We start from the raw sequence: 144,179 nt of genomic DNA on the forward strand, positions 1-144,179 counted from the left end.
ATATATATATATATATATATATATATATATAAGAGTCCATATTTAATTAGTTCCTTTTGATCACCAAATTAATTCTAAATTAATTATTGATCAATACTAATTAAATAATATGATTTCATATTAATATATTGTAAATTATAATATATTAATAAATCATAACTTATATTATTCTCAAAGATTATCCATATAAATTGTTTCGGTGAAGTGCAACCCAAATGGACCATGCCGGGTCGGGTCAAGTACATACCAAATATAGTTACGGAGTTAGACACCTTATCCAATAAGATGCACCCTAACTCTAAACAATCATTCCTTCCAAATCGACCTAATACCGGTGACAATAGGAAACTTCGTTGTGATCATTAGCATGCTTTGGCTAACTCCTCACCATACCAGTATCATGTGTTATGAAAACGTCGTTCAACTTAACTTACCAAATAACGAAACCCTTGTCACCTATGATGACAAACCCGACACAAACCTCCAAATCGTCTCTTGCATCAAGGCTCAGGAGTACCTACACAAGAGGTACCACGCCTTCCTAGCTGTAACAACCCGATATTTCAACTCAATGTAATAGTTTAGCTCAACCATTGTAACTAGTTTTAAAGTAATAAGGAGAAATTATTTGAATATTATGTGCATTTAATTATTTATAAAGATGTCATAAATTAAGATAAAAATGATCGTCAAAAATAAAATGTTAGATAAACTCGATATCTATGAAGAAACTTGTAGTTGTCATGACACGGATTTCGGAGATATAAAGAACGCCGAAATCCGAGTTATAACGAAGAAGTTATGACCTATCGAAGTTTCGCGACAAAACCGGCACGACGCTGTGTGACGTAAAAAGTGAATTTATGATAAAATACATTTTAGCCTTAACAATATAAATAAAATTTGTACCATACGTTAAACCGAGAGCGTGCATAAAAAGAACATCCAAATCTGACTTCGTATGATGAAATTATGATTTTTCTAAGAATCGGCACAACAGTGTACAACCCGAAATTCGAATTATAGATCGAGCGATTTTTAGCCGACACAACCTAAACGAGAATCGAAGATCTCGTCAATATTGGCTCAACGGTAAGAAGACAGACGGAAACGGATGTCGGATGAAGAAGTTATGAATTTTTAACGGACTTTTCCTGTCCCGGCCTGTTAAAAATATAATATTAAAAATAAATCAAAATTAGCCGACAAAGTCTAAACGAAAATCGTAGAGTACAGTCTCACCTACGTGTGGATATAAAGAACGTCGAAAACGGAGATTGTATGCGAAAGTTATGAATTTTTGAAGTTCGGGGCACAAAATCTTAAGTCCTTTGCATATGCTAGGTCCAGAATCAGCCACGTCGCCCTACACCTTCGCATGTCCGACGCGTGTCCCTAGCTCTGACACGTCCGAAGCAAGCCGCCTCCAAGATCCGACACGTGTTCCAAGCCATGACACGTCCGAAGCGAGCCACGTATCACCTGCGAGGGTCCGACGCGTGTCCCTGGCTGCGAGACCTCGGACCCCTATATAAGGGGTACGAATCTTCCCGGTTTTGGTTGCTACTTTACACACTTTTTCACACTTTACACCTTCTCAAGCCATTCTACTACCCCCCGAAGCCTCGGGAACCTCCCTAACACCCGAAGAAATCCCCGAAGCACCCGAAGTCCCCGAGAAAAGAGTCTTTTCAGTTTGAAACTCGGCCCTCGCAAAACTCGGTTTTCAACAAAAACTCTCGGTTTCGTCAAGGAAAATCATTTCTAGAAGTGAAGTGTTGTACAAATCACCACCTTTATCAAGTGAGTTCATACCCCTACATTTTTACAAGTCTTTTCAATATTTTAAGGGGGGGGGGGGGAGGGGAACTACAAGTATAACACAAGAAAGTTTATGTTAATATCCAAATGTTTTCAATATTATATTTATATAAGTTTAAAATCAATTTAAACTTATCGAATTATTAACAATACAAAGAGTTACTCTTCAATAAAACACAAACATATAAACTATAATAGGTATAGTTTATGGATCATATGTACACTTTACATATTCAGAATAACTTATGGATAACAAAGATATAAACTATATTGAATGTAGTTTATGAGATATACTTACAGTTTATCTATTACAAAGTAACTTTTCATTATTTTACACATAATCATCGATATAGCATTTGTGAGACACACTTCACGTACTTATCTAAGTACCAACCAAGTCCTGAAATTATAACCAGAGTCTCCTGGTAAGAGAGCGTGACACTTGTGTATAGATCTATACGGGACTGACAATCCCGCACCTGAGCTGCTTGCAACAGCTAGGCCGCCAGGCCTGAGGTGACAAATGCCGTATCGATTGCGACGCCTGAAGAACGTCGTGTTCAGGCTATCTTAGGTCATCAAGCATGGTTATGATAACTCACAATTTGGTATTGAACAATACGATTAGTGTATGAATAAGTAAACAACTTCACATAGTTTTATTTAATAATAAAACTATAATATAGTATTTTACAAGTACAACTGCTAAAATCAGATATTTACAATTACACCGTTTTCATACAAACACAAGTACAAAACACTATTCTGGTATAGAAAAAACTTACTTTTCATGGTTTTAATTGAAGTAAATCTACATTTTACTATCTCAGAGTACAAAAACATTTATATGATTTAAGTACAACATAATACAACAGAAAATATAGGATTTTCTGGGAAAAACATACTTACATTTACAAGGAACAAATATCAGATTTCAGTTACAAACATGCTTATGAACTCACCAACTTAATTGTTAACACTCTTTTCAAAACTACTTGTATTCTCAGGAAATCGGTAAACAGGTACGTCCACAAGTTTTTGAGAAGACGGAGCATTATAGACTCATGTCTTTTAACTTTTGTTATACATTTTGGTGTCAATATACAATGATTTGAACACATATGTAAAAATTTATACTTTATCAATGCATGGTTGTTGTACTTTGATTACTATTATGCAATTGTTGTGATACTGTACATGAAGTCATCCGCCCCCGAACGTTTCCGCCGTTCCGGTTTAGGGGTGTGACAGTTTGGTATTAGAGCATTGTTTATAGTGAACTAAGTATATCAAACCATAAAAGATAGAAAACTATAAATACAATGGGGGCTAAAGCACTCTGACCAAGAGTTATACTTTTAAAATATAATAATTTTTTTATGAAAGTATACATACATGTTTACATACTAGGACAAGTATCACAAGAAGGACAAAACAAAAGTATTTAGAACTTACCAATAAACCATACAGAGAACCTTTATCATACAAATTTAAAATACTATAGGAGTATTTTTTTAATACTATAAAACAACATGCTTAAATTCTTTCTATGCATCTTACCTCTAATTTCTTGTATAGACATTGTGGCAGTGTATCACCCGCTTGGAGACCCCTACTTCCCTGATCAAGGGAATGGTGGTTGGGTTGAAGACGATCCCGAAGAGGATCCTGAGGAGGAGGAGGATGAAGAGGAGATGGGTGAGGATTCCGACGAAGAGCCCGAGGTCTACAATCCATCTCCTGTCCCCGTTCCCGAACGACACTTTCAGGACCCGACGCCCCAATGGGCCGAAGAATTGAGGCTATGGAGTCGAGAACAGGGCCAACGCCCTCCTTTCGGTATGGACATAGATTTCTACAACCTCGAAGGAGGAAGTTCAGCTGACAGGGCCCTCCCTGTCATAATACGGCGCATCTCTCGCCAGACTGATCAATTACAAATATCGATCAATCGAATTCTGGAAGTTAACGCTACCTCCCAAGTTAACACCGTTAATCTTCGTCGTCTGGACGGAGATCATGATCAAACCAGACACCACACTGAAACGCTTCAAGAAGAAATGGTTGCTGCTCAAGCCGAAATTAGAGCACTTCGGGAGCATTAAACTATATTAGAGAGGTGTTTGAAGGGAAAAGAGCACCATGTGGCAGAGTCCATTGCTCAGAGTTGTACCCCCCACAAGTAGTGTCAATACTCCCACTTTTGATATAGAGTAGGACCTCGGATATGTATACTACTTTTATCTATATGTAAAACTCCACCCTACGATTAGGTAAATATACTACTCGTAGGTCGTAATGCTGTCAAATTTTCCTAACTATATGTACAAAATTATATATCAAAGAAAATGACAAGCATTTTATTTCATTGGGAATTACCATAATTTTCATAACATTTTGTTTACTTATGGTAAATTTATAATTATACGTTCAAGTTTTATGTAATTAAGATTCTATTGACTTAGAAATGGTAGGTCCGCTTTAGGCTCTGTTCCTTGTTTGGTTGTGGACTTAAGGCAGACCCATTATGTTCAACAGTCTATTCAGTATTAATTACATACAACTTGTATACACCAACTGAATTTAGAAGGACATGATATGGAATACACTATACAAATTCATTACAAATATTGCTATAAACAAAATTGGCGATTGTTTACTTATATTAGTAGACTTTTATTGTAATTCGCTATAGAACACTATAACAGTCAGAATATGACGCATTTAAAACTAAGATATATCTTGTTCAATATCACCTGACTCATAACTACCATAAAGAAATTATAGTCATTTCCTCTTTAAATCTTGTAGAAAAAGATGCTGCCACATAAATCAAATAAACGTTTCAACAACAATCCACCAATTCCACCACCGCCACCGCCTCCACAGTATGATCCTGCAGCAGTAAGTGTCACAACTAGCATTTTAGGGCTAGGAAATTCTGTCCATGTGCAAACAACTTCTTGTGTAATCTTGTAACCCTACTTTTGATATAAGCCAAATTTCATCAATATACAAGTTGGTTCATTCAAAGATCGACAATTCAAGTCGAAAATTTCTTGTGAAAGCTCTAAACCTAATTCAATACGCTACATTGACTCAACTTTGGGTTTTTAACCGTAACTTCCCGGTTCAAGCCTTTTAATGGACCTAGACCTTCTTATTGGGCCTTTCTTGGATCAAAAGCTCTACTTAACCTTATTATGGGCCAAGGACCCGTATTTGGGCCCTAGTTGGACCCACATTCATTAAGCGATAGTATTTGGGCCATAAGACTCTTCATGGGCCTTATTGGGCCGAAAATCACTCACTTTATTTCTATGGACCGAAAACTCACTCATTTAACCACATTGGGCCGAAAACCCATTTCTTTTACCCCTTTTGGGCCGTAAACTCATATGTGGGCCCACATGGATCGAAAATCCCTAATGGGCCAATACAATATCAATTACACATAAATTTAAGCCCAATGTCTTTTTTTCCTTTCCTCTCTCTCTCTCTCTCTCTCTCTCTCTATATATATATATATATATATATATATATATATATATATATATATATGTTAAAAAACAAGATGGTGTATTAATTCTAAAAGTGCCACATACTTTTTACATGGAGGACATCCATGCAAAATGTCCACCAAATATCTAGATCAATAGGTGATTAACCATTAAGTAAGGACCTAAACCTCTATCTCTCTCTTCTCTTCTTATTCTCGGCCAAAGAACCTAACTCCCACCACTCTTCACTTCAATTATCTCACTTATTTCCTTCCCTCTCAAGCACAAGAAGAATTCCTTCATCCATCCCTTCAAATTTTCGAAGATTTGTGGGTGTGTTCTAGAGTTTTCCATTAAAGATCATAACTAGGTAAGTTATTATCACCCTCAAAATGATTTGTTTCCATTTTATGCTAAGAACACTCCTTTACATGACTTTTCACGTTTTAGCTCCCTAGAACCATCAAGTTTCGAAAACCTCTTCAAGAAGTTAGCTAAGGCCGAAAACACCATCAATCTTCTCTTCAAAACTCAACTAACATCAAGGTGAGCTTCATACCCCCTTGTTTTTGGTTTTACTATGTTTTGGGGGAGAATACAAGTTTGTTTTGTGTTAAATCTAAGTATTTATGCATGCTTGTGTGTATTTTCATGATGTGTTGTGGAAATATGTTATGAATCTATGTTAAACCCTCATAAACTCGACATATTTCCAAGCCTTGAAGATCTTAGGAAAATAAGGTACATCATGTAACTCATTATGATGTTGAAAAGAATAAACATGTTAAAGGATACTATAAACTAAAGAAAACCTAATGAGGGGCCATATTTGACAAATAAGCAAAAAGTGAGCCTTTTATGGGACTCACAGTTTTAAAAGGGGCCAAAAGAGTCATTTTTGGATAAAATGGGTTTTTATGACCATTCACGACTTTGTAGGGTTCAAAATTGTTATTTTCGACAATATGGGCTTCTTTTGGGCCTTCTCAATTCTTGGCTTAATGGGCCAAAAATGTCATTTTTAATAAAATGGGCCTCAAGTACTCATTTACATGCTTATTGGGCCTTGTATATTGACGTTTTCAAAATAACTTGTATTATCAGGGACTCAGCGAACAGGTACTCGAGCCTTGGATCTGGATTATTTTACTACCTTTTGAGCAAATCTTACTTTATGTTACTTTTGTGTAATTGATAAACAAGTACAATTTGTAAAACAATGATTGTTTGTATATTGTAATGTATGATGTTTGTTTGCTATGTTTCATTCATATTCAATTGTTATGATACTGTACATGAAGTCATCTGCCCCCAGACGTTTCCGGCGTTCTGGTTTGGGGGTGTGACAGATTGGTATTAGAGCATTGTTTATAGTGAACTAGTGTATCTAACCATACAAGATATACAACTATAAACACAATGGAACTAAAACACTCTGACTAAAAGTATACCTTAAGGATATAAGTATCTTCTAAAAGTATACATACTTGCTAGACCCGTATCATAATAAGAACAAAACAAAAGTATTTAAATGTTGAACACTACAGTCAAACTTGAGCGGTTATTTAATCATATCTGGGATAAATATAGCCTGATCAACTATATTCATTTGAGATACGACCAACATGCGTTTGGGAGTGAGGGTAGTGTTGCAACGAGTCTAAAACTTATCAACTTTACATGCAAAGGAGCATTAGAACCAAACCTAAAGCTTAAAATACTATAGGAGTATTTTATAATACCAAACAGTAACAACAAGCCTGAAAACTTATCGATTTCGTACACCAGGAAACCCTAGGATCAAACATGTAATGCTATAATAGTACTTTAAAATACCATATGACCTCCACACTAAACCCTACTACATGTATCTCCTACCTCTATTCTCGCACAAGCAACATGGCTGAATCTCACCACGAAGATCCCTATTACCCTGCCGTAGTGGCCAACGAATGGATCGAGGAAGAACCAAGAGAGGCTCATGAAGAAAACCTAGAAGGGGGTCATGAGGAGTACCTGGAGATGGATTATAAGGGAGACGATTCCGATGAGGAGTCAGATGAGAATGAAGGCGCCAGAGGAATCCTTAGCGAGCCTTAACCATCGGGAGCAATACCAATTCAGCCCGCACAGCAGGAGGACCCCACCGACCGTCTACACTCCTTATAGGAGGAAGTGATCACCCTAAGGCAACAACTCACTAAGACTAAGGCTAGGGCAGCCTGAGCAGAACAGAAAACGAAAGAGGCCACTCATGAAATGAGCGAAATGGGTGGGGGCCTGGTGCGCCACTTTGGCATATGAGAGTCACTACACTACACACACTACGTCTTAGATTTATTATGTCTTCGTTACAACTAATAGTCGTAAATCGAGAGAGGTGCGCCCTCCAAGAATCCATGTAATCCGGATTCACTAATTGTATTGATAGCCATATTCTATTCTGATAAACTTAGCTTTCATACAATGTCTATTTCTACTCTTACCATGAATACATCATCGGGATGTAAGTCGAAGCATTTAGAATCATACAACCATACGTGAAATTTATATGTGAATATAAATAGATGGATACAACTAGAATTGACCTTGGTTACTCACGCGCTCATTTCTCCTCATGCAACAGAATTATGTCCTCCCATGGAAACAACCAGCTAACCGACGAAACACCGATCCTACGAATAGACTCCACTACCTTCCAAGCCACAGTGACAGCTGTCATGGCACAACTCAACAACACAAACGGGAATGAAAACGAAAAAGGTATCAACAACTCCAACCATGGTAATAACCAAGGGCACCAATAAGGGGCTGCCTACAGGGACACCCCCGACCACAAACCCAAGAGTAAGAAAAGGAAGTCCCAAAAAGAGAGGAAGGATAAAACAGCACAAGAGCCATCGACGATACAACAGACTGTTGCGATTCATGCTGCCACAACACCTGCCACACCGGCACCGGTCCATCGATATGTCGGAACCCTCCCAAATTGTAACAAGTATAATTTTCATCACTATGGAGCCTGAAGAAAGTTACATTGCAAAAATTGCAAGAGGAAAGGGCACCCTACCCATTCCTGCAGGGCATCAGCACGACCGATCTCCCAGAACCCCAACATCAGAACAAGCCCGACCTGTTACAAGTGCGATGAATATGGACACTTCAGGAGAGACTATCCAATAACAAGGAACAATGACAAGGAGGAAAGGGTGCTAACAATCACTACATGAGTAACCCTCCCGAGAGCATCTGCGAGCAGCGGTATGTTTTTCCCAATAAAGATGTCCAAAGGTTTTAGACAATAGTTATAAATTACTCTTCTGTCCGAAATGAAACATGCCCTTCATATAAAACTAAAGGTCCTTACAGGTGAGCTATGATGGCTTCGCGTATGCATTAGAGTCGTACATAATTAAGATTCTAAGGGCTTAGAATGCGTGATTCCGCCTTATTTCTTGTTCCTTGTTTGGTTGTGGATTTAGGGCAGAGTCCCGCAGTCGACGATTTTTACCAATCTTAATTATACCTGACTAGTATACACCAAGAAATTATAGAGGGGCCTGGTGGGGACCATACTATCAAATTTCATCACTAATACCTGAAGCACTTACTGCTAATACTCGCTAAACATAGTACAAAACATTCACATTAATGACATCAAGGACGAAACTGTAACATTACAAACGTGTGCATAGAACACACTCTCATTCCGAACAACCATCCCTTCCAAATCAATCCAACATCTATTGCAGCAAGGAGCCCAACATCGTCACTTGACATGGGTTGGCTTGATCCTCACCATACAAATTTCATGTAGAGACCCTACGCCTTAACCAATTGACTAACGAAATCTTAAGGACAGATCCCCGAATCATCCCTGGCATCTAGACTCCTAAGTACCTATGTAAGAAATACCACGCTCGTTCCTAGCCCACAATAGAGATAAGAAACAAGAAGCAAGGGACATCGAGGGTAACCTAGAGGTTTATAATCTTTCGGAAGTGGATTCCAGAAGTCCTTTCGGAAATGTTATCTATACGTAGCAAGTTAAGTTCGGAAATCGACTCAACTTATTAAGCCATTTCCATAGCCAGACCACCAAGGACACTTAGTGCCAACATAAACACCGAAGGTATCCGGTCGATGGAACGGCCCAGTAAGTATGAGAGTTATCAAACCAAGACTTGAACCTCATAGAACTCCTATCCAACTCATAAAGAGGAAAGGCTAAGTGTCCATAGGACCACTGACTACTATGAATCAAACGAACCCATCCTCAAGGATCGATATCTCCTACCCGAATTGAAGACTTACTCGACCTGCCCTCAGAAACAAGCGAAGATCAATATCCCACTAGTTCAGAATCTCGCAGTAAGAAACTCCCATGGCAACCTTAAAAGTACGAGACCAACTACGTCACACGACCTTAACCCTAGCGACAATAGTGTTCGCCATAGGGTTTAGAGGCACTACTTTTGGGGCGTCAAGTACACGATCCTCATTAACCGTGACCATCCATTCACTTCACCATATAGGACGTAAAGGAAAAATACCTCTGGATTGGGCTGAGATGACCAATACCCAACTAACCAAAGGGCAAGTACCCGATGACACTGTCACCTGCCCCGAAAACACCAAGGAGACAACCAAAAAGATCACCCAAACTCGAGCATAATTAGAGACATCTAGAAGTTGACTCTTGTTTCTTATCAGTAATCGTGTACTACTAAAACCCGAAAACACTGTCACCTGCCCCGAAAACACCAGGGAACCCCAAGTCAGTAATCTTGTACTACTAAAACCCCTTTTTGGAAAGGGGTAATTCGCTTTGGGAAAGCATAGGAAATTGAACCCAAGGCACCTCGGACCTTTAAAAAAAATCCTTGCTAGCAATTGATCCAATGGCTTGTAAACTCCAGTTACCGTTTGAACTCATCAACGCACACCTTGTCTTCCACGTATCAAACCTGAAGGAATGCTTATCGGACGAAACCCTCATTGAACCACTCGATGAGATTGAGGTGAATGAGAATCTAATGTTCGTCGAGGAACCAGTCGGGGTCATGGACAGAGAAGCAAAACGTACAAAACGAAGCTGCATTCCTATTATAAAGGTTCGATGGAGTGCCAAACGCGGACTTAAATTCACATGGGAATGCGAGGATCAAATGATGCAGAAATACCCTAATCTCTTCTCTAGCTCTTTAAGGATTGCTTTCGAAAGAATTTCGAAACGAAATTCCCTCTAACGGGGGGATGATGTCACAACTTGCATTTTAGGGCTAGGAAACTCTGTGCATGTGCAAACAACTTCTTGTGTAATATTGTAACCCTACTTTTGATATATGCCAAATTTCATCAATATACAAGTTGGTTCATTCAAAGATTGACAATTCAAGTTGAAAATTTCTCGTGAAAGCTCTAAACCTAATTCAATACGCTACATTCACTCAACTTTGGATTTTTAACCCTAACTTCCCGGTTCAAGCCTTTTAATGGACCTTGACCTTCTTATTAGGCCCTTCTTGGATCAAAAGCTCTAGTTAACCTTATATAATACAACTGAATATAAATGAAATGAAACATAACATCATCATCACCATGCATAATATAATACAACTGCCGTTGTTTACATCAAGTACAATCTTTTAAGTTACATGACCAAGACATTCAATGTAAGATGTTTAACAGTACACAAAGCAAAACCCCGCATTCTTGATGATTCTTCTGCCTAACGAGTCCCTAAGAATACAAGTTATTTTGAAAAACATCAACATATATAATGTTGGTGAGTTCATAAGCATGTTTGATTGAAAAGTTTTGTATGGTTCGTAAAACACCAGAAAATCCGATATTTTCTGTAAAGTAGTTTGAAAATAATGTGTCAAATCACGTATTAATGCATGTGTGTTTGCTGCTTTTAAAATGTATAAATGAACAAAAATGCAATCCAGATAAAAACCCTGTATTTGCTGTTGTAAGTAGAAGGTAATGTATAAATGTATTTTCCCAGAAAATCCGATATTTTCTCTTATAAAAGTATTGTAATCATAAATTTCCAAGATCGTGTATCGAGGTATGTATGTTTTTAGTATCGTCTAAATATACCGAAAGATTTGATGAAGTTGTCTCTAAGTGAGCCATTACAACCATGCTTGATAATGACTAATTCGCCTGTCCTGACGTTTTCAGGCGCCGGTTTTGTTGTAGGTAAGGTTTGTCGCCCTAGACTGGCCTAGTCTAGCTGTAGCGAACAGCTAAGGCGTGGGGGTCGCCCCGTATAGATCTATACACAAACTCTCGCTCTCCCTCCAGGAAACTCTGGTTATAACTACAGGCTATGATTGTACACTCAAAGTTGCCAACCGACAAGTCTCACTAGAATCTCAACCTCTAATACCGTGTTTAGTGTTTGCGTGTATGTTGTATGTTATCAAATCCAAAGGTACATATATAAGTATACGAAGTTCAATAATTATGTAAAGATATAGTTACGATCTACTAAGCATGTGAATTTTTGTCCAAGCCCAATTAGCATGTAAATGGATCACAAAGGCCCAATAACATGTAAGTGGGTAATTTGGGCCCAATAGGCATATAAATGGACCACAAAGGCCCAACAACATGTGACCCATAACTCAGGCCCAAAGTAACATGTAAATGGGTCGCAGGGCCCAATAAATATGTCATGGAAAATATTGGGCTCAACATACACTTGAATGGGCCCTTAGGGCCCATTGGCCACGTAATGTGAATGTTAGGCCCAATAAATTTGTTATCGTTGTATTACGTCCCTTTGTTATTATTTCGTTATTTATTTTACTTTGAGATTTACTGAATTGAATATAAAAAGTCCTCTTTTGAGAAAAAGACGTTCTTGATCGATAAGTTTCAAAATTTTCAATTAAGGCCCAAAGTTTTGTAAAATGACACTTTAGTCCATAATTTATAAAAATTTGTAATTTTGTCCCAAATGTCTAGAAATTCATGGTTTTAGTCCAAAAATATATATTTTGACACTTAAGGTCCAGTTTTGCAGAAAAGTGCATTTTCAGCCCATTGTTTGTAAAAATTTACACCTTCGGCCCTATTTTGATAAAAGTTACATTTTTGGTCCAATTTAGAAATAAATGTTATTTTCACCCCTAAATTTGGTTTATTTACATTTATGACCCAAACTTTGGTCAAATAACATTTTTAATCCAAAAACTTCCATTTTTTCGCAATACTTGGCCCAAAATCGTGAGGCCCAAATATTTGGCCCATTAAGTTAAAAATTTCAGTTTTGGCCCTTTGGAAAGCATGTTTATCATAAAATCCCTTTTTATACAAGTAGGACCTGTTTGGTCCCTATGAAACATAAATGTCACTTTTTGCCCTTACTTTTGTTTTCTTGACAATTTTTGACCTTTAATAAGGTTTTTGTTGAAATCTTTTGTATCTTAAACATGTAATCACCTTTGGCTTGATGATGTGATGTATATAATGTCATAGTTCATAGATCTTTGTTCAATATTACTTAAAATTTTGAGATTTGTTTAGATCTAACACATTTTTACAAAATAAACTAAGATTTCACACAAGACATGCATATAACACATAGATCTACACATTTTTACTTGTATTCTCCCCCAAAATCATATGAAAACCAAAAACAAGGGGGTATGAACTCACCTTGGGGTTGTTGTTTCAGTTTTGAAGAAGAATGGAAGAAGATTTTTTATCCTAGCAAGCTTTCATGAGTGGACTTCGAACTTAGAAGTTCAAGGAAGCAAAATCACAAAATAGATGTTGATAATGAGTGATTTAGCTAAAGAATGAAGTAACCTAACTTAAGTGTACAAGACCTTACCAAGGATGGATGATTTTTGTTGATAACCCTTCTTGAAAGTGCTTAGAGGATCTCAAAAATTTGAGAGGAAAGGAAGGGCTGTTCTTGGGTGTTATTAGAGAGTGTTTGATTTTTGTGTGTGTGTGGGTGGTTTGCCTCTCGGCCGAGAGTAATAAAGAGAGAGAAGAGAAGATGTTTCCTAGATATTTGGTGGGTATTAGTCTCCTAGGAACATGGTGGGTTTGTGCATGGATATCCTCCATGCACTAATGAGGTGGCAAGTGCACAATTCATCTTGTTTTCTCTTTTTTTTTTGTTAAAATGATGTTGGGCCGAGATTTTTTGGGCCAAGAAAATAGGAATGGGATAATTTGAGCCCATTAAACTTTAGTTAGGATTTTTGGGAACCTAATCATAAATTTTTCGGCCCATTGGGCCCTTGGAAGTACCTACGGCCCAATCATAAGATAAGAAATGGGTTTTCGGTCCATTAAGGTAATTAATTTATTTATGGCCCAATAAGGCCTATTAAGGGTAAACCAATTTATTTTGGACCCCAAAATGGCCTAAAATGCTAAGTTTTATGGATGTGTGTCCAATTAGAGCCCATTTAAGGTTCCTAAGCGCAAAATAGTCGAATTGGAAGCTTATTGGTCCATTAGGCCCAATAAGGAGATCCTAATCCAATATGGACTTAAACCGGGATTTTTAGGGTTTTCAGACTATTTGTTGAACATGAGAGATGAATTTAAATGAGCATTGGGTGATATTTACTTAGAGTATATGTTTTACAATAGTTGAATGGTTACACGAGAATAGAATTTCCTAGCTAAATTGCTAGTAGTGACTTCATCCCCCCGTTAGAGGGAATTTCATCCCGAAATTCTTTCGAAAACTAGGATTACGAAGGAAAGAATAAGTGAAGGTACTTTTTTAGTTTCGAGACGTGGAACACTGGGTGTATGTTGCTGAGCTCGGCAGGTAGCTGCAGCTTGTAAGCCACTGGACCAATCCGGGCAAGGATCTCGAACGGTCCAATATATCGTGGGTTCAATTTTTCCTCGTTTCCCAAATCGAATCATTCCCTTCCAAGGAGAGATCTTTAATAACACACGATCCTCGACTTGAAATTCTAATGGATTACGTCGCTTATCAGCATAGCTCTTCTGTCGGTCTTGCGATGCTTGAAGTCGAGCTTTGATTTGGATTATCTTCTCTGTCGTTTCGCGAATGGTTTCTGGTCCCGTGAGAGTACTGGCGAGTGATCCGCATTTTCGACCATAAAGAGCCTCGAAAGGAGCAACCTTGATGCTCGTGCGATAGCTGTTATTGTATGAGAATTTAATCAAGGGCAATCGGGTATCCCGTGACTTGCTGAATTCAAACACCCAGGCTCGGAGCATGACTTTGAGTGGTTGAATGGTCCATTCGCTTTGGCTATTGGTTTGAGGGTGGTAAGCAACGCTCATGTCTAGCTATGTTCCCATAGCCCTCTAAAGTGACTGTCAAAGTCTTGAAGTAATTTTGTTATCCCGATACGAGATAATAGATACTGATATTTCATGGAGTCTCACGATCCCTTTTATATAGATCCATGTTAATCTTTCCGTCTTGTTTGATCTCTGTATTAGCAGGAAGTGGGAAGATTGGGTTAACCCATCGACGATCACCCAGATAGTGCCCAACTCAACTCTTATAACAATAGCTTCGTCTTTTGACTTCGAGAGTTTTATCCATCCATGCAGTGCTTCCTCCGCGATATTCTCCGGCTTTGATGCTTTCAAGGCCGGTCGTAGATGTTGACAGTGTTTTGTTCTTGCTTCGTGAGCGGATGAGTATGTTATTGACGAAAATAATGAAAAGGCTGACTAGGAATGGTTGGGAAAACTCGGTTCGTAGGGTTCATGAATACCGTGGGAGCATTCGTTAGACCGAAGGGTATCACAACGAATTTGAAATGGTCGTGACGAATTCGGAAAGCAGTTTTTTTTTTGAAATGTCCTCTTCTAGGACTCGGACTGATGATTACCGGGTCTTAGATCTATTTTGGAGAAGCAACTAGCTCCTTGAAGTTGGTCAAATAGGTCGTCAATCCGAGGAAGTGGGTATCGGTTTTTGATAGTGAGCTTATTCAATTCTCTAAAATCGTTGCACATTCTGAAGGATCCGTCTTCTTGACGAACAAGACCGGAGCTCCCCAGGGTGAGAAGCTTGGTCCAATGAATCCTTTGCTCAACAATTTTCTTAATTTGACTGGATAACTCCTGAATTTTGGCAGGAGCTAACCTTTAGGGTGAATTGGCAATTGATGTGGCTCCTGGTATGAGGTTGATTCGAAATCCAACCTGTCTTTCTGGGGGTATTTCCGGAAGGTCTTCAGGAAATACATCCGGAAATTCGCATGCCACTGGGATGTCTTTAACATTTACTTCTTCCTTGGTCTTGTCCACAACGTGAGCGAGGAAAACGTAGTTCTTCTGGTGCAGGCACTTCTGTGCCTTGATGCACGAGATAAGACGACGATTGGCGCCAGGTTTATCACCATAGATTATTAGAGTTTCGTGATTGGGGAGGTGAAGGCAAACGGCCTTCTCGCGACACATAGTATCAGCATGGTGGGGGCTTAATCCAACCGTGTCGATTATCACATCAAAACTCCTAATATTTACTGGCATTAAATCTATTTGAAATGAATGGCTGTTTAGTGTTAAGGTGTACCCTACATAAATATCCTTGGTTGATTCGGTTTTTCCCATTAGCCATCTCCACCGTGAAGGCTTCGTTTAGCTTCTGGGGTTGTTGGTTTAGTAAGTGCTCGAATTTGTTACTAACGAAGCTTCGCTCAGCTCCACTATCGAGTGAGATGCAAGAGAAGGGTTGTTAAGTGGGAACGTACCAGTAACAACCGTCGGGACTTGAATTGCTTCGCCTTGACCTAGGGTTAGGACTCTTCCTGATCCTCCTGCCCCTTGATTGTTAGCCTTGGGGCAATTGCGTCGGAAGTGGCCGGTTCCTCCACACCCATAGCAGGTGTGACTGGCCCCAACATTGATGTTGTTGTTACTGCTGTTGTTGTTTGGCTGCCGATTCTGTTGCGGACGAGTTCTACAGTATTTGGTGGTGTGACTCTTTTGGTTGCATCTATTACAATACGGCTCCCAGCAGGCTCCCTTGTGATGGAAATTTCATTGGTTGCATTTTGGAAGGCTTCCAGCATATGGTCTCGCTGGTGTTGATGTAGTAGGGGTCATGGTCGCATGGACAGCAACAACATGTTGCTTCTTCGAGAACCCTTGAGTTGGCTGTCTCTTTCTCTTACTTCCTGACTTTCGCTTCCTGCTCTTAAGCTTGGGGTTTGGAGCGCCTTGATAAGCTGTCACTCATTGGTTTCCGTGCTTGTTCCTTCGGCTGGAGTTGTCGATGCTATTCCCACCTCTATTGGTGTTGTTTGCGTTGAGTTGTGCCATAGCAGCGGTTACTGCCGCTGTTACAGCAGCTTGGAATGTAGCAGAGTCCATATGCAGGAACAGTGTCTTGCGTGTGTGCTTGTTATTTCTGTGGGATGTCATTTCCTGCTGCATGATGATAAGCCAGATCGTAAGTAACGATGGTCATTTCGGGTTGTACTCTATAACTTTGCGTTTTGTCGTATGATTCATGATGTTTCTGTTGGGTCTAAGTGTTGCGTCTTGGGCTCGGTTCATTAGTCCATTTAGTTTACCCGGTTTGGGCCTGTCCAACGATGGATAATCATTAGGGTTAGCATATATATATATATATATATATATATATATATATATATATATATATATATATATATATATATATATTGCATGCATGTATAGCTTTAAATGTATCGATCTCATTAATTACTTGGCATTGTAACCCTAGCACACCTCTACAATCGAAGTTCTTCATCGAGCTCTTCTGAGGTGTGAGTTATTAATCATTCGACAACATTTGATCCATTCATGTGTTCTTTACTTGATTATTATTGTTTTTCTGCTTGGAATCTATCGATCTTTAGCGTAATATTCTCATCAATTGGTATCAGAGCAGGAGACTGTGTAATACATACGCATCTCTTCTGTTTGAAGAATCCTTTAGGGTTTCCGCTTTTATCAATATATAGAAATTGTCCTCTTCTTGTCGACGACATCTCTTGTGTTTGATAAAACCCTAAGCTCAACTTTACAAGTCTGATTCTAACAGAAATAGTTCATCATGTCTCACGATGACTCACAAATCAATCTAATCAACATCTCCAATAGCATAGGATCAACTACAAGGATTCCCATTCTCTATACTCAAGATTATGAAGTGTGGGCGCATCACTTCGAAGACTATGTAGTTGGATCTGAAGACAATGGCTACTTGATCTAGGAAGCAATAACATTGGGTATGTTTGTTCACTCTGGAACAAACCGAACAGTCAAGACTCAAAAAGAGTATAACCAACTTCTGGCGGACGTAGATAAGATGCCTCAAGACGAAAAAGACAAGGTGTTATGCAACGTTAAAGCCATGAGGATGATCCGATTCGCATTGCAATCCGATACTTTTCATCTGGTGAGTTCATGCACAACAACTAAAGAAATATGGGATAGGTTGAAAGAATTATATTTAACCGATGAAGATCTAGAGCACTCGATCCAAACCCTTTTGCTCTCTGAGTTTGGTGCTTTCGAACAAAAACCTGAAGAGAAGCTTGTTCAGACATTCGAGCGCTTCAACCATCTGCTCAGTAAGATGATGAAGCATGGCATTGAAAGGAAGGTGATTGAACCAAAGGTTACTTTCATGAATGGATTAAGGCCCGAATGGATGGCGGTGGTTTCGACTGTGAAGGCTCATGAGCAATTTAAATCATATTCACCGGCGAAACTGATGGGTATTCTCAAATCTCATGAAAGCGTGGTGACAAAGGAAGCGAAGGTAGTTTCGGGTGTGGGTTCACTGGCCCTCGTTTCTAAAAGCACGAATGTAGCAAACGAAGAGGAGGAATCTGATTTTTCAGAGTATGATCTATCCAACGAATAATATGCTATGATGGTCACAAACCCAAAGAAGTTTGCTCACAGAAAGTTCCTGATCAACAAGAACTGAAACTGGCAGGGAAGCTATAGTTTTGAAAAGGTGAAAGAAGAACCGAAGATCACCACTCAAAAGGACGATGAAAAGAAGGAGAGTAAGCTTGTGGGAGACTCAGGGTACGATTGCAACTACTGTCATGGCAAGAACTACTTTGCCAAGGATTGCATGCTAAGGAAGATAGCTGAGAAGAAGGATGGTGAAGATGACGAGACTTACTACATGAGAAAGCTGGAGGAGATAAAGAAGAAGAAAGCTACTAACATTTCTATGAATGCTTTGATTGTACAGGAAAACGTTATTGATGATGAGTTCGGTGGAGTGGAAGTCTGGTCCACAGATTCTAAGGATGAAGAGGTACGAAGACCCTCGCATGGAAGATCATATGTGGCGAGAGAAGGAGTTGTTGAGTCAGCTGGGAGATGCTTAATGGTTACAACCGAAAGTAAGCATGAGGAAGCGAAGGTCATGGAAGACAAATGTTTCGCTGCCAAGCCCATGAGTGAAAAGATCAGCGATTGCGATCAATTGATCAAGAAGGTACAAACTATCCTAGAATCTCATAAAGTGCCAATAACAAACTATGAAAAAGATTTAAATGAATTAAAATTCAAGTTTTCGAATTTAAGTGGAAGTCTTATGCAAACTCGCCTAGCTAATTCTAACCTAACTGATCAACTCAGCAGGGAGTCTTCCAAGAGTGAGGAGAGAAGGATGTGGATTTAGCAGAAGGAGTTAGAGTTAAGTAGGGCTAGGGATGAACTTATTTATTTTCAAAGAGACAATTTGAAAATTTTGAAACAAAGAAATGTTTTCTGTTTGATTGCTAAACGCCTATATACTAACATCACTCAGTTACATTTAGATTGTGAGATAGGAAAACAGATTCATAAAATGATCTTGCCTTTCCTTGAATTTATGGAGGATGAAGTCATTGCTGAATGTGAATCATATAATGTCCTCGGATGAAATTTCTGTCACTTACAAATATGGACTGGACAAAATTGAATCTTTCATTGAGTCTAGAGAACATAAATGCATGCTTAAGAATTTACTGGACGAAAACGATAAATTAAAAATAAAGACCGAAACTATACAAAAGTTTGACTCATCCAACGCCAAATTGAGTTCAGAAAATAAAATAAATTTGGAAACCACTTCTGAATTTGATGAGGAGAGTGAGATGAGTGACATCTCTGTAGAAGATGAGGTCGACTGTTCAGAATTTCTTAAGAGCGAACCCGAAGCAGCAAAACCGCTAATATCTGAAAATTCGGTTGAATACGCTCGGATGTCAAAAGACAAATCCAAGAAACTCAAAGAAAAAGTCGTTGTTTATCAGAAGGTGCAAACGAATCCAAACCAAGTGTATGCAGTGACTGGTGTAACTAAGAAGCAAACGGCGGAGTTGACATCAATGGTTGACAAAGATAATGCTGAAGGGTGTGATAACTTCTTCTGGTCAGCTCCCATCGATAATGCAGACGAAACAGTTGGTCTGTCAGAGCAAACCTCATGGAGAGTTAAGGGACGATACATACCCGAACCCCTCAACAAGCCCTCAAGCTTTGATAAACCCAGCACAAGTGGTACAAAAGAAATACCAGACGAATCACTGAAAGCTACCAACGATTCATCAACAACAACCGGTGCTCATGAGAAGAAAGCGAAACCTAAGGCCAACATTCACTTGACTCAAGAGCAACTTGCTGAACAGAAACGACAGAGGAACAAAAGATACATGAAAAATCTCAATGAGAGAAAGCAGTTTTGGCACTCCCAAAACCCCTCTTATGTTCGCTCTGAAAAAGCTTCTACTCTCAAAAAGGAAGCACAGGCCAAGTCTCATTCTAGCAATCACCGTCAATCGTACCGTCAGGCGAACCGAACGACCTGTTTCAGCCCTAATACTTGTGGTCACGAGAACCAAAAGACAAGTTTTGGTCCCAAGTCCTACTACGCCAAAAACCGAAGGTCCAGTTTTGGTCCCAACACAAGAGCTCAGAACCGAAAGTCAAGTTTTGATCCCAAATCCCATCCTCCTCACTCTCAACCAAAACCCAACTCTGTGAAAGATGTCAAAGGAAAGGGAAAGCTGTACTCAGAAACTGAAGACCAAAACACCAAAAATCCAGCTAACCCTAGAACTTCCAAGAAAACCTCTACTGAGAAACCTTCTAACAAAAACACACACCAGTTAAAACAAGATAAAAATAAAATCAGAGTTTACACCATCAAACGAAAAGACGAAACCACATTAATAAAAAGAACATATATGGTTGATCTTTCGGTTGCAATTCCCTGTTCTGTAAAAGACTCACCAGGGCCCAAGAGACTTTGGGTTCCTAAATCTGCTTAATTTTGCAGGTTATCAGTGACGAGCAGTTTGACGAAGAATGGTATATTGACAGTGGTTGCTCTCGTCACATGACTAGAAGGAGGGAAGAGCTTAGGGAGTTTCGGTTCTTTAAGGATGGTGGATGTGTGAAATACGGAAACAACTGTTTCGGCACGATCAAAGGGTATGGGATGATCACCAACGGAGAGTTCTCAATACGAAAAGTGGCCTACATGGAAGAACTGCAGCACAACCTCATCAGTGTTTCTCAACTAGTCGTAGGAACCAGTTTAAAAGTCTCGTTTGATGATGAGGGCTCAGAGATAATTGAAAAGCAAACGAAGAAAGTGTTGTTGAAATCTGAGCGAAAAGGGGAAATGTATCCTCTAAATCTCAACCCAATAAAAGGAAAGCCTGCAATATGTTTGTTGTCAAAGGCGAACTCAGATGAAAGCTGGTTGTGGCACCGAAGACTATCACACCTGAACTTCAAAGATATTAATAAACTGGTGCTCGGTGATCACATGCGTGGACTTCCTGTTCTTAAATTTGACAAAGAACATCTATGCACAACATGCGAGATGGGCAAGCAAAGTCGTAAAAGTCACCCCTCTCGAATCAATACAAAGATCATCGATCCTCTGGAACTACTGCACATCGATCTATGTGGCCCTTCGGCTATCGAAAGCTTCGGTGGTAGTAAGTTTATACTTGTAACTGTAGATGATTTTTCTCGCTTCACCTGGGTTTTCTTTCTTAAACAGAAATCAGAAGCGACTCCCAAGCTGAAGGTTTTCATCAAACAAGTGGAAGTGCAGCTGCGAAAGGTGGTTCGAAACATTAGAAGAGATAATGGTCTTGAGTTCAAGAATAAAGACTTTGAAGATTTTCTGGTTGGAAAGGGAGTAACTCACAACTTCTCTGCTCCCTATACTCCGCAGCAGAATGGGATCGTTGAAAGGCGAAACCGTTCTTTATGTGAAGCGGCACGAACCATGCTGAGCTTCGCCTCTCTTCCTCTATATTTCTGGGCGGATGCAATTGCTGCTGCATGTTACACTCAGAACCGATCCTTCTTAAACAAGCGGTTCTCCATCACTCCATACGAGATTTTGAATAATCGTAAGCCCAATGTGAAGTTTTTCCACGTGTTCGGTTCACGATGCTTTATTTTCAATTCCAAAGCGAACCGAAACAAATTTGATGTCAAGGCAGACGAAGGAATCTTTCTGGGTTATTCGCTTACTTCAAAAGCATATAGTGTTCTGAATAAACGCTCGAAAAAGATTGAAGAAACCTATTATGTCACTTTTGACGACAGTTATATAAAGAAAATGCGAACAACCGAAAGTCCAACGGAGGAAATCTTTCCAGAATCTGGTCAAGTCTCGATTCCTATTGCTAATCTGTTTGATGAGTACATGCTACTTTTTGATGAACCAGAAAAGGCGATCAACTCAGAAGCGAAAGCAGCAGATAACAAAATCGATAACTTGAAAATAATCATCGATGAAGCTGCTAAAGTCATGGAAAACGAGCCTCATCAACCAACCGAGAAGCAGAATCAAAGCAAAGCTACTGCATTCGGTGAACATCCAGCTACTGATGACCCTCCAAGAGAAAACTCAATACTCCAGGTGGAGGGTTCGTCTACACCACAACCAAACGACATGCCTTTCTAGGGGGAGAATCCTTCAAATACCCCAACCCATGAAGATCCATATGAGGAGGAGAGCACCGAACCTGACATAGGATTCGGTTCGCCATTTGAGGGGGAGAATGAAAATGCAAATGACGAAGGCGATATGTCAGAACTGGAAGAAGAAGTCAACGCTGAGCTGGATCCTACCTATGATCCCAATTACCCGGGCCTCTCAAAAAATGGACAAAGGATCAAACACAAATTATTGGTGAATCATCTTAGGGTGTTCTCACACGCTCACAAATGAAAGCGAAGCAAACTGCTTTATTCTCTCAAGTAGAATTCTGCATGTTTAATTCGTTTGTGTCTAAAGTATAACCGAAGACGGTAAATTCTGCTCTTGATCACTCTGATTGGGTGCAAGCTATGCAAGACGAACTCCATGAGTTTGAACGAAATTGTGTTTGGAGACTGATTCCCACACCAAAGGATGCATCTGTAGTCGGCTTAAAGTGGGTATTTAGAAATAAGTTAGATAAAGAGGGCAATGTCATTCGCAATAACGCGAGGCTGGTGGTGAAAGGGTATTGCCAGGAAGAAGGAATAAACTATGAAGAGACCTTCGCTCCAGTAGCAAGGTTGGAATCTGTAAGAATCTTCTTGGCATATGTTGCACATAAAAACTTCGAAGTTTTCCAAATGGATGTAAAATGTGCTTTCTTGAATGGAGAACTAGAAGAAACGGTATACGTTGAGCAACCACCTGGATTCGTGAACGAGAAGCATCCTGATCATTGCTACATTTTGGATAAAGCGGTCTATGGATTAAAGCAAGCACCGAGAGCCTGGTATGAAACTCTAACTTAGTTTCTTAAAATGTCAAAATTCAAGCAAGGTTCGGTTGACGCAACCTTCTTTCGCAAGAAAGAGGGCGAACACTTAATGATCATTCAAATTTACGTCGATGACATCATCTTCGGCTCCACGAATTCTAGCTTAACAGCAGAATTCAGAAAGTTGATGGAGACTAAATTTGAAATGAGTGCAATGGGTCCGATTAACTTTTTCCTTGGATTGAATATAAGACATGGACCAGAAGGCATCTTCATTAATCAGGAAGCGTACACAAAGACGTTGTTAACGAAGTTCGGCATGACGGGAGATTCGAAAGTAAAGGTTCCAATGGCATTTGTCACGAAGTTGACTCCATCTCTTGAGAAACCGGCTGTTGATATGACTCTTTATCGTCAAATGATAGGGTCACTAATGTATCTAACGGCTAGTACGCCAGACATAATGTTTTCTGTCTGTTATTGTGCCAGGTTTCAAGCTAATCCAAGAGAACTTCACATGATTGCAGTGAAAAATATCTTCCGGTATTTAAAGCGAACCTCGTCTCTCGGTCTTTGGTATCCTGCAAAATCTAGCTTCTTTGTTCAAGCTTTCTCTTACGCTGATCTTGGTGGATGTGGATTGGATCGAAAAAGCACAACCGGTGGGTGCCAGTTCCTTGATGGCAAACTTGTCAGCTGGCAGTCAAAGAAACAAACTTGTGTGTCCCTCTCCACAGCCGAAGTTGAGTACATTGCTCCAGCGTCCTGCACATCACAGCACAGGTCATATGGATACAAAGCCAACTTAGAGATTATGGCTTGAGCATGAAGAAAATCCCTCTCTACTGTGACTCTGAAAGTGCAATTCGAATATGTCACAATCCATTGCAACACTCCAAGACAAAACATATCGCACTGAGATATCACTTTATCAAGGACCACGTTCAAGATGGAAATGTTGAAATTCACTTCGTTCGGTCCTCAGATCAACTGGCTGACATCTTCACTAAGGCCTTACCAGAAGCTAGCTTTAACAAGATACTCCAAGGCTTGGGAATGATGGAAGCTGAGTCAGCACCGAAACCTCCTTCTACTCACTAAAATTAAATAAGCGAAATAGAGCGCATGCTCGGTCTATTTCGGCTCCTGAATTTTCGGGAACCGAAATGAACCGAACGCTCGGTCTATTTCGGTTCTTAAATTTTTGGCAACCGAAATAAACCGAACGCTAGGTCTATTTCGGCTCTTAAATTTTTGGGAACCGAAATAAACCGAACGCTCAGTCTATTTCGGCTCTTCAATTTTTGGGAACCGAAATAAACCGAACGCTCAGTCTATTTCGGCTCTTAAATTTTTGGGAACTGAAATGAACCGAACGCTCGGTCTATTTCGGCTCTTGAATTTTTGGGAACCGAAATAAACCGAACGCTCGGTCAATTTCGGCTCTTAAATTTTTGGAAACCGAAATGAAACGAACGCTCGGTCTATTTCGGCTCTTGAATTTTTGGGAACCGAAATAAACCGAACGCTCAGTCTATTTCGCTTCATCTTTTCTAAGGAATGGTTTCGGTTGTATAATTTTGTAAAGCTTTCTTATTCTTTCAAGTGTTTATATTCAGTCTCTTTTCTGTTTTTATTATTTTTCAGAAAATCCAAAAATCCAAAAATATTTTCTTTTCTGTTTTTATTATTTTTCAGAAAATCCAAAAATATTTTCTTTTCTCTTTTTATTATTTTTCAGTAAATCCATAAATCCAAAAATATTTTCTTTTTTTTATTGTTCAGAAAATCCAAAAAGCTTCAAAAATATTTCTAAGTTTCTTTTTGTCTAAAATCTCTATTCTAAACATCAATTCAAGTTCACAGATGCGAAACACAATGATGATGGGGCAGGTATAATCTTCTTCTCTTTGTACTAGTTAAGTGTCCCTAGAAGCATGTTGCTGCATGTGGACCGAAGCCTCCATGACGCTGAGTGAAGCCTTAATGATTCGATAACAACCAATCGTTTCTTCCCAATCAGGTTGTTAAAATCCCTCAAGTCACGAGCTACCTAACTCTTCTCATAGTGAGTTAAGAGTTTTCTGCTTTGTCTTTCTAATATAGCAGAGGCACTTTCAGTTCCTTAACCACCTCACTTTTCTCCATCCTGTTTCGCTCCACCTTCGTAACCCTTGAGACTCTCAGACATTACCACTGAGGTTTATGGTTACACAATTTCTGTGTTGATGATCTTAGTTACATCTACCACGAGCTAAGTGAAACCCAAAATCCAACACCTTGAATACATTGACGGTGAACACTCTAATGTTCAAGCTATTACTTGTTACCTCACGAAATCTCTTTTTCTTTTTGCGTGATTTTTATGAAACTGTCTAACACCAGGACGTTTCTTCCCATAAGATCCAGTTTAATTTTTTTGAGATTTCTTACCAATTTCTAGTCACTTAATATATATTTTCAAACCTACTTGTTCAACAAACCACATCGGTTTCACAAGTACTTCACCCTACTTTCGGTCTTATTGCAAGTATCAAGGTTCGGTTGAAGGTAAGCTACCCTATAAAACCTATAATTGAAAAGATGCCTTTCAATGTTTCTTTACAAACATTTGATCGTATTTCACGGGAAACCACACAGACACTTCTCAGTCTCTCTTGACTTTGAAGGAAGAGATTCGTGTCCGGGATCATCAGTTTCATGTCTCAATAGACATCACTTAAATCCCACAAATATTTTGCTTTATTTCTTTATCATTGGCATACTCTTGCACGAAGGTCTTTATGATTTTCCAAACTCTTGTTCGTGGTACTAATGGCAATTTTCAGATTTATGCTTTCGATTCCAACAGATATGGTGGTTTCCTTTATTATGAAGAAGCGACAGTTGATTACCATAACGTGAAAGGATGTATCTAATTTATGGTGGTGTTGATTTATTTTAATAATAAAAATCAAATAAGGGTGAGTCAGCATGAAGTTGAAACGGTTCAAAATTTGAACAGGAGATAAGGTGAAAAAGGCGCGTGAATTTGAAACGGCACCTGATATCACGCCTGCTGACGTTACCACGCTGTCAAATCCCGCTTTTCTGGCGACGCTTCAGCGATAGAATCATCATCACAGCGAATTTTTCTCTCTCCTAGAGATGGTATAAAAGATTTTCTCGCACCTCTTGAACTCCTTTACCATATCTTCTTTCTCTCTCACAAACACATCGGCGATATTCCACTGGTCATCTTCTTCTTCCCACCTGCAACAATGGCTGAATCTTCATTGGTTTTTGATCAATCCGCTCAGCCACTCTTCTGACCATCAAACCTAATCAAAATATGGTCATCGAACTCAAACCCTTTGTCTATGATTCGTATATGCTACATGTGGTCGAATGTCTCAAGTATTCACCACTGGTGGCCGCTCTCACACCGGTGGAAATTGTTCCAATGTCGATGCTCTCTGCTGTCTACTCCTCTGCCGTTAATGATAAAGCCAAGGAGCGTATATTCTTCGAAATAGTTAATCAAAAGTCCTCAATTTCAAAGGCTAGGTTTTCTTCATTACTACGCCTTCCTGCTGCTGAATCAGTGGTTAACCTAGATTCCATCACTACCACCCAACTGTACTCGATGCTCTATGATATGGGGTACAAATTGCTTCTCATAACAATCACCAAGTTCAAGAAGTCTTCTCTTCCTCCTCAATGGAACGGACTCTTAACGCTCCTCTCCAAGGGCTTATCGGAGAGAGTATAAGCTCTTCTTCAAGGTACACTGAAACGAGCAGGGCTTTCATGACCATTCTATATGGTCTGTATCATGGGATTAATTTGGACTATGGCTCGATCCTATGGGCTCAACTCGTTCAGAGTATAAGCTCTTCTTCAAGGTACACTGAAATTTCTTGTGCACGATTTTAGACTATCATCACTCGTTGGGCGATGGAAAAGTTTATTGTTCCCACTATGGCGGATTCCCTCATGTCTTCGATTGCTACATTTCATACGACGAGGATCCTTGTCTCAGATCCCTCCAAGTTTATCTTTATCGGGTCAATTCCAGAATCCATGTACCGCTGTGTATCCAGTGCGAGTCATGTCATGGCAGATTAGAGAAAGCTTTCTCCTTCAGGTCCACGACCGCTTACTCCTGAGATGCAAAGCTCGTTGGACGCTGCAGACAAGCCTGCAAAGCGAGGGAAGAAGTATGATAACAAAGGGGAAAAGGCTGGTCAATCCTCCAAAGCTTCTACTCCTAAGAAACGCAAGTCAGAGCAAGCCGAGCCTAATGCTCCAAAGAAACGCAAGACCAAAAAGCAAGCTCGTAGACCGAAGTCTCCTTCCCCATCCACTAGTGACTCTGAGTATGTTCCTTCTGATGGCCAGCCTGACCCTGAGTCAAATGACGACGAAGCTACTGAAACCGACAGTCCACCTAGAGGTAATTCTCCTCCACCCTCACCTACCAATGATAGTAACCGAAACTCGCCTCCTCGTTCTGTTCCACTTTCGGTTCCTATTACTATCGCTCCCTGTCCTCCTCCTGTCTCCTCTACAACTGCAACCTCTATCCCAATTCGAACCCCATTATTCACTACCGTCACTACCACCACCACTCATCCAACATAACCTACTGTTCGTGTCAACGTATCTGATACGGGGGCAAGTCCATTCGGTTCTAATCCTCGTGTTACCTCAGCACCTTTATCCCCACCTAGATCACATGACTCTGAACCTGTTCTTGGCGGTGAAGACATGGAGTTTGATTCCACTTATTTCAGTCCTTATCGCGTACAGAGTGATGAAGATGATGACGCCCCTATTACCAAAAAGGATCTCAAGGCTGTGACAGATAAACTTGATCTCTTGCTCTCTTCATCTTCTGCCAGTGCATATTCAAAGGCAGCACTCAAAGCCCTGTTCTCATCGGTTGTGAAAGAACATGAGACCTCCATCTCCAGCGCTGCTAAAGCAATTGAAGCCTCAACCTCAACCTGCTAGAAAGCTTCACTTGCAGTTGAAGCTTCCACGAAAGATTGCAAGCAGGCGACCGCAAATGTCGAAAAACTAATTTCTGAGGCACAGATATTTCTCGATTCACTCCAAGCAACTGCCAAGAAAAATGCTGAAACAGTGAACGCTTCGGTTGATCATCTTACGCGTTCACTGGCAGCCGAAAAGACACATCTCAAGGAAGCTCGCAAATCCATTCAAGTTGCTAACCAAGAGCTTCATACTTCGATTGATGATCGGCTGACTCAACTTGAAGCTGAGCTTGTTGTTGAAAATAAAATTATGGATGAGCTGGATAAGCAAACTTCCCAGCTTAAAATTCAGAATCTCAAGCTCAAGTCTGCAACCAAAGAGATTGAAGAATTGAAAACCGAGCGAGAAATAATTAAGAGTTCGGTCGGTGATGTGCATTCCATCCTCCTGCATCTCCTGGAAGCCCATGACTCCATTCTTACTATCTCCATCCGACGTCACTTGGCTGAAAAGCTGAGACCTGCTTTGGACGTGTTGAGCAGGATTGAAGGTGTTCTGGAGTCTGGTGTCCCTCCAAAACAAGGGGGAGATAAGGTAACTCAGGGCAAAAGCCAACCTCATCCACCTCCCAAACCGAAAGTCACTACTGAGCCGAAGGGTAATGAAGCTTCGGGCAGTATGAAGGACAAGAAAAAGAAGAAAATTGGAGACGATGATGTGGATGAAAATGACGATGACGATGATACAGGAGGGAATGCTTCGAAAAATGAAAGTCTGAAAGTCAAGCCCACTGATCAAGAGATTCGGGAAAGGCTTCAGAAAGAGAAGGAACTTCTTGACAAGGAGTTGAAAGCGAACGAATTTCTGGAATAGAAGAAGTCCATGTTTCCTGAATGGACTATGGAATCGCTTCTAAGAGAGGTTATTGATGCACCGAGCACTCATTGGCTCGAACCGGTTTCCTCGTTTGGGCTTGAGAACTCTAAGGACTCGCAGTTTGACATACCCATCACCCGAAAGGCGTTCATCTTCCACTGTTTTGAGTCGACGGCTGGCATTCCTTCTCCAGACCCGAAGGTCGATCGGGATTTGCTCGAGTATTATTTGGAGTTTGCTCAGCCACAATACCTGACCTGGAGCAATCAGAAAATTACAACGGTCAAGGTGTTGAAGCCCACTTCGGCAGGGAAATTCATCAACATCAAATTCAAGGTGACCTGAGGCTCTGATAGCTCGGTTCATATGATTTCCCTGGCTGACCTACCGAACTTGAACCCTCACGACTGGATACTTCTTAATAATATTTTGCTAACCAATCCACAGGAGTATCAGCCTATTATTGATCACATCAAGCGAATGTTCGTATGCTATATTCATGAAGTCGCAAAGATGGATCAGGAGATCGCTGCTGCTATTCATAAGCGAACCACTGTGGTAGGCGATTGGAAGGGCATGCGATATGAATGCGATGGTTAAGGGGAAGATCGATCCCAAGTTTCACACTGTTATGTTCACGAGGGGCGAAGGTCAAAAATGCCTGTTCGCTCTGATTGACAAACACCTATTCTCCACCGCCTGTTTGGAGCACATTTTGGAGATTATTCATAGGTGTAATCAGAACAGTGAAACCGATAAGAAGCTGTTTACTGATATGCTTCGATGGTATATTTTTTTTCGGCAAACTCTTCTTGCCATCATTCCTAGGCTGTTCAAGGTTGTAAAGAAGATCAAAGTAACTCAGCCGAAGTAGTCTCTCACCTCAATTGACGCAAAGGGGGAGATTGTTGGGTCTAAGTGTTGCGTCTTGGGCTCGGTTCATTAGTTCATTTAGTATACCCGGTTTGGGCCTGTCCAACCGTGGATAATTATTAGGGTTAGCATATATATATATATATATATATATATATATATATATATATATATATATATATATATATATATATATATATATATATATATATATATATATATATATATATATATATATATATATATATATATATATATATATATATATATATATATATATATATATTGCATGCATGTATAGCTTTAAAGGTATCGATCTCATTAATTACTTGGAATTGTAACCCTAGCACACCTCTACAGTCGAAGTTCTTCATCGAGCTCTTCTGAGGTGTGAGTTATTAATCATTCGACAACATTTGATCCATTCCTGTGTTCTTTACTTGATTATTATTGTTTTTCTGCTTGGAATCTATCGATCTTTAGCGTAGTATTCTCATCAGTTTCGATATACATTCCTATGACGCATTGATGGTAGTAGGAAATCGTAGATTTGGCACGAATATTACGTCTATCCTTAGAGTATATAGGTTGTTTTGGTTTCGAGATCCTTGTGTATCTAGCGGTTTTGGGGGTTCGATTGTGCATACCAGTGAATTTGTGAAATAATACGAAATAAGAAAAACAAATAGTTGTTCCATTAGTGAGTACCATCTTAGTACACGAAAGAGAGTCATAATGGATAGTAGTGGAGGAAAAGTTGATCCTAATCATGGCAGAAAGTGTCTGGTGGTGGTGCTGATGAAGTGGATGTTCCCCGAAGACGAGCTACTTGTCGCTCGGTATCTCGTAGTCATACTTCCCAACTAACTGTCTTGCTTGGGAGTCCCCAGTCACTCCCCGTGTTTGTCGCTCAGCTCTTTCCACAGTAGTCCGCATTTGGTCCATTTGATTGGGGGGGGGGGGTTTGAGCTCAGTTGCCAATGTCTCGGGTGTGCCGGGCCATGACTGGGAGGGTCCGGTCAGCTGGTCCTCTATGACTAAGATCGAAGAAACCGCGGTTCCTACCGTAGTGTGGTTGTATCCCCTGTTGGTGACTCCATCTCCGAATATCGTGTGCCCATGGGGCGTGGGGCCATCGGGGTCCATACGATAAGCCGGTACTCTGGCCATGTATGGAGGATTGATGACCTCAGACTTTGCATCCGAGTCATCATCATCATTGCCCTCGAGCACTTCCTCTTCAAGGTTCACTACTGGCTCGGCGGGTTCATCTGTAAGTTCTACTTCATGTTCCTCCTCTGGTTCTTCCTTTGAGTCATCTTCTGGGTCAAGCCACCCAGTATTCCCCTGACTAGGGAGATATGGGTATCCTGGCTAATGATGCCCGTTCATAGTGTATTGCACGAAGGGGTATAAATACTAGAAACAAATAACACACCAAATACTCCTATAGTATTTTAATTTTGTTTAGGTTTGGTTCTATAAGCTCTTTGGATAATTAAATGGTAAGTTTTTGATTCATTGTCCATCATAATTACTCCCGAACACATGTTGGTCGTATTTTGAATGAATGTAGTTGATCAGGCTACATTCACCCCCAATATGATTACATAACTGCCCGGGTTAAATAGCGATGTTCAAATCCTCCAAAGACTTTTACTGTTCTTGTTGTGTTATTACTCTAAAATGCACACATAAGTACGTATTTTAATTATTATGTTCAGAGTAGTTTAGTCCCATTGTATTTATAGTTGCATATCTTGTATGGTTAGATATGCCAGTTCACTATAAACAATGCTCTGATACCAATCTGTTACACCCCCGAACCAGACGGTGGAAACGTCTGGGGGCTGGTGCGTGACTTCATCTTGAAATATCATTACAGTGAATATAAATGAAACAGAACATCATCATCACCATGCATAATATAATACAACTACCATTGTTTACATCAAGTACAATCTTTTAAGTTACATGACCAAGACATTCAATGTAAGATGTTTAACAGTACACAAAACAAAACCCCATATTCTTGATGATTCTTCTGCCTAACGAGTCCCTGAGAATACAAGTTATTTTGAAAAACATCAACATATCTAATGTTGGTGAGTTCATAAGCATGTTTGATTGAAAAGTTTTGTATGGTTCGTAAAACACCAGAAAATCCGATATTTTCTGTAAAGTAGTTTGAAAATAATGTGTCAAATCACGTATTAATGCATGTGTGTTTGCTGGTTTTAGAATGTATAAATGACCAAAAATGTAATCCAGATAAAAACCCTGTATTTGCTGTTGTAAGTAGAAGGTAATGTATAAATGTATTTTCCCAGAAAATCCGATATTTTCTGCTTATAAAAGTATTGTAATCATATATTTCCAAGATCGTGTATCGAGGTATGTATGTTTTTAGTATCGTCTAGATTTGTATAAATATACCGAAATCTTTGATAAAGTTAGTCTCTAAGTGAGTCGTTACAACCATGCTTGATAATGACTAATTCGTCTGTCTTGACGTTTTCAGGCGCCGGTTTTGTTGTAGGTAAGGTTTCTCGCCCTAGACTGGCCTAGTCTAGCTGTAGCGAACAGCTAAGGCGTGGGGGGTCACCCCGTATAGATCTATACACAAACTCCCGCTCTCCCTCCAGGAAACTCTGGTTATAACTACAGGCTACGATTGTACACTCAAAGGTGCCAACCGACAAGTCTCACTAGAATCTCAACCTCTAATACCATGTTTAATGTTTACGTGTATGTTGTATGTTATCAAATCCAAAGGTACATATATAAGTATACGAAGTTCAATAATTATGTAAAGATATAGTTACGATCTACTAAGCATGTGAATTTTTTTCCAAGCCCAATTAGCATGTAAATGGATCACAAAGGCCCAATAACATGTAAGTGGGTAATTTGGGCCCAATAGGCATGTAAATGGACCACAAACGCCCAACAACATGTGACCCATAACTCAGGCCCAAATTAACATGTAAATGGGTCGCAGGGCCCAATAAATATGTCATGTAAAATATTGGGCTCAACATACACTTGAATGGGCCCTTAGGGCCCATTGGCCACGTAATGTGAATGTTAGGCCCAATAAATTTGTTATCGTTGTATTACGTCCCTTTGTTATTATTTCGTTATTTGTTTTAGTTCGAGATTTACTGAATTGAATATAAAAAGTCCTCTTTTGAGAAAACGACGTTCTTGATCGATAAGTTTCAAAATTTTCAATTAAGACCCAAAGTTTTGTAAAATGACACTTTAGTCCATAATTTATAAAAATTTGTAATTTTGTCCCAAATGTCTAGAAATTCATGGTTTTAGTCCAAAAATATATATTTTGACACTTAAGGTCCAGTTTTGCAGAAAAGTGCATTTTCAGCCCATTGTTTGTAAAAATTTACACCTTCGGCCCAATTTTGATAAAAGTTACATTTTTGGTCCAATTTCGAAATAAATGTTATTTGCACCCCTAAATTTGGTTTATTTACATTTATGACCCAAACTTTGGTCAAATAACATTTTTAATCCAAAAACTTCCATTTTTTCGCAATATTGGGCCCAAAACCGTGAGGCCCAAATATTTGGCCCATTAAGTTAAAATTTTCATTTTTGGCCCTTTGGAAAGCATGTTTATCATAAAAATCACTTTTTATACAAGTAGGACCTGTTTGGTCCTTATGAAATATAAATGTCACTTTTTGCCCTTATCTTTTGTTTTCTTGACAATTTTTGACCTTTAACAAGGTTTTTGTTGAAATATTTTGTATCTTAAACATGTAATCACTTTTGGCTTGATGATGTGATGTATATAATGTCATAGTTCATAGATCTTTGTTCAATATTACTTAAAGTTTCGAGATTTGTTTAGATCTAACACATTTTTACAAAATAAACTAAGATTTCACACAAGACATGCATATAAGACATAGATATACACATTTTTACTTGTATTCTCCCCCAAAATCATATGAAAACCGAAAACTAGGGGGTATGAACTCACCTTGGGGTTGTTGTTTCGGTTTTGAAGAAGAATGGAAGAAGATTATTGATCCTAGCAAGCTTTCATGAGTGGACTTCGAACTTAGAAGTTCAAGGATGCAAAATCACAAAATAGATGTTGATAATGAGTGATTTAGCTAAAGAATGAAGTAACCTAATGTAAGTATACAAGATCTTACCAAGGATGGATGATTTTTGTTGATAACCCTTCTTGAAAGTGCTTAGAGGATCTCGAAAATTTGAGAGGAAAGGAAGGGGTGTTCTTGGGTGTTATTAGAGAGTGTTTGATTTTTGTGTGTGTGTGGGTGGTTTGCCTCTCGGCCGAGAGTAATAAAGAGAGAGAAGAGAAGATGTTTCCTAGATATTTGGTGGGTATTAGTCTCCTAGGAACATGGTGGGTTTGTGCATAGATATCCCCCATGCACTAATGAGGTGGCAAGTGCACAATTCATCTTGTTTTCTCTTTTTTTTTGTTAAAATGATGTTGGGCCGAGATTTTTGGGCCAAGAAAATAGGAATGGCATAGTTTGAGCCCATTAAACTTTAGTTAGGATTTTTGGGAAGCTAATCATAAATTTTTGGGCCCATTGGGCCCTTGGAAGTACCTACGGCCCAATCATAAGATAAGAAATGGGTTTTCAGTCCATTAAGGTAATTAATTTATTTATGGCCCAATAAGGCCTATTAAGGGTAAACCAATTTATTTTGGACCCCAAAATGGCCCAAAATGCTAAGTTTTATGGATGTGGGTCCAATTAGAGCCCATTTAAGGTTCCTAAGCCCAAAATAGTTGAATTGGAAGCTTATTGGCCCATTAGGCCCAATAAGGAGATCCTAATCCAGTATGGACTTAAATCGGGATTTTTAGGGTTTTCAGACTATTTGTTGAACATGAGAGATAAATTTAAATGAGCACTGGGTGATATTTACTTAGAGTATATGTTTTACAATAGTTGAATGGTCACACGAGAATAGAATTTCCTAGCTAAATTGCTAGTTGTGACATGGGCCAAGGACCTGTATTTGGGCCCTAGTTGGACCCACATTCATTAAGCGATAGTATTTGGGCCATAAGACTCTTCATGGGCGTTATTGGGCCGAAAGTCACTCACTTTGTTTCTATGGGCCGAAAACTCACTCATTTAACCACATTGGACCGAAAACCCATTTCTCTTACCCCTTTTGGGCCGTAAACTCATATGTGGGCCCACATGGATCGAAAATCCATAATGGGCCAATACAATATCAATTACACATAAATTTAAGCCCAATGTCTTTTTCTTTCCTTCCCTCTCTAATTCTCAACCCTATATATATGTTAAAAAAATGTTGTATTAATTCTAAAAGTGCCACATACTTTTTACATGGAGGACATCCATGCAAAATGTCCACCAAATATCTAGATCAATAGGTGATTAACCATTAAGTAAGGACCTAAACCTCTGTCTCTTTCTTCTCTTCTTATTCTCGGCCAAAGACCCTCTCAAGCACAAGAATAATTCCTTCATCCATCCCTCCAATTTTTCGAAGATTTGTGGGTGTGTTCTAGAGTTTTCAATTAAAGATCATAACAAGGTAAGTTATTATCACCCTCAAAATGATCAGTTTCCATTTTATGCTAAGAACACTCCCTTACATAACTTATTTCGTGTTCTAGCTCCCTAGAACCATCAAGTTTCAAAAACCTCTTCAAGAAGTTAGCTAAGGCCGAAAACACCTTCAATCTTCTCTTCAAAACTTAACTAACATCAAGGTGAGCTTCATACCCCCTTTTTTCGGTTTTACTATGTTTTGGGGGAGAATACAAGTTGGTTTTGTGTTAAATCTAAGTATTTATTTATGCTTGTGTGTATTTTCATGATGTGTTGTGCAAATATATTATGAATCTATGTTAAACCCTCATAAACTCGACATATTTCCAAGCCTTGAAGATCTTAGGAACATAAGGTACATCATGTAACTCATTATGATGTTGAAAAGAATAAACATGTTAAAGGATACTATAAAACTAAAGAAAATCTAATGAGGGGCCATATTTGACAAATAAGCAAAAAGTGAGCCTTTTATGGGACTCACGGTTTTAAAAGGGGACAAAAGAGTCATTTTTAGATAAAAATGGGTTTTTATGACCATTCACGGTTTGTAGGGTTCAAAAGTGTTTTTTTCGACAATATGGGCTTCTTTTGGGCCTTCTCGATTTTAGTGTGCTAAAATGGTCATTTTTCATCAAAATGGGCCTTATTTGGAAATTCACGGTTTCGTGGGTCTAAAATGAAATTTTTGGCCTTTATGAACTTAAATTGTCATTTTTAACAAAAATGGGCCTAAAATGTAAATTCTTGGCTTAATGGGCCGAAAATGTCATTTTTATCAAAATCGGGCCGAAAATGTCATATTTATTAAAAATGGGCCTTTATCGTAAATTCTCGGCTTAATAGGCCAAAAATGTGATTTTTAATAAAATGGGCCTCAAATACCCATTTACATGCTTATTGGGCCTTGTATATTCATTCCATGTTTATTAGGCCTCAAATACCCGTTTACATGCTTATTGGGCCTTGTGTTCTCATTACAAGTTATTTGGGCCTTATACGTCATCGATTCTCTTATTGGGCCTTACGATATATTTTATACTAATCGGGTTGATAACATTCAATACTTGACATTTTGATAAAAACAGATGGTATTTTTATTCACCAATGTTTTGAAATCAAATACATACTCGAAACATCATTTAAAACGAATGAAAATGTGATCCACTGTTCGCGTAAATGTAGTTAAGGCTCTTGTGAGACACGCCTTCACCCGTACCTACCTAGCGTACAACCGTAAGTCCTGTAGTTATAACCAGAGTCTCCTGGAGGGAGAGCGAGAGTTTCTGTATAGATCTATACGGGGTTGACAGCCTCACACCTGAGCTGTTCGCTACAGGTAGACTAGGCCAGTCTAGGGTGACAAATATCTTACCTTAAACAAGCGACGCCTGAAGAACGTCATGACAGGAATAACAGTCACATCAAGTATGATTATAACGACTCACATAGAGATTAACAAGCACTGTAAAAATTTACGGAATACATATACTTTACTGTTGTTACGAAACCATAAAAACACCATTTTTCGGTCTTAGAGTTTTAAGACCACAACACTTTTACAAGCAAAAAATATCGGATTTTCTGGGAAATACAATATACTCCACCATTTACTAACTACGGAAAATATAGGATTTTCTAGAACTTTCATTTTATACACTGGGACACACATGCCTTAATACAAGATTTGAAACAAAACTTTCAAACCATTTTTACGGAAAATATCAGATTTTCTGGTGTTTACAATGATACAAAACTTTTCATACAAACATGCTTATGAACTCACCAACATTATACATGTTGACGTTTTGAAAATAACTTGTATTCTCAGGGACTCAGTGAACGGGTACTCGAGCCTTGGATCTGGATTATTTTACTACCTTTTGAGTAAATCTTACTTTATGTTACTTTTGTGTAATTGATAAACAAGTACAATTTGTAAAACAATGATTGTTGGTATATTGTAATGTATGATGTTTGGTTTCTATGTTTCATTCATATTCAATTGTTATGATATTGTACATGAATTCATCCGCCCCCAGACGTTTCCGCCGTTCTGGTTTGGGGGTGTGACAGTAACTGCCACCGTGACTGCTGCCATGACATAAATAAACGCTAGTGGTACAAGTGGAGCCGGCAGTGGTGCTCATAATTCAAATCACGAGGAAAGTCTTGGAGACCCAAGGGAGTGTTCATATAAAGATTTCTCAAATGCTAAACCCAAAATTCTCGATGGCACTGGAGGTGTCATTACTCTGACACGCTAGTTCGAGAAAACCGAATCAGTGTTTGAAATTTGTGATTCCCCTGAAGCAAGCAAAGTAGAGTTTGCAGCATGCACCTTCTTGGATTAAGCCCTTTCTTGGTGGAACGGCTACGTTAAGTCGTTATCTCTCCCAGTCGCCAATGCCATGAACTGGGAAGACTTAAAGGTTCTGATGCTAGCAGAATATTGTCGCAGATGCGAGATACAAAAACTAGAGTAGGAGCTCTAGAGTCTGAAGATGAAGGACTCCGATATAGCTGCATATACTGCCAGATTTAGTGACCTGGCTCTACTGTGTCTCAGGATGGTCGCCCTGGAGAGTAAAAAGGTGGAGAGGTATATCTGAGGATTAACCCCCCCCCCCCCCCCCCGACTCAAGGAAACGTTATTGGCGCCAATCCACTTACATTCGACAGTGCCAAGCGTTTGGCTCAGACACTTGTAGATCATGGAGTTCGTCAAGGCTCTATGCCAGCCGTTCCTGAAAAGCCCAAATAAGGAGACATTAAAAACAAAATTCTGGAATAACCAAAAGGGGCAATCATCACAAGAGCCTTCTAAGAAACAACAAACTGTGGCAGTACACACTGCTATTGTTCCTACTAATGTTCCTACTCCTACACCTACCACTGTTTCTGCTACTCCAACAACCCCGAGTCGTTATCTTGGAACTTTTCCAAAGTGTAATAAGTGAAACTTCCATCGCACGGGAGTTTGCAGGGAAATGCACTGCAAAAACTGCAACAAGAAAGGGCATACTGCCCGTTTCTACAAAGCACCAGCACAACCCATCTCTCAAGTCCCCGCCGCGGGAGTAAGTCAAGCTTGTTATGAGTGTGGGGAAATCCGGCATTTCAAGAGGGACTGCCCAAAGACAAAGAATGCTGGCAGTGTGGGGAGAATTTTGGCAATTGGTCGTGAAGAAGCGATGGCAGATCCTAACATGGTTACCGGTATGTTTCTTCTCAACAATTCTTACGCATGCATTCTTTTCGATAGTGGTGCGGAGAAAAGTTTCGTGAGCCATAAATTCAAACATCTACCAAAAAAAATCCCCAAACATTAAAAGACACATTCACAGTAGAGATGGCAAACGGAAAGACCGAGAGCACAAATGACATATACATAGGATGCACACTTACTCTAAACAACCATTCATTTCAAATTGACCTTATGTCGGTCTCAATCAAAAGCTTTGACATTATAATCGGCATGGATTGGTTAAGTCTTCATCGTGCTGATATCCTATGTTTTGAAAGAGTCATTCGTCTTAATATGCCAAGTAACGAATCTCTTGTTATCTATGGCGACAAATCTGGTGCGAATCTTCAAATCATTTATTGCGTCAAGGCCAAGAAGTATCTTCGCAAAGATTATTGTGCCTTCTTAGCTCACGTGGTTGATAAAACACAAGAAGTGAAAAACATCAAGGATATTCCTAAAGTCTGTGATTTCCCTGATGTATTCCCTAAAGATCTCTCAGGAGTTCCTCCTGAACGCCAAGTCGAATTCCGAATGGACTTGATTCCCGGAGCTACCCCCGTAGCCAAATCCCCGTATCGTCTTGCACCATCAGAGATGCAAGAACTATCCAACCAATTGAACGAGCTTCTAAGAAAAGGATTCATAAGACCAAGCTTCTCACCCTGGGGAGCACCGATCTTGTTCGTGAAGAAGAAGGATAGATTGTTTCGCATGTGTATAGACTACCGAGAAGTAAATAAACTCACTATCAATAACCGATACTCTTTGCCTCAAATCGACGACCTTTTTGACCAGCTTCAAGGGGCAAGTTTCTTCTCAAAGATTGACCTGAGATAAGGATACCATCAACTACGAGTCCAGGAGACCGATATTCCAAAGACCGCTTTTAGAACTCGCTACGGTCACTATGAATTTGTAGTGATGCCCTTTGGTTTAACAAACGCACCTACAGTGTTCATGGACTTGATGAACCGTGTGTGTCGACCTTACTTAGACAAATTCATTATTGTTTTCATTGACGATATACTAGTCTATTCCTGAAGTAAGGAAGAACACAACCAACACTTACCATAAGTCTTGGAAACCTTAAGGGCAGAGGAATTATACGCGAAGTTCTCAAAGTGTGAATTTTGGATCCGGAAGGTAGAATTCTTGGGTCATGTTGTCAACAAGGAAGGGATACATGTTGATGTTGGGTTTTGTATACTACAACATCCTATGGTGCACATATAACCCTAAAATCTTTGGATCTATGTTTTCTCTAATTATACATGCAATATTGTTTCCAAAGCTTTAAGCTTACAACTACCATACAAATGATATAAACTACATAAAATACTAGTTAGAAGTTTACCTCTTTGTGTAGCTTGTAGAACTTGATGAATTTGGCCTTAAAGAGCTTAGCCCCAGTAGTGTGGAAGCCTCAAATGGAATCACAACACACCTAGGACAAAGGTGGCTCTTGAGAGAGAATCTCCATGCACCAAAAACTTCCATGAACTCCAAGAACATGCTAAGTGCCGTTTTTAGGTTATGGAGCTTGTATTTATATTTGGGATTTCAAGGGTCATGGGTATAACCCAAATCCATACCCATGGGTATTATGATCCATGGTTCATGTGTCCCAACTCTTTATGTATCCATACATAAACTTGGTCCAACATGGATCATAAGCCCAACACATATAAATATAACTAATTACCATAATTAGTCCCCATAGATTTAATTAGTCTCTTTTGATCACAAAATTAATTCCAAATTAATTATTGATCAATACTAATTAAACCATATGATTTCATATTAATATATTAGAACTCCAGGTTGGTGACCGCGTCTTGCCAAAATGAATTCAAGGTACATAGGACCATTCGAGATTCTTGCCAAAATCGGTCATGTAGCTTACAAACTTCGACTACCCCAAGAACTAAGTAACATTCATCCTACCTTCCACGTTTCGAACTTGAAAAAGTGTCTATCCGACGAGACTCTTGTGATCCCACTCGAGGAAATCGAGTTAAACGAGATCCTCAACTTTGTGGAAGAACCCGTAGAGATTCTAGACAGGGAAGTTAAGAAAACCAAAAAAAGTCGTATCCCGATAGTGAAGGTTCGCTGGAATGTAAAACGGGGACCTGAATTCACTTGGGAGCGGGAGGATCAAATGCAACAGAAATATCCACATCTTTTTCCCTAGTCTATCTGTAATGCTAATTTCGGGACGAAATTCTCTCTAACGGGGGGATAATATAACAAACTGTTATTTCAAACCTATGTAATAATATAGGCCAATGTGTAGTTCTTTTTAAAATAATAAAGAGAAATTTTAGCAGACTATATACATTTACATAATCGACCCTCAAAAATGAAGTATTAAATAATCTCGATTGGGATGAACAAAGTGGTAGAGATTGTAACAAGGTTTCCAAAAATATAAAGAACACTAAAATCCGAGTTATAACGAAGAAGTTATGACCAATCGAAGATCCGCGACAAAACCGGCAAAACATTGTTCAGTGCAAAAAGTGAGTTTTCAATAAAAGGCTTTTTAGCCTTAACAATCTAAATGAAAGTTGTAGAATATGTTAAACCGAGAACTTTCATAAAAAAGAACGTCAAAATCCGACTTCATATGAGGAAGTTATGATTTTTCTAAAGTTCAATATAGTAGTATACAACTAAAAACTCGAAATAAAGATCGAATGATTTTTAGCCGATATAACCTAAACGAGAATCGAAGGTCTCGTCAATAGTAGTACAACGGTAAAAAGACAGACGAAAACGGACTTCGGATAAAGAAGTTATGAATTTTTAACGGATTTTCATGTCCCGGTCTGTTAAAAATAAAGTCAAAAATAGCCGACAAAGTCTAAACGAAAGTCGTACAGTATAATTTTACCTACGCGTGCATATAAAGAACGTCGAAAACAGAGCTCGTATGCGAAAGTTATGAATTTCGCAAGTTTTGGGCACAAAAATCGAAAAATATTGAAAACCGGGAAAATTTGCATGGCTAGGGTTCGGCCACGTCACCTCGCATGCGAGGCTCCTCGTGTCCGCTTCTGATTCGACCGAAGTCGCGGCCCAGTGAGAAGCTGACGCGCCTCGCCACTTGTCCGATGCGAGCCTCCCCCTCGCCACCTGTCCGAGGATGTGTCCTCTCCCCCTCCCTTCGGATCCGAGGCTTCGGCCCAATATATATGTGCGAGATTCTCCGGATTTTACACAAAATTCACACCATTTTCCATCCTTTTTCACCTCTTTCACTCCCACAAACTTACTTACAACCCCCAAAGCCCCGGTATCATATCTAAAACCCTAAGCAAGCCTCGAAGCCCCGAGATTATCGAGAAAAACAACCTTCTCCAGTCAAAACTCTGCCCGAGTAAAACCGGTTTTTCATCAAATAAACTCCTTTCCAGAATACGAAACGCTATCCAAATCACCACCTATCAAGTGAGTTCATACCCCCGTATTTTCATAGTTTTTACTGTTTTAAGGGGGGAAATACAAGTCTAAAACAAAATTTTGGTGTTACAAACAAATAAATTCCAATTCGTGATAAAATGACATTAAGTCATTAAAAATATTTCAAAATATTAAACTCTTTTATAAACTTAAATTTTTCACCAAAAATCATATATATATATATATATATATATATATATATATATATATATATATATATATATATATATATATATATATATAAGATTTAAAAGGCTTAGGACTGATAACTCATTTTGGGTCCTTTTCCATGTTTGGATGTGGGCTTATAGTATCGGTTATTTGTCCGAATGTCGTTCAAATTTTACTTATATATAATTACATATGTATATAAATATAAAAGTTATTTCATTCAGTTTAAATACCCTTTGTAACATGTTGAGCAAGGGGTTACATTCAAAAACAGTTAATACCAAATTCAGAAAGTACATATAAATTATAATAGGTATAATTTATGATACATAGAACATTAATTCACGATTCGAGTATACTAGAATACACCGTTTTACAAGAGACAAGTGTTTGATTCAAAACTAATCAAGGATATAGAACTTACAGATACATGTTAAGAATACTAAATCAGGAGTATACAATCAATCATTATTTTGGGATGATTGGGTTTTAATAACTATTATACATGTAACGTCTATATGCTTTTTATAATTCATTTGATTCAGGTTGTTTAATTCATTTAAACAATATAGTTAAAGTCCTGATATTATAACTAGAATCTCCAGTCAGGGGATCAAAACAAGTTGTGTATAGATCTATATTGGGATTGACAACCCCGCACTCAGGCTGCTAGCTACAGTCAGGCATACACGCCAATGAGTGACAATTGTTATCAACAGTTTAAACGACTACAAAGCGTTTGTTTCGGGCCATCTAGTCTCAGTATTGTTAACTCATTAAAGGATATTAACAATATGTTAGTGTATAATTAACGAAAACATGAGTACATTTTCAAAGTACTAGTTTACAGAGATACAGTTACAGTATTACAATACAGTTTACAATAACAGCTGGTGGAACTAGACACACTCACTTTTACAAGTTTTACCAAAAGGATACAAACACAGAACAATGGTTTACAAACATAACGGTTTTATGAGATTAAAACTACTTTTCATATACAGCAGAAAATATAGGATTTTGTGGAACAGCTTACAGATTCATGGAACAGAAAACATACTTTTAAACATAAATACTTATGCACTCACTCAACTTTATGTTGATACTCTCTTTTCAAATTACTTGTATTCTCAACGAAACAATAAACAGGTACTCCCCGAGGTTTTTGAGAAGATGGAGCTATTTTGAGTCATATCTTCTGTATTTTGCTATAACTATTTTGGTGTCAATATACAGTGATTGAACACATGTAAATACTTTTACTTTTGAATGTAATGGTTGTTTGTACTTTGATTACTATGATACATGTGTTGTGATACTACAAATGAAGTCCTCCACCCCTGGACGTTTCCGCCGTCTGGTTTGGGGGTATGACATGAAGTGGGTGATACGCAACTAGCCAATAACCAAATACCTGATATCACTCTAACCGGTCCCGAGATCATTCGAGAAACCACAGAAAAGATCGTACAAATCCGAAAACGATTGAAAGCTTCTAGAGACAGACAGAAGAGTTATGCGGACAAACGACGAAAACCCTTGGAATTCCAGGTTGCTGACCGCGTCTTATTAAAGGTTGAGACCCTTGAAAGGAATGATACGTTTCGGCAAAAGTGGAAAACTAAATCCAAGGTACATCGGACCATTCGAGATTCTTGCTAGAATTGGTCTGGTTGCTAACAAACTCAAACTACCGCATGAACTCATTCATCCCACTTTTCACGTCTCTAATCTCAAGAAGTGTCTGTCTGACGAGACTCTTGTAATTCCACTTGACAAAATCGAGGTAAACGAGAGTCTACACCTCATAGAAGAACCAGTGGAATTCATGGATAGGGAAATAAAAAGAACAAAACAAAGTCGTATACCAATAGTGAAGGTTCACTGGAATGCCAAGCGGGGACCTGAATTCACTTGGGAACGGGAAGATCAGATGAAATAAAAGTATCCACATCTTTTCCCTGGTTCATGAGTACCACTTTATATACAATTTCGGGACGAAATTCCCTCTAACGGGGGGATAATGTAACAACCCGATATTTCAAGTCAAGGTAATAGTCTATGTCAACCATTATAACTAGTTTTAAAGTAATAAAGAGAAATTATTTGAATATTATGTGCATTTAATTATTTATAAATATGTAATAAATTAAGATAAAAATGATCGTCTAAAATAAAATGTTAGATAAACTCGATATCTATGAAGAAACTTGTAGTGGTCGTGACAAGGATTTTGGAGATATAAAGAACGCTGAAATCCGAGTTATAAAGAAGAAGTTATGACCTATCGAAGTTTCGCGACAGAACCGGCACGACGATGTGTGACGTAATAAGTGAATTTATGATAAAATACATTTTAGTCTTAACAATCTAAATAAAAGTTATAGCATACGTTAAACCGAGAGCGTGCATAAAAAGAACACCCAAATCTGGCTTTGTGAGGAAGTTATGATTTTTCTAAGAATCGGCACAGCAGTGTACATCCCGAAATTCGAATTATAGATCGAGCGATTTTTAGCCGACACAACCTAAACGAGAATTGAAGATCTCGTCAATAGTAGCTCAATGGTAAAAAGACAGACGAAAACGGATATCAGATGAAGAAGTTATGAATTTTTAACGGACTTTTCCTGTCCCGGCCTGTTAAAAATATAATATTAAAAATCAATTCAAAATTAGCCGACGGAGTCTAAACAAAAGTCGTACAGTACGGTCTCACCTACGCGTGGATATAAAGAACGTCTCAAACGGAGATCGTATGAGAAAGTTATGAATTTTTGAAGTTCGGAGCACAAAATCTGAAGTCCTTCGCATATGCTAGGTCCGGAATCAGCCACGTCGCCCTACACCTTCGCATGTCCCACGCGTGTCCCTAGCTGTGACACGTCCAAAGCGAGCCGCCTCCGAGATCCGACGCATGTTCCAAGTCGTGGCACATCCGAAGCGAGCCACGTATCACCTGCGAGGGTCCGACGCGTGTCCCTGGCTGCGAGACCTAGGACCCCTATATAAGGGGTGCGAATCTTCCCGGTTTTGGTTGCTACTTTACACACTTTTTCACACTTTACGCCTTCTCAAGCCATTCTACAACACCCCCCCCCCCCCCCGAAGCCTCGGGAACCTCCCTAACACCCGAAGAAAGCCCCGAAGCACCCAAAGTCCCCGAGAAAAGAGTCTTTTCGGTTTGAAACTCGGCCCTCGCAAAGCCCCGATTTTCAACAAAACTCCCGGTTTCGTCAAGGAAAATCATTTCTAGAAGCGAAGTGCTGTACAAATCACCACCTTTATCAAGTGAGTTCATACCCCTATATTTTTACAAGTCTTTTCAATATTTTAAGGGGGGAAACTACAAGTATAACACAAGAAAGTTTATGTTAATACCCAAATGTTTTCAATATTATATTTAAATAAGTTTAAAATCAATTTAAACTTATCGAATTATTAACAATACAAAGAGTTACTTTTCAATAAAACACAAACATATAAACTATAATAGGTATAGTTTATGGATCATATATATTACTTTACATATTCAGAATAACTTATGGATAACAAACATATAAACTATATTGAATGTAGTTTTAAGATATACTTACAGTTTATCTATTACAAAGTAACTTTTCATTATTTTACACATAATCATCGATATAGCATTTGTGAGACACACTTCACGTACTTATCTAAGTACCAACCAAGTCCTGAAATTATAACCAGAGTCTCCTGGTAGGAGAGCGTGACACCTGTGTATAGATCTATACAGGACTGACAATCCCACACCTGAGTTGCTTGCAACAGCTAGGCCGGCAGGCCTGAGGTGACAAATGTCGTACCGATTGCGACGCCTGAAGAACGTCGTGTTCAGGTGATCTTAGGTCATCAAGCATGGTTATGATAACTCACAATTTGGTATTGAACAATACGATTAGTGTATGAATAAGTAAACAACTTCACATAGTTTTATTTAATAATAAAACTATAATACAATATTTTACAACTACATCTGGTAAAATCAGATATTTACAATTACACCGTTTTCATACAAACACAAGTACAAAACACTATTCCAGTATAGAGAAAACATATTTTTCATGGTTTTAAGTGAACTAAATCTACATTTTACTATCTCAGAGTACAAAAACATTTATATGATTTAAGTACAACATATTACAACAGAAAATATAGGATTTTCTGGGAAAAACATACTTACATTTACAAGGAACAAATATCAGATTTTAGTTACAAAAAATCTTATGAACTCACCAACTTAATTGTTGACACTCTTTTCAAAACTACTTGTATTCTCAGGAAATCAGTAAATAGGTACATCAACGAGTTTACGAATGCGAAATTCGCTATCATCCCGGTAAAGCCAATGTAGTAGCGGATGTCCTTAGTCGAAAGGAGTACTCAGGTTGTATGGTGAAGGTACTAACTATGACAATCCATTCACATCTGTCCACACAAATCAAGGAGGCTCAGCTAGAAGCCTTGAAGCCGGATAATGTGGAAGATGAAGCCTTAAGAGGAATGGAAAAGAACTTAGAAATCAAGGGTGACGGAGTTCATTACTTCATGAATCGGATCTGGACACCGAAGTTTGGTGGCTACAGAGACGTTGTCATGAATGAAGCCCATAAGACTCGATATTCCGTTCATCCAGGTTCAGATAAGATGTATCTGGATCTCAAGAAACTCTATTGGTGGCCAAACATTAAAGCAGAGATTGCTACCTACATGGGCAAGTGCCTAACTTGTGCCAAAGTCAAGGTAGAATATCAAAAGCCCTCAGGTTTACTTCAACAGCCAGAGATACCTGAGTGGAAGTGGGAACGGATTACAATGGATTTCATAACCAAGTTACCCAAGACTACGGGTGGTCAAGACACTATTTGGGTAATCGTCGACAGATTAACCAAGTCCGCCCACTTCCTACCACTCAAAGAAACAGACAAGATGGAGAAGCTAACTAGAACATACATCAAAGAGATTGTACGACTGCATGGTGTGCCCATATCTATTATCTCGGATAGAGACAGTAGATTCACCTCAAGATTTTGGTAGTCGCTACAGAAATCTCTAGGGACTAGGCTGGACATGAGTACAGCCTACCATCCACAAACCGACAGGCAGAGTGAGAGAACCATCCAGACACTAGAAGACATGCTGAGAGCTTGTGTGATCGACTTTGATAAAGCATGGGATACCTATTTGCCACTAGTGGAGTTTTCATACAACAATAGCTATCACACTAGAATCAAGGTCGCCCCATTTGAAGCCCTCTATGGTCGTAAGTGCAGATCCCCTCTGTGCTGGGCGGAGGTGGGTGACACGCAACTGGCTAAAGAGAAAGTCCCTGACAGCACTCTCACTGGCCCAGAAATCATTCGAGAGACCACCGAAAAGATCATCCAAATCCGAGAACGACTAAAAGCCTCTAGAGATAGACAAAAGAGCTACGCAGACAAGAGACGAAAACCTTTGGAATTCCAGGTTAGTGACCGCGTTCTGTTGAAGGTCTCACCCTGGAAAGGCATGATATGCTTCAGAAAGCGTGGAAAGCTAAATCCAAGGTACATTGGGCCGCTCAAGATTCTTGCTAGAATCGACCCAGTAGCTTACAAACTTCGTCTACCACAAGAACTTAACAACGTACACTTGGTCTTTCACATGTCAAACCTAAAGAATTGTCTATCCGACGAGACTCTTGTGATTCCACCTGATGAAATGGAGATAAACGAGAGCCTTAACTTCGTGGAAGAACCAATAGAAATCATGGATAGGGAAGTCAAACGAACAAAACAAAGTCGCATACAAATAGTGAAGGTTCGATGGAAAGCCAAGTGGGGACCTGAATTCACTTGGGAGCGAGAGGATCAAATGAAACAAAAGTACCCACATCTTTTCCCTAGTCCATAGTCTACTCTCTATAGAAAGAATTTCGAGACGAAATTCCCTCTAACGGGGGGATAATGTAACAACCCGTTACTTTCCAAGTTAACAAAAAGTCAAACCCGTTAAATAAAATTTCGAGATTTATTTATTTTGTTAAGTTCGTAAAGGATAGAAAATAATTTAAATTATACAAATAAAGTTTAAATAAGTTTTCGGAACCAAAAACACTCGAAAATCAATGTTTTTCCCCTTGGAACCGCAAACTCTCGTTACAGCAAACTGGTTTCGGCCGAAAACCTTCGGACCGAAAACAGATTTCAGCCGAGAACGCCCTTTCCGGACGAATACCCAACCGTATATAAGTTTTTCACTCGAAAACTTAACCATTTCTCACCATTACACTCGAAAATACTCTCATTTTGCTCCCAAGGATCATCTAAGAACATTCAAACCTTCAAGAGAAAACCTTCAAATCTTCATATTTTCAATAAGAACACCAAGAACACCAAGAACATCCTTCAAATCTTCAAGTGACCGAAAACAGTCCAGGACCGAAAACTGTGTTCGGCCGAGAACACCTTGGAAATGAAAACTCTTCAACACTTGTGCAATTCTCGGTAATTACCCTCAACACAAAACAAGTGTTTTCTAACACTTTAATTAATGGTTTCGCTAATTTAAATACAATTATGTGTTTAAATATTATTAGGATACCGTTAGTTCCGCGTACGTCAGCTCGAGGGTCATCTCTACAGTTATGTTGTCCAGCGACAAACATATACTAAAAGTGAGTTCATACCCCTACATTTTTATTGTTTTCATTGTTTTTAGGGGGAGAATACAAGTAAAACACAAGGATTTCTGTGTTTCTATGCACATGATTTCAAACAGCTTCAAAACCTTTACAATTGATTCAAACAGAGAATTCACTACATTTTACAAAAATATTTATATATTTTAACCCCTTTTGTACCATGTCAAGCATAAGGTTGTGTTCCTTCATACAACTAAATTGAAAAAGTTTTCAGTACTGTACAGAACATACAATTAAACTATAATAGGTATAGTTTGGGATACATTACACTAGTTTACTAGTTCAAGAAACATTATTCAGAATCTAACATATAAACTATGGTAGATATAGTTTATGGAACACTACACTACTTTCCCTGATACAAGGAAACATTACTAAATAATTATTTAAGTATAATTATTTTTCATTACACTTTCAAAACTACTTGTATTCTCAGGGAACCGGTAGACAGGTACACCCGCAGGTTTTGAGAAGACGGAGCTTTTAGAGTCGCGTCTTTTATACTTTTGTTATACATTTTGGATGTCATACAAACAATATATCGAGCAGATGTAAATACTATACTCTATCAATGTAATGGTTGTGTTGCTTTGATTACTATTATGCAATTCTTGTGATATTGTACATGACGTCCTCCGCCCCTGAACGTTTCCGTCGTTCCGGTTTGTGGGTGTGACAGATTGGTATCAGAGCATTGTTTATAGTGAACTAAGTATATCAAACCTTACATGATATACAACTATAAACACTATGGGGCCGAAGAGCTCTGAACTAAAAGTATGCTTTCAAAATCTAAGTATTTTATAGGAAGTATACAAGTATACATACATACCATAAACAATATCACAAGTAGAACAAAACAAAAGTAGTTAGATGTTGTACACTGTGGTTAAACCTGAATAGTTATGCAATCATATTTGGGATAAATATAGCCTGATCAACTATATTTATTTGAGATACGACCAACATGTGTTTAGGAGTAATAGTGGTGTTGCAACAAGTCTAAAACTTACCAAACTCTATACAAAGGAAACACTAGAACCGAACATACAGTTAAAATACTATAGGAGTATTTTTATATTACTATAATATTAGAGTCAAACACGTGAAAACAAAAAAACTCTTACCAATAGATCTATAATTGCTAAGTGAATATATCTAAGTTATATATAAGTAAGATTTCATAGACTCGGAATAGGTGATTTAACTTTACATCCTGTTCCTTGTTTGGTTGTGGACTTAGAGTAGGATCACTTAGTCGAAGGTCTATTTGATTTTAGTTGTATATAAATTGCGTACACTATGTGATTATAGGGGGAATCAGGCACAAATCACATTATACAAATTCATTCCAAGTGTTGATATTAATTTCATGGCGATTATTTACTTGTATTAGTAGACTTCCTTTGTAAATCGCTTAATAGAACACTATAGCTGTCAGGATTAGATATATCTCGTTCGTTAGCACCTGACTCATGACCACTATAGAGGACTTATCATCATTTTCCCTTATGTAACAACCCATTTTTTTCGAGTAAAAAAAAGTCAAAACCCTCTTTTAAATAAAATTAAAGTTTTATTTATTCTAATAAAATATTAAGGGTTAAATATGGTTTAAATTATATAAGAAATGTTTATATAAGTTTTCGGAATAAAACACAACTTAGAAGGAGCAAAATAAGAACCGAGAGCATGCGAAAGGGCCCAACTCCTTGGACCGAAAACTCCCTTTTCGGCTGAGAACCCTCGGACCGAAAACGTGATTTCGGCCGAGAACACCCTTTCCGACCGAAAACACCCCTCGATATATATATTTCCACCCGAAAACTTAGTCATTTCCTCACTTTTTCACTCGAATACACTCCCATTACTCTCTCAAGTATCATCCAAGATCATTCATACCTTCGAGAACAATCCTTTGAATCTTCATATTTTTCACCAAGAACACCAAGAACATCCTTCAAATCTTCAAGTGACCGAAAACAGCCCAGGACCGAAAAACTGTGTTTGGCCGAGAACCCATTTTCGGCCGAAAAGTCCTTGGAACCGAAAATCCTTCAACACTTGTGCAATTTTCAGTAATCACTCTCAACACAAAAACAAGTGTTTTCTAACACTTTAATTAATGGCTTCACTAATTTAAATACAATTATGTGTTTTAATATTATTAGGATACCGTTAGTTACGCGTACGCCAGCTCGAGGGTCATCCCATCAGTCTCACCATCCAGTCACGAGCACATCCCAAAAGTGAGTTCATACCCCTACGTTTTCAATATTATTCCATGTTTTTAGGGGGGGGGGGATACAATTACAACACAATTAAATTTGTGTAAACATTCAAACGATTTCAACAACTTCAAAAGTTACAAACAATTTCAAATTACTTTAAACTATATCAATCAGTTGCAACCACTGTTCTTATATCATCTTTTATATATACTGTTAATTATATAAATACGAGTACAATCCTTTAAATCCTTTGTAACATGCTGAGCAAAGAAAAACTTTTTAGAATAATCACACTTCAAATGGTTCATATTTATAAACTATAGTAGGTATAGTTTATGGAACACCGACATCATATTTACCAAATACAGAGATACAAAACAAACGAACATATAAACTATAATTGGTATAGTTTATGGAACATAAGTATTATAATACTAAGTACAGGTTTTATCACAGTAACGAACTTGTAAACTATGCTAGGTATAGTTTATGGAACCTATAAACAGACACTCATTTCAAAGGAATTTCAGATATTCTACACATAACCGTCGATATAGCTTTGTGAGATAACGTCTTCACGTACTTATTTAAGTGCCAACAAAAGTCCTGACCTTAATAACCAGAGTCTCCTGGAGGGAGAGCGTGAGTTTGTGTATAGATCTATACGGGACTGACAATCCCGCACCAGAGCTGCTTGCAACAGCTAGGTCGGAAGGCCTGTGGTGACAAACGTCATGAGAAATTTTTCGACACCTGAAGAACGTCGAGTCAGGCCATCCGTCGTATTATGTATGGTTATGAGAACTCACAATTTGGTATCAAACAACACGATTAATGTATGAATAAGTAATCACTTCACATAATACGGCTATAAAACATTATTTTACATGTACCACTGGTGAATTCAGAGGGTTTATAACAAAGTACGAATTCAGTAGACTATTCCAGCATAGATAGAACGTATATTCATAGTTTTATGTGAATTAAAACTACCTTTTTACTAATACAGAGCATTATATCATTTACACATTTCGGATTAAACAATTTACAACAGAAAATATAGGATTTTCTGGGAAAAACACACTTACATTTTCAAGAAACAAGTTGATGGTTTTCAATTACAAACATGCTTATGAACTCACCTACTTAAATGTTGATATACTTTCAAAATCACTTGTATTCTTAGGGAACCGATAAGACAGGTACACCCGCAGGTTTTTGAGAAGACGGAGCTTTTAGAGTCGCGTCTTTTATACTTTTGATATACCTTCTGGTTTCATACAAACTATGTATTGAACAAATGTAAATAATTTACCATATTAATGTAATGGTTGTGTTTGCTTTGATTCCTATTATACAATTGTTGAGATACTATACATGACGTCCTCCGCCCCTGAACGTTTCCGTCGTTCCGGTTTGGGAGTGTGACACCTTAAATCATTTTAGAGGAAGATGGCTCCAAAGAAGTCCAACAGGAAGAAAAACAACACTTCAACAAATCCACCACCGCCACTGTGACAACCCGAAATTTCTATCTTATACAACCGTGCAATTCAATCAAAGTCAGACTCGTTTCTGCTATCATTTGGCATTGTTTAGAGTCAAGTTGAGTGTTCTAAGCCTAGTACCTTCAAAGTTAGGGTTTAGAAATGGTTTCCCTAAGTTCTCCACTTTTGAAAATGGCCAAACACTCCTTCATGAGAAGTGTACGGCCGTACACTTGGGTGTGCGACCGTACGCCCCCCTCCTGGCCGTACACTCTCATGTATATAGGTGGGAATTAGCCTTCATTCAACTCTTTTTGACACTCCTAAGCCAAGAAATCGATTTCTCTCTCAAGTATCATCCGATCTTTCATCTAGATCTTCAAGTTGTAAGTGTTTCTACCTTTGATTTGTTGATTCATTACACCATCTAGTAAGCATCATTGATTTCATCCCTGAAATCACTTCTTTTGGTAGATCTTCAAGTGTTCTTCAGTTTCACCAAGAACACCTACTAAGTTTTTGGACCTCAAACACCCCTAAAGGCTTCTAAATCGTAAGTACTCCTTCCTATGCTTGTTACTTGCTAGATATCCACTTTAAAAGTCGTCCAAAACAAGATCATCAAGGAGTGTACGGCCGTACACACCCCATGTGGCCATACACCCCCATGTTTAGTGCACTTTGGCCTCAAACTCATGTTCTATGCTAGCACAAGATCAAGAACACTTAGTGGATGCATGATATAGCCTTGAAACACACTTTTGACCATTTCTTCAAGGAGTGTAAGGCCGTACACTCCATGGCCGTACACACCAGGCCGTACACCCTATACACTAGAAACAATACATACTATAACGAGAAACAATACATACTACACACTATACACTAGAGAACATACTATATACTAGACAGAGAGAACATACACTACAATAGAACATACTATACAAATACAAGAATACTATAACAATAATGTGAGATACTACTTCATGGATCGACAATATACTGTTGCGTCACGTTTTATACCCAGAGTCTCCTGGAGGGAGAGCGTGAATTTGTGAATAGATCTATACGGGACTGACCCTCCTACACCTTGCTGTTACCTACAGTGGGACCTGCAGGTCTACGGGTGATGAATGTCATATCATTTCGACGTCTCGAACATCGTGTTATACTAGTTAATCAAGTATGGTTACAATCTTATCACATTTTACCTTAATTAAACAAACAAGTTTAAGGTAGTTAGTACATTGGTAGTCACTTAGATAAAACTACAGTACATCTTTATTTTTCCCATTTCATTCACATTGTGATCTTCTCACATAAACGGTAATGAAAACTATATTTTGGTAATGATAGTCATACTTTGGGAAAATACTCACTTTTACAAACGAACAAACATAAAGAACAGTTGAGTCTTGGTAGAAGGCTACTTTAGTAGAAAATATAGGATTTTCTAGGAAGTTTACAAACATTTACAACAAACACTTACAAACTTTTACATCAAACATTTACAGCCACTTTCTTCAAACTTATACAAACAATGACACTAATATACTTATGAACTCACCAGCTTTAATGCTGATCTATGCTTTCAAAATAACTTGTATTCTCAGGTCACCAGTAGACAGGTACCGATGACCAGATTTTGAGAAGACGGAGCTTTCAAGACTCGTCTTTATTTTGATTATTCATTTTTGGTGTCTTATAAACTTCAGAACACACTTGTATTAAAATTATACTATTAATGCAATGGATGATGTTGTTGCTTGTTTACTATTATGCATTGTTGTGATACTGTACATGACGTCCTCCGCCCCCGAACATTTCCGCCGCTCCGGTTTTGGGGTGTGACAGCCACCACCACCCCAATTTGACCCTGCTGTCTTCCAAGTAGCAGTAACCGCCGCTGTGGCTTCCGCCATATCGCAGATCAATACAAGCGGCACTAGCGGATCGGGTAGTGGTACCAATCCTCTTAACCTCGAAGGTAGCCAAGGACACCCGAGAGAGTGTTCCTATAAGGATTTCACAAACTCTAAACCCAAATCTTTCGATGGAAATGGAGGTGTCATTGCCTTAACTTGTTGGTTTGAGAAGACCGAATCAATATTCGAAATTTGTGCGTGCCCTGAATCCAGCAAAGTGAAATTTGCAGCATGCACCTTCATCGATAGAGCTCTAACTTGGTGGAACAGCCAAGTCAAGTCCCTAACTCTTCCAGTAGCCAATGCTATGAGTTGGGACGATTTGAAGGAGTTAATGTTGGCTGAATACTGCCCGAGGGGCGAGATGCAGAAACTAGAGTAGGAGCTCTGCAACCTGAAGATGAAGGGTTCCGACATTGCTGCTTACATTGCAAGGTTCAATGACCTGGCTCTAATTTGTCCCGGGATGGTCACCCCGGAGAGCAAGAAAGTGGAGAGGTACATTTGGGGACTAACTCCCTCAACTCAAGGGAATGTTCTAGATGCCAAACCACTTACCTTCGACAGTGCCAAGCGTCTGGCACAGACACTGACAGATCATGGAGATAGCCAAGACTCCGTGTCAGTCATTCCTGATCATCCCAAAGAGGGTGGCAGTAAGAAGGAGTTCTGGAATAAGCGAAAAGGCCAATCTCCGCAGGAGCCCTCCAAGAAACATCAAATAGTGGCAGTCCACGCTGCTACCATTCCTACTACCGTTCCTACTACTCAAACACCTCCCAGTCGATACGCTGGGAATCTGCCAAGGTGTGACAAATGCAATTTCCATCATTACGGGCCTTGCCGTGAGATGCAGTGTAGTAATTGCAACAAAAAGGGGCACATAACTCGTTTCTGCAAGACACCAGCACAACCAACCAACCAAACCCCCGGAGCTGGAGTCCGCCAATCCTGCTATAGATATGGTGAAACTGGGCTGTTGAAGCATAAAAGTGACCCTCTTAAACTTGACAGATCCGAAGCCATCTCCATATCCGCAATCAGTATCTCAACCGCAATCAAGAACTGCATCCGCAGTCGACGTCATCAATCCTTAGTCTTAGTTTTTTTTATCTGTTATCTTATGTCTTTACATTTCTTTACCCAGTGTGCTGCCTTGTATGGCCACCTTAGATAGATTTAACTTTGTAATCTTCGAGACTCTATAAATAGAGCTCTCATTTTCTGAATGAAATACATCTATCACAACTCATCTATTGAATCTTATATCTTACTCTTTCTCTCATCTCTCTCTTACTCTCTAAGTTCTTCAGAACCCAAACAGTTACATTAAGATCGTAATTTCTCCTTTGGAGCAAGTCAGTGTTGACTTAATCACTCTAAGTCTGATCTCATTTACTAACTTGGTTTGATTGCAATCCTTGTTAAGAATCAGCTTAAGTGTATACTTAATATAATACTTGTTGTCATTTATATTTCCTTACATTTCCGCACCTAATTATCTAACTATCTAACTCTAACTTATTATTATTGTTGAGCTTTATGATCCTTTGAGTTAAACTTTAATTCCGCAATATAAACTTGTACTAACGTTTCTTCAAGTGTGTTTCTCAAGTTTTTCTCTCAACAACTGGTATCAGAGCCAAAGTGGTGTTGCTTTTTGAACAAGAACTCTGATTTCAAAAGGCCTTCTATACCACTGAAGCTCATTTCAAAAAAAAAAAAAAATCTTTTCAAAACAAGGAAATATGGCACATGCATTATCACTCAATGTTTCCAACAATGTTGGTGGTTCGAATAGAGCCCCAATACTAGTGACAAACGAGTATCATCACTGGTCACAAAGGATGGAAAGATATCTTAGAAGACTTGGGAGAGATGTGTGGAGATCTGTAGAAGAAGGACCTTATGTCCCTATTCTTACTCCAGTTCAAGCCGATGACGCTCAAGCCAGACTGGGAGGAGGTCAACCAGCCATGAATCGTCCCACCAAAGATGATCTTGATAAAATGGAATATGATGTTGTTGCTTTCTATGAGATATCTTGCGGAGTTGCTCCTGACAACTTCGACATCATCATAAATTGCAAGTTAGCCAAAGAAATTTGGGAAGTTCTCAAGAACTTGTATGAAGGTTCAGAACAAGCTCAAGATTACAACCGCACTCAACGATTTCAACAACTTCAAAGCTCTTGCTGGTAAAAGTCTAGAAGACTCCTTCAAAAGGTTCAATCTGATTGTTACGAAGCTATCAAATGTTGGCACCGTCCAAAGTAACCACGAGACAAACCTGCAGTTTCTCAACGGTTTGGGTAGACACTGGACTATGGCTAAAATGATTGTCCAAGGAGATAGAAAGATTCATTCTCTATCACTCTACAAGTTGTATGGTGAACTGCAAGCACAAGAGTCAACCGTGCTCAAAGATTGTGCAGACTTCAGAGGCCCACTCGCTCTCATAGCTCAAGCACCTCAATCCTCACTTTACTCACCCTCGTATGACAACCCACCATAGTCATACGAAGCAGATTCAGAATACGATGATGAAGAGGAATTCCAAAACGCTATTGCTCTTGTTAGCCAACAGTTCAACAGGCTACCACCCTCATCCTTTATCAAAAATCAGTAGTATACTAAACCTCCCTTTAACCGCAACTTTTAGAATAATCACTCTCGCTACCCCAAAAACCCTCACCAATCACCGCAACCTATAAACCCTCATCAAGCCAAGGAGATATCGCAACCTACTAGACCAACTGACTCCGGTCCCTCGACCGAAGTTAAAGAAGATGTTGTCATTTGTCACAAGTGCAACAAAGAGAATCATTTTGCTAAGGACCGTAAAGAAAATGTTGTGAAGGACAAAGCCTTTTATCTCTAAATGGCACAAGAGATGGATGATAAAGAAAAGGGAAGGGCATATGTGGCCAGGTGAAAAAAGATCATTAAGTATGGTCTTCGGGTGATGAGTATGAAGACGTCAACATAAAGGGCAAGGGTAAGATTTGCATGTTGGCAACTGCAGATGAAGATGAATCAATCAAGCCTGAAAAGAACTACTGCTACATGGCCAAGGACAGAACTTTAAGCATAGTCGAATAGGTACAACTTATGATTCAAACTCTTAATTATAGCATGCATGACTGTCAACCATTCCTTGATAACCTTAATGACACATGTGTTGCTGTCCTTTCAGACTATAACAAAGCCCTAGACAAAAAGAACATAGCGTCCCAGGAAATGTTCCATGTCCGAGAACATCTAGAAGACAAAAGACTCAAAGTGGCCATGCTAGAAAAACACTTAGGATTAGAGAAGGATGTAAAAATTTTATGTGAAACCCAATTAGGAATAGCTTTGGATCAGAGGGATTTAGCACAAAAGGAAATTGTACGTGTGAACTTATTAATTGAAAAAATGTTTAATGAAAGTGAGGCCATTGAGAATCTTGTGAATAATGGGACAACTGACAATACATACAATTGGGGTTGGTCCAATGGGTATCCTATCGTAAAGGATTCTTCACCCCGATTTAACAAAGACCGTCCTTATGTCCCTCCGGACCGAGAGTTTCATTTCCCAGTCAATGACAAAACCTTCCCCGAAGACATCAGAACTCATTTTGGTCGACTTCATAATCTGAGTAATAATTGTGTTATTGAGGAAATTCTTCATGAATTTTCGGGTCACTCAAATGATCAAATTCCTATCCTAGGCACAATTTATACTAACTCTCAGACTTCATCGGTTGTTGATGAAGAAATTATTATGGAAGGACCCGAAGTTCTTATGAACTTTCCACCTCAACCTTCGGACCGCAGTGTCTCTCACTGCAGTTCTGAACCGCAGTCTGTTCCATTGCCTTCCATCAAATGTCCCACAGAAGCTTCAACTCAGACTTACTCTGCGGTAGTCCAATCTTCTTTACCGCAAACCGCAGTTACGAGTTCAGTGACCATTCAGCCAATTCATATTGACTTGCCTATAGAAAACTTCGAGTATTGTCAATGTTCCCAGAATCCTAAACTTTCTAGCTCAGATGAATCAAGTCCTCGTTTTCAAAAGCAACCTAAGGATTCTAAGAAACCGCAGTTGAACATCAATGACTGCGGTTCTCCAAAAACTCAGGCCAAAATGGCCTTCAAAGAGGAACTTCAATCTCGTGGTAAAAAGCGGGAAATCTTTTCGAAAAACAAAAAACATATCAAATTTTCAAAACCCAAAAGTCCATAAAAACTTGATTTCTCAAACTATTTTTCAAAAAACACGGCTGTCAAGCAATCGAGCAAAAAGGAATGTACAGTTCCTAAAAGCTTTTCAAGGTCTTCGGACAAAACCCAAAAGCAAGTAAAGTCTTTTCAAAGCAATGGTTTTCTGATCTATTCCTTAGACGATCCAAAATGGAAGGGAATTTTGCCAACTCCAACACATTTTAAGTCACCTCAACTTTTCAGAAAGACACAACCTAGGAGATTTGCACGTACTCACACGTTGTCAAACCATACTTTTTCAAATCCCAAGGATATCAATGTCAAGTCTCAGTCTCGGACTAGTCACAAGACTAATCCTACACCCCCCGGACCGCTGACCAAGCATAATGTCCGAATAAATGATAAAAATATTTCATCTGGATTTCATCATCAAAAGAGGTCATTTCGAGCCCCACCTCGCTCTTCTAAAAAAACACACAATTTCCAAAACCTTGTACTTGTCAAAAACCTCGTACTTTTCGAAAACCTCGCACTGTTCAAAAATCTCATAACTTTTCAAAATCTCATAACACTCCAAAAGCTCACAAACACCCAGGTCTAGGTCTCAAGATTGGCATAAAACCTGTCCCTACAACCTCAGTTCAAGCATCTTTGAAAAACCCACCAGTCGCCTCGGGCTCCAAACTTGTTTGGGTGCCCAAACTAACCGTGTAATTTTCAGGCAATGTGCAAGGAGGATCAAGAAGATGAGTGGTTAATAGATAGTGCCTGCTCCTTGCACATGACCAGAAGGTTAGAGTACCTTCGGGATTTCAGGCCAATATCCAACGGTGGAAATGTTACATTCGACAACAATGTGAATGGAATAATCTGAGGTTATGGTGTTCTTACTACAGGAAACTTCTCTATTTAAAAGGTTGCTTACGTGGAAAGCCTCAAACACAATCTCATCAGTGTAGGTCAACTATGTAAAGCAGGCAACAGGGTTGAATCTGATAACGAATACTGCTACATAATGACAAGTGATAGAAGCACTTGCTTGATCAAATCCAAGTCCGAAGGGACCATGTATCCTTTGGACGTCTCTCTGATCATTGGGGAAACCGCAGCTGTGCTTTCTGTCAAAAGCAGTATCCGAAGTCAGCTGGCTATGGCACCATAAGCTAGCTCATCTCAACTTCTGATATATCAACAACCTAGTCACTGGAGAACTCGTCCGAGGTCTTCCCATTCTCAAATTCAACAATGATACCCTCTGCTCAGCCTGTGAATATGGCAAACAGTCAAAAGCGAGCCATCCTATGGTGATTGATTCTTCAATTTCTGAACCACTGGAACTCTTACATATTGATCTCTGCGGTCCATCTACCGTAGCCAGTCTCCACCACAAAAAATACATACTGGTTATAGTTAATGACTTCACTCGTTTCACTTGGGTCTTCTTCCAAAGACTCAAATCAGAAACACCGCAGGTGCTTATCAATTTTATCAAAGAGATTGAACTTCAAATCAAATTACCAGTGCGTCGCATCTGAACTGATAATGGAACCGAGTTCAGTAATCATCTCCTTAACAGTTTCTTGGTTTCAAAAGGTATCAGTCATAATTTCTCAACTCCTTACACACCGCAGCAGAATGGAGTGGTAGAGCAAAGAAACCGTACTCTGGTGGAAGCATCCAGATCTATGCTCAACTTCTCAAACCTTCCTCTCTACTTCTGGGCCGAAGCAGTGGCCACAACATGCTTTGTTCAAAACCAAAGCATTGTCTGCAAGCGTCTCAACAAAACTCCGTATGAGGGCCTTAACAACCGCAAACCAAATGTCAGATTCTTTCACATCTTTGGATGTAGATGTTTTGTGATCAATAACAAGGATCATCTTAACAAATTTGCACCAAAGTCAGATGAAGGAATTTTCCTTGCCTATAGGGTTCTCATCAGACGTACTAGACTAATAGTTGAAAGCTTCGATGTCAAATTCGATGACTCTTACGTCCGCAACACTGCTCCTTCAAATTAAACAAAAGCAATCCTGGAAAGTGATATCCCAGCCTCTTCAGGTCCCCTAAATATAGTTGAAATAAACTATGATGATCTTTTCGACCCTGTAGAAACTGCTCAATTATCCGAAGTTCTTATGTCTCCGGAAGCTCAACAGCAACATGCTGAAGTTTCTGGTCCTACTCTATCCGATGATGTGTCACTCAATACTTCCACCTCTCCGGTTGATGGGGAAAGCTCCACTCCGGATCAGGTAACAACCATCGAGGTTCCAGTACCTAAGGAACCAGCTTCGGTCCCTACTCGCAGAGTCACTCTCCTATCAACTATTTCCTCAGACTCAGAGAATGAAGATATAGAAAACATTGACACAAGAACCGATCCAAGGATTATTACTCTCTCAACAATCCAGGGGGAACCATCTCAGATTCAGGGGGAACTCACATCCGCAATCCAGCGGGAACCTCACTCAATTGCTCAATAAAATGTTGATCAAGCTCCCTTAGTCCAAGACAATTCTGCGGGCTGCTCTCAAGTCCAGGGGGAACCTCACTCTAATATTGAAGACATTCCATCCACCGCAGCCGTTGACCATTTGCAACCCCATCCACATGTATGGACGAAGGACCACCCACTGGTTCAAATCATCGGCAATCCGTCCGCAAGTATTCAAACTCGATCCTCAAGAGATTTATCTGACCATTGTCACTATGCAGCATTTATGTCCTCGGTCGAACCTCGAACCATAAAAGAAGCATTAATGGAGCCCGAATGGATAGCTACAATGCAAGAGGAATTAGAAGAGTTTAAAAGAAACAAAATATGGCAACTCGTTCCAAATCCAAAAGGTCACACTGTTGTTGGTACAAGATGGGTGTACAAGAATAAATTGGATGAATCCGGTGCCGTCGTCAGAAACAAAGTGAGACTAGTCGCTAAGGGGTATAGTCAACTTGAAGGTGTTGATTATGATGAAACATACGCCCCCGTAGCCAGGATGGAGGCTATACGCATCTTCTTAGCGTATACTACTCACAAGAATATCAATGTACATCAAATGGATGTAAAGAGTGCCTTCCTGAATGGTGAATTGAAAGAGGAGGTTTACCTTCAACAACCTCCGGGCTTCGAATGTCTTGAATTCCCAGATCACTGTTACAAGCTTGAGAAAGCACTTTATGATCTAAATCAAGCACCAAGAGCGTGGTACGAGACTCTCTCATAATTTCTTGTCTCATCCGGTTACAAAAGAGGAGTGATTGATCCCACTTTATTTAGAAAGGCAAACGGTAATCACCTTATGCTTGTACAAATATATGTGGATGATATCATCTTCAGATCAATGGATTAGGGGATGGTGGATGAATTTGCAAAGCTCATGACCAACAAGTTCCAAATGAGCATGAATAGAGAGATTAATTTCTTTCTAAGACTTCAAGTAAAACAGGTTCCTCAAGCGATATTCATCCATGAAGAGAAATACACCTCTGAACTGCTGAAGAAATACTCAATGGACAACTGTTCCTCTGCCAAGGTTCCTATGGCCTTCGGATATAAGATTTCTGCTGATCCTTCCGGAGAATCAGTAGACCAAAAAACTTCTAGAGGAATGATTGGCTCGTTGATGTACCTCACCGCAAACCGACCAGACATTGTCTTCGCAACAGGTATATGCGCAAGGTACCAAGCTGATCCGAAAGTATCTCACATGATCGCAGTTAAGCACATTCTTAGATACTTACAGGCCAGCAAGGCTCTAGGCCTCTGGTATCCCGTAGGGAATGACTTCAGTCTGCAAGCATTCACAGATGCGGATCATGTTGGATGTAGATTGGATAGAAAAAGCACTTCCGGTGGCTGTCAATTTCTCGGTGGAAGACTCGTCAGCTGGTCATCAAGGAAACAAAATTGTGTCTCACTGTCTACCGCAGAAGCTGAATATGTGGCCGCAACCAGCTGTTGTTCATAAGTCTTGTGGATGAAAACGCAACTTATTGACTACGGATACAGGATGCTGCGGATACCGATTTACTGTGACTCAGACAGTGTTATAGCGATTTCCCACAATCCTATTCATCACTCTAAGATGAAGCATATTGAACTACGGTATCATTTTATCAAAGACCACATTCTGAAAGGTAACATTGAACTAATGTTTGTTAATACTCATGAAGAGATTGCTGATGTATTCACAAAGGCACTTGACTCTACAAAACTCAACAGTTTCTTACAAATGTTAGGAATGATGAATCTGGACCCGCGATTCTTTTTGAATTGATAGGTACCGCAGACCATCTCTGGTCCCCGTTGCGGTCCTAAAAAATATATCTATCATACATGGTTTCAATATACTTTGTGTACCGCAGTATACCTTGTGTACCGCAACCATATATCTTACCTATATTTCTAAGGTCCTTATTGTTTGTTATTTCTGATTTTGTTCAAGTGTTTCTCTCAGTTCCTTCTACCGCAGTCTTATAACCATCCACCGTAACGACGAATCTATCCGCAATGATGTATCAATTCGCAATGACCGATCAATCTACAGTCACATTGAATGAACCTTCAGTTACTTCATAAATTCCAAAGAACTTTGTGTGATATTTAATGATCCTTCATTAAATAAGAAAAACATTCTCAAAAACATTCGTTGTGTAGCACATCACCGTTTCAGTTCTTCTTTTTCAAATAATCCTTTTGTCAGACCTATTTTGGGTTTGATACCAAATAAAACAGTTTCCCATAAAAGAAATCTTTTTAGAAATATTTTTCCTTAAACTGTCAATTCTCCTTTCCCCAAGATGTCTAATCCGTTCAAATTCCACCTTTATTCAACGGACTTTTGCCCCTCACCACACGATCTTCAGACCTGTGATATTGGGCCTGACACTTCATTAAATGCTACATTTTTGGAAAATCAAAACATTAATTCTTTTTTCTTTTCTTTAATCTTATTTGTGGCTGTTATTCACTTTTCCTTAAAATTAAAAACTCAAGGGTTTTTATCTTTAACCGCCACATATAGGGCAAAAACAATAAACTTTTGAGATCCGCCCCTATAAAAACCTTTTTTCTCACCCAAGAAAGCTTTACGCTTTCTGAACCTTCTTAGACGATCTTCATCTTCTTCACCCTCTTGCACTCAAGTTTTTCTGCCAGTTCTTCAAACTTTCTCTCAAAATGGTGAAGTCTGGCATTTCGAAGAAGCAATCCAAAGCTTCTGGTTCGGCTCAACCTGTTGGTTCTGATTCTGCTACAAGAAACCAATCGCCTTCAATTGCTTCGAGCAATTTTAGGGGTATCTTTGAAGATCACTCAACCTACAATGAATCCATTCGTCTCATGATAAAGTTCATCTCAAATCATCCTCTATTTGGACCATTTGATTCATTCACCGATGTGGTTCCAATTTCAACTCTTTTCAAGTGTGCATTCTTGGCATACCGTCCCCTCAACAACCTACAAGAAGTTCATCTGAACTTAATGGATGATTCCCTGGTCATCTTGACCAAAGACGAATTTCTGAATGCAATCAATCTATTGGTACATCCTTCTACACAGTTCTTCTCTCCAAGTGTGACGGACATCATCACTTCAGTTTACCAAATGGGATACCAGAAGAAGCTCAAGGGGATAGGAGAATTCAAGAAAAATCAACTCCCTGCAGTCTGGCAGTTTGTCTGTCACTTCGTGATCCGCAGTCTGTCAGGAAGAACCGGAGGCATTGATAACATGGGTCTCAAGCTATTGGAGCTAGTGTGGAGCATTTTCACTGGCCACGACGTCAACTATGACCAGATCTTATAGGATGACTTCCTTTAGTACATCCCTAAGGAGAATCTGAGAGCAAATCCCACAGAACTCACTTTTGCAAGATTTTGGTCCTTATGCATTTCAGACCTCCACCGCGATGCAAAGCTCAGCATGGGCAACGACATCAACTTCTTAGTCACACGTGATCTCAAAAGGTACCCTCCCTCTAAAGATCAATCTATCTTTGGACCTCTAAGACGCTTACCTATACACATTTTGACTACTGTTGGACTTGAGACTAAAGAAGTCACATATCACATAGAGGCTACGGAAGGTATTGACCCATACCTTTCTACCCCGCCTCTGCCTAGTTCGTCTATACTAGCCTCGACAGACCCTCATGGCCCAGAAAGTACCGCAGCCCCAACTACTACCACACAATCTACCATTCCACTCTCAAGTAGATTCAAGAAGCTTTATTCAAGAAAACCCTCCCGTGGCAAGTCCAACAAAGGTGCAACATCCAAGATCAAAGGACCATCCAAAAAACGCAAAATCAGGCATGTTGTATCTTCTGATGAAGATTCTGATCCAATTCAGACTCCTGCAGTCAATATTGAAGATGAGTCTGATGATGACTCTGTTCCAATTCTCATTCTCAAGAAACGCAAAACCAAACCAAGTTCTAGCGAAATGCGTGACCGGATTGATATCGCAGTCTCTCAAAAGATTCTGGTAGTCCTTTGGGTCCCCACAGACCCATTAGCCTCAACCCTCCCCAGCCACTCAGACACAGTAAGTGAGTTTGCTTCATCAAAACTTGGAGACTCACCCCCAACTAAATCCCAAGAGGATTTAATTGGTTCTTCTCGCCCTAAGGTCTCCAGTGCTTCCCGACTTCATTTCTTTGAGGAACAGGAGTTGCGCTCCATACTTGATTCTGTAATCCAAACACTTGATACACCTTCCCAACCGCAGGGTAATTCTTCAGCCCATACCAGAACTGAGCTGAGGCCAAACTTGACTACGAGTCAAGGAGACCAAGGAAGCTCATGAAATCCTACTCTGCTTACCTTACATACAGGTGGTTTAGGCACGGTGAGCACCAATGTGCAAGGATCCATGAACCCGAGGGACACCTTGGTACGAAATCAAGGATTTGACAGATATAACTCTGATGATACATTCACTCGGGAATGTCCCTCTACCGAGTCTGGTATCAAAAAGTATGAAGCTTTTCGCAGGGCATTTCAGGCTCGAAAAGATCAGCAAACAAAGCAGCTTCAACAAAAGGAGAAGGAAATTCAAACCGTGGCAAAGTACTGGGCAGACGCAATCAATAACACCAACACCGTAGCCACCATTCTTAAGATTCAAGATTGGATGACCGCAATGGCTGAGACAATTCGCAACGCGCACTCCATTCACGATGGTACTGATCCATCCCAGTCCCCTCCAACACAAGCTGTTCAAGACTCCCAAGATGACGGAACCGCAATCGAAGTCAGTTCCGGACCTACTTTTGGCTTTGATGACTTTGACATGAATGAAGTCAATCAACCGGAGCAATCAGATGATATGGTGATGATCTTCGACGAAGATGAAGAATCCAACGGATCCCAACACTCTAAATACAAACCCAAGGAGAAGAAAAAGAAGAAGAAACTAGCAGTTTCAAGAAAAGAATTTCTAAGCCTTCAAAACAAGGTCGATCATATTTTAGCTGCTGTGAAATCTAGCCAACCGCAACCTAACGATGTGCCCGGTCCGCAATCTCTCATTGAAAGAATCGGGCGTCTTGAAGTCAGAGAAAGATTAGCTGCTGAAAGAATCTCTCTCAAAGTCGAAATGGGTATTCGAGCCCTGGACACAAATCGCAAAGCTGATCCCCAACAATTCCTTGCCACTGCGGAGCGACTAATCACTGAAGTATCCGCAATCAAGACTGAACTCCTATCCACCATTGCGGATCAATCTATTCAGTCAAAGAAACTTGTCGAGGAAACTCACAATCCTTATGAGTCCACAATCTTCGTACTGCAATCAACCATCAACAGCCTTCGCCACTCTTTATCTTCAAATTTTCATGGCCAGGAGATTTTACAACTTACCAAGGAGATCCATAAACTTCTCTTTAACGCCGCAATCCCCAATAATCAGCAGCTTGCTGATGTATTCAAATCCCAATTTAATGACGTATGTGCAAAGATAGACGGTCTTAAACAATGGCTTGAGGAGGAACCAGGTGTTCCTTCTTCAAGAGGGGAAGTGAGGACCGCAATTCGGACCGTATTTCTCATCAACAGTCACATCCGCATCAACACTTACAAACTCCCATCCGAATCGGTCTCAGTCATCAGCAACCATTTATACCGCAATCGATCTTTCAAGAACCCATCATTCAACAAAAGGTTCCTACCCCGCAACCTTCCCCGCAACCATCTCCCAAAAAGAAGACTCATGTGCCCTCTCCTCAACAAGTCCAAGATGTTCAACATCCTTCTTCCCCACATCCGAATACTCCCCCTCACTTCCGAAATTTAGCCCCAACAATGTCATCCGAAAACTCCTATGACACTCCCAAAACCAAGCAAAGGAAAGCTGACTGGAAAGCAGCTAAGTTTGTAGAGTTGATATGGAAGGATCACGGATTCGACATTACTATGGATGAATCCCTCATCAATTCCTGGATTAATCCTACCAGAAGATTACTTGATGACGACTACAAGTCTTATCTCACCTATGCGGAACCCCCATCTGATGGCTATTGGGACATTCCCATCTCTCCCAATGCAAAATTCTTCACCCTTTTCGAATCATTTGACCGCAACCTCCCCGATGATCAGAGGTTGCCACTGGAATTTGAAAGACTTAACAGATTCCATGCCAAGCATGGATCTGCAATTGAAAACATTTGGTCAATTGACAAGCCCACCGCAGTCAAAAACTACAAGCCCAGAAAGTTTATGAAAGCAGACTTCATTCAGTACACTCTCACAAGAAGAAATCCATATTATGTCCGAACCCAAGCTGACTTTCCTTACATGAACCCGGAGGAAATCTTTCTGATTGCTAAGGTATTTTAGAACAAGTGTGAGAAGAACCCAAAGATGAAGATTGCGTATGAAAGGGCTTGTATGTTTCTAAAAGAAACTATTTGTGACTTTGCTAATATTGATGTGGACATCCACCCAGTACTTGCTCAGAAGTTCAACCTCCCTCCTCTTGAACCAGCTCCGGTGCTGACCGAAGGTTTTCAAGAGAGATCCCTTGGAGCAACTAACTTCCCGGATCTTGGAGTCATCTTCAAACTCAAGAATGATGAAACAAAATATTTCATTCCAATGACTGCCATCAATCGCATGACGCGGAAGCAACTAGAGATCACTCAAACTGCAGTTAACAGGTCAAAACACACAACTGCTGAAGTAAAGTTTGAAATCTCCAGGAGAATTGTTTGACTCAGAGAAGTCAGGAAATTCTTGTGGATTCTCATCAAATTCATGAAGCTTGACAAATGAAAGGAAAGTTGAATAGGTCACTTAGGGGGAAATTGTTGAAGCATAAAAGTGACCCTCTTAAACTTGACAGATCGGAAGCCATTTCCAGATCCGCAGTCAGTATCTCAACCGCAATCAAGAACCGCATCCGCAGTCGACGTCATCAATCCTTAGTCTTAGTTTTTTTATCTGTTATCTTATGTCTTTACATTTCTTTACCCAGTGTGCCTTGCATGGCCACCTTAGACAGATTTAACTTTGTAATCTTCGAGACTCTATAAATAGAGCTCTCATTTTCTGAATGAAATACATCTATCACAACTCATCTATTGAATCTTATATCTTGCTCTTTCTCTCATCTCTCTCTTACTCTCTAAGTTCTTCAGAACCCAAACAGTTACATTAAGATCGTAATTTCTCCTTCGGAGCAAGTCAGTGTTGACTTAATCACTCTAAGTCTGATCTCATTTACTAACTTGGTTTGATTGCAATCCTTGTTAAGAACCAGCTTAAGTGTATACTTGATATAATACTTGTTGTCATTTATATTTCCTTACATTTCCGCACCTAATTATCTAACTATCTAACTCTAACTTATTATTATTGTTGAGCTTTATGATCCTTTGAGTTAAACTTTAAATTATGCAATATAAACTTGTACTAACGTTTCTTCAAGTGTGTTTCTCAGGTTTTTCACTCAACACGGGCACTACAAGAAGGATTGCCCGAAGGCAAGAAATGCTAGAAACACAGGGAGAGTGCTGACAATGGGTTAGGAGGAAGCAGTAGCTGATCCTATCGTAGTCACGGTTACGTTCCTACTCGATAAGTCTTATGCATGCATTCTCTTTGATAGTGCTGCGGAGAGGAGTTTCGTTAGCCATAAATTCAAACACTTACTCAAACACAAACCACAATCACTAAACGAAACATTCACGGACGAGATGGCTAACGGGAAGAAAGAGAGCACCAACGACATATTCATAGGTTGTACCCTCACTCTAAATGACCACTCTTTCTCCATTGACCTTATGCCGGTCTCCATAAAAAGTTTCAACGTCATCATATGCATGGGTTGGTTAAGTCTAACTGTGTCGATATCCTTTGCTACGAAAAAGCCATTTGCCTTAATCTGCCAAATGGCGAAGCCCTTGTTATCTATGCGACAAACTCGGTTCGAACCTTCGCATCATATCTTGTATCAAAGCCCAAAAATACCTGTGAAAAGAGTGTCATGCATTCCTAGCTCACGTACTTAACGAAAAACAAGAAGTTAAAGACCTCGAGAGCATCCCCGAAGTTTGTAACTTTCTTGATATCTTCCCCGAAGATCTTCAAGGAGTTCCTTATGAACGCCAAGTCGAGTTCCGAATCGACTTGATCCCTGGAGCTACCCCCGTAGCCAAATCCCCATATCATCTAGCGCCGGCAGAGATGCAGGAACTATCCAGCCAGCTAAACGAACTGCTCAGTAAAGGATTCATTCGACCGAGCTTCTCTCCATGAGGAGCACCGGTCCTGTTCGTTAAGAAGAAGGATGGATCTTTCCGAATGTGCATAGACTACCGCGAACTGAACAAGCTCACTATTAAAAACCGATACCCTCTCCTGCGAATAGATGACCTCTTCGATCAACTCCAAGGAGCCAGCTACTTCTCAAAGATAGACCTGAGATCGGGGTATCACCAGTTACGAGTCCATGAGAATGATGTTCCTAAAACAGCATTCCGAACTCGTTATGGTCACTATGAGTTTGTAGTAATGCCCTTTGGTCTAACCAATGCACCCGCGGTATTCAAGGATCTAATGAATCGGGTGTGCCGACCCTTCCTAGACAAATTCGTGATAGTATTCATAGATGATATACTTATCTATTCACGAAGCGAGGAAGAACATAGTCAGCATTTGAGATAAGTCTTAGAAACCTTAAGGACGGAAAAGCTTTACGCTAAATTCTCAAAGTGCAAGTTTTGGATTAGGAAGGTAAATTTCCTTGTTCATGTAGTCAGCAAAGAAGGCATACACGTGGTCCCTTTCAAAATAAAGGCAATCGAGAACTGGTCATATAGAAACAATTCCTAGGCTAAGGCATCACAAATCAGGCAACTCTAGCCCTAAAATATGAAATACCTAGCCTATCATCTAGCATGCATCACTAATATCTCAATAATAACTAATAACACAAATAAGTAAGGGTATTTTGGGAAATCATTGTTCGGGCTCTGGCTGATTGTATACACTGCTCCATTCTTGTTTTTCTCTTAAACTCTTTCTCATTTTAAAAAAATTTATCTCTTTTGAAAAAATTTCTCAAATCCTCAGTTTGAGTTCAAACACACCCGGAGGTGCATCTGAATCCCTCAAACCAAGGCTCTGATACCAACTTGTAACACCGTAAATTTTCAAACAAATTTTTCAATTTAAAATTACATAATTCTCATAACACATTTCACAAAATCCCATTTATTTAATTTACAAAACACAACTCCATAATTATTTAATTAATAATCCATGATCCTCAAAACATAACTCTTCCTCTGGTGTGTACAATCGAACTGGCGCCCTCCCGCGATCCTGACAAGAACCTGAAACACATATCACATAACACGGTAAGCACGAAGCTTAGTGAGTTCCCCAAAATACCACACATATCTCGTTAGCCTCTCATGGCTATACTCAGATAAGACCCTCCGGTCAATGTGTCTCAGTGGGACCCTCCGGTCCCATAACTCGGGTGGACCCTCCAGTCCTAACTCAGCAAGCTCAGAATAATACACAACATAAATCACATAGACATAATGCAAGATATCACAATTCTCAATATAATCACATAAGACACCTCGGTCACCCAAAGATACAACTCCTGGTAGTATAGTGAGAAGACTCGCCTTGTAAGCAAGCAAGCAAATAACCTCGTACCCCGAATCTCGAACTAGCCTCTGCCTATCACAAAGGATGAAAATCTCTAATTAATACTCTTTTCATGACTCTAATAACCGAAGGCTGTTCTTTCTCTCTCTAACTCTAGAAATGGATCAAAGATCATTTTACCCCTCCATGGTCTCCATTACTCATGATTGACCCAACTCTAAAGCCAACAGAAGTCAACTCGAGTCAACAATCCATGTTTGACCCGAATCGCCGAGTGCACCCATGTGACTCGTCGAGTCCACTCATTTCCTCAGAAGTCTCGCGAAGGTCCAGCTCAGCTTGTTGAGTTGACCCCCAACTCGCCGAGTTATTGAATGATCAAGCTCATCGGGACAAACCCTCACTGACTCGTCGAGTCAGGCCATGGACTCGGCGAGTCCCTTCGATTTGATTTCTCATACAGACGATTTAAGGCAGATCTATCACTCCAAACACTAGATCTACCATCCTAAGGCTCGATTGACACGTAAAGCTTCGATCTTTACACTCATGCATGGTGGTTTTGCTACAATCTACCAATACATGTTTTCATAAGGTGTTAAACACCATACTCCTCATATGGATGAATAAAGTTGGGACTTTTGGGCTCTAGGGACCTCACAAGGTCCAGATCTAAGGTTTAAACCTCTAGATAACTTAGTATTCTCGAAGTCCCAAATAATATGTGATGAAAACCCTAACTTCTCAACTCATGAGATCTAACCAAATAAAGGGGAAAGATTCAAGCCTTTTACCTTCCTCTTGAAGCTTTGGATGTAATGGCCTGAACCCCAACAGCTCCTTCTTGTTTCTTGCTGAACAAACTCCTCTTCCTCCTCAAAGATGCACTAAAATCCCTCAAGGTTATCTTGGAGACTCTCTTAGCTCACTACACTCGTTCAGGGTTTCACACAGAAGGGTTAGGCAATTGGTGAGGCAGAAATGGCGAATAAGTTCCCTTATATAGGCCCCAACCCCGAGAAATTAGGGTTTCTCTGCCCAACACCTACTCGGCGAGTCGACTCTCTGCTCGTCGAGTCCATTCATTAATCCCACGCGGACAACTTGACTCTACTCGACGAGTTGGACTCACAACTCGTCGAATCACTCCATAAATCTCAAAATTACTCTCACAATAATATACCTGAAAGTCCGGATGTTACAGTATGGCTTTGATCGCTATTACTCATTATGTTATGATACTGTACATGAAGTCATCCACCCTCAGACATTTTCGTCGTTCTTGTTTGGGAGTGTGACAAAATGTATATTAATGCTTTGAGTCTGAGAATAAAATTCAAATATGATACATGGGAAGGTCATTGGATGACTACAAAGGACATTCTAAAACTACTTACGAAGAACTGAAGAATGTTCATGAGCTTCTTAGTTTAAAAGGAGTGTAAATTGTTACACAATAAGTTGACTTCAAAACATATAGAGATAATTATGAATTATAATCTGGTTATGACTTCATTAGGAATGGAGAAATAAATTTTGTTGGAATGAGCTCCAAGCAAAACATAGTTACACAATCTACTACTAAATAATAATACATTGCAACTTCGGAAGCTGCAATTTAATGTGATTGTATGAAGAAGTTCATTGAAAAACTAGAATGAGTCATTCCATTCATGGACCACCTAAAAATCGTATGTGACATGGACAATGTACTTACTATAGCTAAGGAATCTAATTCACATCAGAACACCAATCATATTCTCCGAAGATTTATTTATATTTAGAATAAATTTAAGTAATGAAATAATTATATTCGTAGAATTCACACATATCAGAATTAAGTTAAACCCATTCACGAAGCCCTTCCATAAGGTAAGCACAAAAGCTCGCACTTAAACTAAAATAATTACTTTACTAATATTTTTTGGATGACAAAATTGTCACATGTCATTGTTGGTCTTTAACTACTTGAAAACGAAAAAAGAAGTTGGTATATACCATTACCAATTTATACAAATTAAACTTGTTGGTAGCCAAAAAAGTTATTACCATGTGTACTTGGTACGATAATAGTAACAAAGATTTTGTACAAGCCTTAGTTAGTATACCAATACATACTTTGAAGAAAAATAAATCAGTATTTGTCACACCCCCAAACCGGAACGGCGGAAACGTTCGGGGGCAGATGACGTCATATGTAGTATCACAACACATGCATCATAGTAATCAAAGTAACAAACAACCATTGCATTAATATTAAAGTGTTTACAAAGTATTAGATTCACAAAAGGTTGAATCTAAAGTAAATAACAAAACAAGACATGAAGCTACTATGCTCCATCTTCTGAATCCCTGAGCGCGTACCTATCTACTAGTTTCATGAGAATACAAGTTATTTTGAAAGAGTCGATCAACATTTAAGCTGGTAAGTTCATAAGTATTTTAGTGATGAAAAGTAAGCTGTAAGTTCTTTTAGAAAAGTTTGCCTGTTCCTCCAGAAAATCCTATATTTTCTAATATGATGAATGAAAGTAAAAATGACTCTACAATTCCTTCTATGAGTACTAAATGGATACAAGTTATATACAATCCAGATCAAACAGACAATCGATTATGTGAATCTGCCCTAAGCCCACAACCAAACAAGGAACAGGAAATGAGGCCGAAAGCACACATCCCATTGTTTGTTAGATCTTCATTGTATATAACCCTAGTGTATTCATTTGGTACTTACGAAGTTAACTGTAATAGTTCCTTTATATTTGATGAAAACATTCTTTAAGAAAAAACTATATTTCCTTTAGTAAAAATGGTAACCACAATAGTTCCTTCTATAATCACTTAGTTTATACTAGCTATATATAATCTAATATCGAACAGATAGTTAACTTTGTGAATCTGCCCTAAGCCCACAACCAAACAAGGAACAGGAAGTAAGGCGGAAAGCACACATCCAACTGCCTATCGGATATAAATTATATATAACCCTGATGTATAAACTAAGGTATTATAGAATTAACCACTAAAGGTCCTTTAAGTTATACTGGTTTAATAAAATGATTTAAACCTTTTATAGATAAGTTTCTAGTTTAGCCAACTTAATGTTCTATCTGAAAAGTATGTTTTGTACTAGAAAACGGTTTACTGAATTTGTATGCTATGAACTGACCCATACCTGCTACTCCCTATGATTACTTGGTGTATACAGAATATATATATACAGCTAAGATCGAAAAGATTGTAGATTGTGTGAATCTCCTCTAAGCCCACAACCAAACAAGCAACAGGAAATGAAGCGGAAATCACACATCCTACTGCTTGTCGGATCCGATTAATATATATCCATGATGTATCCATCAACGAATCATAAAGTTAGCATTATAGGCCCCCTTCTAACTGAATGTACTAAGACTCGACTGTTCTGCTTGTCTTTTGTAATGATGTAAGTTTTCCCTAGTTTATAACTATCTTTACTATAAAATAGTTTGCATTACCTTTTATGTGAGAATATCACTATATTTAATTAAGGTTAAAATGTGAGGTGGTTATAACCATACTGATTGACGAGTGTTTACACGATGACCTGCTGGCGTCGAAACTGATGTGACATTTGTCACCCCTTGGCCTGCCGGCCAAACTGTAGCGAACAGTCAGGATGCGGGATTGTCAGTCCCATATAGATCTATACACACAATGCTCGCTCTCCCTCCAGGAGACTATGGTTACAAAACGCGAGCTAACAAGTATATTGCTAAGTCGTGAAGTAGTGGTTTCACATTAATGTTATCTTGTTCTTGTAAAAGGATGTATGTTCCTTTCTGTTCTTGTTAATGTATGTTCCTTTCTGTTCTTGTTATTGTATGTTCCTTTCTGTTCTTGTTATTGTATGTTCTGAACTAACTCTTGTATGAACTGACTCTTGTAAGTTTCATTGTTCTAGAAATAGTAAGTAGTAACTTCCTAAACTATACCTATTATAGTTTACTAGTATGTTTGCTTTGAACTGTTACTGGCCTATAGAAAAGACTCAATTATCTACTGAGTTAAGCATGTACTTTAAGAATGAAGTTTTACAAACAGCAAACTAATATCTTTACAAAAAAAGAGTTTTTGAATTGATTTATTACTTATAAAAGCATAAGAAATCGTTTAATGTGATTGTTATCACAGGTAAATATTTACACAATATCATTGTGTTCAACTTGTATCCCCCTCCCCTTAAAAGCATTTAAAAACATTTAAAAGATTGATTACAGGGGTATGAACTCACCTTATGTGGGTGATTCAGTTGAAGATTCGCGTAAGGATGAGAGGTTCCACGAATGAATTCCCGAGACACAAACGAGTCCTAAATGACATATAATGGCATATATAGGCATGTAATTAGTGTTTAAAACAACTAACATGCAAGGAAACAACCTTAGGGACTAGGAAACACTTGAAATGAAGTGTTACAATCACATGTGATTGTATGAAAGGAGTTTACGGCCACACTAGGGTGTGTTCACGGCCAAGAATGCTTAAGTGTTTATGGCCAAGGCTTGGCCTTAAGAAGGGTTTACGGCCATGGATGAAGGGTTCACGGCCATATCAAGATCCTTTGAAGGGTTCACGGCCACATAATTGGTTCACGGCCGTGAACTCTTGAAGATCTTGCACAAAGTGGTTGTTTCTTGGTTGGAAATCAAGTCCTTCTAATGGATAAAAAGTGTATGGAAAGGATACTTACTTAATGGTAGTTTTGAAGGTGTTCACGGCTCCAAGACCAAGTGTGTGTTCTTGGTGTTCTTAATGAAAAGATGAAGACTTGAAGATCTTGAAGAAAAGGTGATGCCTTCAAGGATGTGATTCAAAGGATCCATATGATCAAGAAGATTAACTAGTAAAATGGATGAATCACTTACGTTTTTGAAGAGAAAGGATGGATTCCCTTGATGATACTTGAGAGAGTTTGAGTGTTCTTGGATGAGAGATGTGAGAAATGAAGAGAAATGAAGGCAATCTATATAAGTAGTGAGGGGTTCATGGCTAGAAGAGTTCTCACGGCCGTGAAGATGGTTTACGGTCGTGAACCTCAAGTGTTGGATTTTATGGTTCGTGTGCAGCCTTCTGATCTCGAGCTAATACTTCAAAACACTCAATCCTTAAGTGTACGAGGCTTAGAACTCATTAGAATGACCCTTAACAAGAGTAAAAGGCAATAGAATTAAGTCTGACTTTTGGTTGATTGGATTGACTTTACAAGATAGAATTTACGGGTTGTCACATCATCCCCCCATTAGATGGAACTTCGTCCCTAAATTATCTTTCCTAGCAGTACTCCTGGGGTTGTGCTCCTCTGAATGGCAGAATACCCACTCGTAGACCTGGGCAACTTTGCTCCGATGCTTATAATAAGATTCATACCTGGTCCATCTATCATCACCTCGTGTATACAAGTCATATATAATTAAGATTAGTAAGACGGTCGGATGTGCGACTCTGCCCCATGTCCACAACCATGCCAATCTATGACGTATACACTTAATAGTGATAGGCGGGTTGTATTCGTCCTTAGCCTCTGTTCCTTGAACTTGATCTATTGGACGAGTGGTAGTTCGGGAAGGTCTGCTGAGTATAGGGTGGCAAGGTTTCGGAGGGAAAGGTACTCCTCGCATGAGTACCTTGAGGTTTAGAAGACAAGAGACAATACTGAGGTCTAGGTCGGGTTGTCGTTACGAACGACGAGGTTTTCATTAAATTGTCGGTTAAGGCGTTGGATTTTCGAAACACATGAACTTGGTATGGTGAGGACCATGCCAATCTATGACGAATGATGACAACGGACTCTTTACAGAAACAAATGTTAGGCCGATTTGAAAGAAACGTTTGTTATACGATGGTGTATCTCTAGTGTGCTCTACAATGTATTCCGTGTAGCCTTTCTAGTGCTTTCAGTTTTCTCCTTGATATTACCACTGCCATGCCGCACCACGATAAGCGAATACTAACAGTGAAAGTGCTTTGATAACTACTGTCGATACTCTTTATTATGATCCTCCTCGGTACCTCTATGATCGTCTGGCATATACAAGTTATGTATAATTAAGATGAATAAGACGGTCGACTGAGTGACTCTGCCCTAATTCCACAACCAAACAAGGAACATGAAATGAGGCGGAATCACTCACTCTAAGTCTGCAAAATCTTAGCTATACACAACCCTGATGTACATACTAAGCCATCATAGCTCACCTGTACGGATCTTTAGTTCTTTTATGAATGTGGTGACTTGTTCAGACGAGTGAGTTATTATAATTACTTTTAAATTTTCCCTAAGTTTTAATCTTATATTAAATATAAATCAAAATTTTAAAGTAATTTTTATTTAGGAGACGTATCGTTGCTCGCTGGTGATTCCGGGGTAGTTTCTCCTGCGGTGATCATCAGAATTCGTCCATCCGCACCTGAGTTCTTTGTTATCGGGCAGTCCCTCTTGTAGTGTCCTGACTCGCAACAGCCATAGCAGGCCTGGTTTTCTTCAACTCCGGGGACTTGGGAGATCGGTTGAGCCGGTGCCCTGCAGAAACGGACAGTGTGCCCCTTCATGCGGCAGTTCAGGTACTACATTTCCTTACATACTACAGTGTGGTGGTAGTTACACTCATCACACTTTGGGAGAGTTCCAGCATATCGACTGACAGACGCTGGAGTGGCAGGTGTTGTGGCGGCGTGTGCACCGTAACTACGGGTTGCTCCTGCGGGGGTTCCTGTGTCGTTCGCTTCTTCCTCTTGTTCCCCGACTTTTGCTTATAGTCCCCTACCTTTGATGGATCGGGAACGAAGACTACCACGCCATGGCGGACTCCATGATCAATGAGTCGTTGGGCCAGGCGTTTGGCACTATCGAACGTAGTTGGGTTAGAAGAAAGTACATCCCCCTGAACCGGGGTAGTTAAACCCCAGATGTACCTTTCTATCTTCTTACTCTCTAGGGTAACTATCTCGGGGCATAGTGTTGCCACGTCGCTAAACCTGTCAGTGTAGGTCACTATGTCTGAGCCGACCAAGGTATGCTCCTATAGTTCTTGCTCCAGCTTTTGAACCTCGCCCCTAGGGTAGTATTCTTCCAACATCAACTCTTTCAGGTTTTCCCAACCTATAGAGTTAGCCACTGGTAGGGTCAGTGACTTAACATTGCTATTCCACCATGTTAGGGCTCTGTCGGAGAAGGTGCAGGCAGCAAACTTCACTTTGCTCCCTTCTGGGCACAGACAGATTTCAAAGACCTAATCTGTTTTCTCGAACCATCGCATCAGAGCAATGACTCCCCCATTTCCATTAAAGGATTCGGGTTTGTAGTTCGTGAAGTCCTTGTACGAACACTCCCATGGGTGTCCGTGGGTAACTCTGTGGTTAGTTAGGTGGGTACCGCTACCAGATCCACTGGTACTACTTGCGCGAATGTGAGTTATAGCACCTGTTACTGCGGCCGTTATCGCTGCTTGGAGAGCAGCAGGATCGAATTGTGGTGGTGGAGGCGGAGGTGGATTCTCTGTTGTGGTATTAACTACGATCCTCACAGGTCTACTGCGAGGCATCTTTTGCTAATAAGAATACTGTAACACTAGTCAAAATAGGTCAATAGACAATCACATGTGATTATGCCAATCATGTAATGTGATTTTGTTAAACTAGTAATGTGATAAGAGTGCTATGTAGTTCATGATAAATTCTAATACAAATATGAACTTTCTTTATGATATAACTCAAAGTATACGTTATAGTAGTTGTAAATACCTACGCGTGCATATAAAGAACGTCAAAAACGGAGTTCGTATGTGAAAGTTACGACCTTCCGAAGATTCAGCTGTCAGAAACCCTAATCTGACTGAGCTCACGACACGAGCATAGAACTCACGACGTGAGGAGTCATTTATCCACATCTCGGAATCTAGAAGGTGTGTGACGAGGCTGCAAGGGGATAAGATCCAAACTCACGACGTGAGCAAGGATATCTCACGACGTGATGAGTCACATGGCCACCTTCCGAAGCTAGGGACGCAAATGGCAAGTCTACGGGGATAAGATCCAAACTCACGACGTGGGCCTTATAAAACCCATGATGTGGGGATCCCAAATCCTTACTATAAATAGCAGGTCCGACTTCAGCCATTCTTACACCAAAACTTCTTTCTCCTCTCTCCTTTGCTGAAGCCATCTTGCATCCCGAGCCCCGACGACCTCGTACGCTGACCGTTTCTGCTTAGATTACATAAAATCACGCTACTAGGGTGAGTTTCACGGCCCCACTTTCTAATATTTTGGGGGAAAACGCATGCTAAATATTGTATATACATTACTATTATGTCTATATGATAGTATATAGTTATAATAGTCGGGGTATAGTTGTTCTAAATATAATATTTTGAATATATACAACTATTATCAACTTGTCAGCATGTTATTATACTAACGTAGATCTTGAGTTATACTTAGGATTCTATATATACGTTGTGTGCGATATAGTTCCGAAGTTATATTCGGAAGTTCTATATGTTAAGTTATAAAGTATGTTGCTATTATTGGTTTTATGTGAAGATAAAACTTGGTATGTTATATGTTGTTATTGTTAGTTTTATGTCAAGATAAAACTTAGTATGTTATATATTGTTATTGATAGTTTTATGTCAAGATAAAACTAGGAACGTTATATGTTGTTATTATTGGTTTTATGTCAAGATAAAACCTAGTTTTACTTCAAGATATAGCTATTATACTGCCTAAATGTTATGAAGTTAGGAGTACTGTTTAAAAGCATAGTCTAGTAACTTAGGGTTTTAGACATGAAAATGCTTTTGTTGTTAGAGCTATAGGAAGCCGTCGAAGTCTACATGAGTAATTGTATTCATCAACTAAGATTGGGGATCTTAGCGGAAATCCTCTGAACTGTAACCGTTAATACCGTGTGAGCGAGGAAGTCGTGTATAATTAGTATACGGGTTGACCACCCCACTTGTGACTGTTAGCTACAGTCAACCAAAAGCGAGTGATGAACTATCCTTTTTACTTGTTATTTCTCCGACGTCGATGAAGCGTACGGTGTTGTCCTCTTGGAAATGATGAGTGGGTTGTCCTCATGGAAATCATGAGTGGGTTGTCCTCATGGAAATCATGAGTGGGTTTTATCAGAGGTATTATGTCACAACAGCGGTTACAGGCTCATGGTAGCAAATTGTTAGAAACATTATACTTTTTCGTATACAAGTATTAATGTTAAGTATAAGTTTTCCCCTACTTATACCTTAGGTTTAAGGAATGCTTAGGTATAACACTTAAGTGATAAGTAAACTATTATACCTAATATACATACTAAATGTTGGAGAGTCAAAATAATACTTTCAAAACTATACTTTTGAACGTGGAAAAATGTATTATTTTATGGAGTCAAAACCTGTGGACTCACCAACTTTATGTTGACGTATTTTAAAATGCATGTGTTTTCAGGAACTTGAAAAGCTGGTATGTATTCGAACAGAAGAAGTTTTACTATTACCTTTCTGTTCATTAAGAAATATGCCATAGTCGGATATTATGTAATAGGTCCTAGAAAAACAGTTCTGTAACTTTCAGTTATCAATAAAGGTATGTATTTTCTTTAGTACTGTTCAATGTATGTTATATAACTGTGATACGAAGAATGACGTTACACCAATCGGTGTTTCCGCCGATGGCTGGGGGTGTGACAGAAATTGGTATCAGAGCTATTAACTATAGTGAACTAGTACTTTCTTAGGAAAGCACATCTATAGTTTAGGGCTTACTCTATTAGGTTTAGGTATATCCCTTAGCCTACAATAAAAAGTATTATTAATTATTCTACTGAAGGACTACTTACGGGAGCGGTGACAAGGATAGACATGTCGATTTGGGTTGCTGGATTCCAGAACAGCTATATCCTAAAATGATCCTGCCCTTTCGACTGTCCTCACTGGCCGGAGCCTTATCAGATAGACCTGAAGTAACAAACAATAGTTAAAGCGTGAATACAATAAATAAGAATATAGAGTCATATATAAAGACTCAGACCCGCGATGAGAATACACCTTAATACCCGAAATGTTTTTGATCTTAAGGATTTAGATCAAATATTCCAACTAAAGTTTATATGTGCGTATATCCTATCACAATTAGGTGTAGGTGTGCAACTACATTTTATTATGATCATATCATATGAACTATTTAATTTGGGAGTAATATTTGATAGACTAAAACTCTTGGTGATCTAAAACGTATAGGAATTCGACATGGCACATTCACGAGAATGGATAATCATCGAGGATACGGATGAAGAAGAGGAAATTTTATTCCCTATGATGGTAGGCGATCCTTACTACCCTATAAATCCAACCACCTTTCATCCAATACCTTCTGACGATGGAGCACCTTTACCCTCCAACGAATGGGAAGAGATTGAACCAATGGAAGAGAGCGAACCAATGGAGGAGACAGAATCGGTGGCATCATCTTTACCACCACTGAACACTCTTTACCGTAAAGTTCCAGGAGGAGTAAAAATGAAACGCACGACACATAAATCCATACCAATATGGCAAAAGATTAAGAAGAATCAGAAGGCGACATCTTCAGGAAGTCATAGAGTTCAAGATGAACCTGCACGAATCGCACAAACCGTTGATAGGTGGGTGGCGGAAGAAAGAGCTGCTAAGATGTATGAGACTGGTCAATCATCTCAACCACATCTCCCACATTCTTCTGAAGATAACACTTTATCTCAATTGTTTGAGAAAAGTGTGAAAATTGAAGATAAGATGGAAATTGTCGAAGGAAGGGCTACTCATCTCTCCGGAAGAGTATGAAGGCTAGAAGGACAAAGGACGCGAGATCAGGAATCAGTGATGGATGTTCATCATCGTATAAATTTTGCTTATAACGACATGATTACTCACGATGCAAGGATTGCAGAGTTAGAGCTCTACAATCAAACCTCAAGAAATGAAGAACGCACGGGAAGTCTTGCGCAGAGAACTCAAGCACTTGAGGAGCAAGTGGTTAATGTCACTGACGTGCTAGGTCATCATTTAGGTTTCTGGTAGATAAGCTAAAACTAGTGGTTGTGTAAATAGAAAAATCAGACTAGTTAAGGCGAAAAGAGGAAAGTTTATAGCAAGGATGTGGAAAACCTTGCAAATTTTGCAATGTTTATAGAAACTTTTCTCTTATAAACCTAAATAAACTGATGTAACCGCTGGTAATAATATGAAGCATATATTACAGTAATCATTGTGTTGTCCATTATCTTTTACACTTTGAAGAATAATGGAAGTATTTAGTACTCGTGTAGTAAATGACTAATCCTTCATAAAAATTCTTATTATTTATAATAGGAACTAAAACAAAATGCCTAGAAGAAGTAGTGCTCGGCTAAACCCTAACTGACCATCAGCACCACAACAACAACCACCAGAACCAAACCCCCCAATAGGTACAACACAACTGGAAGAAATCATAGCTCAAAGAATTGTTGCGGCTCTATCTAATGTCACAAGAGATGGAGTTAGAAATGAAGACCATGTAGGGACCGCTAGAACGTGTACCTACAAAGATTTTATGAATTGCAGGCCAAAAAGCTTTCATGGAAATGAAGGGGTAGTTAATTTGACTAGGTGGATAGAAAAGACAGAGTCCGTCTTTCAAATAAGCTTCTGTCCAGATGATTGTAAAGTACGAATTGCAGCATGTACTTTCGCTGATGCAGCACTCACATGGTGGAACAGCCATGTGAATACAATGGGAATTGATACTGCAATTTCCATGAGATGGGAGGAGCTAAAAATGATGCTAGTGGAGGAGTATTGTCCTAGGGAGGAGATACATAAACTGGAACAAGAATTGTGGACCCTAACCATGAAGGGTTCAGAGATAAAAGCTTATACCGCTAGATTTAATGATCTTGTAGTAATGTGTCCAGCACTTGTAACCCCTGAATATAAGAAGATTGAGCGATATATCTGGGGTTTAGCATCGCAAATCAAAGGCATGGTGATCGCATCAAAGCCTACAACCTATGACAGCACCAAGAGAATAGCTCATCAGCTAACCCTCACAGAGATCCAAGGAACATAAGTGGTCTCAAAGGCTGAGTCTCCCAAATCTGGAACAAACAAGTGCAAGTTTAATAGGAAGAATCCCAAACAATCATCTGAGAAAAGACAAGAAGTGGCAACCAATTATGCAGCCACGACAGCAGTACCTACGCAACCAAAATCTCCATGGTGCAATCAGTGCAACCGTCATCATCCAGGTGACTGTTTTGTCTGCACGAAGTGCAAGAAGAAGGGACATACTGCTAATCACTACAGGAGCACAACACCTGTAATAGTGAATCAGGGAACAAATACTGGAGCAGGCCATGGTGAAGGAAGAAAGTGTTATGAGTGTGGAGAGGTTGGACATATCAAGAAAGAATGTCCAAAGTTAAGGAGTCAAGGAGGCATAGGGCGTGGCAGGGCGTTCGTGATAGGAAGCAGAGAAGCTATCCAGGACCCTTTGATCGTATCTGGTACGTTTCTCATAGATAATTTATATGCTACCATACTCTTCGACTCTGGAGCAGATCGAAGTTTTATAACTCCAACATTTAAAAAATTGTTAAGTCATGAGTCTAGTAAATTAAAAGAAATCTATGAAGTAGAAATTGCTAACGGTCAAACTGAGAAAACACATGAAATCCTAGAAAATTGTATGTTAACTCTTAATAACTACCTTTTTCACATCAACCTCATGCCAATGCCTATCGGTAGTTTTGATGTCATAATTGGCATGGATTGGTTATCTTCACACCGCGCCAAAATTCGATGTCATGAGAAAGCCATACGACTACCCTTACCAAACGGCGAAGCCCTGATTATCTATGGTGATAAATCTGGGAAGAACCTCAAAGTCATCTCTTGTACTAAGACCCATAAATATCTACATAAGAAATGTAGCGCATTCTTAGCCCACATTGTAGATAGGAAGAGAAAGACAAAAGAAATCAAGGACATACCTCAAGTATGTGATTTCCCTGACGTGTTTCCTAAAGATATACCTGGAATACCTCCCGTCCGACAAGTCGAGTTTCGAATTTGACTTAATTCCAGGAGCAGCACCAGTAGCGAAATCTCCTTATCGGTTGGCTCCATCCGAAATGCAAGAAATGTCTAGCCAACTACAAGAACTTCTTGACAAAGGCTTTATCCGACCAAGTTTTTCACCTTGGGGAGCACAAATCTTGTTTGTTAAGAAGAAGGACGGATCCTTTCGAATGTGTATTGATTATCGGGAGCTGAACAAGCTAACGATCAAGAATCGGTCTCCGCTTCCAAGAATTGATGATCTATTCGATCAACTGCAAGGATCCAGCTACTACTCAAAGATAGATCTTAGATCAGGATACCATCAACTCAGAGTACAAGAAGACGACATTTCAAAACTAGCATTTAGAACTCGTTATGGTCATTATGAGTTCTTAGTTATGTCTTTTGGATTGACCAATGCCCCAGCAGTGTTTATGGATCTCATGAAGCGTGTTTGCAAACTATACTTGGATAAATTCGTGATCGTATTTATCGATGATATATTGATATATTCACGAACCAAGGAAGAACATGGTCAACACCTGCAAATAATCTTGGAACTATTAAGAAAAGAAAAGTTGTACGCCAAATTCTCTAAATGTGAGTTTTGGATTAGAGAAGTACAATTTTTAGGTCATGTAGTTAGCCACGAAGGAATTCATGTTGACCCATCCAAAGTTGAAGCAATAAGGAATTGGGAAGCACCAAAGACGCCAATAGAGGTGCATCAATTCCTAGGACTAGCTGGCTATTACCGTAGATTCATAGAGAATTTCTCCAAAATAGCCAAGCCGCTTACAACACTAACCCATAAGGATACGAAGTTCAACTGGGAAGACAAACAAGAAGCTATTTTTCAGAAACTGAAGCAAATGTTGTGTAGTGCACCAATCATATCCCTTCCATATGGGACATAAGATTTCGTCATATACTGCGACGTATCAAATCAAGGATTGGGATGTGTATTGATTCAAAGAGGAAAAGTTATCGCCTATGCATCACGACAACTTAAGGTGCATGAGAATAATTACACTACCCATGATCTTGAATATGGAGCTGTAGTTTTTGCACTAAAAATTTGGAGACATTACTTACACGGTACTAAGTGTACTATTTTTACCGACCACAAGAGTCTCCAGCACATCTTCAACCAAAAAGATCTTAATATGAGACAACGAAGATAGGTCGAATTGTTAAATGATTACGAATGTGAGATTCGTTATCATCCCGGAAAGGCAAACGTGGTAGCAGATGCCTTGAGCCGGAAAGAATATATTAAACCCCGTCGGGTACGAGCATTAACTATAACTATCCATTCTAACTTTACCGCACAAATTAGAGAAGCTCAACTTGAGGCTCTAAAAGAAGAAAACATCAAGAATGAAGCTTTGCGAGGAATGGAAAAGCAACTTATACAAAAAGATGATGGAACGCGACACTTTATGAACCGAATTTGGACGCCTAAGTTCGGTGGAGTCAAGGACTTGGTCTTAGAAGAAGCCCACAAGTCCAGATATTATGTGCATCCAGGTTCTGACAAAATGTACTTAGATTTAAAAGTACATTATTGGTGGCCAAACATGAAGGCAGAAATTGCTACTTATGTGAGCAAATGTTTGACTTGTTCTAGAGTAAAGGCAAAACATCAAAAGCCTTCAGGTTTACTTCAACAACCGGAAATACCTGAATGGAAATGGGAGCAGATATCAATGGACTTCATCAGTAAGTTACCTAAAACTCCTAGTGGGTTCGACACTATTTGGGTAATAGTCGATAGATTGACTAAGTCCGCCCATTTCTTACCAATTAAGGAGAACGACAAGATTGAAAAGCTAACTAGAATTTATCTTAAGGAAATTGTCAGATTGCATGGAGTTCCAAATTCGATTATTTCTGACCGAGATAGTAGATTCACTTCACGGTTTTCGCAATCTCTACAAAAATCCTTAGGAACACGTCTAGATATGAGTACAGCTTACCATCCACAAACTGATGGTCAGAGTGATAGAACCATTCAGACTTTAGAAGATATGCTCCGAGCCTGTGTAATAGACTTTGGAAATGTGTGGGATACTCATTTACCGCTAATTGAGTTTTCATACAACAATAGTCATCACACCAGCATCAAGGCTGCACCGTTTGAGGCTCTTTATGGACGAAAAAGTCGTTCCCCAATATGTTGGGCTGAAGTTGGAGATACACAGATGGCCAGAGAACGTACAGGCGATACCTTACGTACTGGACCAGAAATAATCCACGAACAACTGAAAAGATCGTGCAAATTAAGGATTGATTAAAGGTTGCACGTGATCGTCAAAAGAGCTATGCTGACGTAAGACGTAAGCCTTTAGAATTCCAAGTTGGAGATAAAGTAATGTTGAAGGTCTATCCTTGGAAAGGCGTAATTCGATTCGGGAAACGAGGCAAACTAAACCCACGGTATATATGACCTTTTAAAATTCTAGCAAGAATTGGTTCTGTCGCATACCAACTCAAGTTGCCTCAAGAGCTAAGTAATGTGCACGATGTTTTTCACGTATCAAATCTCAAAAGATGTCTTTCTCATGACACTCTTGTTATACCTCTCGAAGAGATACAAGTCAATATGAAACTCAACTTTGTAGAAGAACCTGTTGAGATCATGGATCGAGAAGTCAAACGATTAAAGCAAAATCGTATTCCCATAGTGAAAGTTCGATGGAACTCTTTACGAGGACCTGAATTTACTTGGGAACGTGAAGATCAGATGAAGGAAAAATACCCCCAACTGTTTGACAAAACCTCATCCATAAGATAAATTTCGGGATGAAATTATTCTAACGGGGGGAGAATGTAACACTAGTCAAAATAGGTCAATAGACAATCACATGTGATTATGCCAATCATGTAATGTGATTTTGTTAAACTAGTAATGTGATAAGAGTGCTATGTAGTTCATGATAAATTCTAATACAAATATGAACTTTCTTTATGATACAACTCAAAGTATACGTCCATACGATTCCAAAAATTTAGAGAATGTCTGAATCTGACTTCACATGAAGAAGTTATGATAAACCGAACACTATATATCTCTATAATAAGAGGAATTTAAAATAGACTTAGAATTAGCTATTGGAGTCTAAAAGACATTTGTAGTACTTGTAAATACCTACGCGTGCATATAAAGAACGTCAAAAACGGAGTTCGTATGTGAAAGTTACGACCTTCTGAAGATTCAGCTGTCAGAAACCCTAATCTGACTGAGCTCACGACACGAGCACAGAACTCACGACGTGAGGAGTCATTTATCCACATCTCGGAATCTAGAAGGTGTGTGACGAGGCTGCAAGGGGATAAGATCCAAACTCACGACGTGAGCAAGGATATCTCACGACGTGATGAGTCACATGGCCACCTTCCGAAGCTAGGGATGCAAATGGCAAGTCTACGGGGATAAGATCCTAACTCACGACGTGGGCCTTATAAAACCCATGACGTGGGGATCCCAAATCCTTACTATAAATAGCAGGTCCGACTTCAGCCATTCTTACACCAAAACTTCTTTCTCCTCTCTCCTTTTCTGAAGCCATCTTGCATCCCGAGCCTCGACGACCTCGTACGCTGACCGTTTCTGCTTAGATTACATAAAATCACGCTACTAGGGTGAGTTTCACGGCCCCACTTTCTAATATTTTAGGGGAAAACGCATGCTAAATATTGTATATATATTACTATTATGTCTATATGATAGTATATAGTTATAATAGTCGGGGTATAGTTGTTCTAAATATAATATTTTGAATATATACAACTATTATCAACTTGTCAGCATGTTATTATACTAACGTAGATCTTGAGTTATACTTAGGATTCTATATATACGTTGTGTGCGATATAGTTCCGAAGTTATATTCGGAAGTTCTATATGTTAAGTTATAAAGTATGTTGCTATTATTGGTTTTATGTGAAGATAAAACTTGGTATGTTATATGTTGTTATTGTTAGTTTTATGTCAAGATAAAACTTAATATGTTATATATTGTTATTGATAGTTTTATGTCAAGATAAAACTAGGAACGTTATATGTTGTTATTATTGGTTTTATGTCAAGATAAAACCTGGTTTTACTTCAAGATATAGCTGTTATATTGCCTAAATGTTATGAAGTTAGGAGTACTGTTTAAAAGCATAATCTAGTAACTTAGGGTTTTAGACATGAAAATGCTTTTGTTGTTAGAGCTATAGGAAGTCGTCGAAGTCTACATGAGTAATTGTATTCATCAACTAAGATTGGGGATCTTAGCGGAAATCCTCTGAACTGTAACCGTTAATCCCGTGTGATCGAGGAAGTCGTGTATAATTAGTATACGGGTTGACCACCCTACTTGTGACTGTTAGCTACAGTCAACCAAAAGCGAGTGATGAACTATCCTTTTTACTCGTTATTGTTCCAGCGTCGATGAAGCGTACGGTGTTGTCCTCTTGGAAATCATGAGTGGGTTGTCCTCATGGAAATCATGAATGGGTTTTATCAGAGGTATTATGTCACAACAGCGGTTACAGGCTCATGGTAGCAAATTGTTAGAAACATTATACTTTGTCGTATACAAGTATTAATGTTAAGTATAAGTTTCCCCCTACTTATACCTTAGGTTTAAGGAATGTTTATGTATAACACTTAAGTGATAAGTAAACTATTATACCTAATATACATACTAAATGTTGGAGAGTCAAAATAATACTTTCAAAACTATACTTTTGAACGTGGAAAAATGTATTATTTTATGGAGTCAAAGCCTGTGGACTCACCAACTTTATGTTGACGTATTTTAAAATGCATGTGTTTTCAGGAACTTGAAAAGCTGGTATGTATTCGAACAGAAGAAGTTTTACTATTACCTTTCTGTTCATTAAGAAATATGTCATAGTCGGATATTATGTAATAGGTCCTAGAAAAACAGTTATGTAACTTTCAGTTATCAATAAAGTTATGTATTTTCTTTAGTATTGTTCAATGTATGTTATATAACTGTGATACGAAGAATGACGTTACACCACCCGGTGTTTCCGTCGATGGCTGGGGGTGTGACAGAAATTGGTATCAGAGCTATTAACTATAGTGAACTAGTACTTTCTTAGGAAAGCACGTCTATAGTTTAGGGCTTACTCTATTAGGTTCAGGTATATCCCTTAGCCTACAATAAAAAGTATTATTAATTATTCTACTGAAGGACTACTTACGGGAGCGGTGACAAGGATAGACATGTCGATTTGGGTTGCTGGATTCCAGAACGGCTATATGCTAAAATGATCCTGCCCTTTCGACTGTCCTCACTGGCCGGAGCCTTATCAGATAGACCTGAAGTAACAAACAATAGTTAAAGCGTGAATACAATAAATAAGAATATAGAGTCATATATAAAGACTCAGACCCGCGATGAGAATACACCTTAATACCTAGAATGTTTTTGATCTCAAGGATTTAGATCAAATATTCCAACTAAAGTTTATATGTGCGTATATCCTATCACAATTAGGTGTAGGTGCGCAACTACATTTTATTATGATCAGATCATATGAACTATTTAATTTGGGAGTAATATTTGATAGACTAAAACTCTTGGTGATCCAAAACGTATAGGAATTCGACATGGCACATTCACGAGAATGGATAATCATCGAGGATACGGATGAAGAAGAGGAAGTTTCATTCCCTATGATGGTAGGCGATCCTTACTACCCTATAAATCCAACCACCTTTCATCCAATACCTTCTGACGATGGAGCACCTTTACCCTCCAACGAATGGGAAGAGAGTGAACCAATGGAAGAGAGCGAATCAATGGAGGAGACAGAATCGGTGGCATCATCTTTACCACCACTGAACACTCTTTACCCTAAAGTTCCAGGAGGAGTAAAAATGAAACACACGGCACGTAAATCCATACCGATATGGAAAAAGATTAAGAAGAATCAGAAGGCGACATCTTCAGGAAGTCATAGAGTTCAAGATGAACCTGCACGGATCGCACAAACCGTTGATAGGTGGGTGGCCGAAGAAAGAGCTGCTAAGATATATGATACTGGTCAATCATCTCGACCACATCTCCCACATTCTTCTGAAGATAACACTTTATCTCAATTGTTTGAGAAAAGTATGAAAATTGAAGATAAGATGGAAATTGTCGAAGGAAGGGCTACTCATCACTCCGGAAGAGTACGAAGGCTAGAAGGACAAAGGACGCGAGATCAGTAATCGGTGATGGATGTCCATCATCGTATAAATTTCGCTTATAACAACATGATTACTCACGATGCAAGGATTGCAGAGTTAGAGCTCTACAATCAAACCTCAAGAAATGAAGAACGCACGGGAAGTCTTGAGCAGAGAACTCAAGCACTTGAGGAGCAAGTGGTTAATGTCATTGACGTGCTAGGTCATCATTTAGGTTTCTGGTAGATAAACTAAAACTAGTGGTTGTGTAAATAGAAAAATCAGACTAGTTAAGGCGAAAAGAGGAAAGTTTATAGCAAGGATGTGGAAAACCTTGCAAATTTTGCAATGTTTATAGAAACTTTTCTCTTATAAACCTAAATAAACTGATGTAACCGCTGGTAATAATATGAAGCATATATTACAGTAATCATTGTGTTGTCCATTATCTTTTACACTTTGAAGAATAATGGAAGTATTTAGTACTCGTGTAGTAAATGACTAATTCTTCATAAAAATTCTTATTATTTATAATAGGAACTAAAACAAAATGCCTAGAAGAAGTAGTGCTCGGCTAAACCCTAACCGACCATCAGCACCACAACAAAAACCACCAGAACCAAACCCCCTAATAGGTATAGCACAACTGGAAGAAATCATAGCTCAAAGAATTGTTGCGGCTCTATCTAATGTCACAAGAGATGGAGTTAGAAATGAAGGCCATGTAGGGACCGCTAGAACGTGTACCTATAAAGATTTTATGAATTGCAGGCCAAAAAGCTTTCATGGAAATGAAGGCGTAGTTAATTTGACTGCTATGATGGAGTGGTTACATCTATCTGGGTTTGTCGTGCGAGAATGGAAGTGTCTAAAGAATCTATAAGATTAAGTGAAACATTATGGGGTGATCCTTACAGGGTCCTCCTATAATTGCGCAGTGTGAACAAGTTGTATATAATTTAAGATTAAATAGACCTTCGAATAAGTGATCATACTGTAAAACCACAACCAAACAAGGAACAGGAGGTAGAGCATAGATCACAAATTCTAAGTCTATAAAATCTCAATTATATAAAACCTTGGGAGTATACACTCCGGATTATAGACCTACCAGAAGGGTCTTTTAATTTTTCACATATGTTATTTATAGTGCCTAAAATACTCCTATAGTATTTTTAATGTAATGAATTTGGTATGTTTTAAACTTGTTGTTGTATTATAGTATCATAAAATACTCCTATAGTATTTTAACTTTATGTTCTAATCAAGAAATCCCTTGAGTATAGAGTTAGGTAAGTTTTAAGACTGTTGCAACACCACATCACTCCCAAGCACATGTCGATCACATCTCAAATGAATATAGTTGATCAGGCTATATTGATCCCAGATATGATTACATAACTGTCCAGGTTTGACCGCAGTGTTCAACCTTTAAATACTTTTGTTCTGTTCTTCTTGTGATACTTGTTCTAGTATGTATATATGTATAAGCATGTATGTATACTTTTATAAAGTAGTGTTATATTCTTAAAATATATTATTATTCAGAGCACTTCGGCCCCATTGCATTTATAGTTGTATATCTTTTATAGTTTGATATACTTAGTTCACTATAAACAATGCTCTGATACCAATCTGTCACACCCCCAAACCGGAACGACGGAAACGTTCGGGGGCGGAGGACGTCATACATAGTATCACAACACATGCATCATAGTAATCAAAGTAACAAACAATCATTGCATTAATATTGAAGTGTTTACAAAGTATTAGATTCACAAAAGGTTGACTCTAAAGTAAATAACAAAACAAGACATGAAGCTACTATGCTCCATCTTCTGAATCCCTGAGCGCGTACATGTATACTAGTTTCCTGAGAATACAAGTTATTTTGAAAGAGTCGATCAGCATTTAAGCTGGTGAGTTCATAAGTATTTTAGTGATGAAAAGTAAGTTGTAGGTTCTTTTAAAAAAGTTCACCCGTTCCTCCAGAAAATCCTATATTTTCTGATATGATGAATGAAAGTAAAAATGACTCTACAATTCCTTCTATGAGTACTAAATGAATACAAGTTATATACAATCCAGATCAAACAGACAATCGATTGTGTGAATTTGCCCTAAGCCCACAACCAAACAAGGAATAGGAAATGAGGCGGAAAGCACACATCCCATTGTTTGTTAGATCTTCATTGTATATAACCCTAGTGTATTCATTTGGTACTTACGGAGTTAACTGTAATAGTTCTTTTATATTTGATGAAAACATTCTTTAAGAAAAACCTATATTTCCTTTAGTAAAAATGGTAACCACAATAGTTCCTTCTATAATCACTTAGTTTATACTAGCTATATATAATCTAATATCGAACGAATAGTTAATTGTGTGAATCTGCCCTAAGCCTACAACCAAACAAGCCTACAACCAAACAAGGAACAGGAAGTAAGGCGGAAAGCACACATCCAACTGTCTATCGGGTATTAATTATATATAACATTGATGTATAAACTAAGGTATTATAGAATTAACCACTAAAGTTCCTTTAAGTTATATTGGTTTAATAAAATGATTTAAACCTTTTATAGATAAGTTTCTAGTTTAGCCAACTTAATGTTCTACCTGAAAAGTTTGTTTTGTACTAGAAAACGGTTTACTGAATTTGTATGCTATGATCTGACCAATACCTGTTACTTCCTATGATTACTTGGTGTATACCGAATATATATATATATATATATATATATATATATATATATATATATATATATATATATATATATATATATATATATATATATATAGATATAGCTAAGATCGAATAGATAGTAGATTGTGTGAATCTGGTCTAAGCCCACCACCAAACAAGGAACAAGAAATGAAGCGAAAAGCACACATCCTATTGCCTGTCGGATCCGATTAATATATATCCCTGATGTATCCATCAAGGAATCATAAAGTTAGCATTATAGGCCCCCTTCTAACTGAATGTACTAAGACTCGACTGTTCGGCTTGTCTTTTGTAATCATGTAAGTTTTTCTTAGTTTATAACTATCTTTACTAGAAAACAGTTTGCATTACCTTTTATGTGAGAATATCACTATATGAATGTAATGGGAAAATGAAAGTATACAGTAGTATTGTATAAAATAACTACTGAAGTACTAATTACCTTAAAACCAATTGTTTAATTAAGGTTAAAATGTGAGGTGGTTATAACCATACTGATTGACGAGTGTTTACACGACGACCTGCTGGCGTCGAAACTGATGTGACATTTGTCACCCCTTGGCCTGTCGGCCAAACTATAGCGAACAGTCGGGATGCGGGATTGTCATTCCCGTATAGATCTATACATACAATGTCTGCTCTCCCTCCAGGAGACTCTGGTTACAAAACGCGACCTAACAAGTATATTGCTAAGCCGTGAAGTAGTGGTTGCACATTAATGTTATCTTGTTCTTGTAAAAGGATGTATGTTCCTTTCTGTTCTTGTTAATGTATGTTCCTTTCTGTTCTTGTTATTGTATGTTCCTTTCTGTTCTTGTTATTGTATGTTCTGAACTAACTCTTGTATGAACTGACTCTTGTAAGTTTCATTGTTCTAGAAATAGTAAGTAGTAACTTCCTAAACTATACCTATTATAGTTTACTAGTATGTTTGCTTTGAACTGTTACTGGCCTATAGAAAAGACTCAATTATCTACTGAGTTAAGCATGTACTTTAAGAATGAAGTTTTACAAACAGCAAACTAATATCTTTACAAAAAAAGAGTTTTTGAATTGATTTATTACTTATAAAAGCATAAGAAATCGTTTAATGTGATTGTTATCACATGTAAATATTTACACAATATCATTGTGTTCAACTTGTATTCCCCCCTTAAAAGCATTTAAAAAATTTAAAAGATTGATTACAGGGGTATGAACTCACCTTATGTGGGTGATTCAATTAAAGATTCGCGTAAGGATGAGAGGTTCCACGAATGAATTCCCGAGACACAAACGAGTCCTAAATGACATATAATGGCATATATATAGGCATGTAATTAGTGTTTAAAACAACTAACATGCAAGGAAACAACCTTAGGGACTAGGAAACACTTGAAATGAAGTGTTACAATCAATGTGATTGTATGAAAGGAGTTTACGGCCACACTAGGGTGTGTTCACGGCCAAGAATGCTTAAGTGTTTACGGCCAAGGCTTCGCCTTAAGAAGGGTTTGCGGCCATGGATGAAGGGTTCACGGCCATATCAAGATCCTTTGAAGGGTTCACGACCACATGAAGGGTTCACGGCCATGAACTCTTGAAGATCTTGCACAAAGTGGTTGTTTCTTGGTTGGAAATCAAGTGCTTCTAATGGATAACAAGTGTATGGAAAGGATACTTACTTAATGGTAGTGTTGAAGGTGTTCACGGCTCCAAGAACAAGTGTGTATTCTTGGTGAAAAGATGAAGACTTGAAGATCTCGAAGAAAAGGTGATGCCTTCAAGGATGTGATTCAAAGGATCCATATGGTCAAGAAGATTAACTAGTAAAATGGATGAATCACTTACGTTTTTGAAGAGAAAGGATGGATTCCCTTGATGATACTTGAGAGAGTTTGAGTGTTCTTGGATAAGAGATGTGAGAAATGAAGAGAAATGAAGGAAATTTGTCACACCCCCGAACCAGACGGCGGAAACGTTCGAGGGCTCGTATGACTTAAATTGAAATATCATCACAATGAATATACATGAAACATAACATAAACATCCCCATGCATTAATACATTACAACCGTCATTGTTCACATCCATTACATTGTTTACATTACATAATCCATAGCATAAATTGTTTGAGAGTCACAAGACATAACATCCTAACACACTTGGCAATTTTCTTCAGCTTATCTGTTACCTGAGAATACAAGTTATTTTGAAAACGGTTAACATATATAATGTTGGTGAGTTCATAAGCAGGTTTGATATGAAAATGTTTTGTTTAGTTTGTAAAACCCAGAAAATCCGATATTTTCTGAAAAGACAATTGTTTACGAAATAGGTGTGATGATCCATAAGTATATGCGTGAATGATTTCAAACGTGTAAAAGTAGTATGAATTCTTGCATTATAGTTATCGAAAGTGAAAGTGAATAATGTTGTTCCCCCAGAAAACCCGATGTTTTCCGATATAAATAATATGATCGTTTTGTTTTATTGTATCGTCACAACGAATGAATATGATTTCCCATGATTACTTAGATGGCATTGGATCTCTATGTGAGTCGTTATAACCATGCATAATAATGACTATTTCGTCTGTCTTGGCATTCTAGTGAAAGCCGGTATTGAATTTAAGATTTTGTCACCCTAGACTAGCCGAGTCTAACTGTAGCGAACAACTTAGGTGTGGGGGAGTCACCCCCGTATAGATCTATACACAAACTCTCGCTCTCCCTCCAAGAGACTTTGATTATAACTACAGACTCCGACCGACACTTATTGGTGTCGCCCGTTATTACTTACTAATTCCAATGAAATTGAATAAGCTTGTTTAACAACCTGATTTATGTTTATTTTAATAAAAGGGTAAGCCTAACAGACGAAGATAAGAGGACTACGGGGGCCCACTAATCACGCATGTTATTATAGGCTGTCGAGTATGCGACGGACACGTTATCCCATCACACATATGATTGATTTGGACCTTACTAGCAATGCAAATTGGTCACTACGGCCCAATAGCATGTAAAAGCCATTGAGGGTCCATTAGGCATGTAATTGGGTCACCTGAGGCCCAATAAACATGTATTATTTATGTTGGGCCCAATAGTCATGTTAATGGGTCACGAAGGCCCAATAAGCATGATTAGAAGTATTAAAGCCCAACCGATATAATGTTTACTTGTTGTGTATAGTATTAATGTCGAAAGGTTTGTTTCACACGAATTGTTTAATCGAAAAGTCACCACATTCGCCAAATTGTTTTATAATGATATTTAGATTTATATAAAAAATATATATATATTTTTTCTATTTAAATCCATAAGTTATTATAAATTATGTATTTTTGACCCAATTATTTTAATATTAACATAATTGACCCAGAAATAATTGTTTGACCAATTCAACCCCTTTTCTAGTAAAAATGACAAATTTTTACCCCTTTTTATGAAAAATGACATTTTAGGTCCTTAGATTATGTTTCTTGACATTTTCGGCCCAAACACTCATTTAAATCATGATTTCAGCCCAAAATAAGGTTTTGGACAGTTTCAGCCCTTTAATTAAAAAGATTTACACTTGTAGTCCAAATTTTCGCAATTTTTACAATTTTAGCTCAAAATCCAAAAACTTTGCATTTTTAGTCCTATTTGGTAAGAAAGACATTTTCAGCCCCTGAAATTTGTTTATTTATGTTTTTAACTCATATTTTGATAAACTTGCAATTTCAGTCCCTTAAGTTTCATATTTTTCGCAAATTGGGCCTAAAAGTCGAAAAGCCCAAACTTTAGCCCATTAGGCTAAAATTTACACTTTTAGTCCTTTAAAACCGTGATTTTCATAATAACTAATATTTTAAGTGATTTGGCCCTTTTAACCCTTATAAAAACCGTAAATGACATCATTTCCTCCATCTTTTGCTTATTTGTCAAAAATGGTTCATAAATAGAATTTGTGTTTTGTTTTACTTAGTTTGAACTTGTATAATACTTTTGCCTTGATAATAATATGTATAAGATATCTTAGGTCACATATTTCCTTAAAAAGTTTAAGAATCTCGAATAGATCAAGTTTCTAACACATATTCATCAAATAAATTCAAGAAATCACACATATCATACAAAAACACATGGATCTACACATTTTACTTGTATTCTCCCCCATAAATCATGTAAAAACCAAAAACAAAGGGGTATGAACTCACCTTTGCTTTGTTGTTTCGGTTTTGAAGAAGAAGTGGAAGGATTTTTGGTCTTAGCACACCTTTGATGTATATCTCGAGTTTAGGAAGATTTCTAGGAGTATAAACACCAAATACTTTGTTTAAAAGAATGATCTAACAAGAGAGTGAAGTTATGAAGCTTGGATGTGTAAAGACTTACCAAAAGTGATGATTATCTTGTAATAATCCTCTTGAGGCACAAGCAAAAACCCTGAGAATTTTTGGAGGAAGGAGGATGATTTAGAGATGTTTGGAGAGAGTTTGGTGTAATGTGTGTGTGTGTGTGTGTTTGGGGCTCTCGGCCGAGTAGAAGAAGAGAGGGAAGAGAGAAAGGAGTGAAATGACCATTATGGATATATGTTGGATTATGCATGGAGATATGAAGGGTATTAAGGAGGTGGTAATCATAAAAGTCAACTCTTCCTATTTCCTTTTTTTATATGTAGTTGGGCCGAGAGGGAGAAAGGAAGAGAAAGAATTTTGGGCCTTTAGTGCTTGAGTCCGATAATATGAAGCCCATTTTGATGGTTTTCGGCCCATTGGACCCTTACGGTAGTTTACGGCCCAAATTGCATAAAAGAATGAGTTTTATGGCCCATTAGGGCTTATTGGATTTGTTATGGCCCAACAAGGCCCATTAAGGTAAACCAATCCATTTTAGGCCCATTATGGCCCAAAAAGTTAAGTTTCATGAAAGTGGGTTGAATTAGAGCCCAATTACGAGTTCTAAGCCCAAACTAGTCAAATTGGAGGATTATTGGTCCATTAGGCCCAATAAGAAAATCCTAGTCCTTATTGGACTTTTACCGGGATTTTTAGGGTTTCCAATCTTTTGTTGACTATTTGAAGTGTTGTATAGAGTGTTTGATGGAATTTTGTTGTTATTGAATAAACATCATGTTTTCAAGTCATGGTTACAATTGTTGCCATTGATAATGCTTACATAAAGATAGAACTTCCTAGCCAAATTTGCTAGTTGTGACATCATCCCCCCGTTAGAGGGAATTTCGTCCCGAAATTCTTTTTGAAGCTAGATTTGAGAATGCAAGAATAGGTGAGGGTACTTTTGCTTCATCTGGTCTTCGCGTTCCCATGTGAATTTCGGTCCACGTTTCGCGTTCCACCGAACTTTCACAATCGGAATGCGACTTTGCTTAGTACGCTTCACTTCTCTGTCCATTATTTCAACTGGTTCTTCGATGAACAGGAGATTCTCGTTGATTTTGATTTCTTCCAATGGGATGACAAGAGTTTCGTTGAATAAGCACTTCTGCAAATTGGAAACATGGAACACGGGGTGTACACTGCTGAGCTCGCCAGGTAGCTGCAGCCTGTAGGCCACTGGACCGATTCAGGCAAAAATCTCGAATGGCCTAATGTACCGTGGGTTTAATTTTCCCCGTTTCCCGAAACGAATCACTCCTTTCCAGGGAGAGACTTTTAACAACACCCGATCCCCGACTTGAAATTCCAATGGCTTTCGTCGTTTATCAGCGTAGCTCTTCTGTCGGTCTCGTAATGCTTGAAGTCGAGTTCTGATTTGAACTATCTTCTCTGAATCCTCCAAGTTTAGGGACCCAAATTTGGTTCATGAAATAATATGTTTCGTCCTCCTTGACTTCGAAGTTCTTTTCCATTCCACGTAACGCTTCGCTTGTTTTGTTTTCGGTCTTCATGGCATCGAACTGGGCTGCTTTGATTTGCGAGGACAGATGTGATTGAATGGTTATTGAAAGAGTTTTCACACGACGATTTGAGTATTCTTTCCGACTCAAGGCATCAGCTACCACGTTAGCCTTGCCTGGGTGGTACTTGATTTCGCACTCATAATCGCTTAGCAGCTCAACCCATCTTTGCTGCCTCATGTTTAACTCCTTTTGATTTAAAATGTATTGGAGACTCTTGTGGTAAGTGAAAATAGTGCAGTTCGTACCATAAAGGTAGTGCCTCCAAATCTTCAAAGCAAAGACCACGGCTCCCAATTCGAGATCATGGGTGGTATAATTCACCTCATGTGTCTTTAGTTGTCGGGATGCATAAGCTATCACCTTCCCACGCTGCATGAGTACACATCCTAAACCCTGATTCGAAGCATCGCAGTAAACTACGAAGTCCTCAGTTCCCTCTGGTAAGGATAGTACTGGTGCACTACAGAGAGCTCGTTTCAGAGTTCGGAAGGCAACCTCCTGCTTTTCCGTCCATTCAAATGGTACGCCCTTCTGTGTAAGCAGGGTAAGTGGCTTGGCTGTTTTGGAGAAGTTCTGAATGAATCTTCTGTAATAGCCTGCGAGACCCAGAAATTGACGAATTTATGTGGGTGTCGTTGGGACTGCCCATCCTTCAATGGCTTTGATCTTAGAAGGGTCCACATGTATCCATTCTTGACTGACAACATGACCCAAAAAGTTTACGCTATGGAGCCATAACTCACACTTAGAGAGTTTTGCGTATAACTTTTCGGTCCGTAGGGTTTCCAAGATTTGCCAGAGATGTCGACTATGCTCCTCTTCGCTTCGAGAATAGACCAGGATATCGTCGATGAAAACGATGACAAAGTTGTCGAGGAATGGTCGGCAAACTCGATTCATCAGGTCCATGAATGCGGCAGGGGCATTCGTTAGACCGAAAGGCATTACAACGAATTCATAATGTCCATAGCGAGTTCGGAAAGCGGTCTTGGGGATATCCTCTTCCTGGACCTTGAGTTGGTGGTAGTCGGACCGCAGATCTATCTTAGAGAAGTAATTTGCTCCTTGGAGCTGGTCGAATAGATCGTCGATTCGTGGAAGTGGGTAGCGATTTTTGATAGTGAGCTTATTCACTTCTCTATAATCGATACACATCCTAAAGGATCCGTCCTTCTTCTTAACAAAAAGGACCGGAGCTCCCCAAGGTGAGAAGCTAGGTCGGATGAATCCTTTGCTCAAGAGTTCGCTGAGTTGGCTTGATAGTTCTTGCATTTCCGCAGGAGCCAACCTATAGGGTGATTTGGCAATGGGTGTAGCTCCTGGAACAAGGTCAATTCGGAACTCGACTTGTCTTTCTGGGGGTATCCCTGGAAGATCTTCAGGAAAGACATCTGGGAAATCGCAAGTCACTGGGATGTCTCGAATATTGACCTCTTCCTTGGACTTATCCTCTATGTGAGCCAGAAATGCCAAGTCCTTCTTTTGTAGATACTTTTGTGCCTTTATACACGAGATGATACGAAGGTTCGTACTGGGTTTGTCTCCGTATATAATTAGGGTTTCGTGGTTAGGGAGATGAAGGCGAACGGCCTTCTCGCGACACATAATTTCGGCATGATGGGGGCTCAACCAATCCATGCCGATAATCACATCAAAACTCCTAATAGTCACAGGCATCAAGTTTATTTGAAAGGCGTGGTGATTTAAGGTTAGGGTACATCCTACGTAGATTTCCCCAGTTGATTCTGTTTTCCCATTATCCATTTCCACCGTAAAGGTTTCATTAAGCTTCTGGGGTTGTTGTTTTAGCAAATGTTTGAATTTATTACTCACAAAACTTCGCTCTGCCCCGATATCAAACAGGATGCATGCATATGTGTGGTTAAGGAGAAACGTACCAGTGACAACAGCGGGATCCTGAACCGCTTCTCCTTGACCCATGGTCAGCACTCTCCCTGCTCCTCCATTCCCTTGGTTGTTGATATTGGGGAAGTTTCGACGGAAATGCCCAGTCCTTCCACATCCATAATAGGTGTGGCTAGACCCAGCGTTGTTGCCGTTGTTGTTGTTGGTGTTGTTGTTGTTGCAGTTGTTGTTGTTTCCTTGTTGTTGGTTCTGGGGAGGATAGGTCCTATAGTATTTTTCCGTGTGACCCTTTCGGTTGCAACTAGTACAATGCATCTCCTTGCATTCACCTTTGTGATGGAGATTGCACTTGTTGCACTTTGGGAGATTCCCAAAATACTGCTTAGGGGCACTTGGGGTGGATGAGGCTGGAGCATGTGGTGTGGAGGGAACTTGGGTGGTTGCAGCATGAACTGTCACCGTTTGTTGTTTCTTTGACGACTCTGAGCCTTGTCGTCCATTCCTCTTGTTATTCTTTCCTTTCTTGTTGTCACTCTCCTTCTTGCTTTCAGTTTCCCCTACCTTCTCGCCCTTCTTGTTGGTGTGGTCGTATAGCTTCTTGGCCAACCTCTTGGCACTGTCAAAGGTTTCTGGATTCACAGCAATCACGTTTCCTTGAATTGGGGGAGTTAATCCCCAGATGAATCGTTCGATTTTCTTTCCTTCCGAAGTAATCATGCCAGGGCACAACAGGGACAGTTCGCTAAACCTCGATATGTAGGCATCGATGTCGGAGTTTTGGACAGTGAGATTCCATAACTCTTGCTCCATTTTCTGAACCTCGCCAAGCGAGCAGTATTCGGCCATTAGCATTTCCTTCAGTTCCGTCCATGGCATGGCATTAGCCACCGGGAGAGTCATAGCCTCCACATGTCCATTCCACCAGGTGAGAGCTTGATCAACAAATGTACATGTTGCAAACTTCACCTTGACTTCTTCAGGGCATCCGCATATCTCGAATACTGATTCCACCTTTTCAATCCATCTCTTCAGGGTTATCATTCCCCCTGTGCCATTAAATTGTTCGTGGCTTGGCGTTGGTGAAATCTTTGTAAGAGTATGCCTTGATAGGTCCTTGGTTCATCCCGTTGTTTGAACTTCCGGCCCCCTGCCCATTTCCTCCACCATTGTTCCCATTGTGGATTTGCGCCAGTGCTGCTGTGACTGCAGCAAATACAGCTGCTTGAAATGCAACGGAGTTGATTTATGGTGGTGTCGGTGGTTGATTGTTTCCACGGTTTGGTCTTTGCGGCATCTTGCTGTTATGGAACAGAAAGATATTGAGTACGTATTGTATTAAGTTGGGAATTTCGTGAGTCGATTTTGCATTTAAGTGATTCCATATATTTACACCAAATAATAAGAGTATAAAACACATAGCGGATCACAACATCACACATAATATTTTCCACTAATAATATCTGCACTTTGATACATGAAAATTTGCTCGAAAGAGCATACATAAGGGTGCAAAGTTCGGCAGCATAACGACTCTATGAGTAGTGTAATCACTTAAACATGGAGTCGGTAGTACATAACATGGTTAGCATAAGAGCACATAACACTAGTAGGGTAAAACTGGTCCTAAACACACTAGGAGGCGTCCAACGGTGGTAGAGAAATTATATTCCGAAATGTTGTGGAAACAACTGGGCCATCTCAGTCATCTCTCCAATGACTTCATCCCTTTCTAGTTCATCCTGCACTGCTCGTGCTTCCATGGCAAATAGCTGTTGCCGTAGTGCGGCAGCCTCAACCTCCGGAGAACGATCCTCTCCCACGGGATTTCCTGGTGGGGCAGGGTGGTCCTGATGTGTCTCGTCGGTAGGTGGTGTGATGGAGGCTTCGTCTGTGTCCCTTTCCTCCTCCATGTCATCATCGGTCCCATCAAACTCGTAGTCCGTGTCCGTGTACTCGTCGGCCCCAATGCCGTGTGCTGCCCCTTGTCCTTCCTCGAGGTCGTCTTCAATCATTCTGTGGTCCACCAAGACCTGGTGAAACTGAATGCCTTGATGCTCCTCTTCTATGGTGACTGTGATGAGGAACACATAAGGAGGGTATATAAAGAAACTATTATTAATCCTAAGATATTTTTAGTTGTTATAAAATTGGATTGATGTTCTCCTCTTGTTTAACAAGAGGGTATGTCTTAGGTTTACTGACCATCGCGATCGCCCCAGGGCATGTGATAGTTGTATTCTGAAGAAATGTAGTTGATCAAGCTACATTTATCCCTAATACAACTGTAAACAGTCCTCGCTTAACCGAGACGTCAGGTTCTCCCAATCATCTTCTTTGATTTGTTATTATGTTCATTTTTCTAAGTCGCACAAGTAAGAGTGTTTATTAGTATATTTTATTTGTTTTGTTCAGAGTTATTTAGTCCCTCTTTGGGTTTATAGTTGCATATCAATGTGTGGTTAGATATGCCAGTTCACTATAAACAGAGCTCTGATACCAACCTGTCACACCCCCGAACCAGACGACGGAAACGTCCGAGGGCTCGTGTGACTTAAATTGAAATATCATCACAATGAATATACATGAAACATAACATAAACATCCCCATGCATTAATACATTACAACCGTCATTGTTCACATCCATTACATTGTTTACATTACATAATCCATAGCATAAATTGTTTGAGAGTCACAAAACATAACATCCTAACACACTTGGCAATTTTCTTCAGCTTATCTGTTACCTGAGAATACAAGTTATTTTGAAAACAGTCAACATATATAATGTTGGTGAGTTCATAAGCAGCTTTGATATGAAAATGTTTTGTGTAGTTTGTAAAACCCAGAAAATCCGATATTTTCTAAAAAGACAATTGTTTACGAAATAGGTGTGATGATCCATAAGTATATGCGTAAATGATTTCAAACGTGTAAAAGTAGTATGAATTCTTGCATTATAGTTATCGAAAGTGAAAGTGAATAATGTTGTTCCCCCGGAAAACCCGATGTTTTCCGATATAAATAATATGATCGTTTTGTTTTATTGTATCGTCACAACGAATGAATATGATTTCCCATGATTACTTAGATGGCATTGGATCTCTATGTGAGTCGTTATAACCATGCATAATAATGACTATTTCGTCTGTCTTGGCATTCTAGTGAAAGCCGGTATTGAATTTAAGATTTTGTCACCCTAGACTGGCCGAGTCTAACTGTAGCGAACAACTTAGGTGTGGGGGAGTCACCCCCGTATAGATCTATACACAAACTCTCGCTCTCCCTCCAAGAGACTTTGATTATAACTACAGACTACGACCGACACTTATTGGTGTCGCCCGTTATTACTTACTAATTCCAATGAAATTGAATAACCTTGTTTAACAACCTGATTTATGTTTATTTTAATAAAAGGGTAAGCCTAACAGACGAAGATAAGAGGACTACGGGGGCCCACTAATCACGCATGTTATTATAGGTTGTCGAGTATGTGACGGACACGTTAGCCCATCACACATATGATTGATTTGGACCTTACTAGCAATGCAAATGGGCCACTACGGCCCAATAGCATGTAAAAGCCATTGAGGGTCCATTAGGCATGTAATTGGGTCACCTGAGGCCCAATAAACATGTATTATTTATGTTGGGCCCAATAGTCATGTTAATGGGTCACGAAGGCCCAATAAGCATGATTAGAAGTATTAAAGCCCAACCGATATAATGTTTACTTGTTTTGTATAGTATTAATGTCGAAAGGTTTGTTTCACACGAATTGTTTAATCGAAAAGTCACCACATTCGCCAAATTGTTTTATAATGATATATATATATATATATATATATATATATATATATATATATATATATATTTCTATTTAAATCCATAAGTTATTAAAAATTATGTATTTTTGACCCAATTATTTTAATATTAACATAATTGACCCAGAAATAATTGTTTGACCAATTCAGCCCATTTTCTAGTAAAAATGACAAATTTTTACCCTTTTTATGAAAAATGACATTTTAGGTCCTTAGATTATGTTTCTTGACATTTTCGGCCCAAACACTCATTTAAATCATGATTTCAGCCCAAAATAAGGTTTTGGACAGTTTCAACCCTTTAATTAAAAAGATTTACACTTGTAGTCCAAATTTTCGCAATTTTTACAATTTTAGCCCAAAATCCAAAAACTTTGCATTTTTAGTCCTATTTGGTAAGAAAGACATTTTCAGCCCCTGAAATTTGTTTATTTACGTTTTTAACTCATATTTTGATAAACTTGCAATTTCAGTCCCTTAAGTTTCATATTTTTCGCAAATTGGGCCTAAAAGCCGAAAAGCCCAAACTTTAGCCCATTAGGCTAAAATTTAAATTTTTAGTCCTTTAAGAACCGTAATTTTCATAATAACTCATATTTTAAGTGATTTGACCCTTTTGACCCTTATAAAAACCGTAAATGACATCATTTCCTCCATCTTTTGCTTATTTGTCAAAAATGGTTCATAAATAGAATTTGTGTTTTGTTTTACTTAGTTTGAACTTGTATAATACTTTTGCCTTGATAATAATATGTATAAGATATCTTAGGTCACATGTTTCCTTAACAAGGTTAAGAATCTCGAATAGATCAAGTTTCTAACACATATTCATCAAATAGATTCAAGAAATCACACATATCATACAAAAACACATGGATCTTCACATTTTACTTGTATTCTCCCCCATAAATCATGTAAAAACCAAAAACAAAGGGGTATGAACTCACCTTTGCTTTGTTGTTTCGGTTTTGAAGAAGAAGTGGAAGGATTTTTGGTCTTAGCACACCTTTGATGTATATCTCGAGTTTAGGAAGATTTCTAGGAGTATAAACACCAAATACTTTGTTTAAAAGAATGATCTAACAAGAGAGTGAAGTTATGAAGCTTGGATGTGTAAAGACTTACCAAAAGTGATGATTATCTTGTAAAAATCCTCTTGAGGCACAAGCAAAAACCTTGAGAATTTTTGGAGGAAGGAGGATGATTTAGAGATGTTTGGAGAGAGTTTGGTGTAATGTGTGTGTGTGTGTGTGTTTGGGGCTCTCGGCCGAGTAGAAGAAGAGAGGGAAGAGAGAAAGGAGTGAAATGACCATTATGGATATATGTTGGATTATGCATGGAGATATGAAGGGTAATAAGGAGGTGGTAATCATAAAAGTCAACTCTTCCTATTTCTTTTTTTTATATGTAGTTGGGCCGAGAGGGAGAAAGGAAGAGAAAGAATTTTGGGCCTTTAGTGCTTGAGTCCGATAATATGAAGCCCATTTTGATGGTTCTCGGCCCATTGGACCCTTAGGGTAGTTTACGGCCCAAATTGCATAAAAGAATGAGTTTTATGGCCCATTAGGGCTTATTGGATTTGTTATGGCCCAACAAGGCCCATTAAGGTAAACCAATCCATTTTAGGCCCATTATGGCCCCAAAAGTTAAGTTTCATGAAAGTGGGTTGAATTAGAGCCCAATTACGAGTTCTAAGCCCAAACTAGTCAAATTGGAGACTTATTGGTCCATTAGGCCCAATAAGAAAATCCTAGTCCTTATTGGACTTAAACCGGGATTTTTAGGGTTTCCAATATTTTGTTGACTATTTGAAGTGTTGTATAGAGTGTTTGATGGAATTTTGTTGTTATTGAATAAACATCATGTTTCAAGTCATGGTTACAATTGTTGCCATTGATAATGCTTACATAAAGATAGAACTTTCCTAGCCAAATTTGCTAGTTGTGACAAAATCTATCTAAGTAGTGAGGGGTTCACGGCTAGAAGAGTGTTCACGGCCATGAACATGGTTTACGCCCGTGAACCTCAAGTGTTGGATTTTCTGGTTCGGGTGCAACCTTCTGATCTCGAGCTAATACTTCAAAACACTCAATCCTTAAGTGTACTAGACTTAGAACTCATTAGAATGACCCTTAACAAGGCTAAAATGCAATAGAATTAAGTCTGACTTTTGGTTGATTGGATTGACTTTACAAGATAGAATTTACGGGTTGTCACAGTATTGTACCACATTCACCCAATATCGAACTGAAATGGTGTACCCTCTAATGCTTCTTGCTCAATGAGAATTACCAATCAATGTATTGGTGGTGTTAGCCCTTCTGTAACTTGGATACTTACATGTCTTTCTTAAGTATACTTGTAATGTTATATGTTATCCACTAATTTATTATTTAATTAATATGGCCTCCACAAAAAATTCAAAACATCACAAACCATCTTAACTTGGAGCTTACAAAATATGAAGTTCCAATATCCAAATAACGATTTTGATATGTCCATGGGAACATAATGAAAAAATTCACATTAACCATATTTTGTATGAAAGAGTTGAAGGCTTGAACTTGGCTTATTTTCCATATTTTTTTTATTGATTCTTTATTTTACAACTGATCTCCAAATTATGAGTATGATATGTCCATGGATAGACTTATTACAGAGAACCCAATGAGAAAAGTTCACCCAAACAAACTCCATATAAAAAAGTGACGAAAATTTAGAGTTTGAAAAAAAAACATAATTTTTGCTAGAGTGCGATAATTGTGTTTATTTTGATTGTTTTTTATTTTCTAACTTAGAAAAAAAAAAGTTATTACGGTCATAGTCTCTCTTGTCATTTATGATTTATTTTCTTTACCTCCGGAGTCATTATCCCCTATGAAATAGGAACGAGTTTATTTTCGTTTTAGGTTCTAATTAATATAGGGAAATACTTTTATGAAAACATATAAGTAGTTGAACGTGAGCAAAGGATCTACAAGGACCGAATATGATTTAGGTGTAACCTTAGGACCATTTTTGTCACTTGTGTAGTAAAGAGGTGAAGGACCATACATACACGCATATATGCGACAACTGTATCATCCCTGGTCTCCACATTATTTTTGTAATGAAAGCATTCATCACTCACCCTCCCGGATTCTCTCTCTCTTTCTTGCAAAAATTCCATCTTTTTTCTCTCTCTTTCCTTTTTTCAATCTTTACCTTCATCACCGCCGTTCAATCTGACTCGTAAAAGCTTATTTTTCCCCAATCACACATTTCCTGCAAAGGGAATTGCAATTTTCATCGACCCCTCGACAAAACCCTAACCACAGTCCACTCCTCAGAGGAAACGAACCTGGTTCTGATTATCGATTGGCGTTTGACATGATGAAACCCTTTCTGGGTTATGAAAATTTGGGTGGATTTCTCCTGTTTATCGTCTATTTCTTGTCTGTTTCGATCATTTTTGTTCAGTCACAGTCGAGCGCGAACGATGCTGTTGTAATGCAGGCTCTGAAATCGAATCTCAGTCCACCCAAATCACTCGATTGGTCCGATCCTAATCCATGTAAATGGCAGCAAATTCAGTGCTCAAGAGACAACCGGGTCACCAGGATCCAAGCCGGTAACCAGAACCTCAAGGGTTATCTTCCGCAGACACTCAACAACCTCACGGAACTACAAGTTCTGGAATTTCAAAACAATCAACTCACCGGCTCACTCCCGAGTCTCGCCGGGTTAACTCAGCTCCAGAACCTTTTACTCAGTTACAACAGTTTAACTTCAATACCCACCGATTTCTTCGACGGTATGTCTTCTTTACAACACGTTTATCTGGATTACAACGGTTTTAGTTCGTGGTCTATCCCGGACAGTTTAAAATCTGCCTCCACTTTGCAAGTTTTCTCGGCGACATCGGCCAACATCACAGGAAAAATCCCGGATTTCTTCGGCGGTGATGCGTTTGCGGGGCTGACAACTCTGCATTTATCGTTTAATTATCTGGAGGGTGGGTTACCGAGTTCGTTTTCGGGTTCATCGATTCAAAGCCTTTGGTTGAATGGTCAGAACAGTAGGTCTAAACTAAACGGAACTCTCCAAGTTCTTCAAAACATGACGCAACTGACTGAAGTTTGGCTTCACGGGAACTTGTTTTCCGGTCCTGTACCGGAATTTTCAGGTCTGAACGAGTTGCAGAATTTGAGTTTAAGAGATAATAGCTTAACAGGGCCTGTTCCACAATCTTTATTAGGTTTACAATCTTTAAAAGTTGTGAACCTGACTAATAATCTCTTACAGGGACCAACTCCAAGTTTTGATAAGTCTGTGGCTGTTGATTTAAGCGGGCTTAATAGTTTCTGTTTACCGAATCCTGGTGCTCCTTGTGATAATCGTGTCGATGTTCTGCTTGGTGTGGCAGAATCTGTGGGTTACCCGCATACTTTTGCTGATAATTGGAAGGGAAACGATCCGTGTAATTCATGGTTAGGGATCACATGTTCCAGCGATGGGAATATAACTGTGATTAATTTTCAAAAAATGGGTCTAACAGGAACCATTTCTCCCAAATTTGCGTCCTTTAAGTCACTTCAAAGGTTGATTCTTTCAAATAATAATCTTACCGGAACTATACCCGATGAACTCAAAGATTTACCCAATTTGATTGCGATTGATTTTTCGAATAATCATCTTTACGGACCAGTTCCGGATTTTAGCAAAACCGTTAACGTGAAAACCGAAGGGAATCTTGATATCGGAAAGGCGGGTCCAAGTCGGACACCGGTTTCGCCTTCTGGCGGCGGCGGCGGTGGGAGTAAGCCAAACGGAGGAGGAGGTGGCGGTGGTGGGAAAAGTTCAAACACCGGCGTGGTGGTGGGATCGGTGGTTGGCGGTGTTTGTGCGGTTTTTTTCGCGGGATTGCTGGGTGTCTGTGTCTACAAAGCTAAACGAAAGCAATCTAACCGTATCCCATATCAAAACACGATGGTGATCCACCCCCGGCATTCAGCATCTGATGGGGACGGGGTGAAGATCACAATCGCAGGTTCAAGTGCCCCCACAAACGAATCCTTTAGTCACACGAGTAGTGGCCCAAGTGACATCCACATCGTGGAAGCTGGGAACATGGTGATTTCAATTCAAGTTTTGAAAAATGTGACAAATAATTTCAGCCCGAATAATATATTGGGAAGAGGAGGGTTCGGGACAGTTTACAAAGGCGAGTTACATGATGGGACCAAGATTGCGGTTAAAAGGATGGAGTCGGGTGTGATGAGTGAAAAGGGGCTGGATGAGTTTAAATCTGAAATCGCTGTTTTAACAAAGGTTAGGCATAGGCATTTGGTGGCACTTCTTGGATATTGTTTGGATGGAAATGAGAGGCTTCTTGTTTATGAGTATATGCCTCAAGGGACACTAAGTCGGTTTTTATTTGATTGGCAAGAAGAAGGTTTGAAACCGCTTGAATGGACAAAAAGATTGATAATTGCGTTAGATGTTGCTAGAGGTGTTGAGTATTTACATGGTTTGGCACAACAAAGTTTTATTCATAGAGATCTTAAACCGTCTAATATTCTTCTTGGTGATGATATGCGGGCTAAAGTTGCTGATTTTGGACTCGTTCGACTCGCCCCTGATGGGAAAGCTTCCCTCGTCACAAGATTAGCTGGCACTTTTGGTTATCTTGCTCCTGAATACGCTGGTATTCCTTCTTATTTTGATCAACATTTTGTTACTCTACTTTTATATATTGTATGCTTCGCCTGGTGTGATGTTAAAAATAAAGATATTTGAGAAAATAACCATACATTTGGGAAAATGAAAGGAAACGATAGATGTTTAGGACTTCACGGAGAAACCTCATATGACTTTCTCTATTAAGCGGTTTTATATGTATCAAGTGAAAAGGAGAAAGTCTCCTTATGTAAGTAATCCATTTAATAGTACCATTAAGAAAAAACAACACTGTTAATGCATTAGGAAAATTTACATTTCTTTTTTATGTAATGGACTTGATAGTGGCATTAGTTTATCCGACAGACAAGGCATAAGCTATATGTATAATTTAAGCATAAATAACGTCTTAAGAAAAGTTAATGTTTTATTGTAAGACGAAGAGTTTCCCCAATAAGTAGTAGTTTACAAATTTACCCTCGTTTATCTTTTCCTACCATCCGTTTCTCGTAAATGTATCTTTACCTTTTTCAAATATTGTTTATACGAAACGTAGCTAATCTGTTTTGATTACATAATTGGACGTAGTGACGGGAAGAGTAACAACGAAGATTGACGTGTTCAGCTTCGGTGTAATCCTAATGGAACTGATAACGGGGAGAAGAGCCCTGGACGAAACCCAACAAGAAGAAAGCATCCACCTGGTCCAATGGTTCCGGCGTATGCACATAAACAAAGACACCTTCCAAAAAGCAATTGACCCGACACTTGACCTCGATGAAGAAGCCCTGGCCAGTCTCAGCACCGTGGCTGAACTAGCCGGTCACTGCTGTGCGCGTGAACCGCACCAGAGACCCGACATGAGCCATGCGGTCAATGTGCTCTCCTCCCTAGCCGAGCTTTGGAAACCTTCCGACCCTGACCCTGATGATATTTACGGTATAGACCTTGACATGACTTTGCCACAAGCCGTCAAGAAATGGCAAGCTTTGGAGGGTATGAGCGGGTATGATAATTCATCACTTATTGGGAGTAATGATAATACGCAAACAAGTATTCCAACTCGCCCTTCCGGCTTTGCCGATTCCTTCACTTCACAGGATGGACGATGACGGAACCACCCGGATTGGTTTCTTCATTCTTTCTGGTATGCTTGTTTATCTTTTTTATTCTGCTGCAGTTGTTGAATTATGAAGAGATGCTTTTGTGTTATTATTATTATTTTTTTTGCTTGTCAGTCTTTTAACTTTGAAATTGTTAAATTAATAGGAAGTTCTCGCAATTAGCCTTAAAATCCCATACTTTGTGCATAAAATGTCGTACAGTTACCGTCCTTGCGAGCTTGACCGTAAAAAGTCAGCTTCTATGTTAAGTAGCCAACAATCAACATAAACATCAAACTCATACATCAAGCTTCGAATCAATTTTAAATTTTATTAACTATTTCACCAGTTTTTTTAGCAACTTTTTATAAGTATAAAAAAATAGTTAAACATTTTATTATTATTTTAATATTCAGGTTTTATTAAAGTTTATAAACAAATGAGTTTTTTTTTTTTAATTGTAAATTTATCCTTAGTATAGATATAAATGAACATATAGATAAATGATAAAATATAATTATTTTATCTGAATGCATTTTTGTACAGTATGCATCGTAAGCTGTATCTTGCAGATCACTGGATTTGGTTACTGTCAGCATGCATGCATGCTTAAGTTACCAATTAATTTTTTAATTTTAGATAGTCAACCCAACTGTTGCTATTGGCCATTACATAATAAATTAAATAAATTCAAATATACGTGACCAGCATATCTCCTATTCTTACTCTTCCCTTTTTATATGTTTAATCCCGTGATCACGATGATTAGCCCGGGAATTACGGAATCATTTTGATATAATATGTTAAAATTGGGAATTTATAATTAATTAACTATATGGGATGTCCAGCTCATTTTCCAATTACCAGTTAATAATTACAAAAAATGACAAATTGGAACTTAAGCAACATAGCGTCAATCTATTTCTGAAAAACCTTAAATCAAAAGTTAAATTATAACCCCTTTTCGTAACCAATTGTAAAATGAATGAGTATAAAAACCAAATACAATTACTTTTTTTTTTCTTGTGTTTTGGACATCATCACCAAACTTTTCATGTTTAATGTTATATATTTCTTGGTGGATTTATATAAAAAAAGAATTGGAGACCGTTTGGTGCATTTTAGAATATTTTTATATTCTTTAATTTTTTTATTTATAAATTTATTGGTGGTGTGATCATCACTATGCGAAGTGCTCAGTCTGGGACAAAGTTTGTATCTACCAATTAATATATTTATAATACATCGAAACTTTAAGATATTCAGTGGTTGTTGATGTCTTCAAAACATGAGTCACACAGCTTGTGAGATGGGTAGGTTGGACTTCAATGTTTTATTTATTCATAAATTAAAATTTTATAAATCATCACAATCCCAAATACGGGTGGGTTGGACTTCAATGTTTTATTTATTCGTAAATTAAATTTTATAAATTATCACATAATCCCAAATACTTTAAGCCTAAAAGAACCAAAAGAGATAATGATGTAATAGCTACGTCGAACTAACGACATCTTGATACATCCTCTCGTTGGTATAAATATACAATCAAGGATTTATGTATAGAAGGTATTGCTAGCAACATAAATACAATATAATACATACCTAGTCTAATACACCCCTCCCGCGCAAGTCGTAACAGGAGGTTAACGGATGCTAAAACTGTCCGAAAATCATCAAATAGAACTTGTTGTAGGTGCCTAGTAAACATGTAGGCTAGTTGGTATCAGAAGGAATATGAAGAACTTGCACTTCGTCTTTTGCTACTTTTTCACATACAAAGTGGATATCCACCAAAGTGTTTTTTCACATACAAAGTGAACTTCACCTTTTGCTTTATGTGTTGGTGTTGGACTTAGTTTTCTGATAAGTAGATTGCACTAACATTACAATATACTATAGTGGTCTTGGAGAGAGGACAATGAAGTTTGAACAACAGGTTTGTAGCCAAAATGCTTTAGAGACTATGTTTGCAATTCCATAATATTCAACTTCTACACGTGAACTGGATAAGGTAGGTTGTAGTTTGGGGGACCATAAAATGAGGTTATCACCGAGGAAGATGCAATAGCCGGAGGTTGATCGTCGGGTGGTAGGGCACCTGACCTATTCCACATCTGTGTAGGAATGAAGATGCATGGAGCGAGATTCGGTGTACCTTAAATGTAGCCAATGTTTGTTTGAGTATGTTCACCTGAGTTGTATGAGGAGTATGAAGATAAATATCTTTAACAAAATAAGAAATATGGTCATGTAGACTTTATAGTAAGTAGCATCAGGAAATGGATTGCCGATTTGAAAGTCCAATTTGGAGTTGGTATTGACGGGGGTTTGTTGTCGGGTTGTGGATATACATTCTGGCCCTTTCAATGATTTATGTGGGGTATTTTGTTTGACTAAGAAAAAGTCTATTATGATTCCTTTGGACAAAAATGTTGCAAAAACACAGAAGAAGTGACCAAAGCAGATGTTGCAGATTGATAAGTAGTTAGCCGCAATAAGCTTTGCTATCCGCAACTATCCTAATACACACTCAAGCAAGACGCCAACAATTATGTGCAAGCTATTAGTCAACTTTATGCATTTTAGTAGTTTATACATTAGGCATGCCAGTATTATGTAAAGTGAGTATGTACGATTATACCTTTTACTATATTTTGTATTATCCTACAACTTATGCTTATAAAGGTTATGTGGTTTATCACACACGGAGAGTCTTTGGTGGAGATTTGTATTAAAACAAAGAAACACGCCGTCAGCCGTACTCCCGGAGGAGGTCTCGGGAGAACGCTCTGACGGTCAAGTTAGTCTCCGAGGGAGATAAGTGTATGGTTTAGTGTATAGCTTAGAGAGTGTGGATTCAATACCTTTACTGTTGGAGGCGTGTGACCTTTTATAGTGAGAGCCTTGACACAGATTCCACTCTTGGAGGCAGGAGTGTTAGGGCCGAATCGGGACAATAGTGAGAGCCTTGACACAAATTTCATTCTTTCGTTTTCTTCCATCTTTTAGGTGTAGAAAAGAGGGTGGATTTTGTGGACGTGTTGGCAAAAAAGTGGGTTGGAAGTCTTCGGTATCGAGAGCTTGATCTTGTTGACAAAGTGTTGTGTAACATCCATAAAATTCATGAAAAATTTAAACTTTTAAAACCAACCCACAAATCATCATTGTTTACAATTTAGTTTTCAAAACATGTTCAATATCAGAGTTTTCCCAAAATCATAAATCAAAACACGAGGAGGTGCACGATTACGCATTCGCCTTCCCGCGATCATCTGAGGTACCTGAAACATAACCCAAAACTGTAAGCCCAAAGCTTAGTGAGTTCTGTCACACCCCCAAACCGGAACGACGGAAACGTTCGGGGGCGGAGGACGTCATATAAGTATCACAACACATGCATTATAGTAATCAAAGTACAGCCAACCATTGCATTAATAGGTATAAGTTTTACAAAGATGTTTTAAATATTTCAAATTGAAACATCAAAGTAGATACAGAAGACAACAAGAGTCACAGTACGGTACTGAGCAGTCTTCTCAAAAGCTTCGGGGGTGTACCTGTCTACTAGAGCCCTGATAATACAAGCAGTTTTACAAGTAAAAGCACAAGTAATCTTGTGTTCAAATATGTTATTTTGTTTAATATATTTCCATTAATAATATACATCGGATATAGAAATCAGTTTTACAAAAAGTGTTAAGATACCAACCTTGCAAAAGCAGTTTTCAAAACTAAGGAAATGAACTTATGAATCATGAAACAAATGATATTATTTTATTAGGATTCATGTTAATAACAAAAAGGGTTTTCCTGTATTATTACTCGTAAAGTCGTTAATTTAATCTCATGTAAACTAGATTGTACAATATTGTGAGACTCTACTTCAAAACTGTACTCTTAGGTGTACTGAATTAAATCCTATCCTAGTATAACTAGAGTCTCCTGGAGGGAGAGCGTGAGATTTGTGAATAGATCTATTCGGGATTAACAATCCCACACCTGAACTGCTAGCTACAGTTAGGCAGGCATGCCTGGGGTGACAAATATCATTTAACCAACACTTGAAGAACGTTGTAAAGGTCTCTAGGTCATATCAATCATGGTTATACGACTCACAGTAAGTATAAACTAATCAATTGTTTACGTGATTTTACTCTTTAAATAGTTTTATTTATGTAATAAGACTAATATACATCACTGGGGGTAACCCGGGGTTTTCAAAAGGTTCAATGTTATAATAATATAAGTATGGTAGATACTTGTACTCTCCGATTTAAAACGGGTAATTCAATAACTGGTATTTAGGGGAAATGTAGGATTTCCCAGGGTAAACATCAGTAGTTTATAAACAGATGGTCTAGTAATCAACTAACGAATACTCATATTTCTTCCATAACTTCCAGGTTTATGCATCCGGGTTACGTGTGAAGAATACCCGACAAATTGTGAAATGTGTGGTTTCCGCCTCATTCCCTGTTCCTTGTTTAGTTGTGGGTTTAGGGCAGATCCACACAATTGACTGTCTATTCGGTATTGGTTTATACGTGACTAGTGTGAACAGAGAAGTTATAGAAGAAATGGGCTTAATCATGCTTTTCATAAGAAAATATGGGATTTTCTTGGATATCAAAGAATCATTTTACCTAAGGTTTACACGTTTATTACTCCGGATAGCATAAGGTTTTCTGTGAAAGATATCGCTCTTTTCAAAAGAACCAAGAACTGTCTTTCTAAAACAAAATGCTTATGAACTCACCAGCTTTATGCTGATACTCTTTCAAAACTGCTTGTATTCTCAGGGCTCTAGTAGACAGGTACACCTCCGAAGCTTTTGAGAAGACTACTCAGTACCGTACTGCGACTCCTGTTGTCTTTTGTATCTACTTTGATGTTTCAATTTGAAATATTTAAAACACCTATGTAAAACTTATACCTATTAATGCAATGGTTGGTTGTACTTTGATTACTATAATGCATATGTTGTGATACTTATATGACGTCCTCCGCCCCCGAACGTTTCCGCCGTTCCGGTTTGGGGGTATGACAGATTGGTATCAGATCATTGTTTATAGTGAACTCAGTATATCAATAATAAAAGATATACAACTATAAACACATTGGGATAAAAACACTCTGACCAAGAATTATACTTTAAAAATATATATCAATATTTTATAAAAGTACAAATATATTCAGAATATATATATATATATATATATATATATATATATATATATATATATATATATATATATATATATATATATATAGGAAAAAGTTCAATAGAGAACCATTATTAATCAAGGAACTAAGGAACCAATTCAAAGCGTCGGAATTTAAAGCGATCAACGGCAAAAGGAAGGGTTGTAAAATTTTATAATGGACGCTCATATACCGGATTATAACAAAACTCACTTTCTTTTTTTCATTTAAAATTTTTTTTAGGCCAAGTTTTTTATCGAAAAAAAAAACCGAATATACCGTTGTTCACGATTTTTCGTCCTCTTTCCATAGAAATCCATGATTATATATAAAAAATGATTTTCTCGAAAAAAACTCACTTAATTTTCTTAGTTTTTTCAATAGTTAAGTTTATTTTTATCAAAAAAAACTAATTATACCAAAAATATTAACTTTTTGTACTCTATTAATAAACATCAACACCGATTAAAAAAAAAACCTCGAACAGTGTAGATTCACACTGTGAATCTAAACTGTAAATATTTCAATTTTTAACATTCACCATATGAAAAATCTCGAACAGTTCAGATTCACATTGTGAATCTGAATTACTATTATGCACACTGTAAATCTGAGAATGTTCACAAAAAAAAAACCTCGATCAGTGTAGATTCACACTGTGAATCTAAACTGTAAATATTTCAAATTTTAACATTCACAGTGTGAAAAAGCTCCGATCAGTTCAGATTCACATTGTGAATCTGAGTTATTATTATGCACACTGTGAATCTGAACAGGTTTACAATATGAATCTGAATAGGTTCACAATGTGAATCTGAACTGAAATATCGTTTTTTTTTTTAACATGAATATGAATCTATGTTTAAAAAGTACAAAAAATATGAATTTTGATATATTTATTAATTTTTTTCTATAAAAAATAGACCTTAACTTTTTTAATCAAAGAAAATGAAGTGGATTTTTTTCGAAAAAAAAAAAGTTCGTTTTTTGTATATCATCATGGATCTCTATGGAAAGAGGACGGAAAATCGTGAACAACGGTATATTCGATTTTTTTTGATAAAAAACATGACCTAAAAAAAATTTTAAAAGAAAAAAAGTGGTGGATTTTTTTGTAAAGGGTGAATTTTTTTGGTACAATTCAGTGTGTGTGACATCCCCATTTTCACGGCCAGAAAAGACCGATTTGTTTATGCTTTGTTTTAAAATCAGAGTAATCGTTTACAGAAAACAGTTGCGGAATTTGTTCCCAAAACAAAATGTGATAAGAATTTATCAAAGCATTTCTTTAAAGAAATGTATTTTCATTAAATAACAAAATCTCGGGATGTCATGTTCCGATACAGACCAAAAGCATAAACAGTATAAAATAGACCTTACAACAGTTATTTATAACTACTGATCTATAATCCAAAATCTCTCGTCAAGTCCACCAACTTATACTCTTGTGCCATTACCTGTAATGCAAAGAAAACTGAGTGGGTCAGGCTTGGGAGCCTGGTGAGCATATAGGGTTTTCAACCCATAATAATATATTTATTATATTTAATCATCAAACAATCAACTCAATTACCCATCCCCATTATCTCCATTTATCTTAAGGATCTACCCTAAGAATCATCTATCCTTCATTCTTAAGGATTGACCTGAGGTATAGGCACGAAGTCACATCGTCGCCAGGGTTTACTCAATAGAGTCGCCAAGGCTTATACAATAGGCGCTAACTCCATAGTCACCAAGGTTTTTACAATAGGCGCTAACTCCATAGTCACCAAGGTTTATACAATAGACGCTAACTCCATAGTCACCAACTATCCCATCTACCCATGTTCTACCCAACATTTTCGTAGATATAAATACTTACACAGTTTAAATCATTTAACACCTGTAGAAAACATCAATTCCACGCCCATCTCAAATAGACAAACAATATATAACACATAGCACGTATCTCATGGCAAACACTTCATATATATGTGTTAGAAGAAAGTAACTACACACTCACACAAAACATATACTTAATACATTCAAACAATACTTGTATTAAAATCGTGTTTGTGAAAGGGACTATACACTCACTTGATCAGAAGATGATCGGACAACACTACGGCTCTAAGAGTAGTACTTCTTCGGTGAAACTGGAAGATCTTCACACACCGGGCTTCTCGCAGGCAGAGCTTCGGCTCGGAAACTCTTTTCTTTTCGGGATCTTCGGGCTTCGGGACTTGCTTCGTGTCTCGGGATGATACCGGGGCTTCGGGGGGGGTTAAAATAGGGCTTAGAGAGAGTATCGGGAGTGGGAGAAAAGAGATAGAGCAACCAAAATCGGCTGACCCTCGATTTCTATTTATAGGGTCATTTTTCAGCTCTCACGTCGTGAATTTTAAGTTTTCACGTCGTGAACTTAGTCGTCACTGCATGCATCATCACAGGTTGCGTCTATCAGGCTCCAGAAGTCATAAATACTGAGTTCACGTCGTGAACACTGTATTCACGTCGTGAACTCTGACAGTTTTGGGGTTTCGCGCCCCGAACTTCAGAAATTCATAACTTTCGCATACGAACTCCGTTTTTGACGTTCTTTATATCCACGCATAGGTGAGATTATGCTCTACAACTCTCGTTTAGACTTCGTCGGCTAATTTTGACTTTATTTTTATTATATTTTTGTTATATTATTTTTAGTAGGCCGGGACAGGAAAAACTCCGTTAGAAATCCATAACTTCTTCGTCTGACGTCCGTTTTCGTCTGTCTTTTTACCGTTGGACTACTATCGATGAGATCTTTGATTCTCATTTAGAAAGTTTTGGCTAAATATCACTCGATCTCTATTTCGAGTATTCCGGCTGCATACCGCTAAGTCGAAACTTCGAAAAATCATAACTTTCTCATACGAAGTCAGATTTAGACGTTCTTTTTATGCACACTCTCGGTTTAACGTATTCTACGACTCTCGTTTAGATCGCTAAATCCAAATATCGCTCTATCGTAAATTCACTATTTACGTCGCGCTGTGTCGTGTCGGTTCTGTCGCGAAACTTTGACAGGTCATAACTTCTTCGTTATAACTCAGATTTCGGCGTTCTTTATATTTTCGGAAACCTTGTGACGTATACTACAACTTGGTTAAGATTATTCATTCTAAATAATCTTCTATCAAAAAAATCACTTTTGATGCTTATCGTCTCTAAATTGACTAGCCCGGATCTACGGGCGTTACAGTGTGTGTGCGTCCAATGTAAAAGTGTACATCTATTTCCTTGCCCGTTGATCGTTATGATTTCCGACGCTCACGATTGGTTCCGTGGTTCCTTGATTAATTATGGTTCTCTATTGAACCTCACCCTATATGTATATATATATATATATATATATATATATATATATATATATATATATATATATATATATATATATATATATATATATATATATATATATATATATATACTAGAACAAGAATCACAAGAAGAACAAAATAAAAGTATTTGGATGTTGGACATTGTGGTTAAACCTGGGTAGTTATGTAATCATGTCTAGAATCAATATAGCCTGATCAACTATATTTATCCGAGACATGACCAACATGTGCTTGGGAGTGACTGTGGTGTTGCAGTAAGCCTAAAACTTACCAAGTATATGTACACCCGATACCGGCAGAACCAAAAGCATATGACTTAAAATACTATAGGAGTATCATTAGACTCGACGTTTATTAACTATCCCTTTTCGCCTCTATTCTCGCGTAGATAGCATGGCTGGCTTCAATCTTCCTGGCGACCCGTACTTTCCCAACCAAGGAAATAATGGATGGCTCGAGGAAGAGCCAGAAGAAAATCATGAAATTCCCTTGGACGATGACTTCGCAGAATAATTTCCCGAAGAGGCTGACTGAGAGCCTGAAGTCGAGAACCTACCTCAAGTGGCCCCGATACCAAATCCCAACCCCCAGCTTGTATTCGAAGGCCCAACGCCTATGTGGGTCGGAAGCTTGGATAGGTGGAGTCACGAGCAAGGCCAACCCCGCCCATACAATGGGGATCGCCGCTTCTACAATGTGAACGAGGGAGGCTCCGCAGATAGAGCTCTCCCAATCATAGTCCGTCGAGTGGCCCGCAATGTTGAACTAAACGTGGCGGCCATTCAGCGAACTGTGGAGCTTGAGGCAGACTCGGATGCCAACACAAACCGCATTCGCAATCTCGAAGTTGCTCATGGGAGAACTATGAGAGACAATGAAGCTCTGTAGCGAGAGTTAGCTGCAACTCGAGCTGAGGTCATAGAGCCCCGAGCACGCCAGTCAGTATACGAGAGCCGCCTACTTGGTGTGGAGCGCCAGCTGGCCGAATTAAGGTTTCCTCCGAGGGGTGACCGTCATTAATAGGGAATACTCTACTCAACCTTCCTTTTTGGTTAGAGGATAACCTTCAAATCTATGCTCTAAGTAGCTCTTTTCCCTGTAGACATTCCTGTCTTGCAAGTACTGATTCACTAGTTCCTTATGTTGTCAAATTGTTCCTCTGTTGGTATGTGGTAGACCTACTCCTAGGTCAAATTTTCCGAACTTCATGTAATCTCAATACCAACTACAGTGACAACAATCTTATTTCGATTAAAGATTTTTATTATCGAAAATATATTATAAAACAGTAGCAAGCAAATAAGTGACTAGCTAATATGATCTGGTGAGTTAGTGATTACACTGCTCACACCTCGTGGCAGGCTTATTGCCTTTATCATATCAGTTGAGTAACAATAAACCAGATTCCATAACTTCATCAAGAGGGTAGTAACTACCAAGTTCATGAGTCTATGTTGCGTAGACCTCTATTATGAATTGCTTCGAACGTCAGATCATGCAACCCTCAAATCTAAGATAACTTCGATTCAGAATACACTTGATTCGTAACATCTAGGGACTTACCCTCGTGTGTCTTTGTAACCTTTTGGCAACATTATGCCACCTCACAAACGTCTCGTCAGAAATTCATTCCAGAATAGCCAATGCAAATCCAAAAGTTTATTACACATAGACTTCCTTTATGGAAGAAACACAAAAAGTTAAAGACCTCGAGAGCATCCCCGAAGTCTGCAACTTTCCTGATGTATTCCCCGAAGATCTTCCAGGGATTTCCTCCCGAGCGCCAAGTTGAGTCTCGTATCGACTTGATCCCCGGAGCTACTCCTGTAGCTAGATAACCATAACGTATAGCGCCGGTGGAAATGCAAGAGTTATGCAGCCAACCCAATGAGCTGAGCAGCAAAGGGAGTCATAAGTCTATGCTATGTGAGTTTTATTAGGAATCGTTTTCAAACCTTTTCGAAAGTTGGACATCGATATTCACCAATCGAAGGTAACTTAGTTCGGATGACACTCGGTCTCTAACCACTCTAAAAACTTACTTCTATTCTTACTAGGACTACATCATAGGGATGTGGGTCGAATCAATATGAACCAGATAGCAAAATGGAAAATTTTCATGCCTATATAAACATGTAGAATACATGCAGAGGCAACCATTGTTGCTCACAAGCTCATTCTCTTGTCATGTAGCAGATCATGCCTCCGAAGAAACGTATCCAACCCACCAGTAAAACACCAATCCTTCAGATGGATTCAGCTACGTTTCAAGCTGCAGTCACAACAGTCGTAGTAGCTGCCGTGACTCTCCTTACTACTAACAACGCAAACGTTAGTGGGAATGCTAACGACAATTCTGATCGAGGTGCTAACCAAGTTCAGCCACAAGTGACTGCTGATAAAGGTGCCCTGGACTCCAAACCTAATACCCTGAAACGAAAGGTCGAACACGAGAAAGGGAGTTGTTCAACTCAAGGACCTATTGAAAGGCAACGAACTGGAATAGTCAACACCCCCGTCAGCCCTGCTATTCCAACACCAACCACACCATACTTGGGAAACCTCCCATACTGCAGCAAATGCAACTACCATCATTATGGAGTCTGCCGAGTGTTGCATTGCTTTAGATGCAACAAGAAGGGACACACCGCCCGCATCTGTAGGACCCCAGTCCAGTTCATCGCTTCGAATACCAATGCTGGGACCAGTCCAAAATGTCACCTATGTGGTGGAGTAGGACATTTCAAGAGAGACTGTCCAACGGAGAGGAACGACAGGGAAGCAGGAGGAGTTTGACCTCAGATAATGGGGAATCATCAAAGAACCCTGCTATATTTTTGGTACGCTTTCAAAAACCCCAATAGTTGTTTATAATTATGATTACTCTTTCGTTCAAATTAAATCACAACATTCATTTAAAATTCGAAGCCCTAATGGGTAAACTATGATGGCTTAGTAAGTAATCCCGCCTTGTTTCCCGTTCCTTGCTTAGTTGAGAATTTAGGGCAGGGTTACTCAGTCAAAGGTTTTACCAATCTTAAATATACATGACTTGTATACACCAAGCGGTTATAGAGAGACCTAGTAAGAATGATATCGTAAAAAGACCATAATTTCAAAGTATCAGAATCCCCGTATTAGTAGTACCCGCCAACTTCGAATCAAAAACAGAAAACACCGGAAACGTATGCCCAGAGACACCAATGTTCTAACAAAACACTTTCTCCGAACTAACTTGATGCGCGATTCTACGACGTCATCCCGCTTAGTCCGAATGAGTTTACGTCATGCCAAACCCGCTTGTCACCAGGGAGACCCTTTGCCTTAAACCACTAGAATCCCAAAACTCTCGTCACCCATAACGACAAACTAGATGCGAACTTCGAAAAGTCATCTCCCTTCAAAACCCGAAAGTATTCATGCGAAGAGTATGGCATCCACCCGTAACCTTTCTTAAGCATCCTCGGTAGACCATTCTGGGATTACCATTCGAGCAACAAGTTAAGTTCAGGCACAAAGGCTAGGGACAAATACGGTTAACCTATCCATGTTTAATGTACATGCGACGGTGGTATATAATTAAGATTCTGCTGACTTAGGATGTGTGCGTCCGTCCTATCTCCTGTTCCTTGTCTGGTTGTGGACCTGGGCCAGAGTCACCCATCCGACCGTCTTGTCAATCTTAATTATATACGACTTGTATACACGGGACTATGATAGATGGACCAGGTATGAGTCCTACCAAGAACTTCAGGAAAAAGGCTGCACAGGATCTCAAAAAGGGCATCCTACCAGCTGGATGAACATGATAGCACAAGCTAAACCTGCCCACCCATCACAGAGTCAGAACAACAGATACAACAGGGAAGGTCCACTGAAACACCCATCGAGAACCCGAATTCAAAACGGAGAGACTCTCCCGAATATACCTTCGAGAAGTAGTTCGTTTTCAAGGGGTACCTGCATCCATTGTCTCCGATCGGGATTGCAGGGTTACCTCGAGAACTTAGCAGCGTACATCCTGTCTACTACGTACCGATCCTAGAGAATCGTCTGTCCGACGAGACACTCGTGATACCCTTCGTCTTTTTCCAAGTCCAGGGATTTTATTCCATGTTTGAATTTCGGGACGAAATTCCCTCTAACGGGGGGATGATGTGACAACCCGAAACTTCTATCTTATGCATCTAGTCAATTCAATCAAAGCATAACTCGTTTCTGTGGCCTTTAGCATTGTTTAAGGGTTCGTTTAAGTGTTCTAAGCTTAAGTACAACCAACGTTGAGATTAGGAATGAGTTGCCAAGTCATAAAGTAGCAAAATCGGGCCATACACTCTCTTAGGAGGAGTGTACGGCCGTACACATGGGTGTGCGGCCGCACACCCCACCCCATGGCAGCACACTCAAGGTGGTGGGTCACCCACCCCTATATATATGAGTAGACCCCTTTCCTTCACTCCTTTCTTCTCTTGGCTGCACACTACTCTATCTCTCTCAAGTTTCATCAACCGTGAACCCTTCCAAGGCCTAAAAAACGTGAGTTTTCCATCATCTAGCTTATTATACTTGAAGGACCTCTTGATCTAAGTCTTGAATCATCATGTTCTTCACCCTTTGAAGGAGTAGGGCCGCACACCTTCATAAGGTTGGCCGTACACTCCTTAAAGGCTCTCCAAAGTGGGAGTTTGACCCCTATCTTCTAGTTGGGCATGACCTAGCCTTGTTTCACCTTAAAGTCGTCAAATTGGGCATAAACATGGAGGGTGTACGGCCGCACACCCCTTTGTACGGCCGCACACACTCCCCAGGGCCGCAAACCCTTTGATGATCATTTTGGGCATCAAACTTGCATTTCAACCAAACATGGGGCCTAGAACACTTCCTTGATGTTTCTTAGGGCCTTGAAACACCTCAACATACACACTCTTTCATTAGTGTACAGCCGCATACTCATGGGCCGCACACCCGTGGCCGTACACACCTTTAAGGTGGCCTTACACCTCCCTCACTCAATCACATGTGGTTTTAACACTTAGTTCAAGTGTTTCCAAGTCCTTAGGGTGGTTTTCTATCATGTCTAGTCCTGAAATACCCTAATTTGAATCATATATTACATGATAATTAGGATCCGATTGTGTTCGAGGCTTCATTCGACACTCAGCATCCCATATCGATCCTTCATTCAAACCATTCATTCGAGGTGAGTTCATACCCCTACATTTTCCGAGTTTTTAATGTTTTCAGGGGGGAATACAAGTAAAGCACAAGTAATCTTATGTTCAAAGATATTATTTTATTTAATATATTTCCATTAATAATATACATCGGATATAGAAATCAGTTTTACAAAAAGTGTTAAGATACCAACCTTGCAAAAGCAGTTTTCAAAACTAAGGACATGAACTTATGAATCATGAAATAAATGATATTATTTTATAAGGATTCATGTTAATAAGAAAAAGGGTTTTCCTGTATTATTACTCGTAAACTCGTTAATTTAATCTCATGTAAACTAGATTGTACAATATTGTGAGACTCTACTTCAAAACTGTACCCTTAGGTGTACTGAATTAAATCCTATCCTAGTATAACCAGAGTCTCCTGGAGGGAGAGCGTGAGATTTGTGAATAGATCTATTCGGGATTAACAACCCCACGCCTGAACTGCTAGCTACAGTTAGGCAGGCATGCCTGGGGTGACAAATATCATTTAACCAACACTTAAAGAACGTTGTAAAGGTCTCTAGGTCATATCAATCATGGTTATACGACTCACAATAAGTATAAACTAATCAATTGTTTACGTGATTTTACTCTTTAAATAGTTTTATTTATGTAATAAGACTAATATACATCACTGGGGGTAACCCGGGGTTTTCAAAAGGTTCAATGTTATAATAATATAAGTATGGTAGATACTTGTACTCTCCGATTTAAAACGGGTAATTCAATAACTGGTATTTAGGGGAAATGTAGGATTTACCAGGGTAAACATCAGTAGTTTATAAACAGATGGTCTAGTAATCAACTAACGAATACTCATATTTCTTCCATAACTTCCGGGTTTATGCATCTGGGTTACGTGTGAAGAATACCCGACAGACTGTGAAATGTGTGGTTTCCGCCTCATTCCCTGTTCCTTGTTTGGTTGGGTTTAGGGCAGATCCACACAATTGACTGTCTATTCGGTATTGGTTTATACGTGACTAGTGTGAACAGAGAAGTTATAGAAGAAATGGGCTTAATCATGCTTTTCATAAGAAAATATGGGATTTTCTTGGATATCAAAGAATCATTTTACCTAAGGTTTACACGTTTATTACTCCGGATAGCATAAGGTTTTCTGTGAAAGATATCGCACTTTTCAAAAGAACCAAGAACTGTCTTTCTAAAACAAAATGCTTATGAACTCACCAGCTTTATGCTAATACTCTTTCAAAACTGCTTGTATTCTCAGGGCTCTAGTAGACAGGTACACCCCCGAAGCTTTTGAGAAGACTGCTCAGTACCGTACTACGACTCCTGTTGTCTTCTGTATCTACTTTGATGTTTCAATTTGAAATATTTAAAACACCTATGTAAAACTTATACATATTAATGCAATGGTTGACTGTACTTTGATTACTATAATGCATGTGTTGTGATACTTACATGACGTCCTCCGCCCCCGAACGTTTCTGCCGTTCCGGGTTGGGGGTGTGACAAGTTCCCGTAAAGTACCAACACACAAATAAATAAGAAATATACAATAACAGCATACTATGGGTCCAATCAACCATATGGTTGGAATACTCCATGCCCTTCAACCAACAGGTTGGAATGCCGACATACTATGGGTCCAATCAACCATCGGGTTGGAATACCAACATACTATAGGTCCAATCATCTTCGAGATGGAATACCCTCGAGCATATTCAACCATCAGGTTGGTAGGCACCAGCCTGTTGGCTTACGCACAAAGCAATGAAGCCTCAGCCACCGACCAAGCATGTGCACATATAAAAAATAATCATATAACAGTCTATAGCCAGTCAAACAGATTTACAAATCACTAAGCATAACATCATCCTTTATACCAGGATACCGATCTAACAGATCACTACAATACAATAGCATGCATAACAGGATATCAATCCAATGGGCCGGCTGTGGTGCCTTTGACCCGGAAGTACAGTGAGGAAAACTCACATCGCAAACTGAACAAATTGGTGAGGCCCATCTAAATGTCAGCTCTCTAATCTATACCTATTTCCACCAAATGACAAATTCCATCAAAATCCCAAAATACCCAAAATGCCCTCAAGGTCAAACTTGGTCAAAGTCAAAGTTAACTGGTCAAACCCACTAAGTCAACCGAGTCAACCTATCCGAGTCGACCCAACCGAGCTGACCCAGTCTGAGTACGCTGGGCGTACTCTGGAGGTACGCTTAGCGTACCCGAAGCCTCACAGAAGATCACCATCGGGGTGGCTGACCGAGTACGCGGGGCGTACCCTCGCAGCCTCCAAACTCCATTTAGTGCTTAATGGCTTAAGCACTTAAGCCCATATTTCAGATCTACGACTAAAACATACCCTAGAGTCATAAAGTTTCCAACTTTATGACTTTACACACCTAATAAGAGCTCACCACAAGATCTTAATCCACTAAGACCTTATACAAGATGCATGCAACAAATCTAACCAAATGGACTTCATTTTTATGGCTAAGGACCATTCCTAGGGTTTGAAAGGACAACTCAAAACATCAAGAACAAACCATGCAAAAGATGGGACCTTTGGGACAAGAGAAGCAACATAAAACACCCAAAAATGGATCTTACAACCAAGATATCAAGGTATAGACTTTATACCTTCTGGAGCTTCTCACGTAGGCAAAGATCCCAGATCCACAAGCTTGCTTCCACTTCAAGGCTCCTTAATGCAACTTCTTCCCTCTTCAACACACCAAGAACACTCTCTTGAGCTCAAAACACACACTAAGAGGGCTAGGGTTTGCAAAAATGTCTCAAAGGATGTGGGGGCTGAAAAGGTGGAGAAAAATGAGACGTAATGTTGCTTAACTACCACCGAAACCCTAAAAATTAGGGTTTCCTCTTGAAGCTAGTACGCCCCGCGTACATAAGTGTACGCCCAACGCATGTCACACCCCAAAACCGGAACGGCGGAAACGTTCTGGGGTGGAGGACGTCATGTACAATATCATAACAATGCATAATAGTAAAGACAAGCAACACCATCCATTGCATTAATAGAATAATTTTATTACAAGCGTGTTCTGTATAGTATGTAAGACACCAAGATGTATGATCAAAATAAAAGATGAGTCTTGTATGTGCTCCATCTTCTCAAAAGCTTCATCGGTACCTGTCTACTGATGACCTGAGAATACACGTTATTTTGAAAGAGTTTATCAGCATAATGCTGGTGAGTTCATAAGTATTTAGTGTCATTGCCTGTATAAAAATGTTTGTAACAACATAGAGTAAATGTTCATAACTGTTTGTAAGTGTTTGTAAATAGTTATACACTCTATAAAATCCTATATTTTCTACTGAAATGTAGTCTTCTACCAAGACCCGACTGTTTGTATGTTTGCTCTTTTGTAAATGTAATAATTTTCCCAATAAAACTATCATGATGAAAAATATAGTTTACTTAAATGTGTATGTGACCGAATCGCAAAGTAAATGTCATAAGAAAACAATGTTTTTCCTCAGAAGTGACACTGCTGGTCAAAAAGTGATGAAATACAGACTCGAGGTAGTACTAAATGTACAGTACACCTCGGGGAGCCTAAAGTAATAAAAATGTAGACCCCAGGTGGTATTAAATGAACAATACGCCTCGGAGAGTGTAACCATGCTGATCGACGGCTGAATAACTAATGACCATCCGGTGTCATATGTAGTGAGGTAACATTCTGTCACCCCTTGGCCTTTCGGCTGGGACTGTAGCTAGCAGTCGGGATGTGGGACTGTCTGTCCCGTATAGATCTATACACACAATGCCCGCTCTCCCTACAGGAGACTCTGGTTACAAAGTGATACCACAATGAAGTGTCGTATCGAGAAGTAGTATGTCACATTCGGTTTATAGTATTCAAAAGTTTGTATAGTATGTCATAGTGTAGTGATGTTTTCTCTTTACTAGTATATAGTATGTTCCCTTGTATAGTGTATAGTATATTCTCTTGTATAGTGTATAGTGTGTTCTCTTGTATAGTGTATAGTATGTATTGTTTTCTCGATGTAGTACTTATGTAGTGACACGTAAATGTACTCTTGTATGAATCGTTGTAGTAGTAATAGTGAGTAGTAATCCCTTAACTACACCTATTATAGTTAAATAGTAATGTTGTTTGTATGCCTTCGTTACACAAAGGCACTGAACTGAAGTGAAAGCTTTTATATCCAACACATATATATATGATATATAACTAAGAGTTCAACGACATTCGGACAAATAACAGGATACCCTAAGTCCACAACCAAACAAGGAACAGGAAATAAGGTGAGCTATCAGTCCTAAGTCCTTCAAGTCTTACTTATATAAATATATTAGTGTAGATATGAGTTTAAAAATAACGTAAGTTCAAGAAGGTTCGAAAACAGTTTTAGCATCTAAAATAGTTTGATAAAAGGTTTTGAAGTGCTTGAAATCCATAGGTTTGATAGCAATTTGAAAGTAATAGTAAATCTTTCTGTTTGTTCCAGTTATCAATCACATATGATTAAAGCAATAACTAGAATGTTTCAACTTGTATTCCCCCCATAAAAGCATTTAAAATCATTTCAAAGGTTGATTAAGGGGTATGAACTCACCTAAAATGAGTGATGCGAATGTAAGATCGGGAAAAGGATGCTAAGTGTCGAGTGAAGACTTGAACACACACACACACGGATCCTATTAACATATAAAGACACATATATGTATACAATTAGTGTATATTCAACTAATTAAGAAGGATAACACCCTTATAGTCTAGGAAACACTTATATGGAAGTGTTACAATCACAAATGATTGCATAAAAGGAGTGTATGGTCACAAAATGGATCTTTCGGTCCAAGTGGTATGTTCCTAGGAGCTTTCGGTCCTAATGGTATTCTCGGTCCGAAGGGTTCTCGGTCCAAAGAGGTTCTCGGTCCGAATGGTTCTCGGTCCGAAGGGTTCTCAGTCCGAATATGGTTCTCGGTTTTTAGGGTTTTCGGTTAAGACCGAAAACTCAAGATATTTGGTGCATGTGGTGTTTTTCAAGGGCTTTCAAACATGCATAGGGTTTCTAAGCTTTATCCGAAGCCTTAAGTGAGTTTTAAGGTCTTAAAAGCACCTTTCTTTAGGGTTTTCGGTTTAAAGAGATGCACTAACCGAAAACTCCTTTTGTTCTTGGAAAAATGACGATTTCAAGGCTCTAAATCAAGTATCCTTAGTAGATAACAAGTATAGGAGATAGATACTTACAATATAGAAGCAAAGAATGTAGTTTTCGGCCCAAAACACTAGTGTGTGTTCTTGGTGTTCTTGGTGTTCTTGAAGAACACTTGAAGATCTAAGAAAAAGAGAAGATTTCATGGATGAAATCATGTATAACTACTAGATGAAGTGTTGTATCAACAAATCAAGAGGAGAAACACTTACATTTTTGGAAGATTTTGAAGAAGCTCTTATGATACTTGAGAGAAAAAAGTGGGTGTTCTTGAGTTTGGAAGTAAGAAATGAGGAAAGAAGGTGTAAACTCATGCCTTAAGCATGAGTTCTCGGTCAAAGGGGTTTTCGGCCCTACCCCTCATGTTTGGCCACAACACCTTATTAAGGTGTTAATTATTTGTTCCCCAATAATTCTAAAAAAAATACTTCCTCTCGTTTATTCTCTCGAAGAATAAATATTTAAAAATACCCAAACAGACTTTAAACCGAGCTAAAAATTACCAGAAATGAATTTGACTTTTAATTTACGCGTTTGACTGTAGAGTTCGTACAAATGAAAATTTCGGGTTGTCACATCATCCCCCCGTTAGAGGGAATTTCGTCCCGAAATTAGAGTTCAAGCAACTAAGTTATTACAAATAACTAAGTGAAAAGATGAGGATATTTAAGTTTCATTTGATCCTCGCGCTCCCAAGTGAACTCCGGTCCTCGCTTGGCGTTCCAGCGAACCTTCACAATTGGGATGCGACTTTGTTTCGTTTGCTTGACCTCTCGGTCCATGATCTCTACAGGTTCTTCCACGAAGTTGAGGCTCTCGTTGACCTCGATCTCGTCGAGTGGGACTACAAGAGTCTCGTCGGATAGACACTTTTTCAAGTTCGAGACGTGGAAGGTAGGATGTACGTTACTAAGCTCGTGGGGTAGGTTGAGTTTGTAAGCTACGGGGCCGATTCTAGCGAGAATCTCGAAATGCCATATGTACCTTGGATTTAGCTTTCCACGCTTTCCGAAATGTATCAAGCCCTTCCAGGGTGAGACTTTCAATAGGACTCGGTCTCCCACCTGGAATTCCAAAGGTTTCCTCCGTTTGTCTGCGTAGCTTTTCTGTCGGTCTCTAGAGGCTTTCAATCGTTGACGAATCTGAACGATCTTCTCCGTCGTTTCCCGAATGATTTCCGGACCCGTGAGAGTGCTGTCAGGAACTCGTCCTTTAGCTAACTGAGTGTCACCATCTCAGCCCAGCACATAGGGGATCTGCACTTTCGACCATAGAGGGCTTCAAATGGAGCAGCCTTTATGCTCGTGTGATAACTGTTGTTATAGGAGAATTCAACAAGGGGTAAGTGAGTATCCCATGTTTTCCCAAAGTCGATCACACAGGCTCACAACATGTCTTCCAAGGTTTGGATGGCTCTCTCACTTTGTCCGTCGGTCTGTGGATGGTAGGCGGTACTCATGTCCAGCCTCGTTCCTAAGGAGCTTTGTAATGACTGCCAGAACCTTGAAGTGAATCTACTACCTCTATTAGAGATAATAGATATAGGAACACCATGCAGTCGTACGATCTCCCTAATGTATGTTCTTGTGAGCTTCTCCATTTTGCCGGTCTCTTTGATGGGTAGGAAGTGCGCGGACTTGGTCAATCTGTCGACGATAACCCAAATGGTATCAAGCCCACCCGTTTTCTTGGGTAGCTTGGTTATGAAGTCCATAGTGATCCGCTCCCACTTCTATTCAGGTATCTCTGGTTGCTGAAGTAGACCTGATGGTTTCTGGTATTCGACCTTAACCTTTGCGGAAGTAAGGCATTTACTCATGAAAGTAGCAATTTCTGCTTTCATGTTAGGCCACCAGTATAGCTTTTTAAGATCCAGATACATCTTATCTGAACCCGGGAGGACGGAATATCGAGTGTTGTGCGCTTCCTTCATGACCAAGTCTCTGAAGCCACCGTGTCTCGGTGTCCAGATCTGGTCCATGAGATATAAGGCTCCGTCATCCTTGACTTCCAAGTTCTTATCCATTCCGCGTAGGGATTCTCCCGCCACATTTTCAGGTTTTAAGGCTTCGAACGGAGCCTCCTTAATTTGTGCGGATAGATGCGAATGGATAGTCATAGTTAATGACTTGACTCTTCGTCCAGAATATTCTTTTCGACTTAGGGCGTCTGCTACCACGTTGGCTTTACCCGGATGATAACGAATTTCGTATTCGTAGTCGTTGAGTAGCTCGACCCACCGTCGTTGTCTCATATTAAGCTCCTTCTGGTTGAATATGTGTTGTAGGCTTTTGTGGTCTGTAAAGATAGTGCTCTTCGTACCATACAGGTAGTGCCTCCAGATCTTCAGGGCGAACACAACCGCTCCTAATTCGAGATCGTGTGTGGTGTAGTTGACCTCGTGTGTCTTCAGCTGTCTTGAGGCGTAGGCGATGACCTTACCTCGTTGCATCAGAACACAACCGAGGCCCTGGTTGGATACATCGCAATATACCACGAAGTCGTCTATCCCTTCGGGGAGGGATAGTATCGGTACGGTGCATAAAGCTCGCTTCAGCGTTTGAAACGCCTTCTCTTGTTTCTCTTTCCAGTCAAAGGCCACGCCTTTCTGGGTCAATGTCGTAAGGGGTTTAGCAATTCGAGAGAAGTTCTGTATGAATCTGCGGTAGTAGCCAGCGAGGCCCAGAAATTGATGAATTTCTGTAGGCGTCTTCGGTGCTGACCACTTCTCGATGGCTTTAATTTTGGAAGGGTCCACGTGGATTCCTTCTTTGCTAACCACGTGTCCTAAGAATTCGACTCTTCGGATCCAAAATTCGCATTTAGAGAACTTCGCATAGAGCTTCTCTGATCGCAAGGTTCCTAGGACTTGTCGTAAATGATCGCTATGTTCCTCCTTACTTCGAGAGTAGATAAGTATGTCATCGATGAAAACGATAATGAACTGATCCAAGTAAGGATGGCATACCCTATTCATTAAGTCCATGAATACTGCGGGCGCATTGGTCAATCCGAATGGCATCACCACGAACTCGTAGTGTCCGTAACGAGTTCGGAAGGCTGTCTTCGGAACATCCTTCTCTAGCACTCGTAACTGGTGATACCCGGACCTCAGATCAATCTTGGAAAAGTAGCTCGCCCCTTGCAGCTGGTCAAATAAATCGTCTATGCGAGGAAGAGGGTAACGATTTTCGATCGTAAGCTTGTTGAGTTCTCTGTAATCTATGCACATACGGAACGATCCGTCTTTCTTTTTCACGAATAAGACTGGTGCTCCCCAGGTTGAGAAGCTTGGTCTTATAAAGCCCTTACTGAGCAGTTCGTTAAGTTGGCCGGACAGTTCTTGCATCTCAGCAGGTGCTAGACGATAGGCCGATTTGGCTACGGGGGTAGCCCCTGGAACTAAGTCGATCCTGAATTCGACTTGACGTTGGGGAGGTAAACTTGGTAGCTCTTCCGGAAAGACGTCGGGAAAGTCGCGTACTACTGGAAGGTCTTTTAGGTCTTTTGTTTTCCGGCTCGTATCGACAACGTGCGCCAGGAATGCACGATATTCCTTACGCAAGTACTTCTGGGCTTGAATACTTGAGATCATACGAAGGCTTGTACTGGGTTTGTCTCCGTAGATCAACAAGGTTTCGTTATTCGGTAGGTTTAGACGGATTGCTTTCTCGAAACATAGGATATCGGCGCGATAAAGACTCAACCAGTCCATGCCTATAATGACATTGAAACTCTTGATAGCCACTGGTATGAGGTCGATTGGGAATGAATGGTTATCTAGTGTGAGGGTACAACCTATGTAAATCTCGCTAGAACTCTCTGTCTTTCCGTTGGCCATTTCTACGACGAAGGGTTCTTTTAGTGCTTGCGGTGCTGCATTAAGTAAGTGTTTAAATTTTTGGTTTACGAAGCTCCTCTCTGCCCCAATATCAAATAGGATACAAGCATAAGAGTTATCGAGAAGGAACGTACCCGTGACTACTGTGGGGTCTGCCACGGCTTCATTGTGGCCAATAGCAAGTAGTCTTCCTGCTCCTCCTGCATTCCTAGCTTTCAGACAGTTTCTTTTGAAGTGCCCTGTCTCGCCGCACCCGTAGCAGGCCTGACTCACTCCTGCACCGGGAACCTGGGTGATGGGTTTGGGTGGTGTTCTGTAAAACCGGGCGGTATGGCCCTTTCGGTCGCAATTAGTGCAATGTATTTCCCGGCAGGGGCCGTTATGATGGAAGGAGCACTTGGTGCACTTGGGTAGGCTCCCTGCATATGGTTTGACTAGTACAGGGGCAGCAGGAGTAGTGGCAGCATGGACAGCCACGATCTGTTGGTTCTTGGAAGAGGGTTGGGCTGATTTGCCCTTCTTTCGGTCCCAACGCTTCCTCTTGTGGTCAGCTGTCTTGGTCGGTGCGGGGGCAGTCATTGTAGTTGTTGTTGGAGTAGAAGGAACCTCGTGATCGATGAGCCTTTGGGCCAATTCCTTGGCACTATCAAAGGTCGCAGGGTGTGATGCTAGAACGTTCCCTCGATATGGGGGTACTAGACCCCAGATGTATCTTTCGATTTTCTTGCTTTCGGTGGGGACCATGTTGGGACATAGAGTCACCAGGTCGCAGAACCTGGCTGTATAAGCCACTATGTCGGAACCCTGCATTTTGAGGTTCCACAGTTCCTCCTCGAGCTTCTGAATTTCGCCCCTCGGGCAGTACTCCCTTGTCATTAGGTCCTTCAGTGTATCCCAGCCCATGACGTTAGCTGCTACCAGTGAGAGTGATTTGACATGGCCATTCCACCACGTCAGGGCCCTTTCGATGAAGGTGTAAGCAGCAAACTTTATCTTGCTTCCTTCAGGGCATGAGCACATCTCGAAGATTGCTTCTGTTCTCTCGATCCATTGGGACAGTGCAATGATCCCTCCGGTTCCGTTGAAGTATGTTGGTTTGCAGCTGATGAAATCTTTATAGGTACACTCCCGTGTACGTGGGTGGATTTCACCATGGCTAGAGTTCGTGCCCGTTCCAGCTCCACTTGCACCACCAGAGTTTACTTGGGCCATGGCGGCGGTCACAGCTGCGGTCACCGCTGCTTGAAACATCACCGCATCGAACTGCGGAGGGGGTGGTGGTGGTGGAGTTTGATTCACAGGCGTGTTTCTAGTCGGGCGCTTTCGAGGCGGCATCTTTTACTGAGAGTTTATAAAGATGATGATAATAGTAAGATTGAATTGCAAGTATGATGAAAGTGTTTCATGGACGAAATCGCCATAGTCCAACTATTAGATAGAGGCATAACAATAGAGTAGGGAAGCACAAGAGTAAGGACTTTCCAATAGATTAGATAACTGCCAATATTACTGGTATTAATGATGTAAAATGAGTTCGGGAAAAATTGACCTGACCGTAGGTCTTACATCAAACCATAAGGGAAAATGTTGGCAGCTTAGAAGTCTAGCTAGAGTACTTTTAAAAGTTAGGAATATTTTACAGACAAGTGCTCCATAGAGCACAGAAAAGAAAGGCTATTCCTTAATTCAAAAGTAAAGATGAGTCGACATCTTCTACTGGCGATGATTATTCCTCGGGCGAACCCTCAGGTCTGCCAGTTGACGTACAACTTCCTGAAGATGTCGCTCATGCGCGCTCTGACGCACTCGGAGTTCCATGACTTCGGCTCGGGATGCAGCTAGCTGTTGCTGCAGAGTCTCATTGGTCCTCCTAGTTCTATCCATAGCCTCTTCGAGTTGGCGAATGCGGACCGTGTTAAGGCCAGAGTTGGCGTCAATTTCCACTACTCGGTCGATGGCTGCATGACCTTGCTCGACGTTCCGAGCAATCCTACGGACCATGATGGGTAGGACTCGGTCAGCGGAACCTCCCTCGCTTATATTGTAAAAGCTTCGGTCTCCGTTGAAAGGTAAGGGCTGACCCTGCTCATCACTCCATCGATTCAAGGTTGTTGCCCACAAGGGAGTGGGACCTTGAAATGTCGGACGGGGGTTGAGGTTTGGAATTGGAACCTCTTGGGGAAGGTTGTTGACCTCTGGTTCGGAGTCGGAGCCATCCGAAAATCCTTCTGCAAGGTGATCATCCAAAGGGATTGGATGATCATCTTCTGGCTCCTCATCAAGCCATCCACCAATGCCTTGGTTGGGATAATACGGATTGCTGGGGAGATGGAAGCCAGCCATGCTAACTACGCGAGAATGGGGAAAAGAATAGTTAATAGACGTACTAATGAAGATCCTTTTTTAGTTTGCACATAAATAATTATAGTAACACAAAATACTCCTATTGTATTTTAGGTTTATGTTCTGTTCTAATGTTCTTGTTGTAGTAGTGTTGGTAAGTTTTTAGACTTGTTGCAACACCACGATCATTCTTAGGCACATGCTAGTCACTCCTCTGAAAATATGGTTGATCAGGCTATATCCCCCTAGATTTGACTATATGTCTAAGCCTAATCGTGTTTGTTCAACAATCGCAATACTTTTGTTCTGATCTAGTATGATACTGACCTTGGTATGAATAGATGTATATATACTTAATTTAAATATTTTATTATTTAAAAGTATATATTCTTGGTCAGAGTGTTTTAATCCCGTTGCGTTTATAGTTTGTATATCTTTTATGGGTTGATATACTTGATTCACTATAAAGAATGCTCTGATACCAATCTGTCACACCCCAAAACCGGAACGGCGGAAACGTTCTGGGGTGGAGGACGTCATGTACAGTATCATAACAATGCATAATAGTAAAGACAAGCAACAACATCCATTGCATTAATTTTATTACAAACGTGTTCTGTATAGTATGTAAGACACCAAGATGTATGATCAAAATAAAAGATGAGTCTTGTATGTGCTCCATCTTCTCAAAAGCTTCATCGGTACCTGTCTACTGATGACCTGAGAATACAAGTTATTTTGAAAGAGTTTATCAGCATAACGCTGGTGAGTTCATAAGTATTTAGTGTCATTGCCTGTATAAAAATGTTTGTAACAACGTAGAGTAAATGTTCATAACTGTTTGTAAGTGTTTGTAAATAGTTGTACACTCTATAAAATCCTATATTTTCTACTGAAATGTAGTCTTCTACCAAGACCCGATTGTTTGTATGTTTGCTCTTTTGTAAATGTAAGAATTTTCCCAATAAAACTATCATTATGAAAAATAGAGTTTACTTAAATGTGTATGTGACCGAATCACAAAGTAAATTTCATAGGAAAACAATGTTTTTCCTCAGCAGTGACACTGCTGGTCATAAAGTGATGAAATACAGACTCCAGGTAGTACTAAATGTACAGTACACCTCGGGGAGCCTAAAGTAATAAAAATGTAGACCCCAGGTGGTATTAAATGAACAATACGCCTCGGAGAGTCTATTTTGCCTTTAATTCTTAATTGGTTAATTAAAGGTTTGAATTTGAACTCGTATGTAACCATGTTGATCGACGGCTGAATAACTGATGATCATCCGGTGTCATATGTAGTGAGGTAACATTCTGTCACCCCTTGGCCTTTCGGCTGGGACTGTAGCTAGCAGTCGGGATGTGGGACTGTCTGTCCCGTATAGATCTATACACACAATGCCCGCTCTCCCTACAGGAGACTCTAGTTACAAAGTGATACCACAATGAAGTGTCGTATCGAGAAGTAGTATGTCACATTCGGTTTATAGTATTCAAAAGTTTGTATAGTATGTCACAGTGTAGTGATGTTTTCTCTTTACTAGTATATAGTATGTTCCCTTGTATAGTGTATAGTATACTCTCTTGTATAGTGTATAGTGTGTTCTCTTGTATAGTGTATAGTATGTATTGTTTTCTCGATGTAGTACTTATGTAGTGACACGTAAATGTACTGACTCTTGTATGAATCGTTGTAGTAGTAATAGTGAGTAGTAATCCCTTAACTACACCTATTATAGTTAAATAGTAATGTTGTTTGTATGCCTTCGTTACACAAAGGCACTGAACTGAAGTGAAAGCTTTTATATCCAACACATATATATATATATGATATATAACTAAGAGTTCAACGACATTCGGACAAATAACAGGATACCCTAAGTCCACAACCAAACAAGGAACAGGAAATAAGGTGAGCTATCAGTCCTAAGTCCTTCAAGTCTTACTTATATAAATATATTAGTGTAGATATGAGTTTAAAAATAACGTAAGTTCAAGAAGGTTCGAAAACAGTTTTAGCATCTAAAATAGTTTGATAAAAGGTTTTGAAGTGCTTGAAATCCATAGGTTTGATAGCAATTTGAAAGTAATAGTAAATCTTTCTGTTTGTTCCAGTTATCAATCACATATGATTAAAGCAATAACTAGAATGTTTCAACTTGTATTCCCCCCATAAAAGCATTTAAAATCATTTCAAAGGTTGATTAAGGGGTATGAACTCACCTAAAATGAGTGATGCGAATGTAAGATCGGGAAAAGGATGCTAAGTGTCGAGTGAAGACTTGAACACACACACACGGATCCTATTAACATATAAAGACACATATATGTATACAATTAGTGTATATTCAACTAATTAAGAAGGATAACACCCTTATAGTCTAGGAAACACTTATATGGAAGTGTTACAATCACAAATGATTGCATAAAAGGAGTGTATGGTCACCAAATGGAGCTTTCGGTCCAAATGGTATGTTCCTAGGAGCTTTCGGTCCTAATGGTATTCTCGGTCCGAAGGGTTCTCGGTCCGAAGAGGTTCTCGGTCCGAATGGTTCTCGGTCCGAAGGGTTCTCGGTCCGAATATGGTTCTCGGTTTTTAGGGTTTTCGGTTAAGACCGAAAACTCAAGATATTTGGTGCATGTGGTGTTTTTCAAGGGCTTTCAAACATGCATAGGGTTTCTAAGCTTTATCCGAAGCCTTAAGTGAGTTTTAAGGTCTTAAAAGCACCTTTCTTTAGGGTTTTCGGTTTAAAGAGATGCACTAACCGAAAACTCCTTTTGTTCTTGGAAAAATGACGATTTCAAGGCTCTAAATCAAGTATCCTTAGTAGATAACAAGTATAGGAGATAGATACTTACAATATAGAAGCAAAGAATGTAGTTTTCGGCCCAAAACACTAGTGTGTGTTCTTGGTGTTCTTGAAGAACACTTGAAGATCTAAGAAAAAGAGAAGATTTCATGGATGAAATCATGTATAACTACTAGATGAAGTGTTGTATCAACAAATCAAGAGGAGAAACACTTACATTTTTGGAAGATTTGGAAGAAGCTCTTATGATACTTGAGAGAAAAAAGTGGGTGTTCTTGAGTTTGGAAGTAAGAAATGAGGAAAGAAGGTGTAAACTCATGCCTTAAGCATGAGTTCTCGGTCAAAGGGGTTTTCGGCCCTACCCCTCGTTTTTGGTCGCAACACCTTATTAAGGTGTTAATTGTTTTATTTGTTCCCCAATAATTCTAAAAAAATACTTCCTTTCGTTTATTCTCTCGAAGAATAAATATTTAAAAATACCCAAACGGACTTTAAACCGAGCTAAAAATTAGCAGAAATGAATTTGACTTTTAATTTACGCGTTTGACTGTAGAGTTCGTACAAATGAAATCTTCGGGTTGTCACAACGTACTAGGGCGCACCCTAGTACGCTCAGCATACACACATGTACGCTTGGCGTACTCCTCCTGCCATAATTACGAAATTGCCACTAGGGCTTTAAATGTCACAACTAGCATTTTGGCTAGGAAATTCTAGTCTCATGTAAACATTCTCTACTGTGATGCTTGTAATCCTAATTTCATAGGTTACCATCCAATGACAACAAACTTAATCAACATTCTTCAGTAAAGCTCAAAATCTTATACAACACATCTCTTATAGTCAATTATGTGTTGAAAACCCTAAAAATTCCAGTTCAAGTTTAACATGAACTAGGATTCTCTTATTGGGCCTAATTGACCAATAAACCTTCAACTTGACTATTTTGGGCCTAGGAACCCTAATTGGGCCCTAAGTTGACCCACATTCCTAAGATTTTCGCATTATGGGCCATGTGGGCCTAGAATGAACCTTCTTATTTCTAATGGGCCGTGAACCATTTTAATTGGGCTTCATTGGGCCGTGAATCCTCATAAGGGCCCAATATTCCGAAAAATAATTTTTGGGCTTCATAAATTCGAACAAGACCAATAATGGGCCCAAATCATTTCGTCCTCATCTCTCTTTAGCCCAATTCTCGGCCCATTATGCATATTAGACAAAAAAAGGGAAAATGAGGAATTATGTGCATAAGACACCTCATGTTTGAATGGTGGTCTTCCATGCAAACATCACTTAAATCTCTCTCCCCCCTCTCTTCTTATTACCCTCGGCCGAACACACCCTCCCACCACCTCCCATTTTCATTCAAACACTTTCAATACACTCTCAAGAACTTCTCCTCCTTCCTCTAAATTTTTCGAGATTTGTGGGTAATTTCAAGAAGGTTCTTCATCAAGATTATCATCTTTGGTAAGTTCTTACTTGGATCTATGGTTTAGCTTCTTGATTTCTTCAAAAATCTCTTCTTAACCCATAACATTTCATGATCTATACTCTTAAACTTCATAGAGTTCGAAAACCCCCTCAAGGAGCTTGCTAGGGCCGAGATCTTCACTTCATTCTTAATCAAAACCGAATCCAAACCTCAAAGTGAGTTCATACCCCCTTGTTTTTGGTTTTTACTTGTTTTTGGGGGGAAGAATACAAGTACATATGTGTAGATCTATGTATTAGTGCATGTTAGGTGTGATTTGCTTGGTTTATGTTGTGATTATGTGATGAAATATGATAGATCTCGAAATCTATAACAAAAGATTGTGAAATTTACAAGCTATAACACTTTACACTCCATAACATGGGAATGAAAGTGTACATATGTGATGATTGTTGGAAAAATGAAACAAAATCTTGAAATAGGGCCATTTTTGACAAATAAACAACAAGATGAGATTTTTATGACACTTTCGGTTTTACAAGGACTAAAAGAGTCACTTTTATACAAAAAATGAGTTTTATGATATTCTTGGGAATAAAAGGGCCAAAAATGGAATTTTTTATACTGGGCCATAAAAATGGGCTTTTTGGTTTTATTGGGCCTAAATTGTAAAAATCTCGATTTTTAGGAAGAAAATTGTCATTTAACTCAAGTTTGAGTCTAAAATGTAAATCTACGGTTTCATGGGTTAAAAATGCAATTTTTCCAAAACTTGGGCCAAAAACGTAATTTCTATGAATATTGTGAGCATAATGAGTTATTAGTTAGAGAGGTTTTCGATCAGATTTCAGTTTCAGAGGTCCTGGTTGTCAGGAAGTTCGCAGATTCGTTTCCGGAGAGGTTACCCGGTGTGCCTCCCGAGAGGCAGATCGAGTTCAAGATCGACCTTGTGCCAGGTGCGGTCCCGATTGCCAAGGCGCCGTACCGCTATGCACCGCCTAAGATGCAGGAATTATCATCTCATCTGCAGGAGTTGCTAGGCAAGCAGTTCATCAGACCGAGCAGTTCTCCGTGGGGAGCGCCAATACTGTTCGTCAAGAAGAAGTTTTCTTCACACTGGATGTGCATTGATTACCGGGAGTTGAACAAGTTAACGATGAAGAACCGTTATCCCCTTCCGCGGATTGATGACCTCTTCTATCAGTGGCAGGGTGCATCTTCGTTCTCCGAGATAGTCAGAGTGAGAGAGGAGGACATGGAGAAGACTGCGTTCCGGACTCCTTATGCGTATTACGAGTTCGTGGTGATGCCATTTGGGCTCACCAATGCGCCTGCGGTGTTTATGGATTTGATGAATCGGGTATGCAGGTCGATGCTCGGTCGTTCCGTTATTTTGTTTATCGATGATAATTTGGTGTATTCCAAGACCGGAGAGCAGCATGAGGATCATCTTCGCGAGCTTCTGGGGGTTTTGAGGCGAGAACGGCTTTATGCCAAGTTCTCGAAGTGCGAGTTCTGGTTACGAGAGGTCCAGTTCCTTGGGCACGTCGTTAACCAGGGTAGGATTTTGGTCGATCCGGCCAAGATCGAGGTCGTGATGCAGTGGGAGGTTCCGAAATCTCCTTCGGATATTAGGAGTTTCTTGGGTATAGCAGGGTACTATCAAATATTTATTCAGGATTTCTCCAAGATTGTGGTACCCCTCACTCGTTTGACGAGGAAGGGGTGGATTTCTGATGGGGCCTTGAGCAGCAGTCGGCATTTGAGACCCTTCGACAGGGGTTGTGTGAGGCCCCGTTATTGACCCACCCAGAGGGAATTGAGGATTTCATGGTATTCTGTGATGCTTCCATCACTAGTCTGGGGGCTGTCCTCATGCAGAGAGGACGGGTGATTGCTTATGCTTCGCGACAGCTGAAACTGCACGAGACGCGATATCCCACTCATGATTTGGAGTTGGGGGCAGTGGTTTTCGCCCTCAAGATTTGGAGGCACTATCTTAATGGGGTCCGTTGTATTATCTACACGGATCACAAGAGTCTGAGGCATATTATGGATCAGCCGAACCTAAATATGAGGCGGCACAGGTGGCTGGACATAGTTAAGGATTATAATTGCGAGATCCTTTACCATCCAGGTAAAGCGAATGTAGTGGTAGATGCTTTGAGCCGCAAGTCAGATGGATCTTCGGATAGGGAGACGTGTATGAGGATATCAGTGGATTCCCCGCTTTTGGGATTGATCAGGCAGGCTCAGGCCGAGGGTGTTCGGAAAGAGAATTGGAAGAAAGAGATGATCAGGGGTGAGATTAACAGATTTGTCAAGGATAGTCGAGAGCTGTTGACCTAGTGTGGTCATGTCTGGGTTCCGATGTCTGGTGGAGACATAGAGATTGTGTTTGAGGAGGCTCATAAGTCTCGCGTTTCTATTCATCCAGGGGCCACCAAGATGTAACGGGATTTGAGATTGAGTTATTGGTGGTTGTGTATGAAGAGAGAGATAGTCTGTTATGTTGAGAGATGCATGTATTGCAGGATGGTCAAGGCTGAGCATCAAAGGCCGCATGGCAAGCTGTAGCCGCTGGAGGTTCCCATGTAGAAATGGGAACATATTTTGATGGATTTTATCACCAACTTGCCGAAGACGACAAAGGGTTTTGATGCTATCTGGGACATCGTTGATCGATTGACCAAGAGTGCCTACTTTCTGGCCACTCGGGAGAGTTCTTCGGTCGAGAAGTTGGCCGATGTGTAAGTTCGTGAGATCGTTGCTCGCCATGGAGTTCCGGTATCCATTGTTTCAGATTGTGATGTTCGGTTCACTTCACGTTTTTGGCAGAAGTTCCACGAGGAATTAGGCACGAGGTTGCACTTCAGCACTGCTTATCATCCGCTTATACAAACCCTTGAGGATTTGTTGCGGGCATGTGTCATCGATTTCGGTGGGAGCTGGTACTCCTAATTGCCTCTTGCGGAGTTTTCCTACAACAACAATTATCACTCCAGCATTGGTGTTCCGTCTTTTGAGATCTTGTATGGGAGGAGATGTCGTACCCCGATTTGTCGGGGCGAGGTTGGTCACAAGGTTATGGGGCGGACCGAAGTGGTCCTTCAGACCACAGAGTTGATTCAGCAGATCAGGCAGAGACTGCAGACCGCTCAGAGTCGGCAGAAGAGCTATGCCAACAGGCACCGGTCCGAGTTGGAGTTTCAGGTCGGCGACATGGTATTACTGAAGGTCTCGCCTTGGAAAGGTGTGATACGTTTTAGGAAGAGGGGAAGTTGGGCCCCTGGTATATTGGGCCTTTTCAGGTGATTTCCAGGGTTGGCAAGGTTGCTTACAGATTGGATCTTCCTGAGGAGCTCAGTCAGATTCACAACACTTTCCATGTTTCGCAGCTACGAAAGTGTGTATTGGAT

The 144,179-nt window shown here is 39.3% G+C and overlaps 1 protein-coding gene across 1 annotated transcript; it reads left to right on the plus strand.

Moving 5' to 3' along the window:
• The first annotated feature begins 107,651 nt into the window (after window positions 1-107,651).
• On the plus strand, window positions 107,652-111,467 carry LOC145167306 (receptor protein kinase TMK1-like). Its single transcript, XM_079086469.1, has 2 exons — window positions 107,652-110,258; window positions 110,819-111,467. The coding sequence occupies exons 1-2, from the start codon at window positions 107,942-107,944 to the stop codon at window positions 111,340-111,342; spliced, it is 2,841 nt and encodes a 946-aa protein (XP_078942595.1). The 5' UTR covers window positions 107,652-107,941; the 3' UTR covers window positions 111,343-111,467.
• The last annotated feature ends 32,712 nt before the right edge of the window (window positions 111,468-144,179 follow it).

Source organism: Lactuca virosa, chromosome 3 (assembly GCF_052849685.1).
Source record: "Lactuca virosa cultivar CGN04683 chromosome 3, Lactuca_virosa_CGN04683_v6, whole genome shotgun sequence".
NCBI classification, from domain to species: Eukaryota; Viridiplantae; Streptophyta; class Magnoliopsida; order Asterales; family Asteraceae; genus Lactuca; species Lactuca virosa.

Excerpts from the sequence above, each read along its gene's own strand:
- LOC145167306 (XM_079086469.1), top strand. The coding sequence starts at position 107,942 with ATGATGAAACCCTTTCTGGGTTATGAAAATTTGGGTGGATTTCTCCTG. Across the intron at positions 110,259-110,818 it reads TCTTGCTCCTGAATACGCTG|TGACGGGAAGAGTAACAACG; the intron begins GTATTCCTTCTT and ends AATTGGACGTAG.